The following is a 121896-nucleotide window of genomic DNA, read 5'->3' as shown; positions in this document are numbered from 1 at the left end:
TCCCTACGGCCACAAACTGATGGTAATGCCTTTGACCCCCATTAGATATCTAAATAAAATAAAACCTTCAGAATATAATGAATTAATAGGTACATAATTCAAAGCACAATACTTGGTTCATAAGTAATTTACTGAAAATATTTTTTAAATTATTATACAAGTGAACAGAGTTTTTTGGAAATATAATTAATATAACATAAATAGGAAAAACAATACATAAATATGTTTATTTATATATAATGAATTCTAATCAAAAATTACATTTCAAGTATACAAAAATATACAAATGTACATATTTTTCAATAGTACTTAATAATAATAATAATAATAATACAAACATATTGCAAAAATACAACCTTTGGGTATATAAAATTTAAAATTAATTGTATATATTAATTTAAAATATCCCTTTTTATAACCCTACTATTAAATTATTATACTAAACATCATTTAAAACCAGTATCCCGTGTCTTTGTTCTTGAAATTTCCATGCTCAAGAATTTGTACTAACACTAAAAGGTTGATTTTGAATTGTCACTTGTATATACCATTCAATAGAAAAAAAATCAAGTTTCAATTTATTTGAAGAGAAGTGTAAGAAATACAGTAAAATTATTACATTAAATCTCAGAACAAGTTATGACAAACTACTGGACTGAAGGTAAAATTAATTAAAATAATTAAATATTAGATCAAGATGGAAAGGAGAAAACTTTGTTTTAACCTCACGACTTACAGATGTACCTTCGGTATAGTCAACACTTTTTCATCTTTGAATCTGCAAGTTAATCAATTACATGTAATCTTTAAACATGAGATTCTTAACTTTTATTTAATATACTTAACACAAAAGTGGAACTAAAAGTTCGCAGTTACAATACCATTACCAAGAATATGTATCAAAATATAGTGGCTGCCTTTATGTTGTATTATGATTTTTATTCCGTTTCACAAAATAAAAAATTTTATACATCCTGAAATTAATACGAATTTAAATCTAAATAAATAAAAATGTAAATGTTAATTTGTTAAAAATCTTTAAAAAATCTTAAATCTATTTATATACCTAAGAAAACAGCATTATCTGTTGGATGTAAACGCAACACATGCTATACTAAATATTTTACAATTCCATTTCAATGTTTTCGATATGTGTATCTGCTATAGACTAAAAAACTACTGGACAGATTTATGTATGGAAAAAAGGGAAAATCTAAAAGGTAAAAGGGAAGAAGAGGAAAATGGAAAAAAGAAAAACAGGAAAAGGAAATGGGAAAGGAGAAAAAAATAAAAGAAGGGTGAAAGGGAAATAAGATAAATAGGGAAAGGAAAGGGTGATGGGGAGAAAAGCAAAGGGGAGTATGGGAAAAGGGAAAATGGGATAGTGAAAAAGAAAAGGGAAAGGTTAAATTATGTGAAGTTCCATAATGTTCATTTTGTTAATGTTTTATCAAACTATCAATTGTGTTCATTTAATCTATATATAAACTCGAATCTAGCAATAGTGAAGCATTGCCAGGTATACTAGTAAAACAACAAATCTTTTTATTTATTTACCATAAAAAAATTTCACCATCAGTTTCTCTATGAATATATATTTTGAAAAAGTTACTATACAATTTGTAGATTAGAAATAATTAAAATAACTGTTATTTTTATAAATATTTATGATTATATTTTTAAAATTCCATTGTAAGGAATAACAGATTATACAAAATCAATTTAGCTGTCTATGTTCATGGTAAAATAGTATTATACCATTTTAGTTGAAAACTATTAATAATTTTACGATTAATTTTTCAATTACAAAAAAATTTAGTTTTAAAATGTTTAGTCAGTCGATTCACATACCAGCACGATTTAACTTTAGTAGTTAGGCAGAATAACACAATACATAAGACTCAACAACACAAACTATCAATAATCCTAACAATCAGTTAAGTCTAGGCACTGTTTATATTTTATACATATTTAAGGACACAAATAACAATTTAATTCCTTAATGGAAGTCATTGAGAAGTGGAATAATGATAATATGTAAGTTAATCAAGACCTTAAGCATCTGTACTAGAAATAAACTCCTTTTGCTATAAGTTAATCTCTAATGCAAATAAACATGCATTAAAAAAAATAAAAAATATATATATATAAAATTACAAGCATAGCAATCGCAATGAAAGACTGAAAGTAATTACACAACATAGTATGATTTAACATTTTGATGAATAGGAATCACTTGCTATGATTAATTTAAAGAATGCAAGGAAAAAATTGTGGCCTCTCAAAGAACAAATATAAAAAAAATTATTGTATGTGAAATGAAAATAAAGAATTGAGCCAAATATTAAATGAGATGATAAATATTTTTTTATAAATTCCAGAGTTTTATAATTGTCAAATATACAAAAAAATGGTTACAAAATAATACTGATATACTGTAAATAATACTGAATATATTAATATTGTTTTAAAATTACAATTATTTTTTTTAAATTGCAGTGAGTTTGTGAAATCAGTAAAAGAAACTTGTGCTGGGGATTTCAAGAAGGCGTAAACATTTAGGCCTGCTCTTCCTAAAGCAATTACCGGATTAGACTTCACCAGCTTAGTATGAAAACTTAATTGTATATGACACAACTGCTTTTGCTAAAGAAAAAAAAAGACACAGATCTACGAGATAACAAAACATTGCTTGCTTAAAGAATAATCAATTTCAGTAGCTTATTTAAAAATATGTTTTCAGTTTTCTTTTTAAAACCTTTTTTATAATCTTCGGTACAATATACATATATACTTAACACAAATAAGTTACAGAATAATAATACATATAAGTTACAGTAACACATATAGTTACATATACTAACAGTATATAAGTATTATGATTCATATATTTATTAATATATATGACAATTAATTTTAATATTTTGTTATTTTAAAACATTTTATGCTCTAAAATCTCAGAATGAAAATTCAAACTGATATAAATCATAATTATTGATATGCTTCAATAATTAAAAGAAGGAAAATCTAAACAATATTACGTTACCTATTAGTCTTCGTCTTCACTATTCAGAACCATGATTTTAACTATTATAATCACTATAAAACATGTATAAAATCAGTAAATCAAGATTTTATTTATAAGGGACAAATCAAATTTAACCATTTCACTGGTTTCCTCAACTTAAGTCAAACTGGCAGAATCTTTCTTTAGCATTTAATTTGATTTTAGTCCATGTTGTGTTGTAACAGTTTAAAATGTGTTTTGATATGATAAAGATACAAGAAGATATAAAAATATATGAGGTCTGTAAATAAAGTAATGAGAGTAGATTTTTGGCAGTCAAAGTGGCAACACTGTAAAGTTACTAGTAATCATATGGTTATATGAACAGCTGATTTATATTATATATTAATATTTTTAGTCTATTGCTGTCATGTGAGATGTAAAAAAAAACTTTTCGTGAAATGAGTTTTGTTGTGCGTTACAAAAATGAATGATACTAATTATGAGCAATGTTGTGGAATTAAGTTTTGTGTTAAATTCAGTGAGAATGCGACTGAAACTTTTTAAAAATTGAAAAGGGCATATGGAGATGACATTCTGTTATGAGCCCAAGTTTTTAGGTGGTTTAAAGGATTTTCATATGTCCGGGAATCAGTTGCGGATGGTCCACGCTCTGGAAGACTGTTAACGTCAGAAAGTGACGACAATGTTGAGCGAATCAAAGACTTGATAAGGTACAACCGATTAACTATCAGAATGATTGCAGAATAATTGAATTTGAACCACACACAGTGCATCAAATTTTGACAAACGAATTGGACATGAAAAAATTTATGCAAAATGGGTCCCAAAAAACCTCACTGTTGAACAGAAAAATAACAGGGTGGAAGTGTGCAGCGATTTTCTAGGATGAATTGAAACTGATCCTGATTTTCTAAAAAAAATTGTTATTACCGTTGATGAATCTTGGATATTTGAGTACGACCCAAAAACGAAATGCCAGAGCAAGAAGTGGCAAACTTCAAACTCACCATGTTCCAAAAAAGCAAAACCATGCTAATTTGTTTCTTCAATAGTAATGGCATTGTCCATAAGGAATTTTTGCATACAGGACAGAGTGTAAATCAATAGGTTTACTGAGAAATTCTTGAATGACTGTGGAAAAGAATTGGCTGCGTGAGGCCATCAAAGGCAACTGCATCAAGGTAATGCACCTTGTCACACTACACTCTCAATTAATGAGCTTTTTGCAAAGAAAAACATTCATGTAGTTTCTCAATTACCTTATTCACCTGACCTGAGTTCCTGCGACGTTTTCCTGTTCCCGACAGGAAATAAAACATCCCAAAGACACCATCTTGGAACAGTAGAAAACATAAAAAGATATAACCGACCATCTGAAGGATATTCCAGTTTCTGAGTTTCAACACTGCTATGAAGAGTGGAAAAACCATTTGAAGTGTTGTGTGGCTTCCCAAAGGAACTATTTCAAAGATGATAGAGTCCATGTATAACTGGATTGTAAATAAAACGTTTTTCTGAGCCATTACTCATTACTTTATTTATAGATCTTGTATATGTCTGAATCAGATTACAGAATATTCTTAAATAAGGCAAAAGAATAAAACAACAGCTTATTACGAAGACCCTTTTTTTAAAATTTCATGTTAGAAGTATGTATATAAAGTAAAAAAAAAATAAAAAACAATACTATAAAAATTTATTAGATTTAACATAATTTTTAAAAGTTACAAATATAAAATACCGTTTAACATCTGTATAAAGGTTCAGTAATGCAGCTGTACATTTTAAGGTCAATATATATATAATTTTGGGTAAAATTTCTCATTAATTAAAAATATTCATCATTTGGTAAAAATAAATCCACTGTTGTATTCCTAATGTTTAAATAAAAGAGAAAGAACATTTTTTACCAGTCAAGGATCAATATAGAGCTGGCTTTATAATATTGGATCATTGTAGCTTATTAATATTAACGAACAATTAAGTGTTAACATCAATAACATAAAATATATATAGTGCATCATACAATAAAATACATTGCGCTATTTATTAATAACTCATATTACACTATTTAAATATCATCAATTTGTACTATAAACTCATCTACACTAAAATTTAATAAAATTCTTCTAATGTTAAACAGTTTTATATCAGAGAATTTTATAATTAATAACCATTCATTAATTATTTTTACCTCTTTCATAATATATATATATTTTGTCAAAGAAGAATAACGTAATAGTTTTTTATTAATATCTCACACCATAACATAACTTGTTTTATATTCAAATCTCTATTATGATATCAGTATTCTGTGTGATCTATCCAGTAATCTACCATTTTAACCACAACTACTAGTAAGTATTCATCTGGAGTAACCAAGCAACATTTCTAAAAACTACTTAAACTTTATGTGCTTTGTTGTTGACATAGTAGATGAATACGATCATAATGAGATTATGATTATAACCTGGTGTTAATTTTAATATAATAAAAGTTAGTCGTTTTTTAAAGCAAAAGATATATATATATATATAATACATTCGTTTATTAGTATAATATAAAACTGTAATAATATTGGGTGTAATAAAAAAATATTATTTATGAAATTTTTGTTTTTTTATAAATATCATAATTTATTAACTTTTCTTTTTTATTATTTAAAAATAATACATAATCCTTTCATCCACAGGTCCTGGGTTTGTATCCCAGTCAGGCATGGCATTTTTCATACGCTACAGAAATTACATTTCATATTCCTACACACAAGCTTCTTCGAGTTTCTGTAGTGAATTTCATCAAGCAAAAAAAAAAAAAAATAAAAAAACTCATTCAAGATAATCAGTTGTTATGTATGATTTTTCATGTAAATTTCATATAAAAACAACCAATTTCTTATGTATAAGTCAGGAATCTTCATAATATAGACCATATTAAAGTAATTTTTACTAAGATCCATTTAAATAAAATGTTTTTTTTTTTTTTTAAATGTATCAACTTATTTTGGTCGACAAGATTTAACCCTTAAACAAACAAAAATTAGTTTTATAATGAATAAATTTTTATCTGACTGGCAGCAGCAGTAAACTGCGATTCAGCTATTTTTAATGTTTGATGAGATTTTAAATATTAATCAGATTCATATAAGTAAGATACATTACTACAAATAAAATTTCTACGTTGTAATTTTTTTTTTATTTTCATACAGAGACCAAATGGTTAACATCAATGTTTTACCCTTTAAATGCTGTTTTTTTTTTGTGTCATGATGGTAAGTATTTAAACTTTGTAGATTGTGATTGAAAAAAAAATATCTCAGAAAACCGATATGATAAATAAAGAGAAGTCAATTGAAAAGGTTTCCTTAATTTTTATTGAAGATACAGAATTAACTAACAGCACAAAAATGAACAAACTTAAAATCCTAGTTACCTTATTTATTTTTTCTTCGATGAATAAAAATGAAGTACATATAAAATGAAGATCATAATTCAGGATCCTTAGATTGTAAGAGTATTTTTTTTTTAAATTTATGTTTGGATTAAATACATATGTACATGCAAAATCTAACAATTATATAATTTGTTATAAATCAGGTGAAATATTTTATTATAATTTTAAACAGGTTAAACTATTACTATTACTACCACTACTACTGAGATACTACTACTACTACTACTACTACTAATAATAATAATAACATGATGAGTTTTCTTTGTTTCAAATAATTACACCGATAGACAAAATTTTTTTTAATGTTTCTCTAAGTGTGATACCATATCTTGAACTGCTTTATTGCGTACAATACAGATCTGTAAATACAATTTTTCTATTACCCTTAGTTTTAAATAAATTACGCTTCAAAAAAAATTAAGGGAAAATATAGTTAAAATATGTAAAATTTATAATTTTGCAATGCCATACTTATGTTAGAATGATTTTGCTGACGCTTTTCTTTTATAAATAGCCTCAGGCACATCCCGAATTAATGTCCCAACAGTAACTGGCCTGCATGTTATTATTATATTTCCCTTTATAACGGCTTTCCATCACCAAATGGAATGGAATGGCTTTCCAAGACCGAAATGTCTTGGTGGAAATGTTCACAGTGTTCATCACTTACGTCTCCGAGGTTGTCTGGGAAAAAATCCAGATGCGAGTGGAGGAAATGCATTTTCAAAGATATATTACATCCCATAGCTCTGTATGAAGTAAGAAGTTGATTAACAATATGGTGGTACTTGTCGGATTTTTGTTTGCCAAGAAAAGTTTTGCAAACGTGAAGCCAAAGCTGCAATTTCTACATTATTTAACACTAACACATCATCTTTGACCAACTCTCTTATTTGAGAACCAACAAATATTCCTTCTTTAATTTTTCCTTCACTTACATTTGGAAATTTCTGCCTGATGTACAAAAATCCAGGACTATCCTTCTTCACTGCTATTAAAATTTTTCATTAGTCCTAGCTTGATATGGAGACGGGGTAAAAATATTTTTTTGGATTCAACTAAGGGCTCATGAATAATATTTTTCCCATTTGAAGTTAAGTTGTCTCATTTCTTCCACTCTTTGGTTACATAATGTTTATCCCTACCTCGGATGTCCCATTCGCAAAGGAAACATGTGTACTTAGTATATACATGCCTAACAAAATAGCTATAACTTTCAAACATGTTCCAGCTATGTTTTTTATAATTTATTTTTTCAAGAATGTCTAGTAGCTTAAAATGCTAACTATTCATTGAAAAATGAAAAAAAATCCATTAATAAAAATTTAAAATTTTTTCAAAAATGGTGGATGATAGAAAGATTCTGAGTTCATATTCGTTTTCAGCATCAAAAAACAGATTAAAATCATGTATCGCATGTTAGGAAACAAAAATTATGTTTATCAGTGTTATGTATGAATTTCACATTAAAATTTCCCCAATATTTGGTGTGATTGATCGTTAAGTCATTCCTAAATCAGTTAAGGAAGTATCTACTATGTTGGAGATTCTTGTGAATGAGTGGAGGGAAGTGCAACGATTTACGGGAAACAGCAGTCACTTCCCAGCAGTGCAGGTGTGTAGTTGTTCTCCGTAGCTTGAACGTTATGAATACTAAACTTGTACACAATGATTTTAATAAGTATTTTTGTGTTAATTAAATCTGTAAACTTACAAGCATAATTATATACTTAAACTAAACTTTTCGCATGAGCCTTGTTGAGAAGGTTTTTAGAAGATTATTTAGAGTACTATTTTGAGAGTTACAACAGCAGTACTGGTGTACGAGTAGAAGATAAAATTTTAACAATATCTTTTTTCTATAAATTTTAGTTATAGAACCAGTTTGGTTTCTTTAATAACCATATATCATACTGCTTCGCTATACACATATGGAGAGAAAATATAAATACAGAAATATAAAAAGTTAAAAAAAAGACAAAAATCATTAAAACTGAACATTTTATAGTACATGAACATGTTATAATATTAAAAAATGCCTTTTCTCTTCTTTTATTTATTTTTTTAATTAATTATGATAGCAAAGAGAGATACTGCATTAAAAATTGTTCTTCTTGTTCCAGAGTAAGATCTAAATGATCATCGACATCAGTATTTATACCTTCTGAAAACCGCTTAAAAGCTTCTTGTTCTTTTGAATGTTGTTTAAGAAATGATTGCGGATTCATTGATGTAGATGGTATTGCACCATCACCTGAAAAAAAGAAGAAAACATTTAAACAATCAACATTATTTTTTTTTTTTATAAACACCTGAGATTGGATTTGGGTTTGGTCCAGAGGCTTTGGTTTGGGTTGAATTCCCAATAAAGGCAAAGAATTTTCAGGTTAAGTCAAATTTTAAAATGATCTTGTCAAGTAGATTACAAAAAATAATATAAAATAGAAAATTATTTTCATTGTTTTAATATAATAAAAAGTATTTCTAACGTTAATGTTTATGGGAGAAAGGTAAATTATGTGTGATGTTGTGTAAGTATTTTAATTCTCAGATAGCTGGTGTAATAAAATGCTACCCAGGTAGCATTACAGGTATTCATTAGTGAATCAATAAATTTTGACTGAAAAAAAATTACATGGAAACTATAAATAAAAGTTTAACACAAAAAAGTTAAAATAAAAATACATCAGGCATATATTTAAAGTTAACTCCATTGTAAAATTAAAACAAAACTGAAAAATATGAACAAACTTTATTACTGATGCAAAACTACATTTATTTACTACTTTTCTATACAGCTGCCTTCAGTTTTAACAGATTTTTCATAGCATTTCACTGGCTTCTTTATTTCTTCTTCAAAAAATTCTGCCATCAGTTGACTTAAACCACACAGTAACATCATTTTTTTAATTTGTCAAACCTTTATGATATAAGCCACTGTTTACGATGAAGAAAAAGAAAACAAATTACTGGGAGCTAAACCAGGGCTATAGGAAGAATGATTCAAGATTTTTCAACTAAATTTTTCTGACTGTCTCACTGTCTGATATGTTGTGTGCAATCGGGAATTATCATGCAAAAACAAAATCCTTTTAGCTCTTCTAAGATTTTTTAATGTTCTGCAATATAGCTGGCCGCTACATTCTTCAACAAGAAGGTTGTTCACTGACCCTTAAAATGAATGGCATGACTGTCTTATTTTAGCACTATTTACAATATTCAGGATGTAAACATCACAAATTTGCTTGTGAATTTCAGCCACAGAATTGTTTTTTGCAAAAAATTGCCAAAGATTGGTTTATTTCATATACTTCACACTTTGCAGGATCACAGATTGTAGCACTCATTACAAATGGATGAACATAAACAATAAAATTACAAAACTAATGTTGCTAAAATCTGACAGTTGATTGAAATAACTGAACTATGTAAGTGCAGTCTGTTTACATCATGTATGTAGGCGGCAGATTCAAAACAGATATTACTTTAAAAACAAGCCTCATAAAAAAAGAAATTCATGTAGAAAAAATTAGGCAACAAAAAATATAACACTGCAACTGGTAAAAAGTACGCTTCCCTATAAAATAATTTTCTATTCTGATTGGTACTTAAATAGATAATGCTATAATAAGATAAATTATACAATAAAATATACAAAGGATTAAAGTCCATAAAAATTATTTAAAATGTAAATAATTTAAATATATAGGATATAAAAAATTATTATAAAACAATTCACAATTAAAAAATTGTTGAACGGGATGCAGAAAAATCATGATTTTTTTAAAAGAATTTTCTATGAGATTCACTGACTCAGTAATATTGTTTCTGTAAAAGAAAATCTTTTAATTGTATTCTAAATAAATTGGTGAGAATTTTTAATATGTTCAAAAACTTATCAATGCCACAGAAGTAAAACATGGCTATTAATTATAAGTTGAAATGATGTGTTGAATTATATGAAAACAGTTCTGTTGACTAGTTAGGTAAAGATGGGTATTGTTATTTTTAAGAATAAGTTACTATTTTTTTTTAGCAAAGATTGTATTATTACAAGTTTTTTAAGCTCACAATGAACATAATAAAAGTGAAAGAAAACATTACATTCTATAATGTTTATTTATGACAACTGTTTTACAATTTGATGATTTAGAAGTAACATAAAATTGTAGCATAAACATATTTTTAAATTACAGAATTGGGGTTAAGAAGTTTTTTATGAAAAAAAATCTCTAGCAATGACTAAAAAATTATTTTTTGTTAACTATATGTACCACTTCAATAATTTAGGAGTAACATAAAATTAATTTATAGTTGAATTTTTATAATTGGTGGTTAGATGGGAGATCAACTGAAGTATCGATAATAATAAATTAGTCTTTTAAGATTTACTTTAGTAATTTATGACAAAAACACAAACTATCCACGAAGAAATACTAGTAAGCTTTGTTGAAATATAGGCATAAACTTAGTTTCTTCCATGAAATAAGTATTAATTTACAAATAAATTTCACTTACTCCCAGATATTACACATATTTCAATATTAAATGCAATCTTTAAAAAAAAAGTTGCTGTGTGACAACAATTTCATTATAGTTTCATTTTATTGATGGACTAGAAATCAGAGCAAATTTTTTACTAGCTGTAACTAAAAATACAAAGAATTTCTTCAAATCTATGTCAATATGAACTTTTTTCATTAATATAATATAACCAGGAATTATTAAAGCAGCTAGAATATGCTAATTCAGTAATTTTTTTTTCAGTATAGTGACTGTGGATAAAAATAGAAAACTTTTTAAGTTTCTATGAATCTGTGTAAAATACTGTAATCCGTCAATGTATACTGCTCATTTTCTGAAATACTGCTTGGGATTGAATCTCAGAACCTACACATTGACAGCTGTGTAAATGGTGAAGATTGATATACCCATTACCGGCAAGTTTCAATAAATCAGCTTGTGGTCAACAAGTCAACAAGATATCATTAAAATCATGTTTATTTCAACAAAGAAGTGTACTGACTATGCAGCTAAGTGTTTGCTTAGCTCGGTCAGGTTTTATACAAGTAATATTCTTTTACTTTGGCAGATTCAAGGAAAAATGCTGACTTATAATCCTTAATGTTCATTCATTTATATTATTATATTATATATATAATATATATATAAAAGAATGAAATGCTGAGAAAAACTGAGCATTGTAAACCTACTACACAAACCAGTAATTACTACTGATACATATTTTTCAGCTATACATATTTATAATATAAATATATTAGTAAGCAATGTAACCAAAAGATTAAATAAAAGCAGCATTTTAACATGCAATGAACCAAAATGTAAACTTATGAAGCAGTGAGGAAAACCAATAACTATTCTTGTATTATAAAAAAAAATTGTTGTTTTGCTATGTCGCATGCTATTGTCCCATGCAATGATAAAATAAAATTTAAATGTTTAGAAATAGAATTTTATCAGGATGAAAATTTAAAAAACATATAAACCTAATATTTTGTTATAAAATTATCCTCCACAGATAATATCCCACTTTCAGTTTTATTATTTTGGCAATTACAGATAACAGATTATAGTTAGAATACTTATAATAAGGTAAGTATTATAGTGGGTTGTAATTTAGATTGTTTTACACATCTTGATGTTTTGAGATCTCCCAAGTGTAAAGAAGTAAAAATAAAACTAGAGTAAAATTTTATACAAATGATTGGATGATTGTGTTTTGTCATGGTAATTTATTAACAATTTGGTAAGAAAATATATGGAATGTTGACTTGCTTTTGTGAAGTAAGGGAGATTCAGTAAAAAAAAAAAATTTAGACAAATAAAGGACTGGCTCTGCTGGGATATGATAACTATCATATTCTACGTGAATTTTGGTAAAACTTCAGCTGGTAAGTTTTATTTTAACATTTATTAGTAGCAGTATAAAAAACTGAAAAATCCTCACTATCTATCTTAAAACAAAAAAATGTTTTAAATTTTCCAAGTTTTCTCATTACTATGAGGGTGAATCAAATATAAATGGCAATTTTTCTTTTTATAAAATTATTGATAAATAATATACACAATTCATACCTTCATCATTTCTCTATATATTCTCCTGAACAAACTACACACTTTTGCCAATGATTTGGAAGCTTGAATATTCCCTGTTTACAAAAGGTTTGAGGACGAGTCGTCAACCAATTGCGCATGTGCTCCTCGTCATCTTCATTGTTTTTGAATTGTTCCCTTCCAAGTGATTCTTTCAAGGGTACAAACAAAAAATAGTCACAGGGAGGCAAATCTGAAGTGTAGGGAGGGTGGTCAAGGGTTTCCCAGTGCATTTTTTCAAATTTATCCCATGTGAAAATTGCAGTATGCAGCCTAGTGTTGTCATGGAGAAGGATGACATCTCTGATGGTCATACCCCATCTTGTTTCAGCTTTTGTTGACTGTAGCAGCTGACAATAGTAAGCTGCATTCACAGTTCGTTGATTGTAGAGAAAATCAATGAGTAAAACTCCCCTAGAGTCAAGAAAGATTTTTGCAAGAATTTTTTCAGCTGATAGATGGGTTCTGGCCTTCAATGGGCACCTCTCATCCTTCCTTTGCTCCTCCTTACTCGCCATTTTTGACTCTGGAGTGTAATGATGGACCCATGTTTCATCACATGTGATGATATGCCTCAAAATCAACCCCTTCTTGCCAAAATCGATTCAGAAGTCTCTCACAGATCTCTCCAATCTGACCTATTTTTGATTTTTGGTCAACAACTTTGGAACCCATTGAGCACTAATTTTTCTAAAGCCAAGATGATCAATGATAATGGATTGAGCACTCCTATAGCCGATACCCACTAAACAAGGTACCTTTAAACAAATTAAAATTTCCGAAAGTTTAATGTTTTCATTGGTTAAAAACTTTAAGATTATACCTTGTAAAACATACAACGAAACCTCTTGCTCACTCATGGCTGTACTGACAACAGAAAAGAGTGAAGGAGCTAACAAAGCCGGCTCAAAGCTAGCAAATTACCATTTAAATTTTATTCACCCACATATTAGTTTTTGTGAAAGACTGTGATAGGGTTAAATACAAATTATAAAGTTTTCCATTTATTTTTTTAATTTACATGCTATGGATATTGATAAGTTTAGCAAATAACTATTTAAAAAAAAAAAAACGAACTATTTAAAAAAAAAACAATTTCAATAGAAGGAAAAAATAATTTTTCACTACGCCCGCAATCCAATCTTTGAAATTTATTTTTTGAAGTTGATGCCAAATTCAAACAAATTATGTACACTTGTAATTTTGTAATCTAATTGTAATTGTAATTCATTTATAATTTGGCGCTAACCTAAAGAAATGACCAGAATGCAAACTTCTAGGAAAAATGATCATCTTTTCCTTTTCAGTGCAATATATGAAAAAAAAAAAGTTTTTTTTTCTCTTAAAAATGACAGCAGCTACATACAATTGATGAATCTCAGGAAGCTGCTACATACAGAAAAAACATCAAATGTAATTCCAAACTATGTCAACAATAATTGTGATGTCCTTCATACTCAATAAAACTAGCCACGGAGTTGCGAGTAATGTTCTACCATAACATATCTGACAGTAACAGTCTTGTAAATGAAGGTATGTGTATAGTCAAGAAATTCAAATGGCCAGCTGTTAGAAGAGACCAGTCAGAAGATGGTGAGTAGAAAGATGCTATTTTAATTCAATTTGATGATGACACCATTGGTTATCATGTAAAAAATGCAGATGGCAATTTCAATATTGCTTGTCATTGTGACTTTCCAATTTGATCTCCTTGATGGAAAATGTAACATCTCAGCCTTTCATCTGGAGGTACCACCGGGTTCAAATCCTGGTCAGGCATGGTGTTTTTTATATGCTACAAAATTTCCACTTCATATTCCCACACACTAACTTTGAAGTTTACATGGTGATATAATTATCCAAAAAAAAAGTAAAAACCCACTGAAAGATATGGGAATGTTGAATGTCAAACGGCTCCGCTAATTATAGGCTGTAGTAGTGGTACACAAATTACAAGGCACTATACCTGCTATAATTGATGTACAGCTATAATTGATACAGCTATAATTGATGGCAAAAAGATTTTTGTGAAAGTCAAGTGTATGTTGCTTCAAATGAAGTGAAAATCTTAGAAGGATTTTCTTTGGAGCCTAAAGTACTTCTTTCTTTCCTTTCCTGTTTAGCTTCCGGTAACTACCGTTTAGATAATACTTCAGAGGATGAATGAGGATGATATGTATGAGTGTAAATGAAGTGTAGTCTTGTACATTCTCAGTTCGACCATTCCTGAGATGTGTGGTTAATTGAAACCCAACCACCAAAGAACACTGGTATCCACAATCTAGTATTCAAATCCGTGTAAAAATAACTGGCTTTACTAGGACTTGAACGCTGGAACTCTCGTCTTCCAAATCAGCTGATTTGGGAAGACGCGTTCACCACTAGACCAACCCGGTGGGTGGAGTACTAAACAAATCAAATGGTGATAGATCACTGGCAGAAATGCATAAACTATGAGCTCTGCCTAGTTGATGTGTGTTTTTTTTTTTTTAATTAAAGCAAAAGTTTTTATTTATTAACCCACCCAGAAACACACAGCATACCTTTCAAACTTCAGGATCAGAACCTTGCAATAAATAATTTTTTTTGATTTTTGCTAATTTCTAAAAACGTTCTTAGATGACTTTGATGTACTTTACATTGGACCAACAGGAAAAATTGCTTTTCAAACAAAAACAAAATGGTTCAACCATTACAAAATTATATATGAACACTGAATGTTGGTAATAAAAAAAAAACAATAAGGATCGTAAGGATTGAATTGAAAACCTCATCTTTTTCTAAAGTTGATTATAAATAATTCTCAGGTCAAATATCTAAGGGAATAAAATTTGAATAAAAAAGGTTCAGTGAAAATATTTTTCAGAAATTTAATCAAAGTTTTCATCATGGTAAATGAGTTTAGCACTGGAAGAAAACAGATTGGGTATTCACTTAATATTTAAAGCGTTTAAAAAAGAGATTTAAAATAAAACTGCATTAAGATACATGGAAATGTCATTAAAAAAGCATGAAAAGATTGAATTAGAGAAGATTCAACTAGATTATTGTTAATATATAATTGAATAAAAAAAATTAACTGTTTTAAATTATTTATAGCACAGTCTTTATGAAAAATAAAGGGTTAATCCAACACTATATCCAAATTCATTAAGCAAACATAGCATATTTTTACCTCTTTCACTTACCATTAAAATGATTTGCAAATTGCATCAATGTGTTATCAAAATTACTTACAGCATTTACTAGCTGAGTTAAGTTGTCATTAATGTTCACATTTGTATTATTAAAATTCAGATTATCTGCTATAAAAAATAAATGATCAAAAAATAAATATATATGTTGTAATAAACATGTTATTTTTATTAAATAAGATGGGAAAGTATGTTACTACCCAATCAACAATGAAGGTAATAATATAGTTTGTAAACTAGTAAGGACTTTAGAAAACATTCATTTTCAACAATTTTTTCTTCTGAAAATAACTAAGTAACAAGTAGCTAATTTTAAAAGAACCAAAAAAACAGGTTCTGAAAACCTGCCTTTTTCCATCCTCCCAAAATGTTTGTTTGGGTGTGGTTTATTAATTAGATACAGGAAGAGAATTAAAATTAAAGCACTCTCTGCACCTTTGATAAAAGTTTTAAATATAGTTGTACAATATGCTTATTAATTCTTCAATGCAGGACTTCAAACTTTTTATAACATCTGAAACCCTTACTATTTGATTTTTTTCCTAGTTAATTAAACTAAACATTCATGCACAGTTATTTCAATTTCTAACTTAATTTTAATTTAAAATTATTTTTCTGTTCTAAACATAAATCTATTTTGTTAAATTGGAAGTCATTTAATAGGATTAAGTAAAGTGTTGGATCTGTCTAATTTTTAGAAGCTGTAATTTTCTACGTTGTTAATCATTTTACCATAGTCTATCACTTTAGATTTTATTAATTTAAGGGAAACAAAATCCAAACTATAAATAAGATAAATCACATGTTTTTTTTTCATTTTAACACAATACTACATGACAGTCTATCTCCATATTTATCCATACAATAATATTTTTAATTTATAGAAATTCAGTTTGTTACTCATTTCTATAACTGTAACATAATAATTTAAAATAATAAAAATAAATCATGTTTGTATTAAAAAAAAAAAACACTTATAAAAGATAAAAGAAACATCAAATAAGTTTATTCACAATTTTATTAAAATGACACAGGCATATAATCTGCTCTTAAAGTATTGCTAAGTTTATTATTGTTTCTAGGCAAAGTGTTAGCCTTAAAGATATACTTCAGAGATTTCAGTTAAAAGTCCATTAAATAACAAAAGCCATTTTAGGTATATATAGCAGCTTTCAGATTTCCAGTTATCTATGAGCAATTAATATATAATCAAACTATATTGACTAACATATAATCAAACTGTTTTTGCTGCTTTCTGAAAGAAAAGCTTACGTGATAAAATATAAAAAAATAATAAAAAACTGAAACAGATTCCTAAATATAAACAGAAATTCAAAACCTCTTGCAAAGAGTATTTAGAATGAATGGTTTATGCAGTACCATTATCTACTTGCAGTTTGACAATCAAGATTTCATCTATGTAAAGCTTTTCAATGGAGTAACAAAATATATTTATCTGGTATATAGTATTCTTGGAAAAAAGGCAATTTATTTTTTATAAAAAAAAAAAAAAAAAAATGTCTAGCTAAAGTTTCTATACAGGTGGAAAACTTTGGTAATGCACAGATGTCTGATGAATTGCATATAGGCCCAGAAATTACTTTTGTATATCAATTTAAATGGCTCTAAGTTTCAAAATTTAAATTTCTTGGAGATTTTTACTGCAATGCTCTATGGAGGTGAAATTTGGATGATAAGAAAAAGCATTTGTCTGAATTGAGACATTTGAGATGTGGGTGTGGTGCAGAATAACAAATGTTAGATGAGAAGATCATGTAACATGAGTAAGTTAAGGAGAATAGGAGAGAACAGGAAAATGCTAAATGTGATTGAATATAGGAAACGGAACTGGATAGGACATTGTATGAGAAAAAAAGATTTATAAGTGGATGTGACAGGTTTGGTGAATGGAAGAAAAAGAAGAAATTTCAAATGATGGATTGGATTATGGAAAAGAAAAAATATGCTAAAAAAAAGTGTTTAGAAAAGGATAGATTAACGTGGAGAGCAGCAGCTGTGACAGGATTTGTCCTAATGGCAGAGCACTATGAATGTATGAATGAACACTTGTAACTTATAGTGTATGTAATATCTGAAGGTGGGTCTGTAGTAGACTATGGCATCCCCTCTATTGCTCTTAACATCACTCAGCGACTTCTCACACCAACAGCTGAAGTAGTGTATTTCAAAAGTCACATCAATTAATTTGCAATGACTTGCACCTATCTAATTATGATGTTACTATTGTAGTAACAAAATATGTTCTGGTAATTTATTTATTTCATGAAAGCATATGGTTTTTTTTGTATGTTAAACTAAGGATTTGCTATAAATAAACAGAAGTAATGACATAATACAAAACATATGAAATGAGTTGTTTATTTATTACAGGCTATAATATTATGATTTTCTTTGACTTGGCGTAATTATTTACAAAAATTATTTCTAAATAGCATGTACGCATCAATAACTAATATTCTTTTGAGTTATATAGGCTTACAAAACTACAAGATTAAATTGTACAAAAAATATATAAAAAATAAAGTGTTAAAGAAATGTAAATAAAAGTAATATAACTATAAACATTATTAAATTTATTCTAAAAAAAATTATGAATACTACAGAGATATTAATTTAATCAATTAAAACATTAATTCATACAATATTTTATAAACATAAAACATGAAATGATTTCATAAAAAATAAATACAGTAGAATAAATAACAGATGAAATAAATACTTAATAATTAAATTACAAATTTAAATAAATAAATAATAGCAAAAATAAATGAATATGGTAGAATAAAATATTATAAAAAAATAAAAATAATAATAAATCCAAGTCTGTATCACTTTGAGAACTAACTTTTGTTGCAACCAGTAACACATGTTCCGCATGCTGGGTTATATAGGAGTGGAGTAGAGGAGGCAATTAGGAGCAGGTTGTAGGAGGACCCACCTTTAGATCTTACATATATTATAATATAAAAACTAACCTAACAGTTTTTTTTAATAAATTCCTCGTACCTGATATCAGATTTTTAAAGAAATTTTTTCAATTCATTTGGTTGACTAATATGTATAATTATAAACTTATCTTTCAATTAAAAAGATTAATATTTCTTGTAGTACTTTTGAAATTTATGGATTAGATCATGTTACAAAAGTACTGTAGGTAATTGAGTCTGAAACTTAACGAAGATTCAGATTTTTTTAATCCATGATATTTAGTTAAAATCAATAACAATAGCTAAGTTAAAAACATCAATGAACTAGACAACAAAGCTAACTGAGGTGTATACACTGATTCTTACATAAATGCCAAGCTCAGTAAGGAGAAACTATCCAATTGCACTTTTTGAATGTTAGAAATAAGTATAATATTTTGAAAATTCAATTTATTCTAGAAATAGAGTTGTTGTCTATACTTCCTTATATTACTGTTTGTTGTATTTTAAGTGATAAATGTTAACCGATATAATGTAAATATATTAAATTATTTCATAATAATAAATTTTTGAATGTTTTGAAAAAATAATATACGAGGGTTATTCTTTTTTCAAGGTCCGATCGATCGTGAAATAAAAACCTGCGTAAAAATCAGATGAACCTTTGCGCATATGTGTTGCTCAGTGTCTCTAGTATGACCTTCAATCACGCCGCATCACTTCGTTTAGTTCTGAACATGCAGCTAGCACGCAAACATGTCTACAACAATAGCATCTCCTGCCAAGAGTGAAGTGTGTGTGGTAATTTGATTTCTTCAGGCTGAGGGTTGTAATGCAGCTGAAATTCATCGACGAATAAGTAATGTGTACGGTGAAACTTCAATGAGTGACAGCAAAGTACGACAATGGTGCAGGATGTACAGATGTTCATGATGCAGGTGGTCAGGGAAGGAAGCGAGCTTCAACCAATGATCTTATTGAGCGAGTGGATGAGGCAATTCGAGAAAATCGTCGGTTCACAATTTCTGTATTGAGTGATTCGTTTCCTGAAATTTCAAGGTCAGCTCTCTACACCATTGTGAGTGAGAGACTTCAGTACCGCAAACTGTGTGCGAGATGGGTTCCCAAGATGCTGTTGACGATCACAAAACAATGAGAATGGACGCCTCCCTAACGTTTCTCCAGCGCTACTGCAATGAAGGAGAAGATTTTTTGAACAAAATTGTCACAGGGGACGAAATATGGGTCCATTTCGAAACTGAAGAAACGAAAGAACAATCCAAACAGTGGATGCATTTTCATTCTCCCAGTAAACCAAAGAAGTTCAAGCAAAACTTCTCCAACAGAAAGTGTATGGCTACTGTGTTCTGGGACCGGAATGGAGTTCTCTTGGTGGAATTCATGGAACGTGGCACGACCATCACTGCAGCCTCATACTACGTCACTCTTCAACGTCTACGAAGGCCAATTCAGAATAAGCGGAGAGGAATGTTGTCATCCGGCATTGTATCTCTCCATGACAATGCTCGGCCATACACTGTAGCTGTAACGAAGAAGCTCCTGCAACATTTTCGTTGGGAAGTATTTGATCACCCACCATACAGCCCAGATTTGGCTCCATCCGATTTTCACCTCTTTGCTCACATGAAATGCTGGCTAGGAGGACAACATTTTGGCACAGACATCGAGCTGCAGACCAGCGTAGAAACATGGCTGAAACACAGGCGGCTCCGTTCTATGACGAGGGTATTGGAAAGTTGGTACCACGCTACGACAAATGTCTAAATCGGAGTGGCGACTATGTAGAGAAATAGCGTAACTATGTAAGTACTTGTTACAAATAAAAAATTTTTTATTTTCAGTGTGGTTTTAATTTCGTGACCGATCGGACCTTGAAAAAAAAATAACCCTTGTATAATAAAAAAAAACTCACTTGTTACTGTGGCATTATCATCAATGTCATTACTATTGCAATTACTATCACTAAATTCACTAGATTCTCCCTGCTTCTTTTTTAACTGATTTACTGCAGTTTGTTGCTGTTTACTACCTACTAACATAATGAACAATAACATAAAAAAAAATTATTATTTTATAATCCAACAATAACATAAAGAACACTTTTTCAATTTGGTACAAACAGCAATGTAAAAATGAACCACAATATAATCTCATAAGTCAACCAAACTTTACCCAAAAGAAGTTATGTTAATGGATCAAAAACAGAGAGGTGAAGAATTAATTTTGGGATAAGAATTTAATGCTGAAATTACATTTAAATTTTACAAAGTGTTCTTCAAATCATACATTTTGTTTGTAAATACTAGCACACTAAATAATTTAAGCACTTTAATTAGTTAATTACATATTTTTAACTTAAAGTATACTTAAAAAGTCATTTTGGGAACGCGTCACAAACAATTTTTTATGATTTAAGTTTAAAACGATATAAAATGGAACATGCAATTTTTTTGTAGTGCTCTGTAGACATTAATATGACATATTTTTATTATTTAAGGATAACAATGCTCAAATGATTAAAATTGTAGATTTATTGCATTTTCAAACGTTTCTGACATTTGAAAAGTCATTTTGTGAATATGCCCATAGTTTGGCCAAATGTTGTAACTAGTTATGCTAGTTAGTGCTAGTGAGCAGTCATGTGAAGTTTTGTCAACAAAGAAGTCAATATTTTAGTGATTTCTGTATTCAATAATATTTTTTTCTGGTAAGTTCTTTTCAATTCATCATTTGTGTAGCATACTTCAATTGTTTATCATTACAAGAACGCTATTTTTCATTTATTTTGCCAATAACATTACGTGTTTTGCGATATTCTTTATAATATTTTGTATCTTAATTGATAACCTTGAAAGTTGGCATTCAAGATGGCGTTATTTCAATATAAAGATGATCATTATGTCAAATCATCATTTCAGGAAAAGGTCATTTTGGGAATGTACTTAGACAATGATGCACGTTCCTGGAATGATTAATTCATCCTCAGAATGATGTTTGATCTTTACAAGTGTGAAAAGTATTTGATTTTGTTATTTTATGTAAATTTTGTTTGTTTCAGTGACACGATGGAGAAAGATAAAAATAAAAAAAGACCAAAAAGCAGATAAACAATAACAGTTCAGCTTACTTCAGACAACATGAAAAGGCTAATGTGAGGAAATTCAAATTTCTAGGTAAAAAAGACAGAGAATACTATCAAAGAAAAAAAGTTGAAAGACTAAATCTATAAGTGAAATAACTGAAAGAAAAGTCAAGAGAGAAAAGTATGGAAGAAAAATTCACAGAAATATAGAAAGAAAAAAGATTGCTGGTAAATATATTAAATAATAGCCCTCCAGAAACTAACAATGAAAGCGAAAATAATCCTGGTTCTTACGCATCACAAAGTTTAAAAAGAAAAAATGTGAAAATAAATAGATCTAAGGCATACAGAACTATAAAAAGAAAAAACTCAAATCAGCAATATACAATGAAACATAGTCTGCAAAAAAATTGTGAGAAATAAAACAGCACGCAGAGAGAGAGAAGCAAAGAAAAAGATTGATTTGTCTAATAGAAACATCAACGAGTTAATGACTGTTCTCTCATTTCTGAAGTAAAAAGGAAATTATTGTTTGGCGAGGTTTTAGTATCTCAGCTAAAAGAGAACTCTGAAAAGTTACTGAAAAATTCTAAAGAAAGGGAGGTATTTCAGAAGTGCGTGAGTGGCAGTCGAATTAAAAAAATATTGCTTTAATAAAGTATCTTTTAAACTATCTAATAAAAATCTTTTGCTGCAGAACAAGGACAACCGAAATATTTTAGTTTCTGACAGAAAGCCTCAAACATTCCTGATCAGTAAAAGTGTTCATGAAAAAATTCAGGTTTAAAATTCAGTTAAAAGTTTCTGTAGAATTGGCTTTAAGTGACCCCAAACAGCATGGAGCCTGATGGTCAAGATTATTACTCACAGTTGCAAACGGCCAGTCTGTATCAAATCATTATTTTTCAAGTAAAAGATGCCTGTGTGGAAGGTAAGTTGGCCTTTAGATGCTCCAAAGTGTATAGACTGTATTTCTTTTGCATATTTAGTCATACAATTTTCAGCAATTTAGTCATACAATTTTGAAAAAGATGATGTTAGAAGAATGTGTCCTGGTGAAAAATACTGTATCAAAGGAGGAAAACAAAAGCGTTTGCTTTTAGATAGTGTAAAGAATTTACATGCTAAATTTGTCACTACAACAGCAATCGAATTGTCCTATGCTACTCTTCTAAGAGAAAAGGCATATTGGGTTGTGTCTCTCAAATAAAAGATTGTGGCGCTTGTGCATAAAACATGAACATTTTTAGTTCAAACTGAACAAACTGAACAGAGATTGGGTGATTTGGAATACAATTCTACATCAACAATGATGATTCAAGCATACAACTGTGATGGTACCTCGTATGATTGTATGTTTGGTACATGTTTGACTTGTGGAAAAATTGAATTGGACCCTGGCAGCAATGAAGATGCAGTAGATTACTGTCAGTGGCAAGTGACAAAAAAGACAGAATAAAAGGGGAGAAGAAAGTTGTGAAGATTTACTAAAAAATGTTACTGTTACAAGCTCAGTGAAGGATCTGAAAAAATCCATAGCTGAAGATATTTTTGATATAAAAAAACATGTTTATGGCATGAATGAAAACTTTAAGGCAGAGCGAGAAGTTCAAGATCCTTTAGTTGAGACACAGATTTAGGTACAAATAGATTTTGTTTTGCTGAAAATTGTATGACTAAATATGCAAAAGAAATACAGTCTATGCACTTTGGAGCATCTAAACGCCAACTTACCTTCCACACAGGCATCTTTTACTTGAAAAATAATGATTTGATACAGACTGGCCGTTTGCAACTGTGAGTAATAATCTTGACCATCAGGCTCATGCTGTTTGGGGTCACTTAAAGCCAATTCTACAGAAACTTTTAAGTACAAGAGAAGGTGTCCAAACTCATCATATGTTTTCAGATGGTCCTACCCCGTAGTATCTAAACCGTACAGACATTTACTTATGGATAAACACTCTGATGGACCATTTTCCACAAATTACATCTGCATCTTGGACTTACAGCAAGCCTGGACACAGTAAAGGACCAATGGGTGGTGTAGGTGGCTTACTAAAGAAGAGAGCTGATGATTACGTTTTAAAAGGAAAAGATGTCCAAACAGCTCCATATTTTATCAATTATTTGATAAGTCAATGGTTTTAGTTCAAGAAGTTACCAAAGACAAAAACAAGGCTGTGAAGAACTCATTACCTGAAAAATTGGATGCCATACATGGAATCATGAATGTAACTAAAATAACGTGACAGAAAGCATTGGACGTACTGATATCATATCAGCATGTGAGATTTTTGAAGACAGTAACATTGGAGGCTTTTGCAAGGACTATCCAAAATAAAGAACCAGAAGTTCCTATAGACATGGAAGTTTCTCAAGAACCACTGTCTTTGAAATTTAATAGAGCAAGCATTTACCATGACGTGTATGGTACCAGCAGCTCAGATGAAGAAAATTTGTGAACACTTTCAGACTGAGTCCATGGATGTGAAACGAACTTCATGCTGTTAAATCCCAAGATCAGGATAAGGAAAATTTATAACCTAATTTAATTTTTCCTATGGTATTTTTGCTCATAAACGTACTGACCAAAAGAAAAAAAAACCCGTTATGTATAGATATGCTGCAATTGCAAGGACCTCAGTTGATGAAGATGGTGATGTAAAAGTCACCTTTTTACGTTGTCAGTGTAATTCGGCCAAGATGTTTAAAACTGAAGAAAACGTTTTGTATATTGCTTTTCACCAAATCGTGAAAATTCTTTCGATCCCTCAATCGCATAAAAAAGGCAGAGGTAATTTTTATTATTTTCAAGAAGACATTGATATTTTTGAGAAATAAACACTTTTTTGATTCCTATTTACTTTTAATTCCTACCCATTTAAGAATTTTGTTTTTTTAAAAACAAAATTCTAATAAATAAAATGTTTAAAAAATATACGCATATTAAAAACTGTCATAGTTTATTAGATTGTACAAGTGTAAAAGTGTGATAGTCGATTTTTGTAAAATTGATGTCAACTTTCGATCTCTATTAGTTTTATTTGTAAGATGCAATTGACCAAAGTGTATCTTAAGTACTATAAAGATTTGATTTTGATGAGATGTGTATTATTTGTGCCATTTAACATTACAATCTTAACTGTTGATCATAATTGTCATTCAAAGAATGCTGTTGTCGTTCAGGAAACATCACTGTTGTTTACAGGAACATTGGAAAAAATCAAATAATTCTGTATTTATTTATATATCAGTTAAAATTTCTATAAAGATAAATAAATATTTTACCAACTTACAACTTCATATGACTCTCTCTAAGTACGGCTTAATGAACTTGACTATACAAAAATCCATACAGATTGGTTTTTATATCTCAATCTCCATTTTCTCCAATTAATAATTGCATATTTTACAATTTTAAATTATTATTGTAGTGTTACATTCTAAACACCATTCCTTTTCTAAATTTTTAAAAACCGTTCCCGAAATGACTATTAACAATTTTATGCAATTCCTATAGAAAAAATAACTATTTGCTTCGCCATTTTCAAAATAATTTTAGGACATATATGTTGCTTATTCTGTAAATTAAAATTAATGTTCAAATGTAAATAATTTTTTTGAAAATTTGGAATCCGAAAATGCTCATCTCTCTTCCTCTGATTTTGACTATTGTAGAGCAACTTAATGTCAATTTTTTTAAAACTAACAATTTGTAAAATTACTCATTTTATTATAATTAATATTAATAGATGTAAAATCTATTATAACATTAATAGATGTAAAAAATGTAATCTAACAGTGCTCTGGATTTGAATATCATTGAAGTTAGTATTTCTTTACAAAATTAATTTCTTGATAAAAAAAAACATTAATAGTAAATAGATGTAAAAAATGTAATCTAACAGTGCTCTGGATTTGAATATCATTGAAGTTAGCATTTTTACAAAATTATTTTCTTGATAAAAAAAAACATAAATAGCAACTGGTTTTTAAATCTGTAGTAACAAAAATAATAAATAATAACACAGATATTCACCTGAATGATATGAATGTAACAGTGATGCAACACAGATACAGGTTTAACTTTATTATAAAAAGTAAATGTATACCTGAATTCCCAATTATTTTCCATTATCAGTTAAGATAAGGTATAAATATTTTTTAAATAAAATAATTGAGATCATTAAATTAATAAAAGTTAACAGTATTAAATTAATTAAATTAACATCTTTTCACCATATATTACAACTAAAAAATATTATAAAAATGTTTTTAATGGGTAAGATGTTTTAATGTAAGCATCTTAAATGATACTGGAGAATATAAAGATAGGGACAGAAGAGGAATGGAGAAAGGAATGAGTCAAAATGATGTCACTAACTCCACGGCTAACCTAAGAAGAGAAAAGTGATGCAACATAGAAAAAAAAATACTAAGATTAAATTACAACAATAAAACATAAATACACGTACCAGAGTTCATCGAGTTAATTATTCCATTATTTGTAACTAACTCTTCAACAGCCTTTTCAATATTACCATTATGTTTTTTTAAAGCTAGCAGAGCCATTTGAGGATCATAACCAAGGGAAGACACCTACAAAACAAGAAAATAGTAATCGATAATAAAAAAATAAAATAACAAAGTAAATAATAGTAATAACTTATAAGTAATAACTAAAAATTATAAGTACTGGGTGTACAAAAACGAAAATATTTTTTGTTTATAATTTGTTATATATCTCTTGGATTAGGTGCACAATGTTGATTTAAGGTTACAATAAAAGAGTAAAAAGGGCAGTTTTAGTTAAATTTTCTGTTTTGCAGTTTGCTAAATATGAATCTTCAGTACAGTTCAACATGTATTTTGTAGAAAGTTTAATTGTGATCTTGCAAATGACAATATCATTTGTTGATACAATAATAAGTTTGAAAAGAGTAAGGGACAACCAAGGGTGTCTGAAGAAAATGTTCAATGTGTCAGGAAGTTTTTCCAATGTAATCCTAAAAATCTATTAGGAAGGCGCTCTGGTTGTGAATTAATGATGCTGGTGATTACAGTGTGGTAATGCTTACATATGTGTCCGTACTGTTTATAGCTATTATAGGCTTTGAAGTCTACTGACTGTGCTGCATGTGCCAACTTCGCATTGAAATGTTGCATGAAGAGGTTCATGATGACTTTCTTGATCATATTGTATTAAGTGGTGAGTCGACATTTCATTTTAATGGAAAAGTTAAAACATAATAATTGTATCTGGGAGTTAGAAAATCCGAACAAACCCTTACAATGCGAAAGGGACTCCCTGTAATTAAATGTTTGTCTGATATCCTGATGGCAAGTTTAGAGGTCATTCTTTTTCATTCAAGCAAGCGTAACAGGAATTGTTTATTAGATATGCTATGTACATGACTCTTTTGTTGATTACAAGGTGGACCAGAGAATATTATTTGATAGTATAAGGTGCACAAGGCATAACTCTATTTGGGATTGACTGAATGACATTTTCCCCAACTGCTGGACTTGTCAGCATGGACCCAATGACAGAACTTGTTTACATCTAAAGTCATCTGATTTGACCTCATATGATTTTTTTCTTTGGGGTTTTATAAAGAATTTTGTCCATTGGCCTCAACTACATTTAATCTATTTGATTTGAGGCAAAAAGGGTTGAAAGAGATATTTCTATTACACCAGACATGATGATTAAAATATAGCATGAACTCTCCTATGGTTGGATGTGTGCTGCATGACAAAAGGTACTCACATTGAACACTTGCTGGGAAAAACTGTCAGAATTACTATTTCATTTTACTTATGATTCATTATTGTAAGTCTTTCTGAATGTCCTATATATTACATAATATTACGTTAGCAGTAGACCATGAGTTACTGATCATATCCATTCACATTGGTCAAATTCTTCTCTGACATATACCTTACTTAAAATATCTGCTGTACGTGAATTTTTATTCTTACATCTCAATAGAGGTGTTAGGAAAGGATGCTGCCTCTTACTAAGACTGTTCAACATTTACATAGAAGATATGATAAGGAATATATTAGAAGAAAAAAGAAAGAGGAATGTATAGGAGCACGAAAAAGAAGATGCATAAGGTTTGCTAATGATATGATAATTCTAACTGATATCAATCTGGAGGTAGGAAAGAAAGAGTACTGAATGAAAATAAATATAATACAACCTAAAGTAATCGAAATAAACAAGAAAGAGCGATTAGTAATACGAACAAGTGAAGGAAAGATAGAAAAAAAATTAAAATAAAAAAATGAAGAGGTGTCAAATTAAAAGTAATATTCATATGTACGCAAAATCATTATATATTTTTCCATCTAATTTGATCAGTAGCATAATTTTAATTTTATTACCAAATAAAAAAAATCAATGTTGAAGGTGTGGGAGTAATGCTAGTTTATGCATTTGTTTGCATGTGATATTAGTTTATCCATGAAGTGTTATTTACTTGTATAATAATTCTTTTAAAGTGACTAAAAGATAAATTGTAATGTTAGTCCAGTAGCAAAAAATCATGCATGTACAGTATCTATGATTTGGGTTATAAATTAATACCAAATTTTCTGTTGATGGTAACATTTCAAACGACTTAAAAATGAATATACATCTGATAACATTTAAATAAGCTCTGAAACAGAATATAATTGTAAATAACAATCCAGGGATCTATGTCATAATCAACCTCAAATAATACATCTGATTGCAAAGACCCTGTAAAAGTGAGAAACAATGCTTAATTCAGTCAAGCAGGGGAATTTAAATTGTATTTCGTTCTGAATAATTTTTATTTATTTTTTTATAACAGGTACAAAGATATAAAAATAAAAAAAATATTGTATAGAAACTTTTTTAACTTTTTATTAATATTCACATTTTTAAGTTATATCTTTCATTTATATTTACTTTACATTATCTTCTATATATAATGATTGTTTAACAATCAAAATTTCAATCTAATTTTTAGATTTTTATTTCTGTTAACAGTTCTTGAATAATTTATCTTTAATAATTTTACTATAATCCTTTTTTATATGTACATAAATACACAAAAATACTGTAGTGCAGTTGAAATCAGAATTTTGGCAAAAAAACAACAGTTTGCTTTAATATTCTTTATACAACATGATCAAAATGCTCTTAATCTGCAATATAATTAAAAGGTTTTCATAAAGAATCCTAATTATTTTTGTAATAAACTTCTTTTAAAATAAAAATTAGAGTTGTGAAAACCATATATATAAATATATAATATATATAATCAGAAAGTTGAGCTTTAGCAAATGGTAGCTAATTCACAAGGAGCACACAATCACTTCCAAATATAACACATGTAAACAAGTACAGCTTCAATCATGTATCCTGGTTATTTGAAAACCATGTCTGAAAAGAAGTTATTCATTTTAAATTACTGGAAATGTACTCTAGTATTTAAACAGGTTCCAAAATACGATAAAATTACTAACTTTTATGAGGGCTATTTGGATAATAAATTCAGAATAGTTATTGAAAAACAGAAACTGATAAAATAAAAAAATAAAATTTGTTATATATATCTTAGTTATTTTTCTACATAATTGCTGTCCAAATTAAGGCACATGTGATATATGTAAACAAATTTTTGAATACCCTTGTCATAAAACTCTAACATCTGTGAATTAAGCCAGGTATAATGTTTTTCAACTTCTCGTCATTTTCAAAACATTGCGTCACTAACCATTTTCCATTTTTGAGAAAAGGTGATATCACTGGAAGCCAAATCAGGGCTGTATATGGAGGATGGTTAAACATCTCCCATTTGATACTGTTGATTTAGGGTTGAGTGCATACGGCAGTATGCAGATTGCCGTTGTCATGAAGAAAACAATGCTTGAACTCAGCATGCTGTGTTGTTTGTTTTGTATGACCTTTTTCAATTTCTGCAACGTCTCACAATAAGTTTCAGGATTATTTCAGTTCAAGGTTATTTAGAAATTAACTTCTAGGACTCGGTATTGTGAGGAGTTGAAAAACAGTGTTGTTACCTGGATTAATTCAGACAGTAGAGTTTTATGATGAGGGTATTCAAAAACTTGTTTACAGATATGACAAGTACCTTAATTTAGATGGCAATTATGAAGAAAAGTAGCTAAATAAAAATAATAACATATATATATATATATATATATATATATATATAATTTATAATAAATTTACTTATTTATTGGTGTTTTTTTTTTAAAAACGATTCGGAAGTTACTTTCTGAACAGCCCTCATAGAACTTACATTTCAAAAAAATATATTTCCCTTTTAAAACAAAATTATAAAGTTTCATTTGGAGATAAAGATTGCATATCCTTTTATAAAATGTTCTGAGATTTTATGTGATAAAGTTTCTTTAATTTACTGGAACTGTAAGGTAACAAGAAACAATCTATGACTTTAATTCAGCTTCTAAAAGGTGACTTACTTTGATGGTAAACAAACTTTTATATTGTAATCTGCTTCAGCCTTTTGGTTAACTGCCAAAATGCTATTACTTGGATCCTTCAAAATAAAACATCCTTAATATCAGTGGAATTTAACATTTTTTCCAGAAACAGTAGTTGAAGAATGATAGATAAAAAAAGGAAATAAAGGAAAGTTCAAAGAATCAGGACATCTGAAATGTAAATGTTAGGTTGAAATCAATATGCAGCAATAATTGTTTCAAAACAAAAAAGAAAAAGTTAAATAACAGGTTTTTATTCATTCAGCAGATAATTAAAAACCATGAATTAAACCAATATGCTTACCTGATTAATAAGTTCTTTAAAAAAAGGACTGTCAATATTGCCAGACAATGTCGCTTGCAATAACTCTGGTTGTTGATGTATTAAATTTATTGCATCATTTACAGCATTATTAGTGTGCCTTAAAGCTTCGATCGCCATAAAACGAGAAAATCCCATCGCTTCTAACTGTTTAACTAGTCTAGATTCCACATACTGTTGACCATCTGAACAAAGACCCAATATTTTCTTTTCCCTAGAGGAAGAAATAAAAATTAAAAATAATGAAAACTGCTTCATTGTAACATAAATATTACAATATACAGCAGTTATTAATCCTGGACCTAATCAATAATACTAACTGTATTATTCATATAAGTGTCTCATTGAACTGGTATGGTCATTAGTTATTAATAAATAGCAGCAAACTAACTTTAACTTGAAAGCTCTAAGAGAACAACTTTATTAAATGTCACTTTGGCTGTTGATCTTATTTCATATCTTCTCAACTATTTAATATTTAACAATATAAACTATTTATATTTTATTTTCTAAACTATTTACACTAGGGTTGAGTACTTTCAGTCAGCAATCAAATTTAATATGGCACTGAATTTTTTTAATGGTTTTGTCAGTCATAGTGGTTTTTGGGATGTCCTGAGCATTCAACATCTTGAATGGAATATATACGACCATGTTTAAATTCAGCAGCCCACTTTTCTACAGTCAAAAATGAAAGGGAAGAATCTTTTTAAGTGGAAGCTAACTCTTCTTTTAAAACAAAGTACTTTACATCAGCTTGAACTTCAACTTTAACTATGTTATCATTATCATTGTCATTGTTGATAATAAGCATACATTATTAAAATATTCTATCAAGCAGCATGTATGCTATGTAAACTTCTATATTAAGATTTCATAGAACACTAATTTTGACTATAAGTATGAAACTTTCTTATTTTATAAGTAAAATTTAATAGATTGCTTTACTTTATAACATTTAATTATACAAGGAAGAGGTAATGTCTACATACTTACTTAAGGTACTATATTATAAAAAACAATATCAGCAAAATAAGTTTTTTTATAATGAGATGTATAAAAGAAAAAATCTTCTTCCATCACACTTACTTTTCTTTTTCTCTAATTTCCTCCCGTTCTTGTCTTCTTTTTTGTATATATTCGACAGCTGAATTTACACAACCATTAGTAGCTCGTAGACCAATTCTGGCTTCAGCTGGAGTAAAACCTAAGAAAAATATGAAATATTAAGTAATAGATTATTAGTATAAGTAACTTCTATTATGTGGGGGCTTGTTTTTAATACAAGGGACTCAATCAAAACTATTCTGTTCAATGAGATTGAAAAGCTGATAATTCCACAATATATGAAACATTTCACAGACCAACTTCTGATATTTGATAGTTGTAGAGTAGATATAAAAAAAATGTAACAGCCCAGGCTGCATTTAACAAATCAGTTTTATAGATAACTGTTGTTAAACAATGTTGGGTGCAGTTTCTCATGTTGGTATTTACTTGTTGTTGAGTTTACACATGTTGGTATTTACCAATTGGATCATGCCGTGACATTTTGACTGAAAAATTGAACATGCATTGAGTTACAGCAAAGTTTGTTCCTCATTTGATGACCAAACAGCAGAAAAAACATCAAGTGGACGTTTGTCGGCAACTTCTTGAAGAACCCAATGATGATGTAACATTCATGCAAAGGATCATAATGGGTGATGAAAGTTGGTTATGGCTATGACATTGAAACAAAAGTTCAATCGTTAAAAAATCACACCTTACAAAAACTGCTACCAGCACTTAAACACGTTGCACTGAAATAACAATAACACGAAAACTAAATGAGAAATAAACAATCCAAGAACATGTGCTTACAGAGGAGATTATGTGAAACACAATGCTGCCAACCACATGTCACTAAATATCTCCACTGGGGCATGTAATTAAAAACGTTTGTTTATTTTCTGAGTAGACCTCATATGAAGCATACACAAAGAAAAGAAAAATGCAGGAAGCATTTGAAGAATGAACATGCAAGAGATTGGAGAAGATTAAAGGACAGACTAAATGAAAAATGAAATTATGGGAAGAGTAAACAAGAATAGAACATAATAAAAACAATTAAAAATAGTAAAGCTGACTGTAATGTGTCATGAAAGGAGAATTGGTTAAAATAGTAGAAAGTCTAATGGAAATGGGAGCTCTTGGGATTGTAAGTTTAGTAGGAAACAGATGAGAATGGAGATGAACATGTTGCAAGGAACGTGGCTCAAGGTTCATCATATAAAAATGATGTGAACATATCATGTATCATCTACATCAGTTTATTATAATATTTAATTATATTAATCATCAACAAAGATAAGGAATACTGATTATACATCAGATACATTTTACTGTAGATTTACAAATTTTTCAAACCTAAACAAATAAATATTAATTTTCAGTATTATTGATTTCACTGCGGAACTAGTATAGAAATCCATTAACAAATAGCAAATGGTATATAATCCAAATTAATATATAACTTCATGTAGTCATCATATTTCGATAATATTTTGTCCATAATGTAATAGCGGGGTTTCAAATAGTCATTGTTTTGGAATAACCATGATAAAGTCATGAAGTATACATAAAAATATTCTTTCAAGAATCTAGGAGTCACAGGGCAACTCCTTTAGTTGTCCTGCAGATAGCAAGACAGTATTCATTTTATTGCAATAAAGACAGAGAATGTCTAGTGTAATAATCAAAATGCTATAGTGATCCATTCTTTTAAATGGCTCAAATTTCAAATTTGAACAGGAAATACTTGTTATTTGCGTAAATGAAGTCGACGATTCAAATGTATCACCTTTGGAGCTGAAATGTTATTACTCTGATCAGAAGATCCAGGCAAAGAACACACAGATGTATCACAACTACCGTTCTCACAACTGTTGATCAAAGATTTAGTCTGTAGAGTCAAAGTACCACCAGGAGATAAAAAAGCTTTCAGTAAAGGCTGAGAATTACTTATCTTAATTATTTCATTACACTGCTTGCTTTATTGTGCAAAGTCACAATAGCCTTTCAGCCTATATTGCCATGTCCAAAAAGTTTTTTTACACACATCACAAAAAACATGTATCTCTCTTCTCAACAAACTGAATTTTGGTTGTAAGTTTATATCTAACCACTGATCATTAAACGGCCTTTTTTATGCTATTTAAAAGCAATTAATTACTAAAAATACAAAAAAGAAATTCATAGTGGTTTTAGAGAAATTTCCAAAAACAGTTAACAACCTTTAAATTTTTCAATGGTAACCTTTTGTTAAAATGTCACCAGTGAATAAATTAACTGCAATTAGGAATATACCTCCTTTAATATAAAATAATAATTGGGGGAATGTAAGTAAGAACAGGACATGTTAATGGCTGCTTGAAGCACGTAGTTGCAAAGTGCTGGGTGATTGAGGTTATTTTAGGTCATATTATGCAGAATTGTAATCTCTTGAAATCACTTTTCATTAATACATATAGAATGATGCAAAATTTAAAAATAAACCACAACATGAAGAACACATCGTCCTACATTATGAGTTAAATCTTATGGTTTATGAGTATGTCAATACTCATAAACCGTAAGATACATTTAACGATTGTTTCCCAGATTCTATATTACATTTCATTAAATTTTTTTTTAAATATACTTTTTCGTATATATAATTTAAAATATTTTAAATAATCATGGTGACCAAAGTTTTATTAATCCTGATTTTACAGAACTATCTTATAAAATCGTTTTTTTCAATTTCTTAGTTTAATTAACAAAGAATAAATGTAACAGATAAATAAATAATTATTATTAAAAAAATGTCTTACGTACCAAATTCAACAAGTTCACAAAGGCTTGTGTCATCAACTTTAAGTAAAGCTAATTCATGCTGTGTTTCTTCAAGAATTTTTCTAGCTTCAGAATGTTTATTTTGATGAAATAAAACGATACCTTGAAGTAAATGTAATCTCATTAGAAGTGCTGACTCATTTCCTAAAAAAAAAAAAAATATTTAAATAAATATAATTACAAATAGCATGAGAAAATGTTAAAAGATTTTCCAGCAGATAAATTTAATCAGCTAGGAAATTTTGACAGGTGAATGAAACCGTTCTGAAAATTTTAATTACAAAATATAAAAATGGGTAAATCCATCTTAATAAATGATTAAAAAATGTAGTTTGCTTAAAAACTGCTATAGGTCTTGTTAAATTTTACATTAGGAAAAAGATATTATATTTTTCCCTTTACATCATTAATACAAATTCCATAAACAATTCAAATTCCCTGTACACTATTTTTGCAGAAAAATTACACAATGATGTAACAGGGATGATAAAATTTCATGATTATGTTTCTAAGTTGATTATAAAACTAAACAAAATTAGTGAAACTAAATAAGGTTTTTATTTTAAAGGTGAATAAATATATAGTTAGAATCTTGCAATTTTATGTTCCATGCTAACTGTCTACTTAAATAAAAATAATATTTTCAAAACTTATAAATATTTATAAATAAAAGGATAACCCCAGTACAAAAATGTTGATTCATATTTTATAATTATGATAATGTACTACTATGCCAGTTTTGAGATTGAATTGTATCAAATATCAGCTCCCTGACAAATCATTAAGTTACAATAACTAATATAAGTGTAAGTTAAATGAGAATAAAAGAAAATATACAAAAAAAAAAAAATACCCCGTAAATCATAAACTTAATAGAAATTTTTCCCAGTATATAAATTCTTGCTTCAAAAAAGTTTTATAAGGATAAAACCATAGTATGTAGTGAAGTTAAAATAGGATTTGCAAAATAAAAAAAAAAATTATTTTAACCATCTTTTTTTTCCAATCTGATTCAAAACTGAATAAAAAAGTAAGATGCTAATAAACAACAGAATTAATAATGCATGTAGTGAATTGAAGAGATTTAGCTGCAGAATGAAAATGAATAAAAGTTAAAATTAAAATTAAAGTACAAATGAGGTTGTCAATTTTAACTGATTGTGAAAAATCCAATCAATGCCAAAAATAATTTTACAGTATGCAACATTATAACCACTGTTAGTACGGACACTGAATATAAATTAACCGATGACTTTTGATTAGTTACTTTCGCTATATTTATAGTTTTTTCCAGTTATTTTACTGTAATATTTGCAATAAATATTCAATGAAATTAATAACTGAAAAGTATGATGTTCAAAGTGTACTTGCTAGGCAATAACTTGGTAAGTAATGTCCCTAATCAACACTCTTCCAATAATTATACTGACTGTCATTTAATGTGGGTGCTGATTTTAAAACAGAATGATTTATGAAAAATTATAAATGCTGTTTTGCCTAACAGCAAGAACAACAAAAGTTACTGCTGGAATATTCTGTAAAAATTGGAAAATAATACATAGATGAATTATCAAAAGGTTAAGTAGAAATAGAATACTACTTTGTTTTTGCTTGACCAATGAAGTAAGCATTTACAAATTCAACACTGCTGTGCGTAATCCTAAAACTAACCAATTAGTAAAAAAAAAAAAAAGATTCTGATGTATGCATGAGTTACCAGAATACACTAATAAAGTTTACTCTGATTGGAAAAAAGCAGTTTGTTCAGTGGTCATGCAATAAACCTAATTGCTGAAGTAATTATGACGAAAAAGTCTCCTAAAAAGATGAAAGTGAACAAATCTGACAATAGTCTGTATTCTAAAATGCAGAATAATTAGTCTTACTCTTTATTTTATTTAATTTTGACAAAATACATCTCTATTTACGACAAGTGACTGGTAAACCAATGTTGTAAAAAAAAATATGGGGGAAACTTTATTAAAATTTACAAATAAAAAATTACTTTTAACATTTTATCATAAATGACACTACTTTAAGGGAAGAATTAAAAAAAGTTCTGTTATTTTCATAGACTATCCTAGAATTGTTTTTTCTCTAAAACAAAAGAGAAATTAACAAAATAAAAGAAAAAAAACATAATATTTAAAAAAAAAATTATGACTGAAAATTTTTCAGGTATATTTTATTCTGCCATGGATTTAAGAGAACTTAAAAGAGTTTGGCCAAAACATTCAATGATCTGAAGAATGTGGGTTTCAAAATAGTTGGCCTCCATCCTAAAAATAATAGTTATAACTGGTTATCTATCCTTCATATGGGCAAAATTTTACTTTGCTCGGTTTTTAGTGTTACCCAACAAACACCAATAGATATGACCACACTTCATTTCTAATTTCTTAATTGATTTTATTTTTTTTTGTTTTTTAGTCAAGTAACTGGAAGCAGATGCAGCCAGTTGTGTTACACATACAATAACAGTGGCTGTGTTGGTTAAATCACCACATCGTACACAATCGCACCTCTTAAAAACTCAAAATTCTAAAAAACCTGAAAGTGATTTTTAGATATTTATCTTAAGAGTATTTGCAAGACCCAGTCTAGTGAATATCTTGTTTAGTATAGTCGGAAATGGAGAAAACTTGCAATCATTGTTCAAATTTTTTTTACATTTCTTCACCTCTTTCCATGATCAAATTTAAAAAAATCTAGAAATTGGTTTTCAGATATTTACATGAAAATTACACCTGTCCTTTGTATAAGTAAAAATCTATTTTCCAGTTCCTAGCATTACCCAACAAACACCACTAGGAAGTTACTTCATTTCTTCTTTTTTTTTTTTTAATTCTATTGTTTTAGTCACTTGAATATTCTGTTTAGTAAAGTTGGAAATGGAGAAAATTTCTAATCATTGTTCAAAATGAAGATTACACATACCAAAACTTAAGTTAATATCTTCATTTGTTAATAAAAAAAAAAAAAGAGTAAATTTTATTGTTACTCCAATTTAAACTAAGAATTTCAAAAAATCCTTTCTTAGTGTGCACCATAAAAAGAACATGTATACATATTTTCATCAATTTATCTTCACAAGTGTTTGCTGGGTGTTGACTTATAGATCACTCATGTGACATGTTTTATATATATAGTAGCAGACTTGTCATGGCTTTGCCCATGCTATATGGTTACTTGTGTTTTCCATCATGGTCAGGGAATGTTTAGCCAGTCAGGGCTCACTTCAGTTGTCTTTCCCGTCAAGTCATTTCATTAAACTCATGCTTGTGAGAATAATAATGTTAACTAAAAATAAAAGCCTGTTCAATTTATAAAAACTATCAGTGTATTGTAATTTCTTTACAGCAACAGTTTGGTCAATACAGGCCTTAACTTTGAATGATCTACAAATATGGGTTTCAAATCAGTTGGCCTCCATCTTAAAAATATTAATTATAACTGGTTACCCGTATGACATTTTGCCAGGTTCATAACATTACCCGACAAACACCAGTAGGAAGTGACTGTACTTATTTTCTCATTTTTTTTTAATTACCTTTATTTTATGTGTTTTAGTCAAGTAATTGGAGGTAGATGCAGTCTGTTGCGTTGAACATACAGTTAGTGGTTGTGTTAGTTGAACTGCCGCACTTTTCACATTGAACCCCTTAAAAAATCGAAATTGAAAAAACCCAAAAATAGTTTTTACATCTTTATCTGAAAACTATTTGAAAGCCCCAATCTAATGAATATCTTGTTTTGTATAGTTGGAAATGAGAAAAATTTGCAAGAATTGTCAAAACTTTTTTCACTTTTCGTTACTACTTTCAAGATTGAATTTTGAAAAATCTAGAATTGGATTTTAGATATTTACATAAAATTTATACAAAAAAAATCTGGTTGATTTCTTCATTTGTTACCAAGAAAGTACAATAAAAAACAAGGCTCTTCAAAAATAAATTTTAAATCCATTTTAACCCTTTAACATGGAAATTAAAAAATCTAAAAATTAGCTTTAAAACATTCACATGAAGATTAGACACACTAAAAATCAAGTTGTTATCATTTGTTACTGAAAATTTAAAAAAAAAATTGTAAATTTCATTGATACTCCATTTCAACCCTTTAAACTTGGAATTTAAAAAAAAATCAATATACAAATTTTCATTAATTTATCTTCAGTAGTTTTTACAAGGTGTTAATGAATCAGCCAGTTAGGACAAGTTGCTTTATAGTTACAGAAGATATAAATATTCAATATTTATACAAATATTTACTACAAAAATATTGGTATGTTTATAAAAACACAGGTTATTTAAAAAAAAAACAAAATTTTATTTGATAATCCAGGTCGATTGTTGAATCAGAATCTCTTAGAAAAAACAACATTTTATTTCAAAATTTAACCGATTATATTTGGCATTTAAATCACCTCTTTGGTGGACATACTTTTTATGATTAAATTAATGATAAGCCTCAGAAATATTTTTTCTCTACAGAATAAATTTAAAACATTAATATAAGCAGGATTAAAAAAATCCTCAGTTTTTAAAGCTAAATCAAATAAATATTAAAAACAAGAGGGCTGACTACCAGAAAAATTAACATTTCTAAACTGTTTTTGAAAAAAATTACCAAGAGGAAAATGCAGACAATATATAAAAAAAGATAAGTGCACTTTTTAACTGCTTAATAATCATCATCAATAATAAAGTTTTCAGAAACTATTGCACTGACACAACTTATACATTACTTCCTTTCACACGTCACTACAATTATAGATAAGGAGTTTCCTTAGGAAATCCTGAGTATGTTTCATGCTTCTAAACTTTAATTTCTGAGTAAAAAACATATATATATATGCTGCCTATTGTCATCTTTAAGAAGTATACATTTCTTGCTAGAGGGTATTTGATATCACTCCTCAAACCCTTATTTTATAATTTATTTTTTATTTCCTTGTACGAAGTAAAGGAAGTATTGTGATTGCAAAAAATTTCAGTTTTCAGAATTCAACAAAAATATCCATTTTGATCATCCCTGAATCCATTTTGACTAGTTTTGGCATGATGTCTGTACATACATATGTATTTTGCATAACTCAAAAATGATTAGCTGTATGATGTTGAAATTTTGGATTTAGGTCTGTAGTAACATCTAGTTGTGCACCCCCCCCCCCTTTTGATTGCAACTGACTGAAAGTGTCCAAAAAAGCCCAAAATCCAATTTTTTTTGGATTTTGGGGTTATTTCCATTGGTTCCAGAGTTATAGTCAAATGAAATTTTAATTAATGAAATATTTGGATCTTAAAAGGGGAAGGCACATCAGTTCGAATCAGACTTCATCTCCAATTTTTTAACTTTTTATTTTAATTCAAATATATTGATTTATTAATAATTATTAATATCTGATCATAAAAAAAATATAATAAATAATAATTCAATAATAACAATAAAAAAAGAGAAGTTATTAATGAAATAAAATTTTATGCATTTTTCATTTAAAAAAAATGTATATATGTAATTTAGTAGGCATACAAGGAAGTCATGTGGTGTCTAGATCAAATTTTTTTCAGTCGGATATGTACAAAGATATCTCTCAACCCTATTCCAGTGACTTCCATTTCCAATCTGGGAGTTACACAATAATTGTAATCGGCGACTATAATACAATCTGGATGAGGCTGGGTTTCCTTCATCTACTTAAGTATACCTTTATGAAATAATCATTGAATAGATAGAATGATCTACCTTGTTCTAGTATTAAACTAATCAACTTACCAGAACTTCCTTTTAAAGCTACAACTCTTTCCAAGTTAGGACCATAACTATATCTGAATTTTGATTCGCATATTTTCAATCTTTCTTCAGCGTCTGGTAACTGGGTAACATTTTTCAAACAAAGATAACACCATGCAATATCCAAATTAAGTAATGCATAATTATCAACAGAATTCAGCAGCTGAGAATTACAAGAACTGTAAAATAAATATACATAATTATAAACAGTTTATTTTTGTTTTTTATATAACATTTAATAAACAATAAATATTTATATAATATTCTGTCCATTTACTATATTTACTAGAATATTACTACTAATTATTATTTAGTTAATAAATGACAACCAACCTAAATTCCTTATCTGCTTCGAGTAGAAATATGAGTGCAAGAGCAAATTCATCCTTTTTAAGAGCAGCTTTTCCTTTTTCATGTAGTGCCATTGCTGATAACAAAGCTTTTTTCTCTTTATGTGGAAGAACAAGAGTTTTACCAACCTGGTCAGTTATCTGTTACAAATTAATAAAAACAATAAAGAAAATTTTTATTTATTATTAAATTTTATAATACTTTTTATTAACAACCTATTACTTTATATAAATACAATTTACTATGCAGAGTACAGTAGTTCTTTCATTTAGTAATAGAAATAAAATTAGAATTACATCTTTTATAACAGAATGGAACATGAAGTTCTCCCAGGACTTTCATAACCTATTCTATTATATAAATAAAAATGTAAATGTTACATTGTTCAAAATCTTCAATCTCCGAAAGTTCTTCACAGATTGCTTTGAAATTTTGACACACTGCATTCGAATATGTGCGTGTTTTTATATACCTAAGATGTCATACCTGAGACAGGTAAAAACATGCTTTTTTTGAAAAACATTGCCATCTGTTGGATGTAAAAGCAATACACACTATACCTACTATATTTTACGATTCCATTTCAATGTTTCTGATATGTGTGTGCTATAGACTAAAAAACTACTGGAACAATTTATGGGTGGGGAAAAAGTGAGAAAGGCAAAAATTGGAAACGGGAAAAATTGAAAAAGATAAAAGAAAAGAAGGGGAAAATGGAAAAAGAAAAAAGGATAAAAGGAAAAATGGGAAAAGAAAACAGAAAGGGGAAGGAAGACAAAAGAAAAGGGGAAAGGAAAACAAGGAGAATATAAATGGGGGAAGGAATGGGGAGAAAAGAGGGGAAATGGGAGAAAGTGAAAGGGAATATGGTAAAAATTAAAATAGGTAAAATGGAAAATGGGAAAAGGAAAGGGAAAAAGGGGAAGGTTATATTTTGTGAAGTTCTGTAATGTTCATGTTTTATCAGACTTTCAATTGTGTACATTTAATCTATATATACGAGGTGCAACAATAAAGTAATGAGACTGATGTGAAAAAAATGTTGCTTACCGTTTTAGTCATGTTTAGTGTTGTCTCCTTCAAAGTAGTTTCCCTCTGATTGCACATACTTATTCCAGCGCTTCTGCCATTGATGGTAACATTTCTGGAACTCATCTTCTGTAATATCCTCCAAGACCCTCGTCACAGCTTTTTGGACATCTTGTGTTGTTTGAAAATGGTGTCCCTTGACCGCCATTTTGACTCTTAGAAATAGAAAAAAGTCGCACGGAGCGATATCTGGTGAATAAGGTGGCGTGGTAGTACTGAAATTAGTACTGAAAAACTGCTGTACTGACAGAGCAGTATGGGATGGCGCATTATCGTGATGCAGAATCCAATTATCAGCAATGTTGGCACGGACGCGAAGAACTCGTTTACGAAGTCTTTCTAAAATTTCTTTGTAGATTATCGGTTAACTGTTTGTCCAGGAGACACCCGCTCTTTATGAACAATTCCCTTGGAATCGAAGAAGCACACAAGCATGCGTTTCACTTTTGACTTTGACATGCGAGGTTTTTTTGGTCCGGGTGATCCCTTTAAGCACCATCGCGAACTTTGACGTTTTGTCTCTGGATCGTATTGAAAAACCCAACCTTCATCACCAGTGATAACACGGCTCAACAAATCTGAATTGATTTCCGTTTGCTCTAATAGATCGGCTGCCACATTTTTCCGTGTTTCTTGCTGTATGACTTTTTGGGGACCATTTTTGCACAAATCTTTCTCATACCAAGATCTTCAGTTAATATTAGACGAACCGTTTCTCGATTGATATTGAGTTCTTCTGCGATCATTTTCACGGATAATCTTCGATCAGATCGTACGATTTCACGCACCCTGGTCAAGTTGACATCTGTCCGTGAAGTTGATGGTCGTCCACTGCGGTCTTCATCTTCAACATTCATTCTGTCTTCACTAAAAATTTTATGCCACCGAAAAACTTGAGCTCTTGACATAACCTCCTCTCCAAAAGCCTTCTGAAGCTTATCATAAGTTGTCGTCGTGTTTTCACTCGATTTAACGCAAAAAGAAATGGCATACCGTTGCGCAATATTTTGCGGTTTCATTTCTGTGACGAGAGACACAAACACGTGTTCATTTATTACAGCACAACTCACGACTGAGCAGTTGCATCAATGTGCCGCTTGGACTAGAAGTAGCTTATAGACCAAGGTCAAAGATCAGTCTCATTACTTTATTGTCGCATCTCGTAAATATTCAGTTATACCCTGATGAAATGAGGTCATACTAAGATTTTTAAGATGTTAATTAAGTGGCAGAATTAGTGATTTCTTATCGGTTTTTGACTGGAAAAATTGAATAAAATAGGTCCTAGAAGAGTAATAGTAGAAACTACTGCACTGTATATGCAGTAGTTTTTGAGAAATCTACGGTGAACACCAATAAATTGGGGTAAAACCCTGTTTTTTATACTTGGCATACAACTTTTCTAAATGGATAATAAACACATAAAACTTTTAAGCAAAACTTGTAGAGAATTTCATTCTGAATAAAATATTGTAAAATAAGTTGAATAAAACAAAAAAAAGGTAGAAAAATTCAAATTTTATTTAGAAATATTACACTAGACCAATGTGGATTATACATACCAGTTTACAGTAAATGTTCAAAAATAAAACACACCATTTTCAACACGTTTCCTGGCACACTTTTGATTCTCTTTTTAGTTGTTCAGGACTGCCCTTAAGTTGTTCAGTGGCATCCATAATGTGGACAATTAATTCCTCACGAGAACGTATTTTTGTTTTGTATATAATATTTTTCATCCATTCCCAGACACAAAAATCTAAAGGTGTCAGATCAGGTGATCTTGGCGACTAGGAACATGGACTTCTATGACAGATCGATTTCTCAGGGAAATGATGATTTAGGTGAGTGGAAATGGCACAAGAGAAGTGCAGTGTCTCAGCGCTAGAGAAACATCTTCAAGTAGTTGCAGCAATTCTTGTTGAAGAAAGTGCAAATAGACCTCAAGCATTTAAGCGGCCAGGTAATATGAACAGTACAAACAGCTGATTGTGACGAAGGGTGCACCACACATTGACGCTAAATCAGTGTTGAAAATTGTCTTCCACTGTTTCACAAGAGATTACTTCTGCCCGTGTATGCTCATTCTATAAGTTGTTGACACCATCTTGAATGAAATTTGCCTCGTTAGTAAATGAAACGTACTTGTAGAGTTGTCAATTTGTATTCCACCAGTTGCAGAACTCCAAGTGAAGTGGACTGTCTCCTGGGTTAGATGTTGAACTGGCTGTTTATGATAAGGATAAAACTTGTTTTGTTTAAGTGTCCTCCAATCTGCTTAGAAAGACATCATGCATTGATCCCTGGATTGTGCTGAACTGCATTGATAATGATTTCACCAATAACAGCATAATGTTGGACAGATTATTCATAGTTGGTATGAATACTAGGTACTGAATCTGTTTCCTGAAGATGCAAAAAGTCACGCTAATTGTTTTGGGATCTGTAATCCTGCGATTCAGAAAAAGATATTTCATATTCTACTGCAGCAACTGTAGTATTACCATTACACACATCCACAATGAAGACAATATCAGTGTATTCCTTTGTTGTAAATACTTCAATGGCAAATTGATCACATTCAAACTAAAATTCATAGATCTTCAATAACGACAGTATAGTTCACATTACCTGATATACTTAATGTCCCTTACAGAAAATTTAAACACTAATACAGTATTGCAAATTATTAATCAGCTGTTGTTATTTTATTGCCAATTTTGAAATAATTTATTAAGTAATTTTTATTTATTTCTATTTACAATTGTTTTGTATTCCAGTTTTTAGAAAATGTTTTAAAAGCAATTTTTAATGGTAAATTTTATTTTTCACATCACCAAAAAAGAATTTGGTTTTTGTTTACATTAAGTAAGTATTTTTCTGTACTGTTTGAATTTTTCTAACCTTTCTGTTTTATTCACTTATCTTTCTCAATTTTGTTCAGAATTAAATTTTTTACAAGTTTTTGTTTAAACGTTTTTTTATGTATTTATTACCCATTTAACAAAGTTATTGCATATCAAACATAAAAAAACAGGGTTTATACCCCAACTTATTGGTTTTCATCCCAGATTTCTCAAGAAAACTACTACAGATATGGTTCTGGACCTATTTTACTTAATTTTTCAGGTCAAAATCTATAAGAAATCAATAATTCTACCTCTTAATGATTGTCCTAAAAAATTCAGTACGACCTCATTTTATAAGGATAGCTGAAATCTGAGCTAAATCCTTCTTCACCAGCCTTAACACGTAAACGAAGCCTTTTAGGACAAATAGTTATATGAACTTTTCCCATTATTTTAAGAATTAGAATAGTTTATGAAAGTCCTGAGAACTTTGTGATACACTCTGTATAAACATACAGAAAACAAATTTCAAAAATTATAAATTTATAAGGCTGGAGTTTTGGTGAAAAATCATTTTCGATATTAAAATTGAGGTAGCAGGAGGGAAGAAAACCCATCTGTAGATGATAAAAATCTGGGAAAATATTACATGACTTTCTCAGGTAAATGTGCCTTATTAATTATAATTAATTAATATTATATAATTATAATATTATAAGCATGAAAAACTTATTACATTGCAAATTTTTGGCAATTCAATCATTAAAAAGCATTACTCTTATCTTAGTAATGAAATGTCATCATCTCATTATGAAACAATTACAAACACAATTAGATAATGTGTTTGACGAATAAAATTTTTTATGTATAAACGCTTTTTAATGTTCTAAATTGTACATCATACATTGAATGAAAAATAATTATTGGGGAGCTCCCAAATCAAGGGGTCAAGTTTATTTTTTTTGTTCTGTATGGAGGAAAATTTGGATAATAAAAAATGAAACTCACCATTTGCATTGATATTTCAAATTAGTCATCCAAAGATGTGAACAATTCAGACATAAACAATTCTTGGCTTGAGTGAAGGAAAAATATATCCTTGCTGTAATTTCTACAAACAGTGCCAATGTACCATTTATTCTCTTATTAATTACACTTAATACCTTCAAATACCCAGTACTGCAACGTGTATCATGATTGATTTTCCTACACTGTGATTAATGGTAATCTTAAATTATCTACAGAATTATGTATATAAAATGGCATTTCTTCCGTACTGATGACTTGATTACTTTTTGCACTCTTGTTTGGCACATTTATGATATCTCTTATATTAATTATTAATTTTCATCCTTTTTAGTAGATTTTTAAAAAATAAATTTGTTTTTGTGTTTTAAAAAAATATGAATTGTTTTAATAAAGTTTCTGTCTATGATATTTGCATCTAAACATTTAAAAAAAAAATCAAATTTAACAAAAATGTGAAATTATATTATATTATCTCTTATTGAAAGTAATCGTCTCTTGTTATTATTTAGGCTTACTTTACTAAAATTTCTGTTATTCATTAGGTTTTGAGTTACAGTAAGGTTCTACAGAGAGATTTTAAATGGCATGACTCAGTTTAGAAAGTGATTTTCCTTTGAATTGGGCTTGTTTAAATTTTTTCAGTTTAGATGAACCAGAATGAAACCGCTGCAAGGATTGTTATTTTGTCTCAGCACTGACATATGAAATCCACATTTCATCACTAGTGACAGTGCGAAATAAATTTGTCTCCCTTATGGCTAAAGCAATAGAGAAAACCACATGCAGATGTCATTTGGTAATCTTTGTGAGCACTTGTCAACATTTTTTGCATCCATCATGCATACAGTTTACAGTAGCCTACGATTCTCAAGAAAGTTATCTTAGAAACTTGTGGAAATTCTAGAGAAAAATTACTAATTGTAAAGCGACTATTTTCTATCACTTTTGCATTCACATGTTCAACAAGATTGTCAGTCTGGACACTAGGCCTGTCATTTCTCTGTTCATCATGAACATTTGAACGCCCTTCCTTAAACTCATGACATCATTGTCTCACTTTTCCTTACCTCATTGCAGTAGGCCCATATATTTCACATAACTGATGATGAATTTCACTAGCATTATGTTCTCTTGCTTTTAGAAATGTAATCACTGATCAATCTTCACAAATGGCAGGATTAATTATTACCACACTCATTTTAACAATGACTTACAAAGGCAAACAATAATGAACTAACGGCAAATGTGGCGGTTACATGCCCAACAGACTATTTAAAGCTACTGTACATGTGCAAACCAATCAATGTTGCTGATCGCTATTTATAACTCATCAGCCCTTATTTTTTAACTGTTTCTGTTGTGCGTGCAGCCTCGTATATTGGCCTGTTTGAAGTTTAATAATTCAGGACTCAGAAGAAAATCTATTTATAAATAGATTTTCTTCTTTGTAGAAAAAATTCAACTTCGCAGAAAGAAGATGCCGTCCTCAGGGGAATTTATTATATTAAATTTTTGTAAAAATTGGAAAAAGGTGCAAGTTTTTTGGTCAAAATAAAATAAAAAAATGTTTATGAAGCATTTTATCAAAACACTTTTCTTACAAAAGTTGAAGCCAACAATTTTAAGATGATAACAAATTTCCCAAATATTTTTTAATATTAATCTCCAGACCCAAAAAATGAATTTGTTTTTTTATTTTTTAGATATTTCCTGCTTCAGAAAAAGTTAATAGGAAATTCTTACATGAATATTCCCTACACAAATGAACCTTTAGATTATTATAAACATTTTCCTTTATTCCAATTCTATAATACATGGCAAAAGTTTAAAAACACAATATATCATACTCATTGTGTTTAAAATGTGGCAGTATTGATATTTCATTATCCCTAATGTTTGGGGATAGGATTGTTTGTTGGTATAGTTACAAAAAACTGCCACCCCTTCCTAAAAAATCACATTTGAATTTATCTAAAATTATGACTATATATTTTTACTTTTTCAATTTAGTACTGTCACTTTGCTGTACAATCCCACTTTTACATTATTTTAAGATTAATTTTACCCAATTACTCCCCCTGGAGTTAGGGAGCACCATATCAATTTTTTTTTTAAATTTTAAATTATAAATGCCTAAAAATTATTTATTAAATTTAACAAGAACAAAACAAAAGTAATGAAATATAGTAGAAATAACAAAGATGGACCACTGAATGTGAAAATAGGAGGAGAAAAGATTATGGAGGTAGAAGAATTTTGTTATTTGGGAAGTAGAATTACTAAAGATGGACGAAGCAGGAGCGATATAAAATGCTGAATAGCACAAGCGAAACAAGCCTTCAGTAAGAAATATAATTTGTTTACATAAAAAATTAATTTAAATGTCAGGAAAAGATTTTTGCAAGTATATGTTTGCAATGTCGCTTTATATGGAAGTGAAACTTGGACGATCGGAGTATCTGAGAAGAAAAGATTAGAAGCTTTTGAAATGTGGTGCTATAGGAGAATGTTAAAAATCAGATGGATGGATAAAGTGACAAGTGAAGAGGTATTGCGGCAAATAGATGAAGAAAGAAGCATTTGGAAAAATATAGTTATAAGAAGAGACAGACTTATAGGCCACATAATAAGGCATCCTGGAATAGTCGCTTTAATATTGGAAGGACAGGTAGAAGGAAAAAATTGTGTAGGCAGGCAACTTTTAGAATATGTAAAACAAATAGTTAGGGATGTAGAATATAGGGGGTATACCGAAATGAAACGACTAGCACTAGATAAGGGATCTTGGAAAGCTGCATTCAAACCAGTCAAATGACTGAAGAAAAAAAAAATTTTTTTTGTGCAAAAGTCACAAAAAAACCTTTTTAATCCTACATTCCCCAATTCTGAAAAAAAATTGTTGAATTATGATTTTAATTTATTTAATAATAATAATTTTAAACACATTAGAATCATTAAAATAGTCCCCTTGAATAGGGGTTTCACAATTCTATAAAACTCAACTAATTTTTTTTTTTACCTATTTAATTAATCTAATTTTGGAGTCTATTAGACTCCAAACAATAAACCACAATAAAAATCATTTTTAGGCTATCTTTTACCTTGAGGGTAACATATTTTGAGAAGTAACAGTAATTTTTCAGCAATCCCTTATGCAGGAGAAAAAATTATTCAAGGAATCGGAGTAAGTTTTGCAGTAGAAAATCCAACTTTAAAGAGATTTTTTTATGCATTCCACTTTATTTTACCATTCATTTTACCAGTAATAATTAGAGCACATATAATTTTTTTTACATGAAACAGGATCATCAAATCAATAAGAGCAAAAAACATTCCGTTCTACTCATTCATTAATGATATAGAAATAACAATTAACTAATAATATTTACAATTATAATTAATTTATTCTTAACCACAGATCTAGAAAATTTTATTCCAGCCAATCCAGTGAAACTTCTTTCCCACATTCAACCAGAATGATACTCATATGAATTGGTATACAACCACTTGGAAAAACCTTATACTTCAATAATGGTTTTATTAATAACTATTCATTGAAAAGAAAATATAAGAGCAAGTGTTATAAGTTATACAACATTTTATTTTCACCCTAGCATATATTTTAGAATTAAGAATTTAACAACATTTTTAAAACTCTGATCCAAGTTTGAGTAGACAGAACACCTCTATAATAAATTTCTACGGTAATAAAAAAATATATACTTGTCAGTTAATGCTGTTACTCATAAAAAAAAAAAAACAAAAAAAAACAGACAAATCAGTTGAAGAGCTACAAAAACTTGTTTTGGTTCAAATTCTCGCAAAACATAATGAATCCAAAAAGAGAACCAAAATCATACAGCCTAGTTAACTGAAGAGATGTATTAACTAGGTCAAGAAATCATTAAATGATAATTATTAAAAAAAAAAAAAAAATCAACATACATTTAAAATATACATAAAATTGACAATGTTAGAACATTGTCTTTCAAAACATTTCAAATTATCCAACCTCACACAACCTATACCTGCTTTTGGAACTATAATGTGCAGACTACTTGACATTATTACATCACCTGAAGGGCATACACAAAAACTCAATTTTATTAAATAGGAGTAAGCTTTTACTGACCTGTAAATAGGGATCTACTTCATTATCAACTCTTCTAGTCAATAACTTAACATCATCTTTCATAGTTTCCAACATTTTCACTCTTTTTTCATATTCCTTAAAAAAACAGATAATTATATAAAAAAGAAACTGAGTCAATATATATATATATATATATATATATATATATATATATATAGACTTACATAGACATCATGTCATAATATATATTTATTTGTATATATAAATTTATATATTTTTAATATATATATTTAATATTTAAGTTAATAGTTAATTAAAATAATAATAGTTAATAAAAGTTAATTTAATTTAATTTAATTAATATATCAATATATATATATATAGACTTACATAGACATGTCATAATATATATTTATTTGTATATATAAATTTATATATTTTTAATATATATATATATTTTTAATATATATATATATATATCTTTACAAACAAGTAAATGATACAATCTCTAAGGATCAAAACAGCTACTATTATGGTACCACAACAAAATACAAAAACTATGTTCTCAAATCTAATCTTATGTAGCTTAATTATAAAGGATAGGTTCAAAAAATTCCCCACATAAAAATTGTTTAGTGTACATTTCCTATAAAGTAGTTTCCTTCAGTAGCTACACACTTTTACCAACTATAAATTTATTGGAAATATTCCTGATATCCACTTTAAGAAACCATTCCCTCATCACACTGGCCATCATGTAATTGGCATTGTTATATCTATTCCCCTCCAAAGCATTTTTCAATGCTTCATTGCACTGGTGATGAATTTATGATGACGTTATCACATTGGTCAATATGTCATCAGCATTATTGTATTTTTCACCATCCAGAGGATTTTCCAGTTGAGAAAACAAATAAAAAACTCAACTGGTGTTGTTAAGTCGGGAAAGTATATGATGAATTTTGTTAGATATAAATATCTAACAAAAGTTAGGTAGTACCTAACTAGAAAATCAATACCTTTGTCTAGTATCTAAGACAAATGTATTTGAAAGATATTGTTGAATTACACTTTAGTTACAACTCTATCATTAAATATAAAGTGACAACAATTAGTGAAGTCACAGTCCATATACTTAGGTAAGTTAAGATACAGTCCATGTACTTTGCTCGTAAGTAATGTATGGCTTGATAAATTACAGTTAGTAATTAGGTCAGACGGACTGTGGTTTGTGTGAGTATGATGATGAGCAAATTAAGGAAAATAACTCATCAGGAATGAGCTTGTCAGGTAAACCTCCAGATCACATATAAAGGATTTTGCTAATTGTGTGTCCTACATGCTTATGGTTTAGCTTTTAGGTTAAATTCTAAATTTGTGCATTGTCCAATACAGTCCTTAGTACATGCTCTGTTGTCTTTAAAACATGCTCCTTTGATGCTTCTACTGATTTAAAAAAAATCTATCCAACCGGATTTATATAGTGAAGATATAGGTTGCAATATGAAGATTGTGAAGAACAGAAGATGAAGTTATGTACTGAACACGTCATGGTGGGTGAAATATTAACCAGGGAAGATGTAAGATGAAGTTATGTACTGAACACGTCATGGTGGGTGAAATATTAACCAGGGAAGATGTACCTGATCACACTGCATTCTAAATTCAGTTATATTCCCATGAAGAAAACGAAGGATGAGAAAACGAATGGATTTCATGCTTCAAATCCTTGACGCAAAAAATAAACTGTCTAATTCACATAAGTTTTTATAAAACTAGTTCAAATGTTCCTAAATTTTCAGGTAAAATTAAAACTTCTTTATTTTAAATAAGTAGTTAATGGGTTTTCTAAAATAATTTTTTAAGTCTTTTACATGAACGTTTCCAATGATAATTTAGTTTGCTGAATGATATTTTTTTACTAAAATGTTCAAGTTAGTTTTTTCTAAAAAAAAAATCCTTATATCTATAAAATTTCTCCAACAGTACATAGTATCATTTAATATATATCATTAAGACCATACAAATACACCACATATAAGTAAGACAATCTATTTTAAATATAAATAAAAATCATTCTGTATGTATTTATAAATCTCAATTATGCTTTTTTAAAAACAGTTTTTCTTGTAAATGTAGAATTACATAGAAGATATCTCCAGTAATTATAAATATAAAAAATAACTTTAAAAGAAAAAAAAATTTCATAACTTTTTAAAAATGATTTGCCTGGTGTGGAGAGGTTGAGTTTGGCAGACTATCTAAGGTAAAAGCATTCACAAAAAATCGCAAAGTTCATAAAGACAGTGGTTGATATTCATACATGGATTTGATGAACTGCAGTAATTAATCTGTTACAAGCTGCATATATGCAGAGTTCAAATATACTGGTATCAGTTCTTTACCGGCTAAGTATTATTTATCCAGTTACATAAAAATAATTTACTATTATATTAATGCACATTCACTAATTATTTCATATATATTACAGCATCAAAAAAAATATACAGACGCATATATAATGGGATGTGATTGGACAATTTTAAGACAGGTGCTGCCAATGCTCAATAAGAAGAGGTGGGGGGGTTTGCCTGCAGATGTGTAAGGGGAAACTTGTTTTATCCTTGAAACTTACTGAAAAAATCACTGCGATATCTTTGTTCAGTAGAGAGTAGTATCCTGGCGAGTGAAGACAAGTTTTTAATTCTTGGCAGATTATTGATTTCACAAAATGGATGAAAAAACATAACAAGTTTCGAGTCAAATTTCATTTGAATACCGGGAAATCACCTTTGGATACTTAAAGAACTCTTAGAAACAGCTTTCAAGCTGTACATCCAAAGATGGCCACAAATCAATCAAAGATGACCCCTGGTCCAGCTGGCCTTCCACTTCAAAAGTTCAAGGTAGAATTTTTTTAAGGTTTATAATTTGTCAGTGTTTTTTAAGATATTCAAGAAATTACTTAAAAATTATAAGACGCTTAGAAGAATATGGCAAGAAAATAATAGTTAGGACATAAGGAACCCACACCGGGTTAATCTAGTGGTGAACACGTCTTTGCAAATCAGCTGATTTCAAAGTCTAGAATTCCAATGTTCATGTCCTAGTAAAGGCAGTCACTTTTATATGGATTTGAATACTAGATCGTGGATACTGGTGTTCTTTGGTGGTTGGGATTCAATGAACCACACATCTCAGAAATGATTGACCTGAGACTGCACAAGATTACACTTCACTTATACTCATAAATATCATCCTCTGAAGTAATACCTGACAGTGATTTCCAGAGGCTAAATATGAAAGAAAAAGATAACATAAGGAACGAGTATAGCTGTCAAAAAGCCAGAATGTGTCTACAAAAGAATGAAAACTGAAACATGTTTAATACACTGAAACAGTTATTTTATAGTAAGATGGAACTAAGTTGAAGAAGCATCTTGTAAAGTGCATGATTCTGTAATATTTTTAAAATATTAATATCTACAAAAAAAATCTATAAATAACATACCTGAAGGTCAGAGTGGTTTTCTGATAAAATTACTGCCATTATTTGTACACCATGTTTAAGACCTTGAGCCTCTAAGGTCATATAATCTACCAGAACTTTGCCACTAAATATCAGTTTTACTCTTTAACAAAAGAAAAAAATAAATAAATAAAGGTTAGAAATTTACTCTATACCATAAGTCCTACTTAATAATAATTTTTAAACCAAATTCTAATTTTTTTTAACTAATTTTTTGATAATATATTGAACATTCAAAGATTATGTATGTTTATATGATCAGTAATCAGAACAAAGGTTAATATTAATTACTCACTGAAGTTGGTACAATCATGTGTTACAACATCTAGGCCATAATAGATGTGCTGTAACTCAAGACAGTACGTGAGCAGTGACACAAGCTCACTGTATCTAATAAATGTGTAAATTATTACAAATATATTTTAAATGATATTTGGAGAAACTTGGAAAAGCAACGTGTGTACAAGGGTGAATCATATATAAACGGTAATTTTTTTTAATAAATTTATTAATTAATAATATCCACATGAAGGATGACATCTCTGATGGGCATACCAAGTGTCTACTGTTTCAGTAGGTGGCTTTCGTTGACTAGCAGCTGGCAATAGTAAGCCGCATTCACAGTTTCTTGATTGTGGAGAAAATCAATGAATAAACTTCCGTGGAAGTGAAAAAAAAAATCATTGCAAGAACTTTTCCGGCTAAAAGACAGGTTTTGGCTTTCACTGGACAGCCCTCATACTTCCTTCGCCATACCTCAATTGCCACTTTTGACTCCGGAGTGTAATGATGGACCCATGTGTCATCACATGTAACAATACACCTTAAAAAATCATCCCCTTCTTGCCGAAATTGATTCAGAAGACTCTCATAAATCTCCAAACTTACCTGGTTTTTGATTTTTAACCAACAACCTCAGAACCCATTGAGCACTAATTTTTCTAAAGCCAAGATGATCAGTGATAATGGATTGAGCACTCCCACAGCTGATACCCACTTCTGATCCGATTTCTTCAACAGTGAACCGGTGATCACCTTCAATAAGCTCTTGAACGATATGGATGTTGTCAGCTGTGAGACTTACCTTGGATCATGACTTTTGTTTTCTACACTTTCCTATCCACCCTTAAATTGTTTGGTCCATATATAAACTTGGTTCTGGGACACTGTAGTATCCTCAAGCTGTACCTTTAAACAAGTTAAAATTTCCACGGGTTTAATGTTTTCAACAGTTAAAAACTTTATGATTATACGTTGTGCAACAGACAACAAAACCTCTTGCGCACTCATGGGTGTACTGACGACAGAACAGAGCGGAGGAGCTAACCAAGCTGGTCAACACACTGAACATTAACCCCCACTCCACATCCAACTTGGAACTGCTTGCTGCGTAGAATAGCAAAATTCTCATTTAAATTTGATTTACCCTTGTAATGTGGTTTCATGAAAGTAAATCTAATATTACTGTTTGTAGACGTTTTCGTTTAGAGTACGGCCATGATCCTCCTAATTAAGATTCTATTAAATACTGGTAATAACATTTTAAGAATACAGAAAGTGTAGTGAACAGAAAAGTTACTGGCAAACTTTCCATCTCCAAGAAAGTTGTGGGTCAAGTAATAGAAACTTTTCAGAAAAGTCTGGATAAATCGACTTGTCATTTGAGTTTAGAACCAGAAATACTACAACTGACAATCATGAAGGTTTTACACCAGTGTCTAAAAACTTCTAAGCATAGAAATTCAGTCGGTATATGCAATTGAAGATGATGATAAACCATGGCATTACAATTTTGTGGTTAAAATTCTTGATAAAGTGAACAAAGATAATGCATTTTTTGAAAAAATAATCTTCTCTGATGAATCTACCTTCCATGTTTTTAATCACATTAACCATTGCAATTGTCAGATTTGGGGTAGCAAGAACCCTCATCCTGCTTGACAAACATGTGATAGCCTGAAAAATAATGTTTGCAGTGTGTTATATGCTTATGAAAAGTGATCAGACTATTCATAGAGCCAATGGTTGGTAACTAACGCTAGTTATCTAAACATATTACAGGAATATGCAGTACCATGAATTGAATATCAGAAACCCAATGTTTATTTCTAAAAAGATGGTACACCACCACATTGGGGTTTACATGTTAGGAGTTCTGCTATAACAGGATTATGATTTTTACCTCGATAAATGGCAAAAGGTGGTTAATCAAAACAGCAGACATTTGTTTTAATTATCTTTTTCCACAATCCTAGTAATATATTATATACAGTTGAACATCTATAATAGTTGATAATTCTTCAATTCACTAACCCCTTTCACAATATTTTTAACTTATACAAATACATTAATCTCTTATATTACAATAGTGATGACAAGCTGATAACCAACAATAGCTACTACACAGATGATAATATATTTTGTATATAAATGCCATGTCTAGCAGGACTCAAACTCAGAACTTCAGGATGAAAGGCAGAGACACTATCATTGTAGTACAGAAATTGTCAACATATACAAAAAAGCAACAACATAAACTATAAAAAAACTAGATGAAATCAGTTTGTCACAGAACATACCAAAGAATTTCTATAAAAGTAAAAATCAAATTGATTTAACTGGCTGGCAATCAAGTAAGTAGAAGATGACACAAAGACATGATTTTTTTTTTGTCAATTTTATGCAAGTTATACATGTACTGCAAATGTGGGATTAGCAGCAGTTGGTACATAACACTTTGAGATATTTCATAAACAAGTTAACCAATTAAGTTGAATTCAATTGTAACTTAAGTCCACCTTAATTTGTTACGGTTGCACTTCTCCTTTACTATTAAATAATTAATAAATATAATTATGAAAATCTATAATGACACAATACTTTTGCAATACAATTATTATTTAAATTTATACAATTAAATCGCTTAATTTTCAGAATTATACATACAGCATTTCTGAGAAATCCCCATAATCCTAGTAAATATACATTGTGAATTGATACATATTTTTAACATTTATATACATTTATAGTGGATAAATATGTGCTCAATCACTAAACTTAAGAGCAATGCATTTCCATGCTTTCCTTAATATGTTGTACAGCTTCTCTGGAGTTACTGTTTGAAAAGCTTCCTTCTCACTGTAGTAATTTTTTACTTGTTATATACTGAAGTTGAGATACATAGGCCTTAAATATTTCTCAAAACTGGTTGTGAGTATGGTAAGGTAGGGGCTTCATGGTGGGTACTGTATTAGGGCTAATGATGTTTATGAACCACAGCTGATTCAACAGCATGGAAATTGTTTGTTTAAGAAATCACAAACTCAAAGAGCAAAATCAGCTGGAGCTTCATCTTTCTGTATCTAGAAACGTTCCACAATAGTCTTTTTTTAAAGTCAAATTATTAACCATCTTCCCTGTTTTTGGAAGTAAGAATCATCATGACATTCTTTGAAATAAAATAAGGTGTGGACAAATATCAAGATATAATCCCAGCCATTATCATGAGAGATGATGGGTTCCTTTCTGACTCAGAAGCAGAATAAGGGTAATCCTTAGCCCAGAAAACCATATTCTTGGTTTGTGAACTGCAATAAGTAATGCATTCATCAGAAAACAGGCTTCTTGTGTGGAAAATTGTGCTAATGAAAAACAGCAGGCAACATGCTGTTCCATGTCTCTACTTGATAATTCATTCATAAAAGATGGTCAAAAACGTTTCATATTCAAGTTTTTTTTTGTAATATGATCATGCATTGCTGACTATATTATATTACGTTCTGCCATTCTTTAGGAATAAATTTTAATAGAGACTGCTCGAAGAGCATGTTAATTGCAGGAAGGGGTGTGACATCTTGGATGTACTGTACAATGATAAGCTTAATTTAATTGCAAAGGTTATTGAATTTATTTTTAGTTTTTGTTAAAAAATATACATTTATAAAACTGAAAACTCTGTGAAACAGAATTATCATCAATTTTCCACATAAAATTTTCACAGTAAAATTTGGTTTTCTGCTTTCAATAACATCAACAACATTTTTCACCACTTACAATTTATTTTTTTTGTTGAAATTCACAGTCATGGTATGTTTAATTAAAATCACATTTATGATTTGGTAAATATATTCCCAAATTCTATTATCAGAGAAATTCTTGAAATGACTCCTTAATAAAATAAAAACAGAAACAAACATGGAAACCAAGGATAAGAGAACATATAACCTATTATTTAACTGCTGCAGACACAACAATGTTAAGTATTTTAAGTTGTTGACATGAGGATCCGGTTTAGAACACAAGCCATCGAGGCGGCTGCCACCAAAGCGGAGAAGATGATGAGGTTGGATCCTGGTCTCTTACCCAACTGCAATGGCCCGACCCAGTTGTGGAGAAGACTGCTGCTCGAACTGCTCGAGGCTTCACACAGGAGATGATGTTTACGATAACCGCTTATCTTGCAGTTTCTAAGAAGGTGGCCAAGGTCTTGGCTAGCCTTTTACCTATAGAACTGCTGATTGAGCAAAGGAAGAGACTCCGAGCACTGGGAACTCTATATCCTACCGATAAGAGGAGAATTTCTGCTGATATTAAAGAGGAGTTGTTAGGAATCTGGCAAAGCAGTGGGACAAGGGGACGAAAGAGCGGTGGACGCACCACATTGTTGGAGATATTAGAAGCTGGTACCGAAGGACTCATGGCTTGCTGGGTTATTCTTTTAACACAGTTCCTGGCGGGTCATGGAGGCTATAGAGCTTACTTGTACAGATTCTGTTTGGACCACTCAGACCTTTGTCCCATGTCTGCTGAGGAGGAGACCCCTCTACATGTTTATTTTAGGTGTACATGATTTGAGAATGAACACCAAGAGATGCTGGAAGCCTTGGGCACAGAGGTCATGTTTAATCTACAAGACACGAGAATTATGATGACAGGATCCCTTGAATGGAAGGCTATAGAGGACTATATTAAGAAAGTGAATGACAGATTACATGCTTCAGTAGGGTGAAAAAAAAATTACATGCCTCAAATCGCGGTTGTGTGCTTAGAGGACCCCTGACCGTGTGGGGGTTGTCTTAGCGCAATGAGATCACAGGCACTCCACATAACGGCATCTGGTGGCTGTATACTTCCCCTATCAGAGGCAATGCTCCAACAGCAATTCCATAAAGGGAAAGTGAAAAAAGGTATTTTATGTTATTATTTGTTTTTATATACATAAAGTTTTAAAATGTATTTAAATTTATTAATAACAGACCACAGATTAATCAATATGATAGGCTCAACCATAAACCTATGCGTAAAACAGACAGCAAAAGTTGAAATGAAAGATTTTTTTGAAAAAATCTTAAATATATTAGTTTACTAACAAACATGAATGAGTTAATACAAAAACAATGCAAAAATTTCTTACTTTTCCGGAGTAACATCAATTTGTTCACTAACAGCTTTTTGTAAAGAACTTGTTAAACTTGATAAAGTGGTATGTATCGACAATATACGACTATTTGTAATGTTTCCAGGTACAATATTACCAGAGAGTTTCACTTTTATAATAGCAACACCAGTTTCTTGATATACTTCTTTATCATGCAATTTATCAAGTGCATGTTTTTGTAGTTCTTGTAAGGCAGTAATACAGATATTCTTATCTATATCTAATTCATTACTGTATTTATTGGCTAAATTCTGAAATAAAACAAAAAAACACAGCATATTTAATACATATAAAAACAAAAATAACACATAAAAATGAATAAAAAAACTCAAAAAGTGGCATAAAAACATGATACAACAAAATAATTTTTATTTTCAAAAAACAAATTTCAACGATTTGGTTAGGAATTTTTTGTTCATATACAATCATTTAACATTTCAGTGAAGGTCTAGAAAAACATATAATTTAATCTACCAATTTTACATTCAACATAGTTCTGGTGAAGTGTAAAGCAAATTCCTTAATCTAAGCCTTTTTTGGTAGAAGAAAAATTTGCTGTAGAATATGAGGCTAATCTAAAAATGAAACCAGACATTTGAAATAGGATGTCAGTGTACTAATACTTGCTAATCCACAAGTGATGTTGCAAAGTAGGATTCTTTAGAAACAATATTGTGCTAACACGTCATTACGTAGTTTCATTTCCAATCAGCAAGTGTGCAAATAAGGTTGAATCTCATACATGTGATGTAAACTAAATGAGGATTTCTTGAAAAGCAACAGGTTTGTGAAAAGTTTTGATTAAAATATGTTTTGTAAAATCTGAGGATATTGCATGAAACTAACGGGGATGAATGTATGAGCCATGTGTAGTATTATAATCGGTATCAACATTTCAAATTAATCAAGCCAAAGAAATTCAAATAAGGTTATGGTGATGATGATTGTGTTTTATCAGAACAGTGTTGTTCATTATGAGTTATTTTCTACGTGGTTGCAACATCAAAAGTCATATTCAGAAGTAACCCAGTCCATAAACTCTTTCATGGACCAACTCCTTACCAGAATGTATTCCAGCAATGAAATAAATTATTGGAAGCATATTAACAATGGAAATAAATATTTTTCAAATAGTTAAATTTGACAAAGTTGTATAAGTAAATAAATAATTATGAAATAGTTTACTTTTTGTACACTAATTCAAATACAAAATTAAATACTTAAAAGCCTTCCACAGCAACACAGGGTATAATATGAAATTATTGATATGTTCAGCTTATTAATATGGACCTCTCTTTTTTAATCTTCTAAAAATAACTATTATTGACTTAATCAGCTATTTATTCATCTTTTATAATAAAATTTCATAAATTTATAAGTATATAATCAACAATAGGTCAACATATAATTAACAAATATGATTTATTAAATTTATCTAACCAATAATGACAATAAATAAAATGATAAATGCAGAAATAGAATAGAAGAATTTTTTTCCATTTTGTACAGAGAAAAATAAAGCATAGTTCATTTCAAAAAACTATTTTTTATTTTTTTTAAATGACTGATAATGGAATGCCACTAACTGAAAACATCCAGATTGGGTACGAATACTGAAAAAGATGAGTTATCAAGGTCAGATAATAATATCAGTTAGTTAATAGGGTATATAATATTTTATAAAGATTTTCTTGTGGGTAAATTCACATTAAAGTTAAAAAGTTAGATTAAAATATTCACATATTAAAAGAAATCTGAATACAATACAGTTTTCTCAATAAATAAAAAAAAATCATCACACAGAATATGAACATCAAACAAACATAATTCCCTTACAATACTAAAAAAAACTGTTTCAATTAGACAATGTTTTACTATAGCAAACAGGTTAGAATTTTAAACAAAGACAAAATGAACAAATAAAAGACCTCAATAGCAACTATTTAAACTTACTTACTTACGCAGTAAGTAACTTATGGACACAGTTATTTAAAAATTCATAGCCACACTAACAAGATTCACCAATTATCCCTATCTTGAACCCTACACCCCCTATTAAACGTAATATTATCTTCCAATGTGTCTGGATCTACCCAAACAATTTATTCCATTGGATCTCCCAATTAAAACTCTATACCTTTTCTTCTACTCTTGCGTTTCCCATTAGTGTAAAGTGTGCCAACCAGTGCAATCAATAACTTTTAGTCATTACAATATATGGATTTAAATATAATCAATGAAGCTCAAAGTTGTGGCACTTCCTCCACTGCTTAGTATATTTGTCAATTATAGGATCAAACATTTTTCTTAGAATGTTATTCTCAAATGTTCTTTCATCCACTAATTTCAGCTACCAGATCTAACAATTATACAAGAAAACTGGTAAAGTTATTTTTTTATATATCCTAATTTTACCAGATTTTGATAGTAATTAAGAGGTCAAAAGTTTAATCATGGAATAAAAACAAGCATTTCTCAAAGATAATATTTTCTGAATCTTCTTATCAATTTCTATACAGCTTGTTAAGATCATCCCTAGATATTTAAATTCATCAATTCTTTCAAAAGACTTCCCCTTCACGTGAAGATTAACCTAAGCATTTGAGTTCCTATCTGTCACCATATACTTAAGACTTCCCTTCTCTCACACTGAAACCAATTCTTTCTCCATACTGAATAATGATTTTTGTATTTTTTTCAACTATATTTATACTGCTGCCTACTACATTCAAACTGTTATCACATGAATGTTTCTGTTCAAAGATGAACCTTCTGCCATCAGCTCTAATTTTTTGATGACAGATTCTAAACAAAATTAAACAAAAGAGGAGAAGCATGTCCCCCAGCTGCAGCCATTACAAATACCAGAATCATTAGATAAACTGAAACACATCAGACAAAAAATCTTCAGATTTCCCACACAAACTCTACCCTTAGATCCATATGAAAACTTAAATCAACAAAACTCCTTAAACTAAAAGGGTAATTATTACAATTACATTAAATTTTCTTCAGTTTGTAAATAAAATGTTTATAATAACTTTGTTCACCAACTATCATGAACAAAAACACAATAATTCATTAAACAGCTAATACATTAAAAATGATTAAACATTATAAATGACTAAAGTTATAGGGTATGTGTTTTTTTGAGATGATTTTTCAAACTGTTAGCAATTTCAGTCAGCTTATTGAGAACCCATTTTATGTTGTTTTTGTTAAAAAGAATATAGAAATATTTTTCTGATTTTAGAGCATATTGAACATTTCACAATTTGAACAATAAAAAATTAGCAAACATCTAATTCAAAAAGAAAAACTTAACAAACATAACACCGATCAAATATACTGTATGATTACACATTATTCCCTTAGGCAAGTGTTAAAGCAAAAACCCACCTGTAATATCATTGAGGAAGGATTGTACTATAGTTGTGAAAAGTTCTTGCAGTATATTTTTGGGGGTTTAGAAGATGAGTTAATTTTAAAGAAAAATTAATTTAAGACAGAACTTTCAAATTACATGGAATCTGTTAATTTATTAGTAAATCTGTTACAAAAAAGTATCTGTCCTAAAATGCTTAATTAATCCTTTTATTACATAGTTGAACAATAAATTTGATTTATACATTTGTTAATGTAAATTCTATATTTTTAAACAATGTTGAAAAATATTTTTACTTTTACGTACCATTACGTGTCTTTGCAAATTCACAAAAAAAAAAAAATAAATAAATAAAGAATAGTCATGTCTTGGCAAAATTATAATGCTAAATTATATATGGTATTTAAAAGGCTTATGTAGAATAATAATGTGCAAAATCAAAATAAAAATCCCAAAAATTATCTTTGGAATTAACTTCATTGTCTTCAGACTCAAAAATAATAGTCAGTTGTTTATTGCCTGGCATTTACAAAGTAAATTGCAAATTTATTATTTCAAGAAAACAAAATCTTCAAAAACTTAACCTCGGAACATCTTTTTCTACATTATAATGCAGTTCAGATACATTTACGCAAAATATTGTAAACGTAATAGTTACATACTTCACAAGTATATGCGTCTATAAAATTCAAAGTCATTCAAAACATAACCTAAAAATTAACAATCCTATACGAAAGCTTTTTATATCATAAATTTACAACATACTATGTCTGATAAGCTAATCGGGGTTGTTTCCTTCTGAAATCACAACAAAAAAGTTAGAGTTCGCTACGTAATTAAACAAATTATTGTAATATATTAAGTACCTCCATTGCTAGGGAATTAGCATTTTCCTTTTCTGGTTTTTCATTATCTTTAAAATGATATGGTGGTAACCATAATTTAATATTATCACTATTTAATTTAGCTCTAATTCTTAATAAAATATATTCAACTTTCAAATCTTCACTCATAATGCTTAAATAACAAAAAGTATAATATATCTATAATACTCAACAAAATTGCACAACGTGACTCTATAGGAAGATTATTCCAGGAAAACTAACTGCTTAAAATAAAAACCCGCACGCAAAAAAATATTTTTAAAAATAAAATCAACAGAAGGTTGACATATATATATCAAGACATATACCAACAAAAATATCGATATTATTCATAGACGATAGTCTGTTGTACAAATTAAAAAATTGTTGTGTAATTTTCCAACATATTATCGACCAATACAATCGTTTGTCAAGTCGATAGTGCGCTCAGTAATTTTGCGCAGTTAATCTTACGATATAATTAAATGCCCAGTTAATATAAATATTAAGTAAATATTTCATTCCAGTGTCAAATGTAAATATACATAACAAATTATTTGATGTTTTTTCTTATACCCTAAATACTGCGTCGTACCTAATATCCCAGTTAAAAAAATAAAATTAAACTTTCTTTTATTTTTACAGAAACAATATTATTCTGTCGATGAATTTATTCTGGTAAAAAAGTTATTATCATTTGTTTATTTTTTTACATACAACTTCACTAATATACTAAACTTAGTGTTTATATAACAATTGAAATGACCATTTAGTTTCAAAGAGGAAAGAGTGGGCATCCTTTCACGGAAGGAAGTATCTAATTTAAAATCACTTTAGCTCTTGGGACCAATAGAGTATATATATCATCAAGTTCTTGTACTTTTGAGGTAGAGTCTTTTAAATAAAATAGTTTGGAAATGAAAGACGATATAGGCTTTCATAATTCTGCTGTAGGAAGTATAAACTAGTGAATATGACATCCTTTTTTAAAGTTCATAAAATAAAATTATGCACATGTGTGCCTGATACACTAAAGATGGGATTATATATAATAAATTTCATGAAAGTTAGGCAGTATTTTTAAAAACATTGGCTGCTATGAGAGACTTATTTATCACTGGGAGGCCAAATATAAATCAGCTTTTATAAGAGTAAACCCAGAGCATTTACAGGGTCATTTTGACTATCTTTCCTTTGAAATTTACACTGATTTTAATTTTATCTGAAAAACTAATTGCTGAAATAATTTTCATACTTAAGAAAATTTTTCTTATTATTTATAGCAAGTCCACAAATGTGATGACTGCCCACAGCAAAATACAAGGAACTGAAGACCTGATTGTCTTACTATTTCCTTTTGGACCTCTTAGCTGCTGCTGGATCGTTTACGCAAATGCAAGCAATTAGAAAAACATTGACCCCCACTCTGAAAAGATCACAAGTAGGACTAGGGTTAACCCTATCTGAACAAAACCTTGCTTGTTACAGGGTACTTACACCAGCAGTCATTGCCATGTTCCTTGTAGAACAAAAACTTGATTGCTCTATAAGATGGATGCACATTTAAATCAAATACCAATATAATTTTTCCGTAACAAAGGAAAATTGATAATAGTATTTTATAATAACACCATGAAATTATTGTTAAAAATAACCACACTGTAGGACTAAATTACTTAACATGGCTTAATCCCAACACAAGAACTAAGATTCATAATAAGTTTGTTTGTCAGTTAAAGTAAATAAAATGCAAGGTAATCACATTGAAATTTCTTACAACATCCAGATAAAGATTAGGAGAAGTGTTTAAAAATTTAAAATTCATGAGATACGGAATAACATGCTTGCAAGCTAAAATTTCAAAGTATTTTAAAAGATTGCAAAGTAGAATATTACTGTTCAGTTGAAGATTCTTTATGAGGTTATGTAGAAGTTTTAAAAAAAAATATAAAATATTTAAAATATGTTCCAGTTTATTCTGTGTCTTGCAGAACAGTGGAAAAAAGTGAGTGATTCATTTTTTTAGTTGTTGGTTTTTTATAAAAACATTTTAAATTATGCGCATTGGGTTAAGAGTGCAATAGGTAAAATTGTTGTCACAACAATACCTTCCAGAAAATGAAATAACAAAGAGAAATAATTATCTATTTTATTATTAATGGGTTCAGTTTTAATCTTTTACCAATAAATTATCTAGAAAATTTTAGGTAACCAAAATGATGAAAAGAAACTAGAAGTTATGCATAGGGTTACATTAAATCCAGTAGGACATGTTTTTCTAAACCTGCAAGTTTTTTAATATTTGTACCAGAAGATCTGGATTTACTAGAAAGAGGCTTAATGGATTAAGAAAAATACACTCCCATTTGTACACAGAAAGAGATTAAGCATAAATAGAAATTTAAGTATTTACAACATGCAAGAAGTGACCCCTCTTGTAGAACGTAAAGTATTTTTGCTTAAGGAAACAAAAAGAGGATGAAGAGTTTTTATTAAGAAAGGAGCACGAGAGAAAAAACATAACATCTTTAGAACAAACTAAAGAAGCTTTAACAATAACAGAGAAATATCTGAAAATCGTCAAAGAAGTTAATTAAATCGCATTTTCAACCACAACGGAAGGAATTACTAATTTTGCATTTCCAATTCCATTTTTATGGTTTTTCGATGGGGTTGCTTTCCGACTTGTTGGAGGTGGCTTTGATGAGGGTGCTCTTAAAACCAGAAAAGGAAACTAGTGAAGTCAGCAGTTATCGACCGATCAGCCTCTTGCCTGTAATCAGTAGTTTGCTAGAAAGGCTGGTTGTGGGGCGGCTCTGGGAAAGCATCAATATGAACTGTTTTCTAAATCGAGGTCAGCCAATATGGCTTCCTTCAAGGGATTGGCACCGAGGATTGCAACTTAAATGATCTTGCGGTGGAAAGCGCCATCTGTAAATATATTTTGGTAATTTTTATTAACAAGAGGCAGCATTTCCTTCCTTGTGTTGGAGTTCTATCCTCTATGAGTTGGAATGCCGCAATGTTCCCAAAGCCCTGCAGGCCGTGGTGAGAGAATATTTGTCTGACCGTATGGCTCTGTTCAAGGATGTGTGCCTAGTTGAGGAAAAATCTGTAACCAGGGGAAGCCCGCAGGGTTCTGTTCTTGGTCCCCTGCTGTGGAACCTGGTGTTTGACGGATTTCTGGAATTGACATTCCCAGAAAGAAGGGGTTGCTGCCCAGGCTTTCGCCAATGGCTGTCTCCTTATAGTTCATGGTAATTCATGACCACAGCTGGAAGAAAGTGCAGAGGCGACCTTGTCAACCGCAGAGAGCTGGATAGATAATCAAAATTTAAGGATTTCTGTGCCCAAGACGAAGTATATGCTATAAACATTGGGAAACCCAAGACATCTTTCTGTTCCTTAGTGGAATGAGATTGCCGAAACGCTACTAGCAATCGACGACAGGCACTGCGCAAATTTAACTGCAGGCCTACAAATGAACACTTATATTTAAACCGTAGGGCTAGATCGATATGTCGTCGAGTATTCTTGGACGCTAGGAGGAAGTCATGGAGGAAATAAGTGGAAACCATCTCACGCACTTCTCCCATGTTTGCTATGTGGAAGAACATCCGTACAATTTTCGGATCACCAAAACAATTCATTCTCGGACTTATTCATGAAGGAGAACCCTTACATCACCTTCTGCAGTGGCAAGTAACTTGAAAGATTTTTCCGTCTGTTGTCTCTCACTTCATCATACAGTAAAGAATTTCAGAGGTAAAAAATACAGACGGAAGTACTACCGTTCAACATTAGTGATTCAGTCGGTGAATTAAATACTCTATTTTCATTCAACGAGTTGTCACACGCACTTAAAATCTGACAACATTCGTCTCCGTTTGCTTTCACACCTTCCAAATTCAGCGCTACAACACCTATTATGTATTTATAATGGTTTATTCTCCTCACAACTTTTCCCTTCGGTCTGGTCAAAGCCATTGTCATACCAATGTTTAAGCCTGGTAAAGACAAAGAAAGCCCCTCAAGCTACCGCCCTATCTCCTTGACAAGCATCTTATGCAAAGTAATGGAGAGAATGGTCAACCGCAGGCTTACATGGTACTTAGAGAGAAATGATTGGCCTTTTATCTCGAGAGCAGTGTGGTTTCCGACAAGGACGATCCTCCATTGACCACTTAGTGTCATTGGAAACAGCTATTCAGAACACTTGCTGCTACGCCAGCGCCTCGTCACTATCTTCTTTTGTATCACGAGGAAGTTCGATACGGCCTGGCGACGTGGTATCCTAAATACCATCAAAGAATGGGGAGTAAAGGGCAACATGCTGGCTTTTATCAGAGGTTTCTTAAATGACCGAACTTTCCGTGTTCGTGTGTTGGAGATTCTCTAACCGGTAGCGTCACTTTAGAGAATGGAGTCGCTCAAGGAAGTGTATTAAGTTCCACCTTGTTCGCTATAACCATCAGTATATTACGGATTGTGTGCACCCACACGTTTTATGTTCGTTGTTTGCTGATGATCTTGCCGTATATATTACGTCCCATTGAACAGCCACAGCAGAGACTACTACAGAACACAATATCTCGCCTTGCAGCTTAGTCCAAGGTAACCGGCTTCACATTTTCACCTGAGAAAACAAAATGTGTAGTATTTTCTCGTTTGTGGAACCCATCTTCTCCTCAAGTTTTACTCAACGGAGAGCAAATTGCTATCACTCCTGATATCAAGTTTTTTGGGTTGATTTTTGATAACCGTCTTACGTGGGTCAAACACATCAAAAACTATAAACAAAATGTTCCAAACTACTAGATAAGTTACGAGTTCTTAGCAACACAAATTGGGACGCCGATTTGTCATATATGTTGCGATTTTATTATTCCTTAGTTCGTTCCCGTTTAGATTACGGTTGTATCGCCTACTCTTCAGCCGGTAATACCGCGCTGATGTTGTACATCACGCTTCCTCCGTCTTGCTACAGGGGCTTTTAGATGAAGCCCTGTCATTAGCATACTTGTTGAGTGCGGTGAACCATCACTTTGAGGTAGACGTGACCAACTTTCAGCATTTTAATTTTGCCCGTCTTAAAGGGTAACGGAATCATCTGGCTTTTACCGCAGTTCTTGCGAATCCTAATTTACAAAGATATGAGGACCTTCCACGATACAGCTTTTAAACGTAGACATACCTGCTATTTTTCCAACGTATCCCTGTTCGTATCCGCCGTGGAGAATCAACCTTATAAATTTTATTTTTGATCTCGCCATATACAAGAAACAATCAACACCACCTATCGTCTGTCAACAAAATTTTCACCATGTCCTTTCTAGAATAAACCCAGACGCAGTAGTATACACAGATGAATCGAAACAGAATGATACCGTTGGGTGCGTATTTATTCTTAATAGCATAATCTATATGTTTGGTCTACCTACTGCTACAAGTATATTTACTGCAGAACTGTACGCCATCAATACAGCTTTAAATATTATTAACCCAAAATATTGTCATACAATTATTTGTAGCGATTCGTTTAGTGCACTCCAAGCTTTGGAAGATTTTTACTCTAGACATCCGTTGGTCATCGAAATCTATAACGCAATCGCCGAATTGAACCATCGGAACAGACAAGTGAGTTTCTGCTAGATCCCTAGCCATGTAGGAATTGTGGGCAATAAATGCGCAGATTGTGCTGCTAGGGACGCATGTAGTCAACCTTCTTTCACCAATCGTGTTACTACATGCCATTTTAGCAATTGTGTAAATCACTTTGCACGAGCAAAGTGGTAAGATGACTTGGACTGCCACAGTGGATGATAAATTCCGATACATTAAAAATACTGTGTTGGCATGGGACTTGTCTTTTAGAAAACTCCGTCGAAAGGAAGTAGTCATTTGTCAATTGCGGTTAGGCCATACTAAAATCACATATGGATGTCTAATGTCAAAAGTAAATGCACTAACATGCGTAGCCGCTTGACCGTGCGCCACATTCTTGTGGATTGTATTTGTTATGCGGCATTACGTCGTAAATTTAAATTACCCAGGAACATTTGACAAATCCTGGGGAATAATAAGGAAGTTTTGGACCGGGTCTTTTTATATCTTGATGTATTAATATTTTACATACCTTTTAATAGTGGTTCTTTTTTTTACTGTTGTTTGATTTTTAATTATATATTCTTCTGTTATCTAACAAGGAGCCTTTTTTTGACACTTCTCTCGGAGTTCGTTAAATTTATTTCAATTTTATTTTGTTTATATATATATATTTTTTTTTTTTTAATGATATTTAATTTGTTATTAGTTGTTAAGTTTTAGCCTTTTATTATTTTACGTTTTTAACCTACATTTAGTTTTTATATTTTTATTTTTAGTCTTCTCGTTATCAAAGTTGGGTCCCTTTACACTCCTCTTGGACTTTATTAAATTCTTTTTAGTTTTAGTTTGATTTTATGTTTTTAATTTTACACTTATTTCTAATTTTAGTTTTAAGACTGTGATACTACTTTTTAAAAAAGTCTCTTTTAAAAAAGAAAGTTTAGCTATTATATTAGTTGTAAGTTTTTGTTTAATTTTTTAGTTTCAGGGTTATAGTTTTTTTTTAGCTATTTATTTATTTATTTTTTCTTCAATAAAATTTTCTATTCGGGCGATGATAATACCGAGGTATTTTTTGGCCACAAAAAAAAAAATTGTGATAAATACTAGCTTATATTGGTCATATAATGTCACAACCTCAACATCCTCTTTATGGTCTTGTTTAAGGATGTGGGCTTTGAAGCCATTTTACTAAGAATCTCCATTATTAAGCAGTCCTACAATTGTTCAAGCATTTAGTATATTTTATGAACTTGAACTTGAATTACTAGAAATACAACCTGTTGTCGATCAGTTTGTCTTCTCTTCACCTACAGTTAACTTCATTTTCTTGAAGAAAAATGACAATCAACTAGTATTTCAATAAGAGTTATTAGACCTTCTTTGCTAGGTTTTAAGAAGTATAGAAAATCTTACCTTAGGAAACGAGTATATTTCAGAAAAATGTATTAAATTAAAAGAAGATATAAAGGTTATTATATAATTATAGGTATTATTATACCATTATTTAGATCCATGAGTTCTAAATAATGCAATTCAGTTGGGTGTGCTTTAATATTGGTCACGAAATGTAGATTTTTGGTGTCTTGATAACTGAGTACATTTATTCCTGAATTTTTGTCATACTGATAGCTTACATCATATTATCAAGGATTTTGCTATCTTTTATTGTGTTGTGATTCACTAAGTGCTCTTGAAGGATGTCAAATTTATTGTGCAACCAATAATTGGTAACAGTCAAGCTTCTCTTCTCTTCTTAATAAATGCAATAACATGTAAATTTTGACTCGGACCTAAGAATTCTAGGTTATGAATGAGCTGACCAGCTGCTAAGAAAGCTCAGTCAATTTTCAGGAGAACTGATATTAATTCTGATTATGTATATATTTTTAAATGTTAACTAGTCAAAAATTAAGGCCTTTTGGCTGAATGAGTGGATGACAGTTGTCAACAATAAGCGTATCATATTAAACTTACAGAATTACCAGGAAGTTGACATTGTGAGACAGTTACCATGAAATAATTGTCTGTTGTCATCTGTGTTTTAAGTACATTAACCTGAGCTATTAATTCCTCATGTTATCTAGTGATGCACCAAGATGCTGTATGTTATGATAGTATCATAGGTTTAAACCAGAAACCCACCGGGTTGGTCTAGTGGTGAACGCGTCTTCCCAAATCAGCTGACTTGGAAGTCGAGAGTTCCAGCGTTCAAGTCCTAGTAAAGCCAGCTATTTTTACACGGACTTGAATACTAGATCGTGGATACTGGTGTTCTTTGGTGGTTGGGTTTCAATTAACCATACATCTCAGGTATGGTCGAATTGAGAATGTACAAGACCACACTTCATTCACACTCATACATATCATCCTCATTCATCCTCTGAAGTATTATCTAAACGTTAGTTACCGGAGGCTAAACAGGAAAAAGAAAGAAAGGTTTAAACCAGAACACAGAACAGACAGAGTTTTAAGTGTTGGTATGGATGAAATTGAAAAACTTTAAATTCTTGGATAGAATTTAAATTAATTTTTATTACTTAACAGTTTTGGTGGGAAAACATTACTTTACACTCTCTCAATGGGAGTGTATATATTTAAGTAATATATTTAATTATTTTTTTAAAGATCTTTTCATCAGTTTTATTTTACAACTGCATCCTATATAATTAATTTTTCAAAAAAGATGAATCTTGTCTAGTTTTCAAAATTCTCTCATTAATAAGGATCCTTTCACTTTTCTATGGTATTTACATGCATATAATGCACACATTACACTATACAAAAAACTTTATTGTATTTGGATGTGATATTTTGTGATTTTTTGGATGCGGTATTTGTAGTACTTTTTGGAGATTTTTCTTATGTAAGATCTTTACAACTTTTCCTCTAAATATTATTAAAGTTTAAGGAATATTTTGAAAAAGTACAACATTATGTTACAACGTGAATAAGATGAGAATAATAATCTGTCCAGTTGTTTCCTTTAGATAATCTTTTTATTCATTTCTACAAACAATCTCACACAGCCCATAGTGGAGAGACATACAGCTTATATATAAAATATATTTTTCAGTAAATTTGGTGGTATCTATTGACAAATTATGTCAGTGTAAGACTTACTGAAGATAGTACTACAACAAGAGTTTACTTTGTATTCATATTCCTCTTTAACAAATACATGAATATCACAACAATAGTTTTTTTTGGGGGTTTTTTCAGGGCAAAAAAACACTTTCGTATTCTCATCGTTCAGCACAACAATAGTGTCAGTGTTAACTCCAGTAAGAAGTACATATACGGGATGAAGTACATATTAATTTTAATTGACGGGATGGCTGGTATTATGGTTGGTATAATCGCTGGTATTGTTGTTCAGATTGTTTCTATTATTTGATTTTCTGTTAGTAGATTATTTGATATTTTATTTTTTGTTATTGTTATTATAATTGTTACTGTTGTTGTAATAGATAACACGATTACTAGCACTATAAAAAATGATTCTTACGTACTGGAAGTACTGGTAAAGTGGATGGGTGATTGACATAATCACCAAACAGAATGGTATGAATTTTATACACATTTACCAAGTTTTATTTGAAAAATATGGAAAAATTGCATTATTACTTTTAATGTTTGTACACTATCCTTTAAAATTTCATTCATTTAAATTTGACTCATTCTTCTACAATGTATTTTGTATCCATATTTACCAAATATTATATAAAAAACATGAATCTGTCATATTTTTTTCATGTTTAAATTCTATGCATTCTCTGTGTGTGTGTTTTTTTTTACATATATTTGTCTTCATATATTTTATTACATAATATTTCATATGAATACTGATTCATAAATTAATATTATGAATGTTTTTCTTATGTAAGATGTTTATTCAAGTATTATAAAAAAATAATTAAAATGGAGTAAATGGATATGAATTTTCAATATATATTTTGTAATTTGCAGTAATTAATACTTTCAAAATTGCGTATGTATTAATGCTTATTTATCTTTATATGTATTAATGCCTGTTTATCGAGTTGTATCATTCAATGTTAATTCCTTATTTTAATTACCTTAAATTGGTTTCACTTATTAATTTAATATGTTTACATTTTTTCAATGATATGAGATACAAAAAAGAAGGAATTCATAATAATTTGGATAAGTCTGCGCAAGCCATCGACATTACAAAGAAATATTAATATTTTTTGGTATGTATAATCTATTTATAATGCAGTATTATAATCTTTTGATAATAAAAAGTAACTTTTTGTTTTACGACTTTACCATTCATAGTTTTCATAGATGACTTTACCATTCATAGCAGTTTAAATATATATATTTTTTTTATCTGAAATAAAATCTTTTGTAACAAATCTATAAATTACAAATGTGATTTAAATCTATACCATTACATAAACTGCTCATTCTACTTCATAAAGTGTAAGAGTAAATTAAAATATCAGGAGCTATGGTTATGTTATTTTGAATTATTTAAATCTTTATTATCAAGTACATTCCTCCTTTATTTTCACCAAAAACAATTTTTTACACTCGTATTTCATGTTTAGTTTATATTCTATATGTCACCTCACATTAGTTCATATTATAGTTCAACAGAATAATTGTACACTATACAGTTCTTACAAATACAGTTTATTTACGGTTTAGTACCTTATTATTGACAAAATGGGTAGATTATATGAAACAAACAATAATTATAATTTTTCTATGAAATTCATAATGTTTTGTAAAGATTTATTCAAACCCCAAAAAAAATTTTGCAATGAGATTACAATTATAGAATTGATAATCAACTTTATTCAAGGATTTATCACTTTTACTATTTACAAAAGAAAATATATTGTACTTTTATTTTTGAAACATGGCACCTTGTCCTCTGTATATAGTGAATTTGTTGAACAGTTTGAAGTAAAGAATAATTTCTAATACTAGACTATGGAACGGAACACTGTTGCGCTTTCTCACAAATTAGAGTATGTTAGCACTTTTCACTGGTACCCTTGATTGTTAACCCTGACTCAGATCAAATTTTATCACATAGTCTCTTAAAATTTATCACAAACTGTCCCACTTGGAATAGAAAGCAGGTTAATCAGGGGGTGTTTATCGTCCTGCATATTGCAGAGGCTACAAATCTGTTTCTTGTTGTTGAGTCTTTCTATTTTTTTTTTTTTTACTGGCAGTTATATATTATAATTAAGGTTTTTTAAGAAGAGAGTTTGGGTTTGAAATCACAATCCTTTCCGCTTTTAGATCATGAATTGTTAAAATCTTTTTGAGTTTATTACTTCAGAGATTTGCAAAATTGATGTCCTCTGAAGGCCTTATGGTACTAGTGTAATTCAGTGTAACAGGAATGCGCCTCATGGGTCCTAGTTTTGTGGATGGTGTAAGAACTCTTCACAGAGAATCAGAATCACATAAGTTGGGTGGAGGCAGTTGCCTCCTATAAGTATTTTAATATGAGGGGAGGAAGAAGAATTTGGGTTTAGGAGATAGTTCTACTTCATCTTCTTCTGGCTTGAGCTATCTTTAATTTTGTGATATGGTCTTCTTATTTTTTATTGTCACACTTGCTGGTCCTTGGCAGAATCTATTTCTTTGGGCCTAAGGATTGTCCCGACATAACAAAAGCTGACCCATTCTTTATGGTCATTCACGACTAATGTTATCAAACCTATTGTCTGAACTTTCTCTTTTACACAATTCTAACAATTTTTTCACGGTTCCTCTTTAGTGTTGTTTCTAGATTTTTCTTAAATTTATTTGTAAATTTACATGGTTCAGGTCCAGGCCCCTTAGGTTATAGCTACCTGAATCTGGTGCTCTTTTACTGCCTCTGTAAGAAATATCATAGGTTATAAGCCTATGATCGCTCACACTGGCCACGAGCCAGACAGTCCAACTACGTGTCTTTCGAAGCAAATCTCCCGTCACCAAAGTGACGTCTATATAACTTTCTCCCAGTTCGCAAGGGAAAGTTGGCGGCTGCTCCGCATTATTAATCAAGTAGAGGTTCCTGGCTTCGACAAACTGTTCGAAACCAGCGCCTCTGGGGTCTGTGAGTGGTGAACCCCAGGAGGTGGACTCGGGCGTTAGCGTCCGGTGCAACCAACACTCTGGTGCCCGGGAGACAATCCAGAATCCTATCCAATTTCGCCAGCAAGTCGTCGATACAACATCAAGGCTGAAAGTATCCCGACAAAAGTACAATGTCGAGCGTAGAGCTCGTGATCCGCACGACGGTGAATTGCTCGTCAGACCACTGGGGAATCCAGAACATACCCAAAGTGTCAGAGCTCACCACGATCGCAGAGAGCGGCCGTCCCCCACGAGAATGAATAACACTCACCCCGTGGAACCCGACCCCCTATCCACGACCGCGTACGGTTCCTGGACCCAGAGGACCACAAAGTTGTACTCCACAAAGAGCCTCAAGCCTCACTCGAGGCCACCCGGCAATGGTGCAGGTATAACTTACAAAGGGGCAGGCGTTCGAATTAGTAAAAACCGCGTTAATTTATGAAAATATTAATTTTATTTATTTTTTAACGAGTTTGTATGATACATATGTAGTAGAAGAATTCAGTCTTTGCAAATTACGCGTTTACAGAAACCGATTTTTATCAAATCCAAATATATGATTCGGACCCTGATACATACGCCCGATTAAACAGGAACGCTGATCCAGCAGGTAATTTCCGACTCTCATTCAGTCGCAAGCTAAAGAATCCTTTTCTAATCCAGGACTACATGTCAAATCAAGACTGTGATAATGTCTACCGATTTGGAAACCACCTTACGCCTCGACCACGAGGAAAAATTTATTTACAATTACAAGTTTTTTTTAGCGAATTTGCACGGTACAGATCTAGTAGAACGATTGTGACTCTCTTAATTAGGCCGATTCAAAACCATATTTTTATCAAGTTGAAATATAAAATTCGGTACCTGGTATATACGGCCGTTTCAAACAGGGACGCTGATCCAATAGCAGGTTTCAATTTTGATTCAGTCGCACATTCAGAATCTTTGTTTGAAAAAGGCTCAATGTATCAGATTACGATTCTAAATTTAACTCATAGTTCGGATTCATATTTTGGCTATCGGCCTATATTAAAAGTACTTGTATATATTTTGGTTTGTCGGATAATGACGGTAATTAACTGATCATATTCTGTTTCAAATTATGAAACATTTCGAGTATAAACACGAAATCTAAAATAATCGGATGTTTTCGACTCGAACTGTGAGATATACCAACGTTCCGGACTTGGACGATGATCCAGTAACACGATTAGGATCACCATTCAAGTTCGTCTATCTAAATACGACTTTAAACGCGTCCGGCGATTTGGATTCCGTCTCACCATCGATCGCGAAAACCTTTATTCAAAATTATATATTTTTTAATGTGTTTTTATGATACTGATGTTGTAGAAACATTAAGTTTCTGTTCATTATGCGGGCTCAGAACCAGATTATTATCAAGTAAAATGGACACTGATACATACGCATGTTTCAGACAGGGACGCTGATCCTGTAGCACGTTTCAATTTTGATTCAGTCGCACGCTTCAGAATCTTTGTTTGAACCAGGCTCAATGTATCGGATAACGATTCTAAATTTAAATCATAGTTCGGATTCATATTTTGGATATCGGCCTTTATTAAAAGTACTTGTAATATATTTTGGTTTGTCGGATAATGACGGTAATTTACTGTTCATTGTCCGTTTCAAATTATTAAATTTTGCGAGTATTAACACGAAATGTAAAATAATCGGACGTTTTTGACTCGGACTGTGAACATATACGAACGTTCAGGACTTCGAAGATCATCGAAGTACATGTATCTAAATACGACTTTAATCATTCTAGCGTGTTGGATTCCGTCTCTACTTCGATCGCGAAAAGATTTATTCAAAATTAATTTTTTCAATGTGTTTTTATGATACTGATGTTGTAGAAACATTATGTTTCTGTTAATTACGCGGATTAAGAACCAGATTATTTTCAAGTTGAACTGGACCCTGATATGATGAGGGATCAGCGTCCCTGTCTGAAACAGGCGTACATACGCCTGTTTCAGACAGGGACGCTGATCCCGTTGCACGTTTCAATTTTGATTCAGTTGCACGCTTCAGAATCTTTGTTTGAACCAGGCACAATGTATCAGATGACCATTCTAAATTTAACTCATACTTCTGATTAATATTTTGGCCATCGGCCTATATTAAAAGTACTTGTATATATTTTGGTTTTTCGGATAATGACGGTAATTTACTGTTCATTGCCCGTTTCAAAAATATTAAACTTTTCGAGTATTACCAGGAAATGTAAAATAATCGGACGTTTTCGACTCGGACTGTGATCACATACGAACGTTCCGAATTTGGAAGATGATCCAGTCACACGACTTCAATCAACATCCAAATACGTGTATTTAAATACGACTTTAATCATTCTAGCGTGTTGGATTCCGTCTCTACTTCTATCGCGAAAAGATTTATTCAAAATTATATTTTTTTCAATGTGTTTTTATGATACTGATGTTGTAGAAACATTATGTTTCTGTTAATTACGCGGATTCAGAACCAGATTATTTTCAAGTTGAACTGGACCCTGATACATACGCCTGTTTCAGACAGGGTTGCTGATCCCGTAGCACGTTTCAATTTTGATTCAATCGCACGCTTCAGAATCTTTGTTTGAAGCAGACTCAATGTATCAAAATACGATTCTAAATTTAACTCATATTTCGGATTCATTTTTTCGCTATCGGCCTATATTAAAAGTACTTGTACATATTTTGATTTGTCTGATAATGACGGTAATTTTCTGTTCGTTGTCCATTTAAAACTATGAAACCTTTCGAATATTAACACGAAATGTAAAATAAACGGACGTTTTTGTATCCATTGTGAACATATATGAACGTTCCCGACTTGGAAGATGATCCAGTCACACGATTTGGATCACCATCCCGGTACGTGTATCTAAATACGACTTTAATCATTCTAGCGTGTTGGATTCCCTCTCTACTTCGATCGCGGAAAGATTTATTCAAAATTATATTTTTTTAAATGTGTTTTTATGATACTGATGTTGTAGACACATTATGCTTCTGTTAATTACGCGGATTCAGAACCAGATTATTTTCAAGTTGAACTGGACCCTGATACATACGCCTGTTTCAGACAGGGACGCTGATCCTGTAGCACGTTTCAATTTTGATTCAGTCGCACGCTTCAGAATCTTTGTTTGAACCAGGCTCAATGTATCAGAATACGATTGTAAATTAAGTCATAGTTCGGAATCACATGTTGGCCTTTATTAGAAATACTTGCATATATTTTGGTTTGTCGGATAATAACGGTAATTTCCTTTTCATTGTCCTTTTCAAATTATGAAACTTTTCGAGAATTAACACGAAATGTAAAATAATTGGACGTTTAGCCACGGACTGTGAAAATATACGCACGTTCCGTACTTTGTCAATGTACCAGTAACTCGGTTAGGAACATCATCCAAGTACATGTATGTGAATCCGACTTTAATCCCGTCGGCAGTTTTTGCGAATATTTAATGAATGAGTAGTGTTAAATGCATAAAACGAAATCCTGATTCCAACACAAGGAAGGAAACGCTGCCTCTATGTCAATAAATATTGACAAAACATGTTTGTAATCGCGGAGTTTTCACCTCGGTAAGAGCATTTAAGATGCAATCCTCAGTGCCAACCGCTTTCATATTGGCCTCCAATTAGAAAATCATTCATATCGATGCTTTCCCTGAACCGTTCCACAACCATATTTTCCAGCAATTCCCGAATACCGGCAAGAGGCTGATGGATTGATCACTGCCGACCTCACTCGGATCTCTTCCAGGGTATAACAGCACTACCTTCCAACAAGCTGGAAAGCAGCCCCATTAACGAACAGCCTACAAAGCCGTTCTCCTATGACAGGCAGCAGATGGTGAAAAATAACCGGGTTAAGTTGGTTAATCTTCAGTGCCTTTCGAGAAACTACTCGGTCTATGTCAACGGGATCCACAGCCCGCACGTCAGGGATGGGTATTACATCCGCCCAAATGCCGACTTCTGCTTCAACCTCCGGAGCATTTGGAAACAGAGTATCCAGGAACGCCACGTAAGTTGCCACAGGTGTTACAGTGTGGTCACGACCATCAAGCCCGCACTGAACACTGGACAGTAACATGATTTTGCGAGCTGCCAGGGGCTACCCTAAATGTCGCGCATAGAGTCTTGCCAACATTTGAGTTTGGCTTCCTTGATGGTATGAACGTATTTTCTCCCCCCCCCCCAGAAACAATCGACCACCGGCCACCAAAACCTGCCGGATTTTAGGCAAGGTCTTAATTATCTAGTGATTCTTTGGGGCTTCTTTCGTTCCAACTGCTGGACCATCCTGGTCCCCTTGAGGAAGTCCCCGACCATCATATCCAATGAAGGATTTTGACTATCTATGACCCTGAGGATTTCGGGTTCCTGTTCCCTTATTGCCCTTGGTAGATCATATACCAGTACCTGAGGTCTTCGCCCGGCCGCAACTGAGCCTTCAGTCCGTTCTTCTTCAAAACATCTGCCTCCAGCAGCCGTTTTACCTGCTGCTCGTGAAATATATCCAACGCTGATATAATATTGAACAGTCACAGAAAAAAGCCAAAATAAAAAAAAAAATACACAAATCAATTAGCTTTTTACCGAGCATTATATAGAAACGCAAAGCAAAACCAGAACACTCCACAGCGTGACGGCAGTTGCAACTCCTCAAGCAGGCCAGACAGGCGGCCTGTCTGGTGACGAGGACGGCAAAGTATAAAATGAAGACACTGTTGATGATCTAATTGCTGACTAATGCATCATCGTAAATAAACTAATCAACCTAATTAAATCAAACTTGGTTATTTAATTACAAAAAAATCTGTAAAAACGCACTTTCTTTTCCTGTTGGCCTCCGGTAACTACCGTTTAGTTACTTCAGAGGATGAATGAGGATGATATGTATGAGTGTGAATGAAGTGTGGTCTTGTACATTCTCAGTTCGACCATACCTGAGATGTATGGTTAATTGAAACCCAACCACCAAAGAACACCAGTATCCACGATCTAGTATTCAAGTCCGTGTAAAAATAACTGACTTTACTAGGACTTGAACGCTGGAACTCTCGACTTCCAAGTCAGCTGATTTGGGAAGACGCGATCACCACTAGACCAACCCGGTGGGTTGAGTAAAAACGCACTACTTTGTTATTTACTTGTGGACATATATACGTTTCATTAGTCAGTATTTGTGTATCGCATATTTTTTCAGCGATTATAAAAAATGAACTCATTGCAATGTTTTTTGACATTAGGTGAATATAAATTTCATCAAGTTTCTGATAGTGTACCCAGAATCTATTGTTTGAATAATCTGATAGCCAACTAAAAATCAGTTGGCCGAGAAATCAATTGATAATTAATATAGTAAGCTTTATACTAATTATTAAAATTTAAATATTTAAATGCAGTTTTATTTATGTGTACCAGTACTTTAAACAAAAGTGGCTGTCAAGGTCTTTTGGCATTTAAAATACTTTAAAATACTCTTTTATGTGTTCTGTTTGTCTGAACAATTACTGAAATCGAATATATTGAAAAATTCAAATGACTAAAATCATCGATTCTAATCTTCACAACTTACTGATTTATGTGATTTGAATCATTATAATCATTCGTTTCTACCATTCCTACAGGACTGAGGCCAAAAAAGTGATGCTCTATATGTGTAGTGGGATTGTAAACGAATAGTTTACAATGAGCTGCTGCCGCCCGGTCAAATGATTAATTCTAATCTCTTCTAACAATAATTTGAAACATTACACCAAGCTATCCAGATAGTGACGCAGATTGATCAATAGATAAAGGTTAATTTTATAAATTGTGTGTACCGAAATTTGATAAAATGTTTTTTCAATCGCTTTTGAGATAAGAAATTAATTATTTTTAAAAAGCATAAAAATAAGGCAGACAAATAAAGCGTGCTGACGTACGTCTGTAGTAACATTTTGGTTACCTGAATATTCGAATCATTTCCTGAATTTATTCACTTTATGTTTGTATTTCTCATGAGGAATTATTTTACCGGGATACAATCGACAAAATAGAGATTTGTATTGACATATGTGAATTATTATAAATATATATGTGAGTGCATATAAAAAACATATATATTTGTATAAAACGAATTATTTTACTCAGGTATAATACGATTGATTTACGTAACTTAAAAATAAACATCTATAATATATGGCTATGTAGTATATTAGTATTATTATTATTGGTACTCTTCTAGAAATCATATTATGAATTTCAAATTGTTTTGGGAAATAACCAACCGGATGGTTTCGGGAATCGGGATTTCATTTTGTGCATTTCATGTTGCTCATTCATTTAAAATTGGCAGGATGCAGCTGCGTAATATGGGTAACAGAGTGAGTGAATTTAAAATATTGCTTAAGAGATATTTGATTTCATACGAAATTTATATATGCGTCGGTCTGGATGTGTGTTTATGTATGTGTCTGTGATGGGGGGTACAGAAAGAGAAAAAGAGAAAGAGTAAAAGTGAAAGAGAGAATGAGAAACATAGGCGGAGAGAGAATTCGTTATATAAAATGTGAATGATTTGATGGTGCTGCATGAAACGAAAATTTTCCTGCTCAGTCTTGCATGATGTGGGAAAAACAGAAGCGCATACAATTCACTTTTCCCTTCTCTCCTTCTCACTCCAACTGTTATCAAAATATATATATATATATATATATATATATGTATATATATATATATATATATATATATGTAAAACGCACTACAGTTTTGTCGTGCTAGCTACAATAGCAGCACAAACTGTGAAGCATTCAGACAGGCGACTGGGTTATATGAGTGAAATAGGGTAAAACAGCAAATAGGGGGTTTTTATGAAGAGGGAAATAATGCAGCTGGAATGGGGGGGATTGGACAAAAAGGGAGGGGAGTAGACTAAAATCAAATCTTCATAAATAACGATCAGGGCACGTTCCGATGAATTGTATTTCGATTCACTACCGCGTAACGAACAATTCTTTGGTATGTTATGAGTAGAGATCAGATTTGATATGCATCGAATGTGAAAATCAATTTGTGATTACGTGTACCTTGTCCCCCCACTTCTTCCTCATCCTCCTGTTATACTTTACTGTGATTTCCCTCCATCGCTTTGCTTACGCTGATATACACACACACACACATATATATATATATATGTGTTTATATAGTGTAGGAAACTGATTAAAAGCAAAAACATAAAAAAAAAAAATATATAAAATGTTAAAAATATTTGCTATATGTTACCTATAAGTCATTGTCTTCACTACTTAGAACTGAGATCACATTTTATTCATTATAAAATTTGTATACAAGCAGCAAATCAAGATTCTATCTGTAAGGGACAAATCAAATTTAACCATTTCCACTGGTTTATTTGACTTAAGTCAAATTGGCTGAATTTTTCTTTAGCATCTGGACCATTAATTTTTCTCTCTTTCACTTTTTAATTTTACTATAATTCTTTTATTAACAAAAATAGAGTTTTAAGTTTTTGATATGTGCTGCTACCTTGTAATCGCTTATAAAATACAATTTTGTCTGAATATTCATCTATTAGTAGAAGGTACATTCTTATTGAACATAAAATAATATTTCTTCAATGTTTTAAATATGTTTATTAAAAAAAAAGCCTATTCTTATTCTAAACAATGTAAATAAATATTTTAAATTATATTTAATGTTTATGTATTTATTACAAAAAAGTAGGTGTTATTTTTATAGGTTTCTATTTATTTTTGTTTGTATGGTACAAGATTTTTTTTCTAGAATATTTCACTTTTTTACTTTGAAACATCTGTTCTATTGTTTATAAGAAGATTACAGAATATTTAAAAAAAATAAAACTACTAGTTTACTAGCGATGTGATCTCTTCATTGCAAATCAGCTGATTTTGAAGTTGAGAGGTTTAAGGTTCAAATCTTGCTAAAGGGAGCTACTTTTATGTGGATTTGAATACTAGATCATGGATACCAGTGTTCTTTGGTGGTTGGGTTTCAGTTAACCACACATCTCAGGAATGGTGAACCTGAGCTTGTTCAACACTTAATTTATATTTATAAATATCATCCTCATTCATCATCTGAAGTAATACCATACCGTGGTTCCAGATGCTAAACAGAAAAAAAGAGAGTTTACTGGGAAGTTTTTTTTTATAACTTTCACAGAAATGTACAGTATATGTGAAGAGTTAAAAACAAAATCACTGTAAAAATCTATTAGCTTTAACATAATTTTAAAAGTGACAAATAAAAAAAAACCCATTTAATATCTCTATAAAGCTTCAATAATGCAACTCAGTACATTTTAAGGTCATTGTATAACAATTTTGGGGAAAATTTCTCATTCAATTTAAAATATTCATTATTTATTCAAAATAAATCTACTGTTGTATACCTAATGTTTAAATAAAATGGAACATTTTTTTGCCAGTCAAGCATCAATATAGAGCTGGCTTTATAATATTGGATCATTATAGCTCATTAAAATTAATGAACAATGAAGTATTAATATCCATAACATGAAATATATATAGTGCATCATATAATAAAATACATTGAGTTCTTAATTAAAATCTCATATCAAACTATTCAAATGTCATCAGTCTCTACTATAAACTCATTTACACTAAAGTTTAATAAAATTCTCTTAATGCTGAACACTTTTATATCCGAGAATTTTATGTTTAACTCATTAATTATTTTTACCTCTTGCATAATATATATATATATAAAATATAAAAATGGGTACTAAGAAAAACTCCATCGCACTAAATTGCCTGGGATTTGCAGATGACCTCGCTCTTTTAGCGAATAATATTCAAGAAGCCAAAACACACATCATGAGCCTTCAAAACCTAGCACAAAAGATAGAGCTTCATATCTCTTTCGAAAAAACTGAACTAATGGCCATCCTCTGGTAATAGAGAACATTATGGTAAATCAGAAAATTAAAATAGTAAAACAATTTAAATATCTAGGGGAAATAATAACTTATAATTTAAATGAAAAAGTGACATTGCAAAACAGGACAAATAAAATGATTAAATCCCAAAAATTAACTTGGTCAACATATAACAAAAAATGCCTTTCTGCTAAAACAAAACTGAAACATTATAAAACTGTAGTTCAGGCAGAAGTCACCTACGGAAGCAAGACCCTTTTCAAAATCACTCAAAAAAACCGAATTGATAAAATTCTGAAAATAGAGAGGAGAATTGTCAGAACGTGTATAAAAAAAAACACCAAAAAGAAGGTCGATGGTGGATTGTGCCAAATAAGGTGGTGTATCGAGAAATAGAGCCTGTTACTGATACTATGCGGAAAAAAAGAATCTCTTTCTTTGGTCATCTAATAAGGACACTGGAAACAAGACTGTCAAGAAATATCATTGAAAAGCTCTGGTTCCAAAAGCTAGAAGTAGGATGGATCAAAGAAATTAGAGAAGATATGAAAGAATTGGGAATTTCCCTGACTGACCTACGGAATAAAACTGGAAAAATTACAAAGCTAAAAGACTTAAACAAAAGACAGACAAACGACAAAATACAACGAAGAGGGTGTTTATGAAGAAAAGAAAGCAAGATCTGAACGGATGAAGAAATACTGGGCAGCTTGGAAGAGTAAAATAACACGCTTTTCTCAGAAAAGATCCAACTAAAATTGACTTAAGTGGTCCCATGTTGGCCGTAAAAGCATAATAATAATAATAATAATAATAATAATATATATAATTTTATTTTTTCGTAGAAGAATAATGTAATGGTATCATTAATATATCACACCATAACATAACTTTTTTTTATTCAAATCTTTATTATGATATCAGTATGCTTTGTGATTTATCCTGTAATCTACCACTGTAAACCACAACTATTGGAAAATATTCATCTGTAGTAACCAAGCAACATTTCTAAAAACTATTTTAACTGTATGTGCTTTGCCGTTGACATAGCAGATGAGTACGAACATAGTGAGATTGTGTAATTTGGTGTTAATTTTAATAAAATAAAAGTTAGTAGTTTTTAAAGCAAAAGTTATATAATACATCAGTTTATTAGTGTAATATAAAACTGTAATAATATTGGGTGTAATAAAATTAATATTATTTATTATGAAATTTTTGTTTTTTATAAATATTAACTTTTATTTATTATTTAAAAAAATACAAAATCCTCTCATCTAGAGATTCTGCATTCGTATACCAGTCAGGCATGGCATTTTTCATACACTACTAAAATTACATTTCATAATCCTAGACACAAGCTTCAAGTTTCGGTACTGAATTTCATCATGTAAAAAAAAAAATTAAAAAAAATACATTCAAGATAATCATTTCTTATGTAAAGAATTTCTCACATATGAGTAAAAAAAAACCACTGTCGTTTTTATAGCTTAGATATATTCATATTTAAAAGTAACCCTACAGGTTATTTTAATACACTTTGAATTATGAAAATTCCATTTATCTGTTAAGTGACTATTTTCTGTATTTGATTGGCTGCAATCAATAAATTTGTTACATTAGCTTTGTTACATTACAGTATATAATAATTTTAAATCATATGTCATGAAGATTTGTCAATATTTCTATGATATTATTTCACATAATTTTTGTTTTCCTTCAGAATATATTAAACTCATCTACACTAAAATTAAATAAAATTCTGTTAAAGCTGAACAGTATTGTCAGAGAATTTTATATTTAACTCGTTAATTATTTTTACCCCTTTCATAATAAATACATTACCAAAGAAGAATAATAATATTTTATTAAAGAGATGTCTATGCTTGGTTATGTTTTTAACGTTTTTCTTGTTTTTAAGTAATATTTATTTATCTTTTAGTTATATAAAAATATGTATTTTCAATGAAAATTGTAATATCAAGAATTTTTTTTTGTTGAAGATGACCATGAGGAAATAGACAATTATTTATTTTTTTTATAAATATACAATAGATCTATATATTTATAAATAACTTTTTATTCATTGATCCATTTTTCTACTATTTTGGAATAGAAATTGACTACTCAAATAATTTTTTTTAAAGAGGGTGAATTTTGAAAATGTGTAGTCATCCAGTATAATTAAGATTGCAGGTTCCTCCAATTAGCACGGAGATCTAACACAGACCCGATGATATCGAGCCAACAAATAGTATCCGTGCACATCAGCTCTTATTTTGCATATTGATATAACTCATTGTAAACATTATCTATTTTTCCAAATTGTCATCACATTCCGGAGTCTGCCAGGCCGAATTTCTGCAGTCTGTCCTGAAAAGCGCCATGACCAAAAAGAAATTGCATCACGTACTTATTACGGTGTACCCAAGAGGTGTTCCGCAAACATTTGGGAAGAAATCATGCATATAACACCCACCCTCTGCCTCATACCATCTGGTCTGCCACAAGGCATCACCATGTTGTTCTATATTTTCTCTGAAGTGAACTCACTGGACTTCTTTGCTACATAACGGTGTTGTTTCTCTGATGCAATCAAATCTATCGGTTTCATACCTGCAATCACCCAGATCATCTCCCATGAAATTGTATGGTAATCACTCATTACTTACTGGTTCTAACCTTACTCATCACACGAAGTATGCCATTCTCAGTATCCTTTCTGGGACGAAAGCCGTACTGATTCCCAGTAAGCCGTGCAAGGTCAGTCTCTCATTTACAAGCAGGTACAGTATTTACACATGTGATCAGTGCAAACATCATTTTGACACTGACAAAATTTCGCCAAATCTTCTTTCTCGCATAAAAAGAGATTGACAAAAAATCACCAGTTGGTCTTTTTAGCATAAAACTGAACCTGACAAAAAATCGTCAACTATTTTTCAAAGGATTAATTAGATACAGCTAAAAAATTAAAATTGAAGCACTCTCTGGAGCTATTGATAAAAGTTTTAGACATAGTTGTAGAATTTGTTTATTAATTCTTCAATGCATGACTTAAAATTTTTTGTAACATCTGAAGTACTTGGAAACATTTTTTTCCAGTTAATCGCACTAAATATTCATGCACAGTTATTTCAATTTCTAACTTTATTTTTAATTGAAGTCAAAATTATTTTTCTGTCCTAAACAGAAAAAAAGAAAACATAAATTTATTTTGTTAAATTAGAAGTGTAATTTAATAGGATAAAATAATGTCTTGGATCTGTAATTTTTTTGAAGATGGTATAATTTTATACACCCTCCAGGATTCACATTGTGTATAATCTGAATTTAAATTATGACTATTTACATTTTTTTTTTAAATTAAAAAAACAGGCAGTGAAACTGTTCCTTATATGCAGCTTCATAAACAACAGTTAATAAAAATTCTGTTAGATGATGTCATCTATGTTGTTCCAAACATTATTTACAAGCTAGAGACTTAGCAACAAAATTTGTAGCTCCAGAATAAACATACAAACTAATTAATGCACTTAAGAATTAAAAAAAAAACATTTCATTATTAAATGTTATTTATAATTTTATTATAATAATATAGGCATGTCATCTTCTCCTAAAATATTGTAAGTTTATAATTGTTTCTAGGCAAAGTGATTTCCTTAAAGATATACTTCAGAGATTCCAATTATACGTCCATTATATAATAAAAGTTGTTTTATTAGGAAAATATAGCAGCTTTCAGCTTTACAGTTACCTGTGAGCAGCAATCTTTATATGTAAGCAAACTGCTTTTACTACTTACCAGAAGATAACCTTAAAAGTGATAAAAGATGAGGAATTTTTAATTTTATATATATATATTTTTTATATATAAACAGACATTCAAAGCAGTACCATTATTTGTTTGCAGTTTGACATTCAAGATTTCATCTATATAAAACTTTTCAATGAAGTAACACTGTACATTTATCTGGTACATAGTATTCTTGAAAAACCAAGATTCTGTTTTATAAAAGAAAAAAAGTCTACCTATAAGTTTCTATAGTGGTGGAAAACTTCAGTTGCAATGCACAGATGTCTGATGAATTGCATGTTGGTTTTCAGAGACCTGTAAATGATTGTTTTGTCTATCGATATAAATGGTACTAAATTTCACAGTGTAGAATCTTTCATTGAAAATTTCAACAGTTATCTCACAAACATCCCTGGGAACATTCTCAATAAAATATTTCCGTTCACAAATTTAAAATCATTGAACACTATTTAAATTATATAAAAACTATCCTAAAAACTTTTTATCAAATTCCTCACATCTGATATCAGATTTTTATACAAATTTTTTCAATCATTTCATTTGGTTGAATAATATGTATACAATTGTAAACTTATCTCTTACTATTATGAACAAGATCTTTCTTGCAGTACTTTTGAAATTTATGAATTAAATCATGTCACAAAAGTATTGTAGATATTGAATCTGAGAATTAGTGGAGATACAGATTTTTAATTCTTTATGATAGATAATTAAAATCAATGAACAACAGCTAGCAACATCAATGAACTAGACAAAAAGCTGAGTGAAGTGTGTACACTGATTGTTATATATATGCCAAGTTCATTTAGGAGAACCAGAGAATATTATTTGACAATATGATGGTGTGCCTCCTCACAGACATAACTTTCTATTGTATTTACTGAATGATATTTTCCCCAAATATTGGATTTGTTGGCATGGACCCTATGGCAGAGCATTTGCAACCAAAGTCATCTGATCTGACAGCAAATGATTTTTTCCTTTAGGTTTTACAAATATAAAGGAATTTGTGCATTTGCCTCAACTGCCTTTAATCTATCTGATTTGAGGCATAGAATTGAAACAGATTTTGCATCTATTACAGCTATTTGCTGGTTAAAGTATAGGATAAATTCTACAATTAGTTTGATTGTAACAAAAGGGTTCACATTGAACACTTGTATAGAAAAACTGAAAAATTCATTTTTATTTGTGATTCATTACTGTAAATCAAAGTTAAGCGATATTAAATAGCTTAAAACCCCTAAATTTTTTTTTAATACGTGTATATTAACCTAGCAGTAGACCATGAATTACTGATCATATTCTTCTCTGAACATATATCTTTCTTAAAATATCTGCTGTATGTTAATTTTTTATTTACACACCTCAGTCGAGATGTTAAGAAAGTATACTGCCTCTCACAGATACTATTCAATATTTACACAGAAGTTATGAAGGAATATATTAGAAGAAATAGTAAAAGGAATAAGGATAGGAGAATGAAAAAAGAAATGCATAAGATTTGCTAATGATATGATAATTCTAATTGATATCATACATGCACTTGAAAGATTATTAACATCCCTGAAGGAAGGAAATTAGTAAGTATGGAATGAAAATAAATATAATAAAACCAAAAATAATCAAAATAAACAGTTGACAGGGTTTAGTGATAAGGACAAATGAAGGAAAATATTACATTATGTTGACAGAGGACTGAATAACACAATGAAATAAAAGGAAGAATAGCAATGATAAAGAAGCCTTCAGCAAGAAGAAATTACTATTAATTAAAAGTCAGGACTTAGAGTTAAGGAAGAGGTTAGCCAAACAGTAAAGCTAATTTTATGTATGTGGTAACATGTTTTTTTTCCACGAAGTTCAATATAATAGCATAATAATTTTATTACTAACAAAAATAAAAATAATCATAATTATTGTAATAATAATCAATGGAAGTAATGCTAGCTTATGAATTTGTCTGAATGTGATTTTAGTTTAGTCATGAAATGTACAAGTTTTACTTACATATTGAATTATAATTGATTAAAATGACTAAAAAATAAACTATAATGTTACATATTACAGTAGCAAAAATTTCTGTATGAACAGTATCCACGAGTTGGGTTTAATACCAAATTTTCTGATGATGATAACACTTCAAATAATTCAAAAGTGTATGTATATCTGATAACATTTAAATAACCTCTTAAACAAAATATAATTGTAAATAACAATCCAGGCATGTAGTATTTATCTGTCACAATTAACCTCTCATAAGAGATCTGATTCCAAAGCCCATGTTATATGAGAAATATTTGCTTAATTCAGTCAAACAGGGAATTTAAGTTATTTTTTCTAAATAATTTTTATTTTTTTTTTATAACAGTACAATATTATAACAGTGCAACATTTTCTTGGGACTATGAGGTACAAGAAACAATCTTTGCGTTTATCTTTATTTTTGCCTTATCTTTTCTTAGACCAACTTTTTTACCACAATAGAAAAAAAAGTAATGTGTAGCAGTCCATTACACAAAGTTTTAATGTTTTTGTCCCGTATTTGTGATGCTTGTTTTCACATATTGTTTAAAAAATATGAGGCCTAAAAATATAAAATCAAACAAACATTTAGCATAAACAATGTGATTCACAGTCCCGTAACTCTTTTATACATTCTATCTAATATTGAAATTTCAGTCTGTTTATTAGTTTTGAAATTATTTTCCTAAAATCTATTAAGCTATTTTTCTGTTTTAAACCATTTTAATGTGTTCACATATCGTTTTAGAAAATCTTTTTTAAATTCTAGTCACTAGTAATTCTAGAAGTAACCTGTAGTCTATCAGGTTGCTTCATTATTTCACTAATAGTTGTTAATGAAATTGTTTTGTAACTTTTTCAAAATTTGAAAAAAGTTACGATCTCATTATCTATTATAGCTATGACTTAGTGAAACATATTTTGAATGCAATTTATTTTAAACATTGAAGTTCCCTTGGTAAGTTGCAATGTTTATAAAAAATATTATTCTTAGTGAAAATAATTTTTTTGTGATATCATTAATGTGAACAGGTTGAAAGTCAATGAGTGAATATAAAACAAATTATCTAAATGGAAATTGTTGACTTCAAAAACATATTTGATTATGAATGGCCATATTTTAACTATAACATCATGTTATTACTAAAACAGATAATCCTTACCGTACAGTCATTCATTCATTCATGGTTCATCATTCTGACAAAAACTTTAAATGTACATGAAGGAAAAGTTACGGCCATTTACTTTAATATCAGTAAATAAAAAGAAGGTTTCAGCTTAAAGCAGAAACATTTATAAAAACATTTATTAAATTAGATTGGTAACTCAATTGAAATTGTTTGTTTGATTTTAAAATAAAGTATTTTGTTTGACCAGCAAGACTACATGATCAAAAAACTTGTTGAAACTTTAATGCAAAAGTGGACTACAAATTTGTGGTTATTTCACTTTAGTTTTATGAGGATTATGTAAATGTGTTTATACCACAGTATTATAAATTTTTAAATGATTCTTCCTCTCAATAGAAAATTTTAACATTCTTGGGCAAATTTGATCTTTATCTCCTCCTTTGATCTTTGAGCTACTCCTTGAATCTTGTAAGAAAATAAGCTTGTTGGATGAAGAAATATGTCAAAAGATTATCCTTAACAATGGAAAAAAAACACTAAAATTAGATAATGATAATAATTCTTTCCCTATTCCATTTTTTACTCCCCAAATCTGATTTCTACCGGTCCTAAATGATACAAGATCTTTCTACACTGTTATTCAACTGAAGAATTTGTGCAAGGAGTCTAGTAATAAGTTTGCACAGTGAGGTAAAATTTGTGTATATTAACTGAAGGTTTGTAATAAATTTGTAACTTGATAATTGATCTAAAGAATTTGTTATCAGATTAAAATCTAAAAAATAAATATAATTTAAAAAAAATGTGTTTGAGATATTATTTTTATTGTTTCAAAAAGATTAAAAAAATTGTTATTACTGTAATTTCTAAACAATATCAAATCGTATTTTATTTTTATATTTTATTCTGACTGACACCAGTTCTATTCTCTAAGAAAAAGGATAAAGGTGTAAATAAATAAATGATGAATAGTAGAATAAAATTTTAAGAATTTTAAGGTATATGGTTGTGAACATTCAGAAGAAGTATAGTGACACATAAATATGATTGTACAGAATAAAAAATAATTAACGAAGCTCTGATTTGATGTATATATATATATATACATCATTATTTTCAGTAGAAGTTCAGTAGAACTCTTAATTGAAATACTTTTAAACAAATACAATTTAACTGAAGTGGCTGACAAAAAAAATTATATATGGGGGAGATTAGACGGAAAGGGAGAGGAGTAGACTGAAATTAAATCTTCATAAATAATGATCAGGGCACCTTCCGATGGATTGTATTTCAATTCACTACCATGTAACGAACAATTCTTTGGTACGTTATGAGTAGAGATCAAATGTGATATGCATCGAATGTGAAATATCAATTTGTTTACGCGTACCTTGTTCCCCCACTCATTCCTCATCCACATATTCTACTTTACTATGATTTTCCTCCATCTCTTTCCTTCCAACGATCGTATACACTCATATATATTTATTTGTGTTTATATAATATAGGAGAATGTAGTATTAGATTACTGGAAAGGGAAAACTGTTATCGTTGGACTCCCGTTATCTTTTGACAGATGGCACAACGCATTCCGGACCTTTTCCCCTCATTCCAAATCCGATCCTCCATACGGTTGAAATAACATTTATGCAGAGATATATTGGTAGATAAAATGACTAGAAAGTTTGTACTAATTTGTCCCTAAAATAAATAAATAAAACTTGATATTTATATAAACATTTGTATATTTTAATTTCAATATACTTGTATTAAAAAATATGTTTCAATATAAACCATTTTCTCAGTATTAGTTAATATTATTTTATTGAAAAATAACGGGTGGTAACCTCCAGTACAGTTCTTACTGTATGAGGTACTTAGTTCCACAAGATTTTATATTATTGTTTGGTTATATGTCTATTATGGTTTTGTTTTAAGAATTTATAACTGTAAATAATTTTATTTTCACTTGTAATCTGTTTATATTTTCTGGAATAAAGATTAATATTATTATTATTATTTCAATATAAACAAAGATTTATTTTATTTGGGCTAAAAAATTAACTGTTAAATAACAAAATCAATTTACCTCTTAGGTTTTTAGGAAAATGTAATAAAAATTATATTTTAAAGGGTAGATAAGCTTGTAGTAATAGACAGAAACATAGAGAAAATGAAGAATGTAAATCGATAAACTGACTGAAAAAGAAAAATCAGAAAACTACAACAAAATAAGAGAATCAAAGAAATCTTTTTTAGGAAGACTTTCTAGAACAGTGCAGAACGTTTGGACAATAGAAAAAATTAAACTTGAACAAAAAAAAGGGAGGGTCAGCTACTGTTAATACTGTAAAACTTACACCTGGAAGTATAAATACTATCTAGGACCATCCTGAGCCCGAAGGGAGACTCACCCTCCATGATAGTTAGTTTGTCATACTCCACCCTCTCTGAACTTACACCCTAGGGCTTTATCGGAGGTCATCTTCAGTACTTCTGCAGTAGACATTTCCCAGTCTCGATTGCCTCAGTCAGGATGCCACCGATGCGAATGCCACGAATGACATTCCCATCGGTGTACTAACGCTAACCTAAATGAAAGTACTTACAGTGGTATCAAAGAAGACCATACCGATTGAGCTGTCGCATCCTAATCTACCCGAAAACGTAAAAGGTGAGCTAGACACTCAATACCAGACGAAAAGCAAGAAGAAAAACTGTGAACAACGAAAATATAAAAGCATGTAAAACACTAAAACTAACACTAAATTACTGAACAAACTGAAGGTCCAAATTCTGGAAGGATGTGGACGTGCTGACGACAAAAGAAGAATTCATTGCAGAATTTCGCAAGCTAACGGAAGAGTCAGTTACGGTAGATATCATGTCCATGCGGCCGGCCTATGGGACAACGGAGGTGGTTACGGTAGCGGTGCCGCCCATCCTTGCGAAAAAATTGTTGTCAGATGGACGGATCCGAATTGGGTGAGTCACACGGCGTACCTTCGATGACCTATGTTTCCGGTCCTGGAGTCCGGGCCGTAGGGCTCAATCTTGTTGCGGCCCGGACAGGAGTGACCATTGCTTTATCTGTGGAGAGGCCGGCCACTTGCGGAAGAACTGCAAGCGAGAAGCTCGCTGTTCCTCTTGGACATACACCCAGGGGTGGAAATTGTAAGGCTTCACCTGTGTCATGAGTCGGCGGTGACTGTCCTGACGTGGTGTTTGCGGTGACAGCCAGGGTGGGAGGTTCCGGCATCCCATCATCAATGATCGGGCGGGGACTCCCTGTACCTTTGGGGGGGAAGGTAAATCCGTAGTCCGGGTGGGGGTTCCTCATCAGAGGCGAGGCATGAAGACCGGAGTCCCGTTGGGGCATCCCTAATTAGAGGCATGGCATGACAGTAAACGACCGAGTCTCGATTGCCCGGGTAGGGCTTTGTTCCCGCCAAGGTAGTTTGAGGCGATGGGACCCCTCGGAGCTGAGTTTATGTATGATTGCGTTTTGAGATAGCGTTCTAGTCTGTGGTTAAGTACAAAAAGTTGTTCAATGATTTCGTTTTGAATACCGGATAAAGTAATATTATTTTTTGATAAAAGTGTGAGCTAGTTTCCTTTTCTACAGTTTCCTTTTTCTTAGTTATTTAACTGTTATAATAATTTGTTTTATTATTATTTATGAACGTGTTTATATTGTAATTTTTTTAATTTATTGAAAAAATTTGATATAAAATTGTGTACCAAATATTATTATGATTCTTGAGTCCGATCTTGAGATATAGATTTTTCTTTAATTAACACAAAATGGTGAGCAGAAAAAAATGAAGGGGAATTTTACATTTTTTCACTTTTTTTGTTCACTTTGACATGTAGAACCAAAGATGTTTAGCCATTCTACCATGTTAGGTACACCCCTAAATATGTATAAATAAGAATGATACGTGTACTTTAGAAAATACATAAATAAACCATTTTTTATTACAATTTTAAATTGATTTAGAAATATAAATGATATTTTATTTAATTTTATAAAATTAAAAATGAATATTTACTTTCTTGTACGAAGTAAAGGAATTATTGTGATCGCGAAAAATTTCGGTTTTCAGATTTCACCGGAAATATCCATTTTGAACATCCCTGAATCCATTTCAACCAGTTTCGGCGTGACGTCTGTACGCACGTACGTTTATATCTCGCATAACTCAAAAACGATTAGCCGTGCGATGTTGAAATTTTGGATTTAGGACTGTTGTAACATCTAGTTATGGACCTCCTTTTTGGTTGCAATGGACTGAACCAAAAATATCCAAAATAAAGCCCAAAATCCAAAACAATTTGGATTTTGAACTTAACTGCAGTAATATGCCCTCATTGAGAACTTTACAACGATATACCATAAGTCGTACTTATTTTCATTGGTTAAAGAGTTATAGCAAAATGAATTTTAATTAATGAAATATTTGGATCTTAGAGAAAGACATATCGGTTCGAATCAGATTTTATTATTTTTTTTAACTTTTTTTATTTTAATTTAAATATATTGATTTATTAGTAATTATTAACTTCTCATTGTAAAAAAAAATTACGATAAATAATTCAATAATAATAAATAAAAAAAATTATGAAAAAATATCAGTAGTTATTAATGAAATAAAATTTTAATTAAAAAAACCAGTGTTTTTGAAGTTTAATAGGCATTCAAGCAGGTTTAATAGTCATGTGATGTGCACATCAGATTTTTAATTGTAACTTATATGTTATTATACAAGATAACCCAAAAATGCATTTAAATATAATAAGTCTTAGAATTATTGTAGTTTAATAATAATAATTATAATACAGTTTTACAACTGCTTACCCAAATAAAGTAATTTATTTTACATATAACAGGTTTTTTAAAAGTTTTATTCAATGCAAATTTGTGTGAGTGTGTGTGTGTTTTTTATAAAAGTTATAAGTAATTATTTGAGTTAATTTAATTTGCATTTTAATGGGACTATATATATACTCCATTTAAAATACTATTACATGTAAATTAAGTGCAGTTTAAGCTGTTAAATTTTTATATTTATACTAAAGCTGTAGAGGTATAAAAAAGTTTATTATTTCCAAACAAGTATTAATAATCTGAATGTAACAAGTATACCATTAAATCTAAACTAGTGTAATAAACATTTAATGTCTGTTTTACTTCTTCTTTGTTGACATTTTATACATGTTATGAGTACATTGTCATGTTGGCGATTCGACCAGGATATTGAGTCACTAACATACTAAAAATGTCTTAGAGTAATACAATTTATTACTTTAAAGACATAAACAAAATAAATTAATAATAATAATAGCAATACGTATATATAACATACAAAATAGTAATTCAAATAAAAGGGACAAGATTTGTTTAAAGACAGTTAAATTTTTTCAGAATAAAAACCAAAATTCAGACTAATTTACTTTTTTTCTGTTTAGCCTCCGGAAACACTGTCAGATATTACTTCAGAGGATGAATGAAGATGATATGTATGACTGTAAATGAAGTGTAGTCTTGTACAGTCTCAGGTCGACCATAGCTGAGATGTGTGGCTAATTAAACCCAACCACCAAAGAACTAGTATACAAATCCGTATAAAAGTAACTGCCTTTACTAGGGATTTGAACCTTAGAACTCTCAACTTTGAAATCATCTGATTTGCGAAGACATGATCACCACTAGACCAACCTGGTTGGTTAGACTAATTTACTAAAAACGTTATAATGAACGCTAGAATCTGAATTGCATTAAAAACATGATAACACTAGAAAAGTCTAAAGTATATACAATTCAGTTTTCTGTAAATATTATTATTTTTACTGTTTAACAATCAATAGAACTACTTTACACTTTATGAATGAGTATAATACTGTCACTTTCACAACTATTCACCAATAATTCATCAAACAACTTCTTGCATTCACCCACTGTCCACGATAAAATACTAGTGATGTACTCTTCACTCTTTACTACACGCTTACTGATATTGCTGTCACCTCAACCACGTTGAACATGGGCTTGTGAAACTACTCTGTTATTGCTTGTTATCATGACTACATCACATAACTACTGACTATCTTTGCTGGTTCCTGACAGTATTTATATTCCCTGGTCTGGAGAAAAGTACCCGCTTTATTTCTTTAATCGTTGGAACGTAATAATTTTCATTATCCAAGCCCTTACGTTTTTCAATAAATTCATATTCCGGTCCGGTAACCGTTCTGGTCAAGTAATAGCTGTTGGAAGTGCTAATGTTTGTATTACAATAACAAATAGTTAAACAGATTGTTACTCTGAGAAAAAAATCCCTTTTAATTCCTTCCGGACTTTTCTTTTCATTATTATTCTCTCTTTCTTTCTTTTTAATTGGAAGAAATCTGTTACCCTGCCCATTATACTGGTCCTGTTACAATATATACACTGTTAACTTTATTGTTATTTTTATTCGATTTCTTTTATCCTAAAAATCTCATGTCTCAGAATGTTTATTTATGTAGATAAATATTTTCTTTTGATAAATACGTAATAATAACTGCATAGATCAGGAATAAATAGATATGCTACTCCATGAATAAAAATAAAGGGAGCTGCTTCAGCATGTGCCTGGATGGATCAAGAGAAACTATGTAAAACCTTGGTTAGAGTATCATAAAATAATACAGAAATAATAAAAAAATAGATATAATTGAAGAGTATATTATCTATTTAAAATATAAACTCATAAATAGTATAAAAATACAAAATATAAAATAAATTCAAAATAATTCTCAATTGAAAGGGTGTAAATAAATATTATTTGTTCACATATTTATGAACATGTTGAAGGGAAAGGCAGAAAATTCAGGGTTTTTTAATTTTCTTTTGATTAGTATCATTTAAAAATTCATTCGCAGAGTAATATTTTTTTTTTTGTAAAATAAAAATCGTTTATTGATTTTAATTAATTTGGTGGGAAGACTTTAAATCGTTCAGTAATTTATTAAATAGTCATGGAAGCACAATAACACTCTTTATCATAAGTCAAAGTATTATGTTAAGCTACATGAAAATTTAATTGTGTGATTTGAAGAAAATAGATAATGTTATTATTTTCTTTAAATAATAAGTGATTTATTTTTATCATAAATTTTACATTGATAATTAAGATAAAGATAATTTAACATTTTTAAAGTAAATTTTTAACCTCAAAATACTTGTTAACACCAAGTTCCATTTCTGTGTTTTGAAAATGCATTTTGACTTTTAAATGAACCCCAACAGATATTATACTATACATGGAAGTACACAAAAGAATAATAAAGATATTTAATAATGATGACAAGTTTAACAATAAATAAGTAATGAAATATCTGTAAAATATATAATAATCAATAAAATAAATAGGGAAGCAAGTTTAGGCCTCAGATTAATAGTAGAAGGAAGGTTAAAGAAAAACAAACCAACATACTTGGCATTTATAGACCTAGAAAAGGCATTCGATAATGTAGACTGGAATAAAATGTTCAGTATTTAAAAAAAAAGGGTTCAAATACAGAGATAGAAGAACAGTTGCAACAGTAATAATTGAAGAACATAAGAAAGAAGCCGCAATAAGAAAGGGAGTCCGACAAGGATGTTCCCTGTCTCCGTTACTTTTTAATCTTTACATGGAACTAGCAGTTAATGATGATAAAGAACAATTTAGATTCGGAGTAACAGTACAAGGTGAAAAGATAAAGATGCTACGATTTGCTGATGATATAGTAATTCTAGCCGAGAGTAAAAAGGATTTAGAAGAAACAATGAACGGCATAGATGAAGTCCTACGCAAGAACTATCGCATGAAAATAAACAAGAACAAAACAAAAGTAATGAAATGTAGTAGAAATAACAAAGATGAACCACTGAATGTGAAAATAGGAGGAGAAAAGATTATGGAGGTAGAAGAATTTTGTTATTTGTGAAGTAGAATTACTAAAGATAGACGAAGCAGGAGGGATATAAAATGTCGAATAGCACAAGGTAAACGAGCCTTCAGTCAGAAATATAATTTGTTTACATCAAAAATTAATTTAAATGTCAGGAAAAGATTTTTGAAAATATATGTTTGGAGTGTCGCTTTATATGGAAGTGAAACTTGGACAATCGGAGTATCTGAGAAGAAAAGATTAGAAGCTTTTGAAATGTGGTGCAATAGGAGAATGTTAAAAATCAGATGGTTGGATAAAGTGACAAATGAAGAGGTATTGCGGCAAATAGATGAAGAAAGAAGCGTTTGGAAAAATATAGTTAAAAGAAGAGACAGACTTATAGGCCACATATTAAGGCATCCTAGAATAGTCGCTTTAATATTGGAAGGACAAGTAGAAGGAAAAAATTGTGTAGGCAGGACACGTTTGGAATATGAAAAACAAATTGTTAGGGATGTAGGATGTAGGATGTAGGGAGTATACCGAAATGAAACTATTAGCACTAGATAGGGAATCTTGGAGAGCTGCATCAAACCAGTCAAATGACTGAAGACAAAAAATAAAATAAATAATAAAGTGGTAGTGAAGAAACAAAAAAAAAAACAGATAATCTTATAAAGGATTTCGTTTATATTTTTTTTATCTTTTTAAATTCTTTCATATGATACTAAAAAATAATTTATTTTTGTTAAAAGCAAATTTCTTTTCAAATTATTTATAACTGTTTCCAGGAAAAAAATTAATTGGGGATTATTTTCAGCAAATAGGTATAAATTCCTATCCAGTTAAATAAGGAAATTCAGTTTTATTATATATACTGTGTCTCGTTAGCTACCGAAACCACCATAAGGTATTACTTCAGAGGATGATATGAATGAATGTAAGTCTCAGATCAACCTTTCCTAAGATGTGTGATTAATTAAGATATGTGATTAAAGGAAAGACCTTTACTAGGATTTGAACCTTAGAACTCTCAATTATTTATACTTATAGTAAAATATGTAATGTAATTCCCATTTATCTGGCATTTAGTTTATTGAAGAAAAATTTATTAGACCTAAATTAATATATAAATTAATAATAAGCTATAAGAATGGATTCACTAAATGGAATAAATAAAATAGTTTTTTCTTTTCTTTTTCATTTATAATAAAATTGTATTGTATTTTAAGTGATCGAAAAGAATCACTACCAAAACGTGGGTTTAGGGAAGTGCCTCAAAAATATTCTTTCCCTGAAAAAGATATGTTGAGTAATAATTTTGATAATTGTATCCAAACTGACAATTATTAACTAAAATTTAGAGAAGAAGATAGAACTGAAATGCAATTAAAACTTGCAGCACAAACTGAAAAAGAAGATTACTGTTAAGAAGGAATCCAATAAGGAATCAAGGCACTATCGATTTAAGAAATGATAAATGTTTGTTAGATGATTAGGAAATTTCTCAAAGTATAATCAAATGAAAATTTTTTTTTCACCTTTTGTGTCAAATATGTAACTTATTTTGATTTAAAGAAAACAATATAATTATTATTTATTTAAAAAAGATCTAAAAAACCAAATTTTGAATTTAAGTGGTTATTTTTATCAATTTTTCAAAATTTTTTATTATTCCTAATTGTTGTTATAAGATCAGCTGAAGAAGGTCTTAAGGGTGTCAAAGCTTGGTTTGATAAACATCTACTAACCTTAAATGTTAAAAAAAAAACATGTTTATGATGTTTTCTACAAATCATGGTAGTCAGCCTTTTAACTTAAATAATTAAACCATACATTCAATAAACTGCAAAAGGCCAACTTTTACTCCATGTTTTGTTCCAAACTAGAAAAAGTAAATAAAATAAAATATCTTGATGTCTGGAGAGAACCCCACCTTAAATGGGACGCGCACATTAACAATATGTGCAAAAGAATTAAACAGTTAATCCATAAATTCCACCAAATTAGTAAACTAAAAAATAACAGTATTAATAAACTTGTACATTTTGCGAATGTCCAATGCCTAATTAATATTACAGTATGGAATATGTTCATGGGGTGGGGTAAGAAATGTGCACTTTAATAAAGCGTATGTGTTTCAAAAACAATTAATAAAAGTAGCCTTAAATAGGCCCAGACTTTACGTTGCAGCTGACCTATTCCAGGAATTTAACACATTAACAATGAGACAGTTCTACATCAAAAGCATTGTTTTATATATTAAGAAAAATATAAACCTTTTTAATACCAGCGACTCATCATATAATCTGAGGCCATCTAGTATCACCTTTATAATACTTTTTTTATGTGTTTAACCTGTGGGTCCGCCTTTGGGCATTGCTTCAGAGGATGAGATGAATGATTTGTAGCGTGTGTGAAAATGCCATGCCTGACCGGGATTCGAATCTGGGACCTCCGGATGAAAGGCGGAAATGCTACCAGTGCCACAAAGACCGGCACATTTATAATACCTGAAATGACCTATTGGTCTGCAGAAGACATTTCATATATAATTCTGCTAAACTAATAAATCTTATTCCTGCCAAATTTATGTATAACAGGCTGAACAAACTCCTTAAAGAAATAAATGAGTGGATAATGATAAATAATGTATATGAATCACGATACTAAACTTGTTTTTGCCATCCTGTTTAAATGATTCATAATTAGTTAATTTTCAGTTAATAACAGTTAGTTGTTAGTTAATTACAGTTTGGTTTTTTAATGTAAAATCATATAACAAAGATAATCCAAACAAAGGATGGCAAACAAACCTATTAAAAGTAAATTTATAATTATAATTATAGTCTTAATATTATTACTAAGCATTATTTGGTATTATTTTATATTGTTACAAAATAGTGTTAACAACCTAACAGATATAACAACACTCATTTTACTCTAATTGTATACAATATACTAATAAAATTATAAAACAATATAAATATTATTTACATCATCCTCATATTCTTCTTATATTTCCTTGATATTACTTAATCTAGAATGTTGAATTTTAATGCATGTCTGTGATTGTTCATTTTTTATAGTATTGTGTTCAAATTTTTTTTGTTCTTTCATTGTTTTTCTAACTTAAGTTTAAATTTTAATTTATCTCAGTGTTTAACAATTAAGTTTTTGTTAGTTTAGTTTAGTTAAGAACTTTTATTTATCTATGTAGGAACTTTTACTTGCTACTATTTATTTTAAAAATAGTTTTAATTTTTATATTTTAATATTATAAAAAAAGCTCATACCAGAATACAGGTTAATCTTTGCAGGTATTATATTTAATAATTATATACAGTAATTCTTTTTTGTGTAATGTTTTGTACAAGGGAGCTAAAGGTTAATTCTTTCATTCATTAATAAAACTAAAAATTCAGTAATGCTCATTTTTATTATTACTGTTTATTTTTTAAATCTTAATTTACATTTAAAAAATGAATATTATTTTTAATTCAAGTGAAGAATTTTTTACAAAACAACATTATAGTAATATTGCACTAGGGATTAATGAGTTAACAAATTTTAATATTAACAAATTTTTAATATCCTTATATGACTGCTATAAATAATAATGAATGCAAATATGTTGCTAATTGGATAAATGAATGTAAGTATTAAAAGTTCAAATTGTAGATTGGTTCAAGATGTATTTTAAAACATTAAAGATAGGTAGAAAAAAAATTTTTTTTTCATGTAAATAGATTAGAATATCTTATGAATATATAGTAAAGACAATTGTATTTATGTAATATACTGAGTAAAAACAGTGTGTATCATGCTGACATACTTGTATAGCAAATGTTTTAATTCATTGATCTAGGATGATATGCTCTAAATGTCATGAATATTCTCTTTTTGCATAATTTTAAACGGAATATAACTCAATGAAGAAAGGCTACAAAAATTGTGTAACTGAATAATATGATCTACAACAGTGGTATACGACCAGAAGACATTCGTAATATAATCATGCTTAAAATACCCGAAAAAAAGCATAGTATAATCAAGTATCAAGATTGCAGGGTAATTTGTTTAGTCTTGTATTCAGCAAAAATTTCCTGTGAATTATGTATACATTACATAAAAAATTTATAAAAGAGTTTAAGCTGAACATTACAGAACAAAAATATGATTCAAGAAGTGAAAGAGGATAAGTGATTCAATTAGGCTATTAAGAGTTATATTGGTAAAAAGTATATATAAAAGGATGAAGGAAAAGTTGTTTTAAAGATATGGAAAAAATATTCAGATCAAATAGAATAAACTAATGGAAATATAAAGAAACTAAAAAAGAGATTAACAATTTAAATATTATACTCTAATAAAAAAACGGTTATGAAAGTTGGTGATACACAAGATGAATTGTTTGATCTAGGAAAAAGAGTTAGGCAAGGGGTGTTCCCCTTATCATGACGTTGAAGATATTATAAAAAAAATTCTAGAAAAGATTAAAGGAATCAGCATAGAAGGAAGAAGAATAAATTATACAAGATTAACAGATAATATAGTCTTTTTAGGAGATGAAGCACAAGATATTCAACAAAACGGGAAGATATTATCACAGAATAGAGAGTGGAAATGATTGTTAAGAAAATAAACATAATGAGAAGACATAAGCAAATGAAAGTCTACACAAAAGGAGGCAAAATTGAACAACTTAAACAATACAAATACCATGTTAAAAGAAGATTGCAAAAGTGAAAATGAGATAAAAATAAAAAGTTAAGCAAGTATTTAAAAGAAACAGTTAAAGTAATAGTATAAAAAAAAAACAAAAAACAGTTATTATGTAAAACGATAACATTAATATTTTTTTGAAGATTGCGTTATCTTCGGGATGTACTTCTGTATGGATGTGAAACTTTAAAGAGGACAGAAAAACTGAAGGTATTTGAAATATGGGAATGGGGATGGTTAGAAAAGATTAAATTAACAAACAAACTGAAAAATAAAGAAGTAATGAGAAGAGTAAACGAGATTAGTAGCTAACAATTAGCTACTATTCTCATAATATATCCGAGTCATATTATGAAAGGATAAGGATTAATTAAATCAAAAATAGAAGGATCAAGAAAATCCATAAAAAAAAAGCCACAAACTATTGAAAAGGAAATGACAGCTCTCAAAACTATAAACGTTTAGTTTAGCTTTTTTTTTTTTTTTTTGTCTTCAGTCATTTGACTGGTTTGATGCAGCTCTCCAAGATTCCCTATCTAGTGCTAGTCGTTTCATTTCAGTATACCCTCTACATCCTACATCCCCAACAATTTGTTTTACATACTCCAAACGTGGCCTGCCTACACAATTTTTCCCTTCTACCTGTCCTTCCAATATTAAAGCGACTATTCCAGGATGCCTTAGTATGTGGCCTATAAGTCTGTCTCTTCTTTTAACTATATTCTTCCAAATGCTTCTTTCTTCATCTATTTGCCGCAATACCTCTTCATTTGTCACTTTATCCACCCATCTGATTTTTAACATTCTCCTATAGCACCACATTTCAAAAGCTTCTAATCTTTTCTTCTCAGATACTCCGATTGTCCAAGTTTCACTTCCATATAAAGCGACACTCCAAACATACACTTTCAAAAATCTTTTCCTGACATTTAAATTCATTTTTGATGTAAACAAATTATATTTCTTACTGAAGGCTCGTTTAGCTTGTGCTATTCGGCATTTTATATCGCTCCTGCTTCGTCCATCTTTAGTAATTTTACTTCCCAAATAACAAAATTCTTCTACCTCCATAATCTTTTCTCCTCCTATTTTCACATTCAGGGGTCCATCTTTGTTATTTCTACTACATTTCATTACTTTTGTTTTGTTCTTGTTTATTTTCATGCGATAGTTCTTGCGTAGGACTTCATCTATGCCATTCATTGTTTCTTCTAAATCCTTTTTACTCTCGGCTAGAATTACTATATCATCAGCAAATCGTAGCATCTTTATCTTTTCACCTTGTACTGTTACTCCGAATCTAAATTGTTCTTTAATATCATTAACTGCTAGTTCCATGTAAAGATTAAAAAGTAACGGAGATAGGGAACATCCTTGTCGGACTCCCTTTCTTATTAGGGCTTCTTTCTTATGTTCTTCAATTGTTATTGTTGCTGTTTGGTTCCTGTACATGTTAGCAATTGTTCTTCTATCTCTGTATTTGAACCCTAATTTTTTTAAAATGCTGAACATTTTATTCCAATCTACGTTATCGAAAGCCTTTTCTAGGTCTATAAACGCCAAGTATGTTGGTTTGTTTTTCTTTAATCTTCCTTCTACTATTAATCTGAGGCCTAAAATTGCTTCCCTTGTCCCTATACTTTTCCTGAAACCAAATTGGTCTTCTCCTAACACTTCTTCCACTCTCCTCTCAATTCTTCTGTATAAAATTCTAGTTAAGATTTTTGATGCATGACTAGTTAAACTAATTGTTCTGTATTCTTCACATTTATCTGCCCCTGCTTTCTTTGGTATCATAACTATAACACTTTTTTTGAAGTCTGACGGAAATTCCCCTTTTTCATAAATATTACACACCAGTTTGTATAATCTATCAATCGCTTCCTCACCTGCACTGCGCAGTAATTCTACAGGTATTCCGTCTATTCCAGGAGCCTTTCTGCCATTTAAATCTTTTAATGCTCTCTTAAATTCAGATCTCAGTATTGTTTCTCCCATTTCATCCTCCTCAACTTCCTCTTCTTCCTCTATAACACCATTTTCTAATTCATTTCCTCCGTATAACTCTTCAATATATTCCACCCATCTATCGACTTTACCTTTCGTATTATATATTGGTGTACCATCTTTGTTTAACACATTATTAGATTTTAATTTATGTACCCCAAAATTTTCCTTAACTTTCCTGTATGCTCCGTCAATTTTACCAATGTTCATTTCTCTTTCCACTTCTGAACACTTTTCTTTAATCCACTCTTCTTTCGCCAGTTTGCATTTCCTATTTATAGCATTTCTTAATTGCCGATAGTTCCTTTTACTTTCTTCATCATTAGCATTCTTATATTTTCTACGTTCATCCATCAGCTGCAATATATCGTCTGAAACCCAAGGTTTTCTACCAGTTCTCTTTATTCCGCCTAAGTTTGCTTCAGCTGATTTAAGAATTTCCTTTTTAACATTCTCCCATTCTTCTTCTACATTTTCTACCATATCTTTTTTACTCAGACCTCTTGCGATGTCCTCCTCAAAAATCTTCTTTACCTCCTCTTCCTCAAGCTTCTCTAAATTCCACCGATTCATCTGACAACTTTTCTTCAGGTTTTTAAACCCCAATCTACATTTCATTATCACCAAATTATGGTCGCTATCAATGTCTGCTCCAGGGTAAGTTTTGCAGTCAACGAGTTGATTTCTAAATCTTTGCTTAACCATGATATAATCTATCTGATACCTTCCAGTATCGCCTGGCTTTTTCCAAGTGTATATTCTTCTATTATGATTTTTAAATTGGGTGTTGGCAATTACTAAATTATACTTCGTGCAAAATTCTATAAGTCGGTCCCCTCTTTCATTCCTTTTGCCCAGCCCATATTCACCCACTATATTTCCTTCCTTGCCTTTTCCAATGCTTGCATTCCAATCTCCAACTATTATTAAATTTTCATCTCCCTTTACGTGTTTAATTGCTTCATCAATCTCTTCGTATACACACTCTACCTCATCATCATCATGGGCGCTTGTAGGCATATAAACGTTAACAATCGTTGTCTGTTTAGGTTTTGATTTTATCCTTATTACAATGATTCTATCGCTATGCGTTTTGAAATACTCCACTCTCCTCCCTATCTTCTTGTTCATCACGAAACCTACTCCTGCCTGCCCATTATTTGACGCTGAGTTAATTACTCTAAAATCACCTGACCAAAAGTCGCCTTCCTCTTCCCACCGAACCTCACTAATTCCTACTATATCCACATTCACCCTATCCATTTCCCTTTTTAAATTTTCTAGCCTACCAACCTTTTTTAAGCTTCTAACATTCCACGCTCCGACTCGTAGAATGTTATTTTTTAATTTTCTGGTGACCCCTTCCTTAGTAGTCCCCACCCGGAGATCCGAACGGGGGACTATTTTACCTCCGGAATATTTTACCAAGGAAGGCGCCTCCATTGTTGCTATGTGAAAATGCAGAGAGCCACATTTTCTTGGAAAAAAAGCAGCTGTAGTTTTCCATTGCTTTCAGCTGCGCAGTACTCAGAGGACTGAGTGATGTTGATACTGCCGTTTAAGTCGTCCTGACTCACGCCCCTAACAACTACTGAAAGAGCTGCTGCCCTCTTTCAGGAATCATTCCTTAGTCTGGCTCTCAACAGATACCTCTCCGACATGGTTGCACCTTCGGTCCAGCTACTCTGTATCCCTGAGCACTCAAGCCCCCTCACCAACGGTAAGGTCTCATGATTCATAGAGGAGGTTAGTTTAGCTAGAAATAGAATAAAATGTAGATGGTCATGGTATAAGGAACCTACCTAAAGGCAGATAACCATGCAATGATAATATTTACAGTGATATCTGCAAATTTATATGACTGATCGCACAGAACAGCTTGTGTCACCCTAAACTCCTAAAACACTCTGTGATTGCCCTGTATCGCCCAGAACACAGTGACATAAACCTATGTGAAGATGGTTGTTTAATTAAATAATTTGCTAAAATAAATAATTTTATTTGATTGGAAGGATATTCTATTAAGCAGGGTTCTCACACACACACACACGCACACACACACACACACACACACGCACACACACACACACACACACACACACACACACACACACACTCGCTCACTCAATCATTCTCTCTCTCTCTCCATGTGTATTTAATTTATTTGTGAGTATTGTACCGTGTTACATTAGGATAGATTAAGTGGTAAGAATTTAACCCACTGGATTTTTTTAGGTTTTTTTAGGCTCAAATCCTAGTAAAGGAGTGAAAATCCAATTAAATTTCATACCTTCCAAAGTAGCCATCAACAAAGATTTTCTCCAAAAATTTGTGCAGGTATTTTTAATGACCTGTTTTTTAGGTCCTATCATTCTATCAAATCATTTAAATGAAGAAAATTATCTTGCTCACTGACCTAAAATCTTCCACATATTTTGGAAGACCTACCTGTAAAATTATCAGGAAATATGTGGTTTCACCACGATAGAGTTCCCGAACATTTCAGTCAGTTGGTATCAGATTTTCTACATGAAACATTCCATGAAAAATGGATAGGCCATGGAGGGCCAGTGCCCTGGTCTTCCCGATCACCTGACTTAAACCCTCTTGACTTATACCTATGGGCTCATTTGAAACATATTGTTTATTCAACTCCAATACTCAACATTGAGGATCTTCAACAAAGGATCTAAAATGGATTTCAAGGAATTAGGAATACTCCCGGAATTATTGAACGGTTAAGAAAATATCTCAGAAAAAGACTGGAGACTTGTTTAATCTCTAATAGTGGACACTTTGAACATCTCTTTAACTTTTAATAATTGTTAACTGTTTATTTGAAAAAAAGTACACCTAATGTTCTACAACAATTAAAGCAAGATTATCACTAGTAGTTGTTTTATTTTTTTAATTATTAGGTCTACTATTGTAGGGAAATTATTACTTAATTTGATACTAGTTTACAATACTAGAATTAACAATAAATAAAAACAATTAATATTTCATCGAATAGAACGTAAAATGGTGGACGTGAAAACATATACAAAATTAGATCAATTTTCTGCTATAACCGGCTATTTGTTAACCGATTTTAAAATATAAGATATTATTTTGTTCAAAATAAAAGGCTTAATATTTTAGTAAATAGCATAAATTTTGATAAAATTAATATTCACGGGTATATAACGGATTTAAAAATAAACATGGCCGCCATTTTATAATTTACGAAGGTATTTAAGTCCAGATTTTTTGCTGATTTAAAAAATTTATTACGAAGACGCTTACCAAGTAAATATTAATGTGATTTCTTTATCCGAACTTGAGATATAAATTTTTATATTAAAATAACAAGATGGCGGACAGTGGGAGAACGAAGGAGAAATTGTAATTTTTCCTAAGGATATTTTTTATTTAGTTTTACAAGTAGATTCTGAAAAAGTATAACCAGCCCACCATTTTAGAAACACACACACACTAATATGTATTATATATATATATTAGACTTATTTTACTTAAAAATATTACCTTTATTGATTTTCTGGGTTAACCGATCGACTATACAAACTTTATTATTGTTTTTTTAAACCGTGCCTCCTGAACCAGACAACCCGATTAAGCATGAACATGGTTCCGGGAGGTGCCTTCGTCTCTAGCCGCGTGAATGAGGGAAACGCCAGGGACGGCTATCCCGTTCTCGGCCTTCATTACCCAGCAACAGGGACTAGGTGTGCTTCGCCTCTAACGGGGACATCCCCGCCGGTACTCAGACTTTTAACTAAGGAACTCAAGAGTTCCCGCACTTCATCATCACACAGCCCACTCTTCCAAGCACGGGCAAACGGCAGCTCCGTACGGACCTGTCCCTCACTCCCTCGCTTCCCGATATTTCATTTGCAGTATTGCCGACACAAAACCCGTTGAAGTGTCGAAGTCTACTGAACTCCGTACCATCGTTCCAACGATGGTGATGCCCAGTTACGGCAACACAGTCGCAGCGTTCCTCGTCCCACCACGGGTACTGGAATATCACGTGTTCCGGCATATGAAACTCCCGACAGAAGGGGTCTTCAGCTCTTTTTTCGTCCACACAGGTATGAAAGAAAGACCCCATGGCCGGTTAGGAATTGTGTCAACCAGAATCCCAGTTCGCCAAACTTCCTCCCGGCCCACGGCTCAGTGTGAATAATCAAAAGATTCATCCACCTCCCTTTCGTGGACGCATTCCACCTGGCTTGCCAATCCCTGTAGACAGTTGCGTTGGCACACCCTTATAAATCTGCGCACGAGCCACCACCAGCTGTGGAAGTGGTAGCGCATCCCAATCACCACCAGTACCGCCTCAGTCGAGACCGAAGCGTATGCCGTCGCCACCTTAAGAGTCATACGGCGCTGAACTCCCTCCAAAAATCTTCTGTTACGCCCTACCGTCATGGTTCTTTTCCACACTGGCACAACACAGTGGAGGACCAAGGTCGCCACATGCGCGTACAGCATCCTCTTTGAACTATACAAATTTATAAATTAAACACACAACCTTTCGTTAAATACACAACGTGTGGATGAATGTGTATTGTCAACCGAGGAAGGGTAGAGAATTTTAAGTGAAATGTTGTGTATTTAATTTATAAGTTTGTATAGTTGATCGGTTAACCCAAGAAATTAATAAATAATATACATATATATAATCTATTTAGGTGGCCAGTAGACAGCTTCATTGTATCCTGAATTGTATATAATTTTACCATCAGAGAATTGATCAACTCCCTTGGGGATTTGATCGAAACTCCGTTTTCAACATTTCCCTGCGACATATATAAATCTACTGTTGTACTTTCTGTACTACTGTAGTTCAAACATAAAAAAGGTGTTTTTCGTCTCGGAAGTTTTCTGTTTTACACTTTCTTTCTTTTTCCTGTTTAGCCTCCAGGAATTACCGTTCAGATATTACTTCAGAGGATGAATGAAGATGATATGTATGACTGTAAATGAAGTATAGTCTTGCATAGTCTCAGTTCAACCAGTCCTGAGATATGTGGTTAATTGAAGCCCAACCACCAAAGAAAATCGGTATCCACGATCTACTATTCAAATCCGTATAAAAATAACTGACTTTACTAGGACTATAACGCTGGAATTCTCGACTTCCAAATCAGCTGATTTAGAAAGACGCTTTCACCACTAGACCAACCCGGTGGGTTCCCCTGTTTCACACAAGATATCATGAAAATTACGAAAGATACAACTGTGGAAGATATTGTTTATTCAATATTTCAGATCTATATACACAAAAACGATCAAGTTTACCTCCTTAAAAAATCTTAAAAAAATTAATATAGCGGTAATTACTGCTTATAGTCGAGTAGTTATTTTAATATGTAAAATATATTATCAGGTGAAAAGCACATTATATATTACAGAAAAGAAATATAATTATTTCTATAAATATTTATTCACATCTAAATACGGGATCTAATTACAGCTCGATAACGAATATTTGAGTATTAACTCGGAAGGTTTAACATTATCAACATACACGGATATTGGAAGCTGTTTGGTTGTAGAAATTGTAACAGCATTTATCGGTTTACCAAATTTTAGATAGTGTGCTACAGTTCAATAGAAAATGTAATTACAGAATTCTGAATTCCTTCTATTACTAAAATGTCACACATTACAGAAATCGCAGAATCGGTATGGAGAGTATTTTTAATTATTACAAGTCATCAATAAAATCCGATTAATTTACGTACTAAGATTATTAAATAATTTGTTGGATTTTACGCTTGAAAGAAGAGTAGTTATATAAAGAATTTGAATTCTATTTAATTTTCTATTTCTCCCGATATTTTTTCATTTTTTACCACACAAAGTTTTTTACCTAACTATGATATAATACAAAATACAATTGTAAACAACTTTATGAAATTATTATAAAATATTTCTACGTGTAGAATTTTTTAGGTAGATTTCATAAGAAAACTACCTATTGTAATGGGTACCATGATTCGACTTCCGGAAAGTTTCGACATATCTTCGAGTTTCACATCCCCATGACCCCAAAACCACCGTTAGTCCAAAACTTTATATATTTAATTTTCTTGTGAACACGATAACTGCCGTAATTTTGCGGTAATAACTTTCAAATTTATAAATAAAATATAACGACCAAAAAAATCTCGGTCGAGTCCAATAAAATTGGACCATGGGTGTGGAAATGAGAGGGGGCTTTTTCGAAAAAAAACAACAAAATATCGCTTTAACTTTCTTATTAAGTAAAATATCGATTTGTTTATAGTTCCTATTCTTTGGATAAGGGCCTAAAACTTATCTACTTTAAAATTTTTTGATGTCACCAACCATTGGCTTAGAAGGTGGAAAAAATTGGGTTTCGAAAATAAAAACATCATACCTCCCTTAATAGGCAGAGTATCGAATCGGTTTAAACTGGTCGTTAGTCCTTTAAACACTACCTAAAAAATTTTGTCTGAAACGTTTTTTTGATATTAACAACAATTACGGCAAGGGATGACCAAAATATTGTTGGAATTGTAAGAAAAAGTCTTTTCATATGCTAAATATGTGAAACTTTTTTACATATGAAACCATTGTTGCATTGAGTGAATTTAAACTGCAATGACTTAATACTGTGTATATTTTAATTTTTGCTAGTGACAATATTTTATTGCCAAATATTTGATACGAGCTCGTACTATCCCTACTTTGCTCCGGTGAAATCTACCTCTGATTCCCGGCGTGCCGAAAGGCATATAAAAAAATAATGGATTAGTACGATAACGTTTTTTTTCTCAGTAAGCTGTTAAAAAATGTAATTGCAGTTATTTTCTAGGTTAACCCACCTGATTGGTCTAGTGGTGAACGCGTCTTCCCAAATCAGCTGATTTGGAAGTCGAGAGTTCCAGCGGTTCACGTCCTAGTAAAGCCAGCTATTTTTACACGGACTTGAATACTAGATCGTGGATACCGGTGTTCTTTGGTGGTTGGGTTTCAATTAACCACACATATCAGGTATGGCGAACTGAGAATGTACAAGACTATACTTCATTCACACTCATACATATCATCCTCTGAAGTATTATCTAAACGGTAGTTACCGGAGGCTAAACAGGAAAAAGAAAGAAAAAGAAAAGTTATTTTCTAGGTTGTCTAATATATTGAATACTAGATCGTGGATGTTCTTTGGTGGTTGGGTTTCAATTAACCATATATCTCAGGAATGGTCGACTCGTAACTGTATGAGACTGTGGGTACTACGTACGCTTCATTTACATTGTTACATATCATCCTCATTCATTCCCTGTAGTAATAATACCTTACGTTGGTTCCGGAGACTAAACAGACAAAAATGAAAAGATGTTGTCTAATGTAGAAAAAATGAATAACTTTCGAGAAAGTAAATTAAGATATATCTTCAAAATTAACAATGATTTCCTTCCTTTTCTCTTTTGTTAAAAACACATTGGCTTTACGCAAACTTGACGCAGAAACATTATTAATATTATTATTTAATAACCCTTCGGTGTAGCTACAGAGTGATTCAGGAGGAAAGGGAAATAATATGGCAACTGATTCTAGAGTTTGTGATAAGGAAATAAATCAATACAAGTCCGAAAGCGTTTTGTTATTGAGTTACAGATATCGAACAATTTTGCACGGATTTCAGTTCCCTGATGAAATTTTTAAGGCGTTATATAAAGGATAAAATTGATGGTTACTTTCATTTTTTGATCTGAAAAATCGAATAAAATAGGTCGTAGAACTGTATTTATCGTAATTTTCATAATATCCAACGTAAAATAGAAACTTTCGTCGGCGATACACGGGTTTTACTTCCTTGTACGAAGTAAAGGAAGTATTGTGATCGAAAAAAATTCCGGTTTCAGATTTCAACGGAAATATCCATTTTAACCATCCCTGAATCCATTTTGACTAGTTTCGGCGTGACGTCTGTACATACGTATTATGTACGTACCTATGTATGTCACATAACTCAAAAACAAATTAGCCTTAGAATGTTGAATATTTGGATGTAGGATTCTTGTAACATCTAATTGTGCACCTCCTCTTTTGATTACAATCCACTGGACCAAACATGTCAAAAATAGCCCAAAATTCAAATATGTTGGATTTTGGACTTCCTTAACTGCAGTAACAAGCCCTCATTGAGAGCTTTTCAGTGATATATCATAAATGGTGCGTATTTTCATTGGTTCTAAAGTTATAGTCAAATAAAGTTTTAATTAATTAAATATTTGCATCTTAGAACATCGATTCGAATCAGACTTCATCTCCTTTTCCTTTTTTTTTAAATTTAAATATATTGATTTATTAATAATTGTTAATGTTTGAATGTAAAAAAAGTTTTACAATAAATAATAATTAAATAATAAAAAAATAAAAAAATGAAAAAACGCGGAAGTTATTAGTGAAATTAAATTTTATGTTTTTTTTTTCATTTTAGTTCAAACATTTTTACCGAAGTTAATAATTATATAAAAAAAATCAATATATTTAAATTAAAATATATATATATATATATATATATATATATATATATATATATATATGCGAAACTGGATACGAACTCATGTGTTTATGATTCCGGATCCGACACGTTCTCACTTTCCCCACATAATTACTTGAGCGACATGAAACAAAATTAATGTATATACTAATATAAAATGCTGATACGAACACCACAAAAAAATGTGATGTCCACTATAAATTGTGTAACTGTCCACTTTATTAAAGAATTGGAGGATCGTATCTCACTTTCAAATGAAATAAGTTTAAATGAAGTGCAACAAAAAATCTGTATATGTAATTTAATAGGCGAACAAGGAAGTCGTGGGGTATCTACATCAGATTTTTTGTTTGTTTTAGGTTTGAAGTACAATAACTTTGTTAAATGATAAATAAAAACGTAAATTTTATTTAGAGAATTTAATTCTGAAAAGAGTTACGTAAAGAAGTCAATGAAAAAAAATGAAAAAAAAAGCTAAAAAATTAAAAACAGTCGTTTTTATTTTGTTTACAAATTCATAACAATCTACTGTTAAGTTTTGATGTTTTGTTTTTAATAATAGTAAAAGTTAATGTTTTTCTATAAACTTTATTAGATCAATTTTCTCGGAATTAAATTTTCAAAAAGTTTTGACAATAAAATTTACGCTTCTATTAGTCATTTAACAAAGTTATTGCATTTAAAAAAAAAACTTAAAAAAAAGTTAAACTTAAAATAAAACATGTTTTTCGTCACTGAATGTTTCGGTTTTACACTAGATATCATGAAAACTACGGAACACACAGTTCTGGGAGATATTTTTCCTGATTTATTCGATTTTTCAGGTCAAAAAACATAAGAAACGACCAAGTTTACCCCTTAAAAAATCTAAAAAAATTCAATATAGCAATAATTATTGCTTAGTCGAGTTATTTTAATGTGTAAAATATGTTAATATGGAGAATACGTAATACATATGTATATATTTATTAAATTCTCAAACATTGAAGATTATTAATGAAATTCACCGGTTATGCTTAATCACCAGATTAATCAAATTTCCTGTGACACACACACACACACACACACACATATATATATATATATATATATATATATATATATATAAATAATAGTAATATATACATACTAACACCCCCTTCCGGCTCGCCCGCGCCATAAGATTACTTGCATTTCCCGTCGCGGTCAATTTTTTATTTTTATTTATGTTTTTAGTTTCTTATACGAAGTAAAGGAAGTATTGTGATCGCGAAAAGTTTCGGTTTTCAGATTTCAACAGAAATATCCATTTTGACCATCCCTGAATCCATTTTGACTAGTTTCGCCGTGACGTCTATACGTACTATGTATGTACGTACGTATGTATCCTCGCATAACTCAAAAACTATTAGCCGTAGGATGCTGAAATTTTGGATTTAGGATTGTTGTAATATCTAGTTGTGCACCTCCCATTTTTATTGCAATCGACTAAACCAAAAGTCTTCAAAAATACCCAAAATCCAAAAGTTTGCATTTTGGAATTTTTCTTAACTGCGTAATAAACTTTCATTGAGAAATTCTCAACGATATATCATAAGCGGTACTTATTTTCATCGGTTCCAGAGTTATAGCCAAATAAAATTTTAATTAACGAAATATTTGGATGTTAGGGAAGGCACATCGAATCAGACTTCATCTCCTTTTTTTTTAACTTTTTATTAATTTAAATATATTGATTTATTAATAATAATGGACCTCTAATTGTAAACAAATTTTTACGATGAATAATAATTCAATAATAACAACAAAAAAAAATTAAAAATCTCCGAAGTTTTATGAACTAAAATGTTATGTACTTTTTATTTAAAAAAATGCGTATATGTAATTTAATAGACGTACAAGGAAATCGTGTATTGTCCACATCAGATTTTTTAGTCAAGTAACAGGAGGCTGGTATATCCAATCGCGTTGAACGTAAAGATTCAATGGCAGTTTCTGTATTGGTTGAGTCGCCGCGCTGTATATTCTTAGTACTCGAAAATGGTTTTGTAGATATTTTCAAGCACAAATCTAGTGAATATCTCGTTTAATGTAGTCGGAAATGGAAAAAATTAGCAACCATTTTTAAAATATTTTACCTTTCTTCACTCATTTCAAAGTTGATTTTTGAAAAATCTAGAAATTTAAATTAAATTTTTAGAAATTAAATTTCTAGATTAGGTTGATTCTATCAATCAAGCTGATATCTTCATTCGTTAACCAAAAAATAGAAAAAAAACCTGTCGGGTTTTTAAAAAAAATAAAAATCCATTTTAATCCTTTAAACTCGGAATTTCAAAAATAAATCTTACCCTGTAAGAAGAACTTGTATGCAAATTTTCATCAATTTATCTTTTAGGTGGACGTTAGTTTTTATATATATATATATATATATATATATATATTTCTGTATGTGTATATTTATAATATAAAAGGAATCCTTTATAATTCATTGTAAAGATAATTTCGAATTGAAATTTATAGAATATTATTGTGAAAGCTTATGAATATAAAGAAAATACTGTTAGCACTATTGTCTGTCTGTCTGAGTGATCTTTCTTTAGCCGCAATTTCTGGAAAATCAGAGGTAGCTTGAACAGATTAGGTAACGCAAAGTGGTATGAAGTGCAAGGAGGGGGGAAATCTACAGACAGAAGCATACGGTATTTTTGAACATCGAAAATAAGAAGAGATATAAGAAAAGGACGATGATGATAAAAGAGAAAAAGGATGGTGAACTGTTGAAGAGAGAGAGATATGATGAGTAAGTCGGGTAGGGGAAAGGAAAAAGTACGGTGGGCAATGCTGTGCTGGTTACTTGCTTCGCCTGTTCAGTTATCCGTAAAGGTGGGTTCCTTGTAACGAGTTCTCCAGGGAACAATTTCCCCACTAATCTGCATTTCTCACGACTTTTCCTAGCGAGTACGTCTTCCTCGCTCCAGCAAACACCCTATTTACTATATATCTATCTTTATCTTACATATCATTCTATCCTTTTTCCTTCATACCTCTACTCGTCTCGTTTTCGTAAACCCTTTTCCCACATCATATTTTCTATCTCTCTTTAAATTCCCCCGTTTCTAAATTTTCTTAACTCGCACCTCCTCTCCTTTATCCTCCTCCTTCCTAATTTTCTCCTCGTACCACAAAATATTACCGGTACTATATTTACACCGGCAAAACTACCACTACGTTTACTATAACTACTATTACTTCTCTTACTCGATTCACCCCCTCATTTATTCATTTTTACTCCCTCCCGTTCCACAACTCGTTTCCATCTTTCGAATCTCTCTAACAGGCTTCAGTAACTAATTCTACTTTAAATGAAAAGTTCCATTCCTAGGTTTTATCTACCTTTCGTTTTCGTTATACAACAGAGATTTCCCTTTAGATATATTGCTTGAATTATACAGATTATAAGAACTTTACATTTTTATATTTTATTATATTTTTTTAATTTTTAACTAAATTAAAAAAAAAATGAAGGAGTTTTCCAATTCAACCCGTATGTATGTTTATATTTTTGGCGGTGATCACGTATAATTTGATTAACCATAACATATTTTACTGTGTGACCGTTTCTTGGAAATAGTTTTTCTTAAAATTGAAATCCCAGTTGAACTATGGAGAAGGTTTGACAATCGTTTTGATCGAACAGTATTGAATAAAACTAAATTACGGGTGGTGATGAAGAATGATGAACAGAAATTTTAGATCGTTATTTTCTTACGGAGAAAAACAGAAAGAGCGAAACTATTGTACAAAATGAGAATATATTGTGAAGAGCAGAATATGATAAAGATAATAAAGGATAGAAAAATCTCTTGACTGGGCATATCCTATAGAAAAAATCCAGCGAATAAACAAAAAAGTAAAAGAAAAAAATAGACGGTTGAAATGGTTACACTCAATAAAAAGGGAAGAAGATATAAGGAAATGAAAGAAAGCGCTTGGAACCGAGAAAAATAGAGAAAATATAGTTTAAACATGATAAAGAGGAATTTAAATCTAATGATGGCCGTTTATAGATTGACAAAAAAACCCTTACAAGAACACAGACTACCAATAATTTGGTATGGCATGCCGAAAAAGATAAAGGAATAAAACATATTTAAACATTTTTACGGAAAAATAAACTTAACATTGATAATAAAACTGTACGTAAAAATTTAATACGTAATGCTAATTTTCATTTGAAGGATTAGTTGAGTGATCGTGTCTGATACCTTGGCAAAAGAAAAAATCTGATGTGGACATCACATGACCTCCTTGCGCGGCTATTAAATTACATATACATAGTTTTGTTACACTTCATTTAAATTTATTTTATTTAAAAGTGAAATATGATCCTCCAATTCTTTAATAAAAGTGGAAAGTTATACAGTTGTTAAAATATTAGTTTTTATTAACATCAAATATTTATACAATTATTAATTCAACAATCTTACCTTAAATATTAGGTTAGAGTAAAAGTCTTTTGATTACTCTTTAAATAAATTGTTTACCTAATAAAAACTGATTATACTACACCGTAAGTCAAAATTAATATTTGTAACCGATAATCGGTTACAAATGAATCGGCCAATGAATGGCATAGATGAAGTCCTACGCAAGAACTATCGCATGAAAATAAACAAGAACAAAACAAAAGTAATGAAATGTAGTAGAAATAACAAAGATGGACCACTGAATGTGAAAATAGGAGGAGAAAATATTATGGGGTAGAAGAATTTTGTTACTTGGGAAGTAGAATTACTAAAGATGGACGAAGCAGGAGCGACATAAAATGCCGAATAGCACAAGCGAAACGAGCCTTCAGTAAGAAATATAATTTGTTTACATCAAAAATTAATTTAAATGTCAGGAAAAGATTTTTTAAAGTATATGTTTGTAGTGTCGCTTTATATGGAAGTGAAACTTGGACGATCGGAGTACCTGAGAAGAAAAGATTAGAAGCTTTTAGAGAATGGTGGTGCTATAGGAGAATGTTAAAAATCAAATGGGTTGATAAAGTGACAAATGAAGAGGTATTGGGGCAAATAGATGAAGAAAGAAGCGTTTGGAAAAATATAGTTAAAAGAAGAGACAGACTTATAGGCCACATACTAAGGCATCCTGGAATAGTCGCCTTGATATTAGAAGGGCAGGTAGAAGGAAAAAATTGTGTAGGCAGGCCACGTTTGGAATATGTAAAACAAATTGTTAGGGATGTAGGATGTAGAGGGTATACTGAAATGAAACGACTAGCACTAGATCGGGAATCTTGGAGAGCTGCATCAAACCAGTCAAATGACTGAAGACAAAAAAAAAAACCGATAATCAGGATTTCACTAAACGGAGCACTTTAATTATTATTAACTTTTGTTTATACGACTCAGCAGAAATCCGAAATACAAACCAGAAATCTTGTGCGTATTACACACAAGTGAAAAAAATTTAACAATAACTTTAAATTGAATATAATTCAAAAATGTTATTTTATTTTTCTGTTTAATAATTAAATAAAATTATTTTTTTAAAATAGATATAAAATTTTTACAAGAATTTGCTAAGAAAATCCAAAAATAATACGATTCTAAGTTATAATTTTCAATTAATATTAAATAATCAAATGTTTCACCAAATATATTACATATAAACATATATGTAATGTCTATTAAATATGTAATGTGTATTAAATTACATTTACACATTTTTAACAATACATCAAATTTTATTTCACTAATAATTTTTCTTTTATCATCTTTGAATTATTATTTATTGTAAAACATATATATATAAAAAAAAAAACTTAAAAAAAAATCAAAGGAGATGAAGTGTGATTAGAACCGATGTGCTTTTCCTTGAAGATCCAAATATTTCAATTTTAATTTTAATTTCGATTGCAATCAAAAAAGGAGGTGCAGAACTAGATGTTACAACAGTGCTAAATCCAAAATTTCAAAATCCTACGGCTAATCGTTTTTGAGTTATGTGAGATACATAAGTACGTAAAAATGTCACACCGAGACGAATCAAAATGGATTCAGGGATGGTCAAAATAGATATTTCCGTTAAAATCTGAAGACGAAATTTTTCGCGATCACAATACTTCCTTCACTTCGTAAAAGGACGTAAAAAGACTGAAAATCCATACGAAGCAAGAAAAACAGGAGCCTGAATCTATATGAAAACAGGGCTAACAAGAAATTCCATCTTAGTTGCATAACCGAGATTGTAATCAAAGATGATGATCATCATCATTAAATAAATTCCTAACTAAAGTAATGGGTGTTTCAAAAAGAACACAATATTAAGATTATGAAGGTAGAAGTCACGCATAGGTAAATTTTATTTTACTCTACATGTCAGTTGGCATTCCTGTACTCAAGCTTGTAACAGTTGAAATGTCCTTCTTACGTACTAGTGCTATACCAGTATAAATTTATTTCTATTGCGTTAACTATGTCGTTTTCCAAGAACGAACGGGAGTTTATTATTCAGACTTATTGCGCGTATAAATCTTATAAACGAGTGAACGACGAGTTCCAGATAAAATTTCCCTACTCTTCAGTTCCTAATAAATCAACGATATCGCGTTTGATTCATAAATTTCGTAAGACTGGTGGCGTACATGAAAAGCACACGTCGACCATCATTGTTAACAGTAGAAGTTCTGGAAAATGTGGAAAACGTTTGACTCGCTCGCCCAGAAAATCGTTCAGAAAGTTTTCTTCATAGACTGTGCTGTCACTACCTACAGCTTTCAGGGGTACTAAAAAATTACAAGCGTATGCTTATTGCATCGGTGTCGTTCAAGAACTGAAAGAAGTAAACCACGGATCGTTACCGTTGTAACGGTGACACATTACGGTATTGACATTTTGGATACAGTTTCACTTGGATAGCTATATTAACAGCCAAAACTGCCGATTATGGAGGGCTGAAAATCCTCACGCGTTTCACGAACGACCATTACACGTACGTAAAATTGGTGTTTGGTAAGCAGTCTCCCGGCCTCATGTAAAAGGGCCTTTATTTTTTGACAAATCTTTAGATGGTATGGTTTATCGCGACTTAATCGAACAGTTTATTGCCATGTTAGAGTTACACGAACGAGAATGTTGGTTCTAGTAGGATAACGCAACGTGTCATACTGCTATTGAAACGGTGGATACATTCGGAAATTTTTTGTCCATCGTTTGATATCAAAGAGTTGTAGCCTTCAAGATACCCAGATCTTACACCAGCAGATCTTTTCCTTTGGGGGTGTTTAAGAAGTGTAATTTAAAAAAAAAAAATCCTCATACATTGACGAATTGAAGTCTAATATTGAAAGTGATATTTCAAATATTACTGAGCATACGTTAGGAAAAGTGGCTGCAAATGTTATGAAACTGTTTTTGAACTTATAATGAAACTGTTCTTTGGTATTCTACGAGTGGTCATTCCTGATCGGGCCTTAATTTTAAGACCATGGGTATCCTGTATAAGGGCGTCTGCAAAGCAATTATGCTGTATGCGGCGCCTTTTTGGGCGGATAAGCTAAAATTTAAAAGCTATCAGGACATATTGTTAAGGGTTCAACTCCTTATAATTTTAACGGTAGCGGGTGGCTACCGTACGATTTTACGAGAGGCGTTCTTGATGATTGCGGGTGTGAAACCGATAGACTTGATTGCGTCAGAAGTTAAGCGAGTTAACTTTTGAGAAAGTTCGGGAAATCGAACAACATGGTAATGCTTTGTGGCAGGCCAGATGGCATGAGGTTGAGGGCGGACGTTATACGCACGGTTTCTTTCCTGATGTTGTTAGTTAGCAGGGTGCTTCTTGGGTATACCCGAATAAGTACCTGACGCAATATATTTCTGAACATGGCGCTTTTCGGAACTGGCTGCCGAGATTCAGCTTGGTGGATACAGGAATGTGTCCGTAATGGGTACAAGTGGACGATGTACATCATGTTCTGTACATTTGTTCCAAGTACAAGTTGATGTGGACAGAGACTATCTGTCGGTTTAATATTATCTGGTTGGCGTTAGATCTCCGTGTCAATTGGCGAAACCAGGCCC

The 121896-nt window shown here is 30.6% G+C and overlaps 1 protein-coding gene across 7 annotated transcripts; it reads right to left on the bottom strand.

The window, feature by feature from the left end:
- Positions 1–201: 201 nt before the first annotated feature.
- LOC142332538 (NEDD8 ultimate buster 1-like) lies at positions 202–63261 on the bottom strand. Of its 7 annotated transcripts, none has more exons than XM_075378986.1 (13): positions 62971–63261; positions 58696–58970; positions 53265–53385; positions 49793–49888; positions 40676–40833; positions 40325–40521; positions 34532–34693; positions 31763–31880; positions 30656–30887; positions 26322–26445; positions 20674–20793; positions 15787–15903; positions 202–8738 (listed from the first exon to the last, which is right to left on the bottom strand). In XM_075378986.1, the coding sequence occupies exons 1-13, from the start codon at positions 63115–63117 to the stop codon at positions 8557–8559; spliced, it is 2049 nt and encodes a 682-aa protein (XP_075235101.1). In that variant the 5' UTR covers positions 63118–63261; the 3' UTR covers positions 202–8556. The 7 variants fall into 7 exon arrangements, with proteins under 7 accessions (XP_075235101.1, XP_075235102.1, XP_075235106.1 ...); XM_075378987.1 differs by having other exon boundaries at positions 20674–20790; XM_075378991.1 differs by lacking the exon at positions 62971–63261 and adding an exon at positions 62411–62755.
- Positions 63262–121896: the final 58635 nt, after the last annotated feature.

The sequence above is a fragment of the Lycorma delicatula genome, chromosome 11, assembly GCF_047948215.1.
Source record: "Lycorma delicatula isolate Av1 chromosome 11, ASM4794821v1, whole genome shotgun sequence".
Taxonomy (NCBI): domain Eukaryota; kingdom Metazoa; phylum Arthropoda; class Insecta; order Hemiptera; family Fulgoridae; genus Lycorma; species Lycorma delicatula.
The sequence above is the reverse complement of the archived record's forward strand: the minus strand, read 5'-3'. Positions and strand labels throughout refer to the sequence as shown.

Excerpts from the sequence above, each read along its gene's own strand:
- LOC142332538 (XM_075378986.1), bottom strand. The coding sequence starts at position 63,117 with ATGAGTGAAGATTTGAAAGTTGAATATATTTTATTAAGAATTAGAGCT. Across the intron at positions 58,971-62,970 it reads CTAATTCCCTAGCAATGGAG|AATTTAGCCAATAAATACAG; the intron begins GTACTTAATATA and ends GTTTTATTTCAG. Across the intron at positions 15,904-20,673 it reads TGATAATGCCACAGTAACAA|CAGATAATCTGAATTTTAAT; the intron begins GTGAGTTTTTTT and ends TATTTTTTATAG.